Source organism: Netta rufina, assembly GCF_964035555.1.
Source record: "Netta rufina genome assembly, chromosome: 25".
Lineage (NCBI taxonomy): Eukaryota > Metazoa > Chordata > Aves > Anseriformes > Anatidae > Netta > Netta rufina.
The window spans coordinates 7,345,786-7,489,964 of NC_140149.1; the positions used below are offsets into that span (position 1 = coordinate 7,345,786).

A 144,179-nucleotide genomic window follows, 5' to 3' on the forward strand; every position below is an offset into this window, starting at 1 on the left:
CCGAAGCTGCAATTTTGGCATTCTTCCTAAAAAAAAATAACCCCCCAAATAAATGTCTAATGTGGAGAACAGAATTCAGCCACAAAGAGCTCAAGACACTTTGCATACTGAACAAATACAAGGTGAACAGAAATTATAACTTATTTATGAGGCTTTACATATTTCAAACTCGACTGAAAAGTATAAAAATAAATTGTGGACTTTGTTCATTAAGGACCATCTGTACCAAGTAGTCAAGCAGTACAGTGGTTATATCTAGTATACTAACCAAGGAAAGAACAGGGTCTTTTTTTCTTTCTTTTTTTTTTTTTTTTTTTCCTTTGCCTAAGACTAGTTGATTTTGAGCTCCTCAACGATGTTTTAACTGGTATTTGCAGTTTTGCTTATTTGAATAAGCAGGGTCAGCTAAGCCCTGGTTTGGTTGTGGGTTTAACCCTGTTTTTAAAATGTTTTACTTTTTAAAAGCAAGTGCACAACAAATAGAACCTTTCTAAAAATCTTTTTAAAAAAAAGAAAAAAAGAAAAAAAAAAGAAAAAGAGAGAACCCCCCCCCCCCGTTTATGCATTTTCTGTTTTGTTTTGTATTTTTTTAAAAAAAAGGCAACAGACACTAGAGGAATGAGATGTGTGTTGTGTTTCGTGTTTTAAATGCTTGGGTGAAGTTGTTCTGTCATTTTTTCATCTGTCGCTGATCATGCTTTGCTCTCATTTTCATTTGTTTGTGTGGCTTCATTTGGGACCGTCTTGACTTCTGCTGGAGGTGTCTTAGTTTCCGTTGCTTGCACTTCAGATTTGTCTTCTACTGGGGTTTTCCTGAGGAAGAAATCACCAAAATGGCAGTTTAGAGACAGAAAAATATTGACCATCTATGGTGAATTAGCGATAAGAATATGTTTCTGGAAACATTCAAACATAGCACCTTGACAGATGCAAAGATAAATAAAACCAAACTCACCTCCCAGCCCCCCCCCCACTCCCCACCAGCATTTAGCTCTAGGATTTCCCTCCTGAGTTAACACACAAGCAGGATCTGGCCTTAGGCTGCAGCACAAGCACAAGGCGTGCTGCAGTGTGAAATGCCGCAGGAATGAACAGGAAACCTTCACACAATTGCAAAATAATTGGATTTTTACCATCGCTAATTACGTCACCCAAATGTCCTGTTGGAACAGACTGCCCCTCGAGCAGCAAATCTCTTTTTCTGCAGGAGCTCATTCTCAGAATTTCACAGGATGCAGAAGGAAAGGAAACACAAGTGGATTCTGTCAGATGCCTTTTTGCAAGCATACGGAAGGTCAAGAGCTTCACAGGCTGCAGTTCAGATTCATCAGCCTGCCCTTGGCTCTTGACTGAACAATGAGAGACACCTGCTTGTCCAACACTCCCTTCAGAGTCCGAAGCGCCACGTCTCTGTGGCACCCAGCAGGACAGGGCAGTAGCTTTTACCCGCAGGGAACTGAAGAGGTCTCTCTGTGCCCATCAAGCTGCCTGGCTCCCTCCAGCCCAAGGGCATCTGGGGAGGCACCAGACATCTCTCTGATTTAGGAGAGGACAGGAGCACAGCACGGGAGATACGGAGACCAGGGCCTTAGGATGAGTAAGAGTAAAACAGCAGGGGTTTTCACTCTGCTCTGCAAAAAAGCCTAACTCTTGGCTCTACGATGGCTGCCTGACTTCTCTTCTGGAAGTGTGAGCACCATGATAACCACAGTGTCAAAGCAAGATAACCCAGGCCCATACCTTATTTTGGATGAAATGCAAAGCTTTCAGAATGAGGCAATTTTCCTGGAGAGATGAGGGTGGAAGAAGTTCTAACCAAACCTGTCACTTAGGAAATGTGGTCCCTGTGGTTGCTGCAGCAGAGCTTAGAGGTATCCGTGCGAGCTGCAAACCCGGCTCAAGAGCAGCTGCTTAAATCCTGGCAGCAATCTGGCTGAGACAGTGTAGGGCCCCGTGTCACCAACACGCCTTCCCTTCCAAAAGCCCAAGATGTGGTGTGGACTCTGCCTTCTGGGAGCTTCTCCCAGACCAAACCTCAGCTGCCTGTTCAGGACTTTCTAGCTACAAAGCACTGCCCCTGCTCAGGCCGGAAAGAGGAGGTGCTCCTTCTATTTGATTCTGCCTTTGTCAGCATGTGGAGTCCATACAGGAAGCCCAAAGGAACAAGGAACTTCAGTGCTCGTGTCCTACAGAGAGGCTCATTCAATCAGCATTTTCCAAGCTTCTGCTCTAACGGCTCTGTCAGCACCACTGCCCAAAGTGGCTCACCAAGAGCGCTCTTGTCCACCATCTGCCTAACAGCTGAGGACCCTGGCCCCAGTTCATGCTGAGGACTTCAGGCTTTCACTCTCCAGTTACAGTGTTTCCTGCCAAACACCAGGTGCAGACTCATCTCAGCTGAGAAAAGTGCATGCTGGCCAGAGGGAGTAAGGCTCCGAAGGACTTGTATGGCTGTCCTGCCTTGGGGCATGCTGGTGCTCTCTGAATGAGCCAGCTGGGTAAAAAGGTGACCAAGAATGGTGGATGGAGACTCATTTCTGATGAACCAGGACAACAAAGACACCACCCAGTTCTCCTGACCCAGCTGTGAGTGCTCCCCTTCTCTCAGACAGGATCACTTTGCCTTACCCCTCTGCCTTACCCTGTCCCTTCAAGCACCAACCCAGAGGTATCACAATTAAGTTTCACACAGCACCACCTTCTGCCCTGCCTTCCACTGATGTCAATTCTGAATGGTTCCACTGATCTGTTAGGAAATGGAATTTGGGTGGCTGCAGGAACTCACAGCCTCTGAGGACAGTGCTTCCTTTGCACCAAACCAAACTGTTTCCAATCTCTTTCACAAAAGAATAATCTATGATAGATAAAACTGCAGAAAAGTATAAAGAATCACACGTTTATGATAAATTCCTGGGTTTGTCTTTTCTCTGCTGCCCTGGCACAGCCTATTCCTGCTTTCCTCCTGGACCTTTAAAGCCAAGCCCTGCTTAGTTGGTGCACTGGTGAGTTAGTTTGCTATGGAAAGAATGAGATTAGTTCAGAGAACACCCAACAAGAACACAGCACAAGCACCAGTGTACAAGAGAGACAGCACACAACCAACAGAAGATTAAAGGCAGCCATACTCGGTCTTTGCAGGTGCAGCAGGTACAGAGCTGTCTGCAGTGGAAGAAGCGAGCTCGCGAGCTTGCCCGCTAGTCACACTGGCAGGAGTAGTAGTGCCAAGAGCTGCAAAAACATCCTTTGCAAGATCAATGTCTGGTGTCTTGAAGGTCCCTTCGTCCATTTTAAAGTCCTCATTCTGGGAAGGGTTTGTGGTGCTGCCTGAAGCAGCCTCGCTCTTCACATTGCTTGGGTTCTTGGTTGTCTCTGTTGGGCTCTTCACTGTGCTGGGCTGCACAGTTTCCTTCTCGGGGCTCTTGGTGCTTGAGACCTCCTGCTTGGGCTCTGATGGAGCTGAAGGGCTAGTGAGGTTTGCAGGGCTTGGGGCAGCTGCCTTGTTACCAGCTGCCGCTTTGGAGGTCTCGGCCACGTTAGCGACAGTGCTGGGGCTGAGCACCGCGCCTTGGTTGGACAGGACACTTGAAGACAAATTATTAGCAGCCGGAGTAGAGCTCGGGGTGTCGCTGAGATCGACAAGGGGGGCCACTTTGGGGGTAGAGGAGGGCGGTGGTGAAGAGACTGAGGCGGCTCCCCCTTTGGCTGGAGTAGCCTGGCCAGGCGACATGGAGTTGGAGTCGGGAATGGCCGCGGCTGGCATGGCAATACTGGAGGTCAGTGTGGTGGTCTCACTGGTGGGGCTGTTCTGGGCTGTGGCAAAAGTTTCAGTGATAGTGTCAGAGTTAGTGGTGCCCGTAGTTACAGAAGGCAGCATGTCCTCAACGGTAGCTGCGGTATCGGCGGTGTGCCTGTGAAGAGGACAGGAGTAGAAGAGAAATAGAGACAATGAAGCCCATAAACGACAGCAAGGGGAAGGGAAGCAGAGCGTAAGCATGAGGAGGCAGGTGGGTGGCACGGCAGCAGCAGCAGCATGGCATGTGGTTACGACACAAACACAACATGGAGGCCGAGAAGGAGAAACTTGTCAGAGGTCAAATGTGCAAAGGGTAGCAAGGGCTGGCAGGGATGACTGAAGGACAACTAGGAAGAGAAGGAAGAGCAGAGAGGACACAACCTTCAGGAATGGCTTGTTCACGCAGATTTTGGTTCAAGTCTTAGTCAATGTAACCCCATCGACTTGCAGAGAATCTTCTCTTTTAGCTTAACTTCCCTCTCATCCTCTTACACCTAACCTTACAAGGAAGCTTTCTACAAATTCCCCAAGCTTGCAGCCCGGTGCCAGCTGTAACCATGCAACAATGTCCTGGCATAGGACCCCTGAATTCTCTCCCTTGTCTTGGCCATATCCATTTGCCAAGAAGTTTCAGATCTCCATCACACAGCATGGAATATTTTCTCATACACACACCTAATATATACACACACATAACTTTGGGACCATGTTTTCTGCCCTTCAGAGCAGATTTGTGTCTGCCTATTGTTCTAGATGGAATAAAGTCTGCTTCAGGACAACGTCTGACTAACTACACTGTAGCAGCCGTGCTATAGCACTGATTGGTGTGAGAAGTACACAGATGAGGCTGGAAAACGCAAACAAGAACTCTTACTGCATGAGAAGGCAGTGTGCCTCCACCACAGGCTTACTAACTAAGAGAAAACCTTTGCAGAGGAAGCAAACTGAGCTAAAACCCTGGTAAGACAAGGCAAGAAAATCATGACAAGATAAATCCCAGCTATTCTACAGTGCATCACTTCTGCATTTCCGTACTTCTTGTGGACATGGCCTCCTTTCTCCTCTCACCTCACACAGACTTCCAGCAGAGCTGTAAGAACAGTGGGCCCCACTGCTAACCTAATCCAAGTTGGTGAGACAACGAAGGTGGAAGAATCTGACCACACCGCCACTGTGATGACTCTGCTGAAGAAACCCAACTTGTTCCATCAATCCCAAACCTGACCCAAACATTACCAAGCATTTCAGCAGCTTCCTACAGTGAACTGCTGCTTTTATTACTCCAGAAGTTGTGGACATGTACTTGGAGGGCACTAGAACCTCACCAATTTAGGAAACAGTTTAATGCAGGCAGTAGGCAACACTGAAACCTTATCGAAACTCTTAGCAGGGATTCACAGATTCAGGTCCTGAACAAAATCTGATATGACCAAAATTTGTAGGTAGTTTTCAGCCCTCCCAAGGAATAGTCAGACTTACCATGCCTCCACCAACATGCAGAGCACAGCTACTCTGCTGCTGTCAGTACAGCGGGCTGCTTTCACCACGGGGTGTTCACACACTCATTGGACATTGCTAGGGCTGAGCTCAGGCAGCATTCAGTGCCATCTCAGGTCTAACTTTTGCTCTGGATCCCTTACAACAAACCACGAAAGGTGCTGGATCTACACACTGGACTGGACCAGCAGAGACAAGCCTTTCGAGCAGTGCTGCTTTATTCCCCTTCCAGTGCTGGAACTAGGAGTCGATTGGGAAAAAGAGGAAGTGTTTTCTCACCAATATGTCGGGAATCAAGTATGAAGATTTTACCTGTCTTCCTCTCTTCCTGCCCTGAATCGTGTGCATTAGAGATCAGGGATTAAGGCAACTAAGGGCACTGGACTGACACTGTGCTAAGATGGACTGTTATCAACATACTCTGGCTCTGTCAGTGGGGTGGTCTCGTTGGGCTCTGTGTGTTTTCCCCCGTCATGGTTGGGGGTCCGCTCCTCTTCAGTCCGCACTTCCACGATAGGCTCCTTGGACTCATCTTTCCTGTAACGAGGGAATTACATAAAAATGTTTCCCATCAACATTAGGGATCCTCCTGCAAAGACATACTTGAAATACCAATGGTGACTGACAGAAACAGGCTGGCTTGGTCAGCAGATCATTTCTTTTTGTCACCCCTCCTTCCAATTATTAGCTACAGTACAGAAGACCACTATGATGTCCAGCATATGGGTCAGCCACTTGATAGCTACTCAAAGGAATGGGAGAAAAACTGAGAAAGAATCCTTTCCTGAACATAAAAAGCAGAAACAGCACAGCCCCAATTATTTTCAGTACCCTCCCAAAAGACATGGGAAAGCCAGAACTCCCTGAAACACGGGAGTTTTTTTCTAGAGTTGCTGCTGCGACACATTGCTCAACAGAAGGAGTGAGAGAAGTGATAACAGTACTCACGAAAAGGCGGCTTTGCCCTCCTCCATGTCTTTGCCCTTGGCTCCTGGTCCAGATTTGCCACATAAGTTGACAGCAATGCACATCAGCAGGCCACATTTGTTCAGGAAGTAGCAGGTGACATCCACAGCCACCAGGAGCAGCACAAAGATAACAATGAGGATGCCTACAATGGCAGCAGTGCCGAGGCCTGATGTAGGGCTAGTGCTGGCTTTAGAGACCAAAAGAGAAAAAAAGAAGGCATCATAGTTAGAAAAAGGTGACTTGGGGCTAGCTATGGCTCAGATTTGGCAATACTTAGGTTGCAAGCATGGGAAGTCAGGCAGAACAAGGAGCAGTGTCATAGCTGGAAGCGAAGCCTGGGCTCTGGAGCATGACGTGCACTGGTGGGACACAGAAAGTTGTGAAACACCAGTGAGGCCTGAAGGTCAACTAGCCCCTTTCATGGCATAAATGAACCCGGTGCAACCAGCTATGCAGCGCACAAGCTTCGTTTTCACAGGGGTCGTGCAAAGCTGCTGCCTGTCTCCCCACGTGTTTTTGTTCCCAAGCAAGCACCTGTGTGAACAGGGACTCGTGAGCTCTGCCGCCTGAGATCAACTTTCACCAGCATGAAGGAGGCAAAGAGCGGCCCCTGGCAGGGACAGATCAGCATCTCTCAGGGTTCAGGGATGGGAACAAGGCATGCAGCAAAGCTGGGACTCACTCCAGGAAATAAATGACATTGCTGGAGGAACCAGGCTCGCCAAGATTCTCCCTTCTGCTTGCCTTGCTCTAACAATTACAGGCTGGGAAAGTCTGCTATCTTATTCAGTGGGGTGCTTGAAACAACCTGGTGGTGGTAGATCACCCTGACAAGAACTAGTGGCTCCCTGAGGAAAGCTCCAGGTTAAACCCCGGATCCATCATCCACTTCCCCTGCCCCCGTGAGAGGCACATGCTTGCCTCCGAGCACAGAGGGCCCGGTGCCAGCAGGCTCCTCAGCAGGTCGGTCGTGAGAGTACGATTTGTACCACTGAAACCTGAAGCAATTCTTTAAGGCAGCAGCCAGGCAGTAAGCAGCAAAAGCCACATGCAAGATGTGCATGTTCACATGCGCTGCAGTAGAGAATTTGGCCCAAACTCATGCCGCTAGCCGAAACTTACAATCATCGACGATTTCGGTATTTGAATACAAAGGTGAGACACTTGTACAAGGCAAACCTCCACATTTACTACAGCCAAGGCAATTCTGCAAGGCTGCAGGAGCGAGCCCTCTAGAGTCAGGCCAGGAAGCACCACCCGGGCACGGTGCTGTGCAGGCCAAGCAGCGCTAACACTGCCGGTGGTGCGGCCTGGTTGCAGCTCCCCCGACCAGCATTAAAGAAAGGACACTCGAGGAGCTGTTTGGTTATTCAGTTCTCTCTAACCAGCTAAAACATGACCTGAAGAAGGTTAACAGAGGCCGGAGCATACCTGGCCCACAGGACTGCTATCCTAGCAAGAACTGAGCCCTTCCTGAAGGAAACTCTCCATACTCTATGAATTGGTTGTGGTTCACAGTCTGCCAATACCCTCCTTTGCTCAGTGATATTCCAACGTGTACCTAAAGGAGGAGCTGTTCCTGAGCCAAAAATCTAAAACCCCGCATCAAATCTCACCCCCCAACATGCCTCAGGACTTACAGACACTGTTATCTGCCGTATCACAGGCAGCTTCAAATAGCTGGGTGATGTTACCTGCGGTCAGGCTCTGCACGAGGCATGGCCTCAGGTTCTGTTGGTCTCTACAGGAGGGGGAGGTGACTTCTACTGTGCATTTGACTTGTTTTTTGTGTAGTCCTACTGTATTACCTCCACTCCTGATAGGACGTGACAGCATAAATGACTGGATATGGATCAGGGTATCGGCAACAGGCTAAAGGAGGAGGCACACCCCTTCCTCCAGTAAGACCCAGCTTTCCAGAAGTGAATCAGAAATGAGAGAGAGAAGTCACAAGCTGCTGTGTCTAGTCCACAGACTGCTGAGCCAACCAGGGAATGCTCCACCAGTATTTTGGCTTAGGTACAACCAGCAGCCCAAGCAACCTTCTAGGGAAGCAAATGGCAAAGGCAGGCAAGTTGTCACTCTGTTGACACTGTCCTGGTCACAGCAGCTGCCTGTGTCAAAACCCAACCTCCACCACATTTCCTCAGCTGTGGGACTGAAAAAACTCCTCTGCCTTTTCCAGTAGACAAAATGTCAGCAGCTGAGAGGTGCTGAAGGATGCCTGGATAACACACAGGGTTGCCCATGTAGTACTAACCTTCAGACAAGTGTTTTTGACTTCCTGCAGTGAGCAAAGGCCTGTGCATGTCACAGAGCTTATCCCTGATGTTTGTGGAGACAGCTGACCAGGATCAGCACATTCATCACTGTCCTTGGAACCTGTTATTTTTCTTTCAATTAAGACGTGATTCTCTTCATTTCCCATGCATTTTTACCACTGGATGCCACAATCCCCAACCACTTGGAATCTCTTCTTTGCTGAAGAGCCCTGCAAAGCATCCCTTGACCTGTGAGGCTAAGTGATGTTGACTTTGGTACGTGGAGAGATTATTTCCAGGGCTCTCAGAAAGAGGGTCATTCCTTTTGCTGCTCTTTTATTCCTTAAAATCAGGAGGTGGAATGTCCTTAGCATGAGGTAGGTAAGTGTTGTTTCACTTTGTAACACTGAGAAAACCAGACTCCAAGAGGAAAGTTGTTTTATTTATTTATTTATTTATTTTAGTATATCTAGAAGTCCCTCTGAGGCACCCAGCGCTGACACTTCCATCACAAGTCCTTTCAATGCTTGGCAAAATGTCTGTGCCACTGAGCAGCCCCTGCCAGCACCTTGCAGGGAGCTGCATAACTAAATGAATGAATGAACCTGTGATACATGCAGGAAGTGAGGGGGACATACATTTGGTCTTCTAATGTATTCAGTATTCTTTCATGGATTATTCAATAGTTAACACAATCCTGTTCTCAGCAGCTCCTGGAGGAAAAACTAAGGATGTGTCAAACTTCTCATCTATAACATCTTTCTGGGAATGAGTTCTGTGTCATGCTACTAAAGATGCATAAGGGAAAGCATCACCCCTGGGCTACACAGTCATACTTTCTCACTGCACCTCCTAGGTATACCTCATCCCAGGCCATCACTGCTGGAGGGACACGGAGCGAATCTTCTCATGGGACAGAGACCCTCTTCTGGGGAATTCCATTCAAACAAGATTCCTACTCTTGGCTTCCATTCTGCACCTGCTTTTTAAGGCCTATCGGTATCAACTACAAGTTTCTTAGGTCAGGAACTTTCTGTGGCATAAATCACATCGACAGCCTTATTGCTACTCTGCCCAGATGGTATTGCTCACTGCACATGACCTACTGGACCGGTGAGGACTGAAAACCCAAGCCAGGGCAACCAGCCTTAGTCTCTGGATCACAGCCACCACGTCTGCTTCCTCAGCAGGCAGTGCAGTATTTTTTTTTTTTTTCAAGTGATTTAGGTTTTACACATCATATGGGAGTTGGGCAAACTGCTTTATGTTAACAGGATGGAACTGACTTCTGCCTCAGACAGGAGTCAGAGTTTGCTGTGCCATGGGAGATCAAAAGGTTGAGGCATTCCCAAGGAAAGGCGGGCTGGCCTCTTACCAGTTCATTTCTGGCAATACCCAGCACATACGTAAGCAGGGACACAAAGAGCTAGAGATGGAAGTACAACTCTCTGGGGCACCAGTATGAGTAATGGGGAAAAACTCAGGAGTATCAATAGTTGCTGTTCACTACCAATGCTGAGGAATAAGGTTAGTCAGGGAAATTAAAAAAATAAATAAATAAATACATGAGTGACTTAAGAAACTCAGCCAATGTAACTTAACAAAAGAAATGTGCAGGAATGAACTAGGCGAGAGTAGCCCTGAAAATACCTACATGCAGCAGAACGGCACATACATTAAGGCACTTTATTTGAGAAAAGATACAACAAATTTCAAAAGCTGGCAACAGAAGGTGGATGAGCTCAGGCTAGAAATAATGTATGAAATTTTTACAGAAATCCCCACGAGAGCAGAACGCCATGTCTTCCTCTACCAATACGGTTGCACATATCTGCTTTACTTACTAAACGGAGATGTTATGGAGATTATTAAGCACTACTGCAGAACAGGCTGTCTGAATACTCACCTTGCTATTTAGGATTAGTAAGAGAAAGCAAAAATGGATGAAAAATGGTTCCTGTTCCAGGTAACGCTTGCTGCTCCATGCACAATGACAATAGCAGGTTCTCCCATTTGTGTCTGCGTGTTTGTGCACAGAAATACTTGTGCATTTCTGTGAATCATGTTTGGGAAGCAGAGTATGGCGTCTCTGATAGCCCTTGGCAAGCATGAAGATCCGTAGCAGCAGCAGACTCTCTACTTTACAAAAAGGCAAGCAAAAAAAAACCTGCAACAAAACCAAAACCAACCCCCCTGCAAGCATCAGGCCCCACATAATGACTAATCTTGCTAATTGCAACATGTGCAATGGAGAAGTTGCCAGACTTGTACTCCAAGGCCCAGTGATGGCTCCATGATTTGATCTGCAGCCTCAATTTTGCTTTTCTCTAGCTTCCACTAGCTTCCTCGAGAGGCATTGAAAACACTTGCAAAGGGAAGGTGAACAAAAACCACCAGGTTTACAAACTGAAAGCCTGGAAACTGCTGCAGGTATCGGAGCTTTTATGGAACTAGATAACCTGCAAGGCTTTTCCCACACCAAAGGTTACATGTAATTGAGAAAACATGCTGCTGTGAAGAACAACAGATACAGATGTTCAAGCCTAGCATCAGTTCTGTGTTATGCCACTGATTTTCTTTGTGACTCTAAGCATCCATGAAAAAGCAAAGCTTCAGACACTGCGTACTAGATACAACTGCCAGAGGTCTGCTGAAAACAATATAACCAACAGTTTGTATCGAAGACAAGCCCTGCTGTCTTTCCTTCTGGGGGACTGTCTTTCCTGCTGGGGGACTGGCTAGCTCCACAGGTTTGGAACCCACTGCGTAAGGTCATAAAAAACACCGAGCACTTCTGTTTTCCAAGATTCGATTCCTTCTATCATAGCTACAAATAACCCTTTTGTCTCTAAACATCCAGAGGAGAGCCCTGAATCGGGAGACATCTCCCTCCTTTCTTCTCCAAATCGTATCTATCCTGCTCTGACCCTCTGGCCCAAGGGATCAAGAATAGCTGCAAGAGGAAAGGCAGCCAGGCTGCGTACAGGGATTGGGAGAATAAGGGCAGATCTGCAGAGGAATGGCCTTGTTTTTGCTCTATTCTCAGGTTTTGTATTTCAGACAATGAAACTGGGCCAAGTTAATTTCCTGCAATTGACTTGGGCCCAGAACTGTTTCTTTTCTCGGCTGCAAAGAAAACCTTGTGATTTTCATTAACTTTCAAATCTCCTCCGCTAGTTCTGGTCTCATAAATTCTAATGCACGACACAAATTGACATTTCAAATCTTTCACAGACTAGCAGTAAGAGTAATGTAAGAATCCTTACAGACCTCATGTTGTTGGTGCTAACCTACTTTGTCTGTGTGCATTTTGTAAAGGAATTTTGCTGTTGCTATAAAATGCAGGAAGCACGGAGCATATTACTCAGCTTCAGGGATCGGCACATTTGATTAAATTCCACTGATCTACAAATATTTTAAGAACCATTCATTCCACCCTACAGCTAAAATGATTTAGTATTTAATCAAATTAACATTTAGACTCTTGATATCTCTAAATAGTTTGCAGGAGCCCAGAACAATGAAGTATACAATAAAAAAGCATCTCTGTACAAAAATGCACCTCTGTAAAAATGTAGAAACTTAACTAAGTGGGAGTACAGGTGCTGGAGTCCCATGGGCCAAATAAGATCCTGCAAAGCTCTGCAGTTCATCACACACACGGAAGCACTCTTCTAAAGCCTTCCTGTAGGTTTGAGTTATTCCACAGAACATTTACTTGCAAAACTGTATGTGTGCAGAAAATCCAAATGCTTAAACCTCTTCTGGGTCCAGATCTGAATCTCTGTCTCATCTCCAAGTCCACAAAAATAGCATAGGCTTTTCCGCAAGCTTTTTAATACTTTGTTCACATCAAGAACAAGACCTGGAATCTCGTCCAGTTCTGACTGTCAGACTTCTCAAGGATCTAACACGTTACAACCCACATAAACAAGTGGTGAAAATACCTCTTATGCTCCTTATTCTTGCAAACACAGGGATGGGAGCCCTTTCTGTATATTTTCTGTATAAATTGTATTTTCAGCTGAGTAGGGGATTCATTTCCAATAATTTGAGCCATGTTAATGATCTGGGCTTTGCTTAGTAACTACAGGGAGCAGCCCATGGGAAGGTAACGCATCTCCTAAGTCTTGAATAGGAAGAATGGCTTCTGGAGGTGCTGCTCTCTCTTCGCCCAACGGTTATGAACAGTACAAGTTTGGGCAAGATCGTTTTAATACTCTGAGTTGGATGCTTACCCTCACCTAGTAGCCTGTCTGTGGATAAAGAGAAATCCACAGGACAGGCTGGCATCAGATCTACAGATGAGCTTAATAAGTTCAGCTAGGTGGAAGTTCACATGAGTCGTTAGAATTACGATTACTTGAGCTGTACTTCAGTAACACTAAGGTGTAAACTCAAGAGATCAAACAAGTCTGCTACACTCTAGAATACCGAAGGCAAGAATGCGTTGCATTTTTGTGTGTATGGGTTTTTTTGTTTGTTTTGTTTTGTTTTTTTTAAATAAGAACTCCACATGCTTTTGTGAGCAATGCCTGCAAAAAAGTTTTCATTTATAATTTAGACAGACAAGAAGTTCACAAATTGTCATGAACAAGGTCTGAATAAACACAGCGGAGTCTTATGTGCAGAGCATAAAATGCATAGTTAGACAAGACTGATGGCGGGGTTTGTTCTCTGTCCCTCTTAGCACTTTGTTAGAAAGATTAATGCCAGTCTGGACAACTGATAGAATTTGAGACGTTCTATACAGACAGCTCAATACCTCCATCAACAATTCATTCTTTTCAACCCCAGGCCCACGTACAGAGAAAGAGACCTAGATGGAGAGAAAGCCCTTTTAAAAGAGCAACACATCCAAATGGATTTCCCATCACAGAAGACAATTCATGAGGGGCACAGGGTTTTGATGTTTTGTTGGTGTTGTTCTTTTTGAATAAAAACAGCAAAAAAGAAAAAGTCACCTGAAATTTGTTCAACAAAATGCAATACACAGAACTCGGTAACAAAGCTGCATATTTACACCATGGATTAATCCTGTCTGATAGTGTCACATGCACAGTTAACTGTGAATATGATTAAGGATCAGTAATAATAATCATTTAGATCATCAGGTCACTTGATCCAAGCTAATCCTTCCTGTTAAAATGGTGAAGAAAAAAAAAAAAAGGATCTCTCTGTGAAGTTGGTAATACAGTAAGTGGAGGACCAGAAGACATTAGACAAGCATCCATTGCAAACTTGTATGTTTTTGGGCTGTATTACGCCCCAGAGATCCGCTATGGGTCAGGAGATATTTCACTGCTCACAAGGGGCCAGTGAAGTCCCAAGGACTGAACCACACAAAAAGGGAAAGAAAGAAATGTCTTCAGTGCAATTCCCACGAGATGTTTATATTCAGGCCACCGCGTCAGGAAAACTTTCCGACAGCCATCAATTTGAACCCACATGCAGAAGCCCGCAGAGAAATACGGGCCAGCAATAGGATTCCCTCTGGCAAGTTTTCTTCCCTTTTTCTGTCTGCCAGGTTACATTTGTGGGTGAGGCTTTAAAGAAGTTTTGCACAACACAGTGGTGATCAGCACCAGATGTGTGGACAGATCAGTAAAGACCAGTTTGCATGGGGGTTTTTTGTTTGTTTTTAAAAGGCTTTCAATATTGTACCTTCTTATGAGAAAAAAAAAGCAAGCAAACAAAAATATCTTCCTTTACATCCATTAAAAAGGACAAATTCATTACAAGTAACAAAAGATTGTTAAAACACTTGGCTTAGACCATTTTTCCTCATTACAAAATTATTAACTCTTTCAAATTAAAGATTCTTGTTTCCTCCTGAACTGACAGGATCCTCTGAAACAAAGTTATCTGCTTTCACACCTTGGCAGGACCCAGGCCTTTTCAAGCAAATATTGCTTTATTTTAAGTTTCTAACAGAGCAAAAGCAGAGTCACTGCAGAAAGAAGCAATGAAACAAAGGGAGACGACGTTGATGGACTTCCCAAGGTCGCTGCAGGTGCCAGACAATGGTTCCCAGGAGGGGAAAATATGGTTGTTTAAAAAGCAAATTTGGTGCATGTGGCAAGCGTGGATGTGTCCCGTGAGATCCAAGGTGACATGTATGACGACAGACATAGGAAAGGAATAAGGGGGAGAGGGGGGAGGGAAGAAAGGACGAGGAAGAAAGAAAGAAAGAAAGAAAGAGAGAAAAATAGATAAAAAAAATTAGGTCATAAATATAGAAAACATAAGAATCAAAGGTTTATTTAATTTAGTAAATTAAAATGGCTAAAGGTTAGAGGATAGCATTAGCACATTCACACCGACAAAAGGGTCAGGTTCAGAAGCTCAGCAATGTCCAAAGCCGCAGAGCAGCGTCCAGGTCAGGGCTTATGGGGTTAGCAAGCAAATGAGATTAAAAATGATGGAACAGAAGGCTCAGTGATCAACACAAGAAAATGGCTGGCTGGTATTTGAAAGGACAACACTGCCTTTTACAAATAAAGAAAACAAAAGCTTTTGTGGAGCAGACCATCCACCTGCCTGTCCAAGTTCTTCCCCCAAAGCCCGCTGTACCAAGAATTTGGATAACAGATCCAGGTGAGCACAGCCTCAGAGGCAAGATGGACTCAAGAATACAGGGCTGACTTCCATTCAGCCTTCTAGTTGCCTGCAAACTACTGTAATGCAATTATTATTCCTTTCAGCAATACTCTTATCCTTCCAGCCGCTTTAGGAACGCTGTGAAAATTCTACAGATGATGGTCCTACAAAGGACTCTACTCAATAAACATACATTTAGTCTGCATGAAATATCTGCCTCTTACTGTCACGCACAGCAATGCTATTTTAAAGGTCTTGGCCCTGGCTTTGCTTATCTAGCTCTTTTGGAAATCAAAACACAAGCTAAACTCTATGAAAATAAGAGATGCTAAAGCACAGTAGTAGGTAGAGCTTCTTCCCTAGTGCAACTGGGCACAGCTGCCTTCATTTGCGGAGAGACCATGTCAGAAAAAAACACCCTGCCCTCCCCAAGTATTGTGCCAAACATGACTAGTTTGGAGAACAGCTCGGAACCAAAGGATCTGGAAATACCTTGAAAGGCCTAATGTAAGCCAAAGTTCTGTACAGAATGAAGACAAAAAAGCTAGAGAAACCCAGTCAGCAATCCAGCACAGGCAGCAGTACCCACATCACTGCACAGTGCTCTACTTGATCCTGAACCGAGGCACATTCTTCCTACATATCAACTGCGTCCATCTGCTGGGTCAACCCTGCAGCAAGATGCAGTCTGAGAACAACTGCTTGTCAACGTGCTTCCAACATTTCCAAGCGCGACACTGGAAACAGCAAACTCAAATCCTGATTCCTCCTGTGCTTCACATCGTAATTCCAGAGAGGCCAAAGAAATTACACCCATGAAAACAAAATGGATACTAAAAAAATTCCCATCCTTTTAAGGAGTCCTTGCCCATGTTTCTGCTGCATTTAAAGGGCTCAGTGACAACTGTGCTCATTGTTCCTCACATTGCACAGACTACAGCATGAACTGTATATTGCAAAGGAAACAGAGTTCTCCCAGATTGCTATTACACCTGCACATATCATCCCAGCTGTCCCAGGTACCTCTTGGCATCCCACTGGAGCATATAACAAAGTCTAAGAGAAAATACCAGCACCAGAAAGCATCACTGGCTGCACCCAAGGAGTGTGGAAGAACAAAAATGTTTATCAGTGCTTGTAACTTTTCCCTGAGGAGATACACAAGAGTGTAAAGGAACCATCTATTCGCTGTTCCAGCCTACTGCATGTGACTGTTCTGGTCTGAAAAACCACTGAAGCACACTTTGCCAAATATTCCCCACCTTCCCCTGCCACATTAGTCACAGTTGTCCTTCAAATATGTGAGTAGTAAGTAGTAGTGCTGCTGAAAATGAGAATCAGAGGGTAAGTTGCTTAATGAGTTACTGAGTATTCTTCCAACACACGTCTCAGTCCCTTTTGCCCCGTTTCCCTCTCTCTCCCTACCCTTATCTTCCCTGCCACAAACATTTTTGAGCCCCAACCACCCAGCTCACTCCTTTTTATGTCCAACAACACTATCTGACTTAATCCAGTGGAGTTTCGGCATGCAACTGCACGAGCTCTCAGCTGTTTACTTCTGACAGGACAGGAATAGGGGCATATTTAGGACTAAAGTCTCAGTGCAAGGTGAACACTGATTAAAACTTTTTGATTGTTCTACGAAAAACACGAGACTGAGTTAAGACTCTAGAGGACAGAGTGAAATCAAATCACTCCCTTCAGCACAGACTGTCAGCACCAATCCCGGCACGAATGTGCTTAAATTGGGCTGCGCAGGCAGGTGACTGATGCATCAGCTTCAGTCCAGCTGAAGTTCGTCCATCTGCCTTAAAGCAATCAGAACTTCAATTTACAGGTGGTCCAGTAATTTCATCCTTGAAGGTGTTTTTTTGTTTTGTTTTGTATTTTTAAATTGTACATTACTACACCTGCGCAGAAATAAATAAAAGAAGGATGAACTGGATGCACAAACGGGCAGTAAGCAAGCACAAAGCAGGTTTGGAAGGGAAATCTGTATTGTGAAAAGCATTGCGTCAGAGAGCTCTTCTGCTTCAGCTTGAGCTGGGGATCCTGTTTTCAGAAAGCATTTTCTGTCCACTGCTTTTCTCATCTGGTAATCCCGTTACCCTGATACAAAAAGCCAGCGTCCCCTGTGAACAGTTGGACAGGGTGGTTGTGCAGCAGTCCTGCCCGTGTACTGCTAGGGCTGTACATACTGTAACAGGGACTACAGTACAGGTATGTACGCGGCAAAAACTAAGCTTTGGATGGGTAACCAATTATGATAATGGCTTTAAGCAAGCAAGTTGTCAGGGTTACTCAGGCACATTAAAAGATGCAGCACTGTTGCATTAATTGGAAGCAGAAAACAATGGTAAAGCTTATGACCGCCGTACCTGGGATGACAGTGGGCTGAGCAGACGTTCGGAAGGCGTAGTGAGCTGGTTTGGACTTCCCTTGCTGGTTTTCAGCTATCACATAAACCTCGTACTCTGCATTCCAGTCCAGAGACTTCAGCATGACGTGGTCGCTGCCAGAAGGAAGTCTGATCTCTGGTTTCCATTCTGAGGAGTGCTTCTGCAGAACAGCAACAAGGCAGGCAGAGATGCAAAACATACAGCACAATGTTAGTAGCCAGCTTTGTGAACAAGGTAACAGCTAACAAACAAATGGAAAAGTGGGGAGGCTTCTACAGAAGGCACATGCTTCTCAGGTAATTCAGAGGTGCAAAACGACATTTGCTGATGGCTCCAAGTGGACAGGACAAGAGATACTGAAGCAGTCTCTTTCCTGCTCAGAAACCTGCTTTCTGCAGTATCACCATGGCTGAATCTGTCAGTTCTCCCTCTCGTCTTTGTCACATCGTAAGACTTCCATTTCAGAGGAGAAAAGCTGCAACTTCTGTACACCTCTGCTCCGCAAAGCGCTTCAAGCATGTTCTTACACGTCTTTGAGTATCAAATTTTTATCATCTGCAGGAAAGACTGACCTCTTACCAGGGGCTGGCCCAGCTTATCATGACCCTTCTACTCTGCACTGTTTAAGAAAAATTTTAAAAGGAGCATATGAAACTATCAACTTTGTTGATTTGTACTCCAAATTTTCAGGGAATCCAGATGTCCACTTTGCTTGCGCTTATTTGAAAAAGCTATTTCCATGGTAGTCATAGGTAGTTTTGGGGCAAGTGGAGGGGACTAACAAGCTGCTTCACCTCTGCTGGAATTTACGGTTCTGTGACATTAAGTAATCCTTGTGATACTCTCCATTCTAAGAAGCTCTTGGTAACCCAAAAAGCACAAAATGATGGTTGTAAAGAACCACATTGTGGGTCAATTACGAATGAGATCTGATTTCGTTAGCCCTAAAGGGAAGTTGCTTCCAATAGCTTCTCTTACTTTATTATTTGGGTCTAAACTGATGATGCTGAATGTTTTATTCCATGATCTGGAGAAAAATTTGTTATTGAAGCATCTGTTACTCAATAATATGTGGCAGTTTTAATGACCAATTGAAAGCTGTGGTTAGATACACATCTGAATGTGGGCAATGCTCTACACTATGAGCCTCTGGTCTCATTCCAGTTGCTGCTGGCAATCCTGTCTCAGAAATATATGTAATGGAAAAAAACCCTAAGTGTATGTAATTATCATATGCTGACAATTCTATAGAAGATAGAATGGAGAAATAATCTTTTATAATTGAAGTGAAAGCAAAGAAAATGAGACAAAATATTTTAAGTTGCTCCTGTGCATATCATGTCTCATATCCTGCCCACTTCCACTACACCTGCTCAGCACGTACTTCTGTATTGGACTACCTGCAAGATCTTAGCTTCAGGGTTGTCTGCCAAGGTATCTGCTTACATTGTAAAGCCTGAGCACTGAACAGGCTACATATAAATCAGGCTTGAGTATCAGTCATACTTACGGCTTTATATTTGATCAGGTAATGTCTAATCGGGGAGCCACCATCATCCTGCTTGATAACATTCACTTTAATGGAGTTTCCGTCTTCTCCCATCTGACCTTCCAGTTTGGGTGCACTGGGTTCCCCTGAAACAATGGTGGATTTACATTTGTGAAAAATTCATTAGGAAAAGAGCACTCAAAAATCAGAAAAACACTTCACTGCACTAAGCTGCCAGGGTGTTGGCCTTACCCTGGCTCAGCCACATAGGATGCTGCTTGTCTAGAGACACAAATATTCAGACTCAAGTACTTCTTGAATTTGGTAGTTTGTTTCCACTGATGCACTTTACCGTTTCTGTGTGTGCCTAAATCGAGTCAGAGGCTAAGTGAAAAAGGCAGGATCATTCTGCAAGGATACCCTGGAACAAACCCCAGTTTTTCACTTTTTCTGTTCAAAAACGCTTGTGTGAAACAACCTGGAAAAATCAAGTTAGAGAATGTGGCAAACAGGCAGCATGGAAAAAGGAAGCACCGCAGCTGTCATACAGACCTGTGTTTGTACTTAGAATACTGTTGAGATTTTACAGTCCCTGGACCAGAGGCTCACTGTTTGTGGCCGCTTAAGCGGGTGTGAAAAAGTGGTACTGCATTGCAACAGTTTCTGTTTTCAGTCTGTTTGCACTGGTGCATCTAATTGCAATAATGAACACAGGCTGGAGAGAACTAGAATCCTTTCGCTCTTCTGTATGTTTTTAAAAAAGAAAAAAGCCATCGCTTCCCAATCTGTATCCCTGACATCAGCAGAAAAAAGTGAAATTTCATTCTCCTCTTCAGGGCATGGTGATTTACAACACCCTTTCACACCCATGTCTCTAACAAGTGCCCTTCCCTAGCCAGTTTCTCCCTAACTGTCACAAGCAACCTGAAGAGGATGGTTTCTCTCTCCCGCATGCAATCATCCTGTATCACCTCTATCAAAAGTAAAATCCACAGGTTGATTGTATATTCACAACATCCCACTTCAGAAATACCGCAGCAGACTGATAAAGAGGCATTCTTCCTCCTTCCGTTTTCTTACTACCCCAGGGATCAATTGTTTCTCAAGTGCTCTGATAGCCCGTGAACTCACTGTGCCAGAGACATTACTACCTGCTTATTTGTTTTTATGGAAAAAGAAACCAAGCAACCAAACAACCCAACGACACAAGCATCAAATTAGCAGAAGTACTTAAATGATAAAAGAGCCTAAGAGCCTTGGTCTCCTTTTAAAAATAACAGGGACCACTGGAGAGCTCAGCTCCTGCTAACTTTGTCATTGCCTGGATGCTGGCTTTGCTCCATTTTATGCAAGATAGAGTCAAAGGCTCCTCTACACCAGTGCTCATCTCAGAATGGACTTGGAGCTATTATTTCTACAGCTCTGAAATGTCCCAGGAGCTTAAACGCTACTGAAAGTCTGTAAGATTTGAGAAAAATTATCATAAATCTTGCTGAAGCTTGCCAGGTTGTTTTATAGTACTTACTGCCTTCTTTACTATCGGCTCTGTGCTGTAGTCTCAGTGTTTCACTCATGAATTCTGGGCTTAAAAGCTGTTTAGGAACTTCTGACCATTTCGGCTGTTATTCCCTAAAGGCTAATCTACCCAATTTCTTTATGGGTAATTTGAGCAAAAGCAACACTGCAATTATTTGCAAATTAAAGCTTACAAATCAGCTGCAGTTGGCACTTCCAACAAACTCCTGAAATTAATTGTGCTACATTGGCTGGTCTCATTACAGGCTCCTAATTCTTACCAGTATTTTATACATCTATTAAAGTGGCTGGGCGTTAAAGAGCAAAAAACCTCCTACACCTCCATTCAGCCACAGTCCGTACAGATCTGCTAATGCTGAGCACAGACTTCACCATTCTAGCTTCAAGTGGCTATGGTTCTGCTAAAGCACTCTTGTTTTACTCGTAGTGCTGCTTGGGATTTGGACAAGAGGCTTTCTTAAAGACATGCTGACATGTGCCCCAAAGTGTGGTGAAATGCACAACTAAAACACGCCCAATTCTGAATGTATCCCCCAAGGAGAACAAGACCAAATACTTTGTAACGTTTGCGACTTAGGAGCCTGAACAAATGGGAACAAAACCAGGACTCTGAAATAACATTTGTGACCTTTGAGTTCAGCCCATTGCCTGAAACAAAACTTTTAAAATTTAGTTCTGCTGTATTATACTAAAAGTGGAAATAAATAGTAAGTCAGCAGTTGTATTAACTTTGGCAGGCAACAACAGCTACGCAAACTTACAGGAGCTTCTGTATTTCAGCCCAAAAACCATTCTCAACTCTAAATCTCTTTTGTCTGGATTTGTATTCAGCTCTTAATGGAAAGCACATGCAGTTTTGACTGGCAAGAGCAAGGCTAATGTTCCAATAACTTTCAAAGTTCATCTTCAGAAGTAATTTGAAGCCTTCCACCTCCAAAGCAAGAAATCAAGGGGATTTTTTTTTTTTGGGTGAAATATCAATTCAAAAAACCCAAGACCTAGACTGAAACAGTAATTTTATATTAATTCCATTTCCTTGCAGGATAACACACCAACTGTTCCAAGAAGGTAATTACAATCCACAGTTCTTTCATGCAAAATGCATACATTTGTGTTTCACAGAGTCGTAGCTTTTCTTCAAGATGCAAAGATGGAATGCTCCTGTTTTCCATGCTCTATTTCTCTTTTCAAAATCCTCTCTTCTGCCTACATCCCCATGACAAGGCTTCCACAGCAGGAGGAGGGGACACAAAAGCTCCGCATCCCAACACGTAGCAGGTCTCTCTGCGACTGTACGTTGAAAGCACAAACGCAGTGCTCTCAAGGTAAGTGTGGAGCTGCCGCTGCATGGACCTCTTGTGCAGTTTGAAGCAGACCAAGTTCTCTTCCTGTGTGCCCTATTTATCTTATGGGAGGTGCTACGTGCTCCTCTGGAGCTGTCTGGGTTCACACAGTACAGGGCCAACTCAGTCACGTCCTCAGGAAGGACATGAGAATTTCGTGATTAACCGATGAGCACATTTGCCGTCTACTGTATAGACAAAGGGATGGATTTTTGTCTCTGCTGCCAGCTTACTGAAGCTGTATATTTGAGAATCCCTTCCCAGCCCATGTTTTTCCTGGAGTTATGAATGCTGAAATCAGGGAATGTGTAACAGTGAAAGTTAAATGTGGATAGGTGAGTTCTTGGTGAGCAGAGGTACCTCACCCAGGCATACTGCAAATACCAGGTTAACCAAACTGTTATCTTTCCCCAATCCTGAAAGAAAACATCACTGCAAAGGTTTTGATTTTGAATACTGAGTTGAAGAAGCTATTCCTGAAATAACTGTCAAGCCTACTAGCCAACAGTTACATGAAAGCAGGAACAAATGTCCCGTTCTATGTTTTTTTCCCCACACAAGCAAACTAACTCCCAGTACCAACTGGGCTGTTCATGGCCACGTGCTCTGCTAGATACTGAGACACCTCACACAGCTGAAACATTCGTGAGCAGCCATGCTTGCCTTGTTTGTAACAGACTTGATGAATGGCTTCACCGATAACTAGACAGTACAAGATCAACATCTCCTTGGTACTCTTTCCCATCCTCATCTCAGAAATAGAATTATTACCAGGCAAACAGATGCTTAAGTGATAAGGGAATACTGTAAATAAAGAATCAGACTTCTTATCTAATATAGCCTAGATTTTTTTTTCCCGTGATTGAGTACCAAGACTAAAATGTGAATGACCATCCCTTGTAAAGATGCTCATTTCTGATACGAAGATTTTAAAAGCTAGATTTGCAGCTGTACTTTATACGCAGCCATTCCAGTGACTAATTATCCTCCCTGCTGAAACCTTTCTTCATTTTAAATTGCCTAGTTTCCACATCACAGTTCTTTCTTTTCCCAGTTGTTTAGATATGTTCCTGCTCCAAGAAACATTCCCTTTGGATAAGAGAACACGGACCAGTCCTAGGGCTGAAACCCAACAGATGTAGAGGTGCAACACCACATAAAGAATATTTGGCATTTCTTTCCCCACGAATACATAGAATTTAATTGATCTTAATCAGGCAGATACAATTCAGATACAGAGCTGAAAAATTAAAAATGGGTTAGTGTGTAGTTCCAAACAAAAGAGGAAGAGGTTTAGTGGGAGAAGTTTAGTCCAGCAGAATCAGCATCTCTATAATAAGTCAGTGTCAGTAGCTGAAGAGAAAAGGTTGTCGTAAGAAGGTTAGAGAAAAAAACTCATGCACATGGAACATGCATCCTCCCTATGGGAAGAGGGGCTGAAAAACAAAAGTGCATCATGAGGGTGTGCTACATGCCTGGGGTCTCCCATTTACACTGGGCCCACTGGACACACTGCAGAAAACAGCCTGTTCCAGCTGCACTTGGTGGGATCCTTACAGAATCCTCCTTGTTATGACACTGCTTAGCGTACTGAGAGCACGGCTCCAAACACGCCACACTTGCTCCACTTCGAATTTGCTCTGCTGCAGAGCAAGGGATGCAGGATCTCATGCTTTCACTGTGTGGGGTGCTGACGCTGAGCAGTTACGTCTGAGCCATAGAGCACCCTGCTCGCCTCTGTGACTGCACTGCCCCACGCTCAGCCCCACAGTCAGAGCACCAAATCGTACAAGCAGAGCCCACTGGAGGGCAGGATAAGGCAAGTAACTAAAATCTTCCCATACTTTGCTTGGGAAGTGGCGTGGTTTTGTTCAGAGATGTAAAGCTTCCAGGTTTCAGCAACCCTGTAGACTTTGGTAGAGCTTGACAACTTCCACTGATTCAACTTCATCCACAGAACATTTTTCAGAAAAGAGTAAACCAAACCATGTTTCATAGTCTGCTTCTCTCCCAGCCGAAACTGTATTTGAGCAAACCCTCTACGAAGCTGAATTCAAGACAGCTCAGCTTTTGATTCAGGGAGTAGAGAGCCGTGAAAGTGCAGTACAAACTATTCCCTGGTCACAGGGCACTAAATTTGTTCTGGACCCCAGAAGTGGCAGTGGTGCAATGACAGACTGTCACCTCTCTTCTCCCACCACATTTTCCTTTTGCCCATTCATTGAAAAGTGGGTCAAATGTAGCACTAGACAAATGCACCACTGAGTCTATGAGCCTAAATCCTCGTCCAGCTGGCACCCGGGAACAATCCTGCATCCTTGCCTTGTGCAGAGAATACAACTGCAATCTGTCTATGGTAATTTCTGCACTGCATGAATGAGGAAGCAGCTGATTCCTGCATTTTTGACCGCCATGTAAATGGGATTAGACTGTGATCTACAGTTTCACCATTTGAAACTAACATCAGCCACAGTTATGCAAAGTCTCCACAAGTGGTAAATACACAAGGGTGAAGAAGAGTAGGTAGGGAGTCTTCACAGTGTACATGAGAGAAACGAACACCAACAGTAAGAGATAAGGAACAAAAACAGAACATGCAAAAACGAGACAACCAAGCCTTTCACCCTCCTGGATTTCACCCAGAGAGGGAACAGAGCAGGGGAAGAGGGGCTGCTTCCACTCATGCAGTCATGTGGGAAGGTTACTGGTGTTAGTTCTGTTTTCCTGGCAAACCCCAGCTCAAATCCTTTCCTGGTGGTGGTCCAAAACAATAAGGTCATTTCAAAATTCATGGATGGAAAAAAAATTGCTTCCTGGGTTTCAAAATGGTTTATTTACTTGGGGAAGCAGAGAAGCACTGTTTTCCCACCTCTCTTTAAATTATGCACATAGTATCAAGTGAACTTGCAAAAAGCAAAAGGTTACAGAAAATGTTTGTGCTACCATATGTCTTACTTGGAGACTAATTTCATCTCCACAAGCTGCAAGGGTCAATCATTTGCTTCTTCATTTCATGGAAATCACCAGCCACTCTAAGTGTTCCTGTTAAATGAGTTCAGACCTGGATTAACTCCCTTGCCTGGCACTGAGACACTGTGTGGGAGGAATGAGGTGCTCTGGCAAGAGCAGTGCAATAGTACTTCTCATGCATATAGCAGTTCCCATCATCTACTCTGGGTGTGCCTATACATACCCTTCGTTACAAAAGCTTATTTCCTGCTCTAGCTATGTTAAGTTCTACACTTGAAAGATTTCTTTCTTAAATCATAATGTGACATGCTTACCAGTAACTGACTTTGAGAGATGAGGAATTTCTACTCCTTTTGATAAGCGACTAAATATGTATAGCATGAAGATATGTACATAAACATATAGCACAGGGTCTAAGTGTTGCTGAAACAACCACAAATACAGTGGTTTGCATCACCTGAGCATCTCACCCCCCAGTTTCTCCAAGAGCCTGTAGTTGGCACACTGATCATTTAAAATACAAAAGGATTTTTGCCATCGGTATTAATGGCAGACACAGGCTTGGATGCTGACTGGGGGATTCTGCCAGGGAAAGAAGCAAATGACTGAGCCGCATGAGTTTTGTCGTCCTGTCCCCCAGCTAGCTTCAAGCTCAGCACAGAAGACCGAAATTTAGTTCTTCGCATGCGGACAGTGCTGGGCAGCTTCTCCAAAAGGCCTGCGGGAGGATTTTGGAGCGATGCAAGTTGGAGGGCCCTGGCTGCTGACCGAGGGACTCCTCCCCCAGAGCTAGGCAACCCGTCAGAACAAAGCGTTTTACCTTCTGTTCACCAGCGAGGACGACATCAGCAGCACCATGCAAGGCACATGACAAAGTCACATGATACGCACGCACATGATGGGTTGAAAGGAAAGTGGAGTAGGTCACATGGAAAATACAAAAAAATTAAAAAACTGATGTAAACAATGGGCAAGGGAAAAAAATCAACAACAGAATTACAGACTAAATAAAACAGGAACCAAATTAAATTAGCCAGTATATCTCAAACACTGGGGAGACAGTAACAACGCCTGCAAATAGAGAACATTAACCCAAGGGAAGCGCGGAGTTAGGGTATGCTGGGCACACTGCTCAGTGACAAATACCAAGTCAAGGAAGAAACAAAAACTGCAAGAGGAGGACTGCACCCCACAGCTTGGGCAGATGAAGGACTCCACACGACTGTTGGAAAGAAAAAGGGAACACATCATTATTCAGAAACACTCCACGCATCAGAGGTGAAATAGTCAAAATCGTAGCTTGCAGTTCAGTGAAGACAAACCTCAGCACTGCACATTGAGGTGTTCTCCCTTCTGCTGAAAGAAATGCCTTCCTAAATATTAACAACAATACTTACAACCCTACTATGTGCATACATTTCCAAGGAAAGGGCTTTTTGTCTCAGCTGCAACCCGGGTTTGGTCAGACTGCCAATTACCACTGAGTGCCCCACTTCAACCCAAAACCTGAGCCTGATGATTCAACAACACTGAACGAGTCCCGTGCAATGCTTTACACTGATGATTTCATGTCTGTGAGGGCGTTCTCTGACAAGGAGGAATGAAGCGCTCTGCACTGGAAGTTAATGACAGAGGTGACACGAGGAAGACAGCTACTGCTGGCAGAGATGAAGAAGCCAACAGACTGTACGGCAAGGGTAAAAACAATCAAGTGTTAGACAGGAGCACGTTACTACCTCCATACCCAGTTTCTCTTCCTAAATCATGATCTGATTTTTAACTCGCCTAATTAAAATGAGGCTACTTCACAGTGCTCCGGCACTTCCCCCGTAATTTCGTGCAAACGAGAATGAAATCCTTAATCTTTCACCTGCTCCTGTCTGACAAGATTAAGGGCCCGGCATTACTGGGGAAAAAACTGATAATATAAAATGTAAAATCAGTTTATCTGAACTTTCAAGCCATTGTTTCTAATTATAAAGGTAGACTCATGGAACTCCAGGCAGGAGCACAATGATGGAGGGAGGTTTACAAGTTAGAGTGCCTGGAAGGGCATTCAGCGTCTTCTGCTCACGAGGAAACATACTGCCAAATCCCCACTAAGTGCACTATCAATCTTCACATTCTACAACTACATGAGTAGGTTTAAAAATAGACGAGAGAGGTTGCCTTTAAAAATCACTTCCTCTCGAGGGAGAGATTTAGTTAAAGATCAAGGGCAAATTAGCAGTATAAATATGACTGAAAGCTAATTTGGATGAGGCTTCTAAGACACACAAGACTTCTGAAAATATTAGTTAGCTTAACACCTTGAAATTCATCCTATTGTCATAGGCTGAAGCCAGAAAGTCAGAGCACCGATTCCCTCGGAGCATTCAAGAGAAACGAGGCCCTGGTACGCACAGGCTGCTACTCCCAGACAGTACTTACCGTGTGAGTTTGGAAATACAAGGGCCTTCATAATCAGACCTGTCTCTCAGGATTATCAGTCCAAGGAACATGATAAAAATGTCATTTACAGCTACTGTTATTATCGTGGCTTGTTGAGAGATATGGACCATTGACCAGCTTACTTGCAGACCATATTTAAATGAAGCATAAAAAGGGGAGATGCCGTTGTGTCTGCCCTGTGAGAATGCTTTTCCCTCACTCCTTAGTTTTGCTAGCCAACTAGACCTTAGATTGCAGTTGTCTGTGAACATTACATTCCTTTGGTGCAGCGACCCAGGGTAGCTCTTTCTGGTAGTATTCTAGCAGAGAATATACCTCTGTACTTACTGCCTGGCAAATCTGAAATGAGTGAAAGGAAAAAAAAAAAAAGTAATATGAAAGACAAATTACTTAATGCACAAATGCTATTGAACTTCCATTTTATATATAACTACGCTCCCTTCCCTGCCATTTTTATCTTATGATACCTAGTGGCCAGCCCCATTTCTTGAGGAAAGAAATTCCAAAGCAAAAAAGAGTCACCAGCTCTATGGGATGCCAACGTGACCTTTTTCCCCAAGACTGCAACCTATTTTGAACTGACTGGATGCACTGTGCATGATAACAAAGATTTTATAGAAAACTGCACTTGGCTTGCTACCTGCATGTCACTTGCTCAGTGTCCTGAACCTCCCCACCTCCCTTATCCTGCAACTTTGGAATCCATTCACCAGTATCTAGAAGATATGACAGAAGTTCCCATAGCTTCTGGAAAAACAGGAGACTAGACAGAGGAAAGACCCAATTCACCACCTCTATTGGAAGAAAAGAGGAAAAAAACAACAACCTTCTAATGTGACCTCAAACATTTTGCTATGCAAAACAGATTCTACAGTGGAAACAGCTGCAAGAAAGCCATCTTCATCACTGTCTGTGATACAAAACTGTTTAAATGAGGTACATGTTCCTAAATCCCTTACTAGGCTCTAGACATCTCTTCCCATACATTACTGATCACACATCGAAGTAAAAAACTCACTGAAGTCAGCTAAGAAGCTCTCTTCAGCTTCATTAGGTTTCAGTTATACCCATTGTTCATTTTACTGACTTCACGATGCTGTTCAGGAGCTTCCATTTCTAATTGCTCTCACTTTGATTCATTTACCCACTGAGGTTATCTCAGAGCAAGACACAAGCTCATTCAGCAGTGTCATCAATAATTAAATGAACCGAAGTTCTAGGAGCATCTGCCTTGTGCAAATGCCCCTTTATGCTGTTGTGTATAGCATATTCATGTACTGCAGAACAGCTTAGCGTGGAAAACAAATGTGCCTATTTGCATAAATCAACGATGTACACAAATGACAATGACACAGTGAGAGGCCGCATCTGCTTCTGCTCAATGTAAGAGCATGAACTTCAGTGTAGGTGTAAATGCAAACTTTTACCCTTAAAAGGAAAAAAAATAAAAATAAAAAAAAAGACGACCACCAAACCCACAAAAAAACCCTCAGAAAAACAAACAAAAAAAGACCCCCAAAAAACCCTATGACAGCAAACAAGCAAAACCGAACAAATCACATGGAAAATGTCTATCATGAACCAGATCCTGGTATATTTTCTGGATAAAAAGACCTGCCTTTTTTTTTTTTAAACAAAACAAAACAAAAACAAACAAACAAGGAATGTTCTACAGAAGTGAAATGGAAGTGTCTGCTTACCTGACTCAATCTCCCAAGGAACGGCTTGGTACTAACCAGGTACTGAGCAAGAACTGAGGGAATCCAAAGTCCATCCCAAGTTGAGATGAAGACTTCTTGTGAAGTCTTGGACCTCTTAATGCTGGCAGGGGATCACTGGCAAGATGGGAGCAATGCTCCCTCTCCCTGCAGTGCCCTCTCCTGTAAGATACTCTATCTCCTCATATGCATTTTCTTTCAACAGCCAGTATCAGAAGTTGCAATATTACCTCTCTGTCTCTGAATTGACAGAAAATAGGCAATGCAGGATATGAGGAAGATTACCCAGTCCATGTCCCTTTTCTGAGGGCAGCTTTAACTCTAAAATTCACTAAAGGGAAGCATGAAAAGAAAACATTCCTTTTTGAAATAACCATCTAAATTTCTGTCTTTTCTTTTCCTCTGTGTGTCTTCTAAATCCTCTGTTTCAATTTTTTACCACATGCTTGGTAGGATGACAGCACGAAGAGGAGTCAGAGCGGTACCGTGCTGGGCTCTTAACAACTACATGCTCGCATAACACTTTAATGCCAGATTGTTGGTTAGCAGACATCAAAACAACAAAGCACAGCACTTTAATTCCCTCGATGGAAGGGTTGCAGCATAACAAACAGCACTCCGGACCAAAGGGGAGCAGTTCCCATCTACTCACTTGGCGGCTCTGTGCTCTCAGATTCAGTAAGAGGCCGAGTTGCTATGGAAACACGAAGGATAGATAGGACATGTAAAGGTGAAGGATAGCATGAAAGGAAACTATGAAAGGCAGGGAGCAGGGGTGAGAGAGAGCAAAGAGAGAAGGCCTAATGAAGAGAGAATGAGACTGAATTCTCGCGGCAGATGTTTGTTACCTGAAGAGCCTGCAAAATTGGGCCGTACCGCTGCTGTTTTCCAACCCCTCTGAATCTGATTTCAGAGGTAGCTACGGTGTTTCTGACTAATTCTGACCCAAATAGCAATCTAGGTTCACATCCCGTCATCTGCTAACTACTGATTTCCAGAGGCCCTCCAGAACAGCACCTCATTGCTAGCTTTCTCCAGGCCCAGCTATAAAAGACAAAGGAGCCAAGATTCCCGAGAAGTTACCCTCGTGATACAGAGACCTTTCTGACCTTCATGTGTTGTGGCCAGGGTACAGGCAGAAAAAAGGAGGAAACACCATGTCTAACAGCCTCAGAAGAACTGCCCTGAGCTTCTCTTTCTATTCACAGGATGGCCACTGAGAGCTCAGTTCTCCAAAGACCAGCACTACATCCACCCAGCTAGCTTTAAGGGAGAACACCCTCCGCTTTGCTGCTCGTACACAGCCACTGCATTCTGCTTATCTTCTCTGCACTGTGCATTGGTAACTTCTCTTCCTCACTTGTTAGCTAGTGCTCTTGCAAAGAAGGAAAAATAAAGCAGGATACGATAGAATGATAGATGACTGCTCCACTGCTTTCTCAAAAAAAAAAAAAAAAAAAAAAAAAAAAAAAAAAAAAAAAAAAAAAAAAGGGAAATACTGAAATGAAGAGAAATCAGGCATTTATTGAGAGAAGATGGCAGACCGAAAGCCCCCTAGGATTGTTGGTAAGCACTCCACTTCCAGGAGCTAAGGCAGGCTGTACAAGCACCAAATACAAGGATTAGAGGGAAAGGACAAAAAAGGATGTCTCTAATTCCAAAAGCCCTCGAGAGAATGGAGCACGAGAGACACAAGATGTGATGATTTCTCTACTATAGAACATCTTGAAAAACAAAAAAATCGTCATTGGCATGTCTTTGTAACAAAGCACATTACAACTATAGCTACAGAATGAGGTAAATTCTGATCTCTGGGGTTCATTTCTTTTCCTTACCCATCACGGCACCAGCCCTACTGGCATGAGGGGTGAACAGGATGGACCTTTGTGTGGTTTGCAGCCTAAATCTGATTATGCAGATTTAAAAAAAAAAAAAAAAAAAAAAAAAAAAAAGCAGAATATAAAGAAATGAGTTTCCTTACACGGTTCCTGAATGTGACTTACTAACAGGGTTAGTAAAGCACAAGTCATTCACTGCTGATCAGTAGAGTATCTTCCCCCTCTCTTTGGCTCTAAAACTAGACTCTTGTTTGCTGGGCTAAGATGGTTTCAAGCAATTTAACCTCACATCACAAAAGCTGAGCACATCTCATAAAATGTTTCACAAAACGGAACACAAACTGGTCAGAAATCTTAAAATCAAAGGTCAGTGACAACACTTGTACCAGCTTTCATGTGGGCAGGCTTTCACTCTGCAACCTTCTCTCGATCCCTTTCCCTCCACCAGCACACCTGGGAGCTGTCTGCGGCTTTTCTCTGTCCTGGAAGCTCCTCTACCAAGAGACTCAGTTTTTACTCAGGGGGGAAATATATATAGAAAGGGAAAAGAAAGAAAACACCCAAGGTTGTTAGGCAGACCACACCACACTCAGTGAGGAGCTGCATGCAGAGCAAGGCGCAACAAGACAGCCTCTTCCATCATACTCACTCTCTGCTAAGCGCGAGGTGGGGGCAGCAGTGCTTGCTAAAGGAAGAGAAAGGAAAGTGAGGAGGGGAGTTGACTCCTGTTCAATGCTGCCAAAAGAAGGACAACTGAAGAGTAAAGTATTAAACTTTTGTCAGATCGAACGTCTCTGGACACAAAGCACAAGCAAAGCAAGTGCTGTCTCCAACTCCAGACTCGGCACTTTGCCAAACCTGTATTTTGGACACTGAATTCTTGCTTTAAAGCAATTTTCTCGTACCATAGGATCACTGAACACATACCACGGGGCCTTCATGTGCCTCTAAGATAGGGAGAAACTACTTTGTGCTTCTGGAATGTGCTTGGGGGAGATGGAAAGGGTAACTACAGAGACATCTCAGCAGGTTTTACAAAATGCCCTCAGTTTTTAGACTATTTGAAGTAGAAAAAATTGGTTATTTTCTCTGGTTTTGACTTGACCCATAAACCGGTAATATCGTGTGGCCATAATTCAAACACAGATGAAAAAACGAATTTTTGCTATGCCAGTGATCTTTTCACCACTGCTGCAACTCAGTTTGGGATTTGAGAGCCTCACAGAGCACAGAAGAATTAGAGAACCAAATGCTCAGGTGGAACACAGCTGCAGGGCAGAAGGGTGCTTGAAAGAGCAACAACAGAATTGAATTTGGAAATAAAAAAAACGCTATACTTCATAAAGAAGGGAAAAGGAATTAGAACTTCCCATAAAAGGGTGTAGAGTCAGGGATTACAGACTAATTGATGGCTGATTGCCACATTAAAAAACAATAGCAAAAAACAATTGAAAAAAAACAAACCACTGTACAATAAGTGTGATTTAATATTCTCTTTCAAAGGCACCTACCTGTCCCCAAGTGGTGAACACGAGCTTTGGCAGACAGGTCTGTGGATGTGCCTGAAACAAGGCTTTAAAATACTCTTTTTCCTCTCTGCTGTTGGATCTTTTCCCATGGTACTGATCTGCACAGAGGCTAAATGCCTATGGTCTTATCTCCCTTGTGTATCGTTGACGATGTTCAAATTCAGAAGGGCCTACACCAAACGGTTTGCCCGGTGGCTATAATACCAACCATGAATAACTTCATTTAAGGGCTGAGTTACTTCTGCTGAGATTAACAGGCTCTGAACAATTTTAGGCAGCATTTTGTGCATGCAGTTCAGAACCACGCCTCCCAGCTGACTCTTTGCAGCTATTAAAATTTGCAGTTTTGCCTGTCCATCTGTCCATTCAGTTCCCCACCTTGACTACCTGTCTGTCTTGTTAGTAGTCTGCTAAGTACAAGCTTTTTATAACACAATCTTCAAGGAAAAACAGTGCAAGTGGGGTTCAATTCATTTATTCAATTAGTTTAGTATACGATCTACACAATTACAGGAAGACTGTTCAAAGAGTACTACATGTGAAGAATACTAGGGAGAAGAAGGGAAAAAAGTGATGTGTTTTTTTTCCTTGAATTTTTTTGCTTCTTTCAAAATTCTGTAAATATTCACAATTCTGAAGTTTTCAATTGGCTCTTAATTGGTAAAAAACACATGAAATCCAGCCAAAGCTTTTGCCTTAATTTTTGAAAAATTTTGATCAAGTCCTAAGCATGAAGCCTTCTACTACTCCACTCTCATCAATGAGCTAATCTTTATTATTAGGCAAGCACTTTAAGTTAAATATTTGAATCACATGCTGTACAATAAAGACTAAGATGTTAAGCCCATAGTTCTGTTCTATAAACGACAAGTATCAACCAGAACAGGACTACTCTAGTGTCAGTTTTGTTAGGAAACAGACAGTACCAGATACTTCATTTCTAACGACCCTAGAAGGAAAAAGGCACTAAATTAAAAGCTAGTGCTATGTATGTTAGGAACAGAAAAAGTGAAACAAATGCAGAGAGGCACTTACGTGAGTGAGGGATACCTGCAGTTTTTCCATGGATGGAACACAAACAAAAAGAAGACAGATAGAAAAAAAAATGTAGAAGAAGTGAGAAAAGGAGACAATGAAAATGGAGCTGGAAATTCAAAACACCATCAGCTGTCCCAAATCCAACCCTAGGGAGTGGGGTAGGCAACAGGAGTTATTGCAACCAACTGGATATTTATTGGGAGGGCTGGCTGACTGCACAGGGCCTGGATTTCTAAGCAGCAAGACGCGCACTGTTCCGTTATGCTCAGCAGCTCTGGTGAGGCTGAAGTTGGCAGAGCAAATCAAGACCATGCACAGATCTTGGGACCTCCCAGCATGCACATACATGGGATAGGAATAATGCTAGCTCTGAGTTCAGAAGACAGTCCTGGACAGTGGTTTCAGAAGAGCTATGAAATAGGTACACAGGTATGTGTGTGATGGTGGGAAGAACAGGCTCTAGATCTAAATGCAAGGAGAGCAGGGAAGAAAATCCCAGGAAGTGCAAGGGATTGATTGCAGATCCTAATATTTGGATAAGGCTGTGGATAGGGATAAAAGATGACCTCTTCCCTTCCTGCTTTTGTCACATGTCCCCTACCCACTCTACACTCTGCCACAGAAGAGCATCCTGCCATCAGAGTGGAAGATTGGCCAAGTAAAGCAGAAGAGAGGCTGTGGTAATTGCTCACATGCTGCATGGAGGTCTTAAAGCAGTAATTTGCAGAAGAGAGAAATCCTCCTTCCTCCCGCCACAGTTCATGGCTAATCCTTTGCTGAACTTATTAATTTCTAATTTGCAAAAAAAAACCTTGTCTTGCTACAACGAAGAAACATTACATTCCTTAAGAGCATGCGCTTCTCAACCCACTGCTTGTTCTTCTTAAAACATCGTTGAACTCTCCATTGCATAACCCCTTTTCTTTGACAGTATGCAGTTTATACTAGTAACCCAAGGCACAGACTAGCGTGAATAGCTTCTTTGCCTCCCACCTTCAATGAAGATTTTTAATTAGTGAAAGAACTCATTACGATCAAAAAGTACCACAAAAACAACAGGTGCAGCAAGGTCTGCAAGAGAAGAGGGTGTTGTCCATGCATGACAGAGATTCCCTGGAAAGATGCAAGGAAAGAGAACCAGAGAAGCAGAGGGAGGTCTCAGTTTTACTTACGAACTGGCTGCGTCTTGAAGTCGGATGGCAGGCTGATCTCACCCACACCCTTGCCGTTCACTGCAGACAGTCTCACAGAGTAGGTTGTCTCAGGCTTCAGGCCACTGATAGTGATCGTGCCCTCCATATTTGCTGTTACAGAAACAAAAGAGGATAAGCAAAGAAAGGCTCAGGCCTGAGACAACAATAAATGCCATGTTCCTACTGTACTCATGCTATGTTTACGCCACGTAACAAAGCCTCCTTCTGGGTCCAAGCTCACAGTCATGAGACGCAGATGGAGGAGGTAACTTTCATCATCCTACCTTCTTTTGCATCATACAGCCTCGAATGCCATTCTCCCTCGCCCAGTGCTCTCCACTCTGCCTTGTACTTGAGGATGGGCACCCCACCAGTAGCTTCAGGTTCATCAAACTCCACCCGGGCAGTACTAGAGTATGGCTCCACTCTGTCAATAGAAGGAGAGGACGGAGTATCTGGGGGAGGAAGGGGAAACAACCAGTGATACATAAGACAGTGGGAAGAAAGGGTCCCCAGCTCCAGTGGCAGAGTAAGCAGAAAACTTGAAATACCAAGAACACCCTTGTCATGGCTTCATAAAGGAGAGAAGGGCAGGCCTGAGGGTCCCCTCAAAGCGCTTTTAAGAATGCTAATTAGTGTAGAGACCTTTATTCTTGTGCCTCCTCTAAGATGTCAGAGCCTCAAAATACGTTCTCCAAAATCACATATTTTCTCTAAGAAAAAAGGATGGCCTGAACGGAGCAACAAGAGCATCCTGGATGCAGTTCTATCCCTACACAGTCTCTTCCACAGAGCATTCCAATACACAGTGTGACCACTCCTGCACCTGTCTCTAAGGCACCCCACAGAGTTGATGATTTAGGGACACCAGAGGCCCTTCAGCTCTGCTGTGCAGTCAGACAGTGGGCCTTTTCATTTGGTACTTAGTGGTTTCTGTCTTGCATTACCTATAATACTAGGCACATTTGAGATGCACACCCACATGCACGTGCACTTCGACAATGTCTATCAGAAATCAAAGATCATAGTTCTGTCAAAACGTACTAAAAACTCTGAAAAGAATGAGACCCTTCAAAAACAAGGCAACAGATGGCAAAGATCTTGTCATCTGTAACCCATCCCAACTCAAAAACCTATGAGCAATCTCTTTCGAAGTGGAAGCTGGCTGTCCTGTTAATCCAAACTAGAAAAAAAAATTGTCACTCTGTCACCCCAGCTCAAAGGCTGCCTTTGCCTTTCCGTATCTCCCTGTCTGGGATGCTCACCCGCCTGCACAAGAATGAATTCTGAGGACTCCTGGCCAATGCGGTTCACAGCAGTGCAGTTGTAGTTTCCAAAGTCATTCTCAGAGTCTGGTGTCACCTGTAGAAGGAATGAAGGTGCATGCTCGGATCAGAAAACACGTTTCACTCTGCTATTTACATTTGCATTTTGCCGGGGGAAGAAGCAACAATATAGTACATGTGCTGACACACTGAGGGCTGTCCACAAAGGGTTGAACTACAGTGGGCAGAAAATTGAAAGCAAGGAGGGAGTGGTGTTTCCCATTACATGATGCCCTTTGCATTTCTTTGTCAGAAACACCACACAACTTCCTGCCCACTAACAGCGTGTCCTGATGAAAGACTGAACTTCATCAACATGAGAAACAAATTGCTTGATAGCACCGAGCCTTCCTGGCTGCACATCCCTTCTCCCCTCCATGCTTATCCTCACCTCCAGGTAGCTTGCTGATGGAGTGTTGTAGATCTTGATGTTGCTGTAGTTGGAGCTGGGAAGCAGCTGTCCATCCCGGAACCAGGAGATGACAGCACTGGGGTAAGCAAATACCTCGCAAGTGATATTCACTTGATTCCCTTCCCAGGTGTAGACAGCCACAGGGCCCTGAAGCTTTGGGGCATCTGAAAGAAACATATTCGTGAAGGCAATATGAGCCAGGAAAACTCTGGAAGTAGCCCAGTCAAATTGACTGTAAATATTCCTTGTCTGGGGCCCAGTCTGATGTGGGAAAGGGAAACTAATGTAGGAAGAGGACAGCCTTCTCATCCCATGGTTGGTGGTGGTGCTGGTCTTTTGCTGAAGGACATAAGGAAGAAATTCACTCAGTCCCAAAGGCTGTTCCTAACGCAGTGTGGGAGGATAAACGGAGAGCATGCTATGCATCCGAGGAAGTGCAATACTGACATATCCCATGAACGAGGCTGTGGCAGATTCACGGCCCATAGTCTTCCTGGGGTGCAACCAGCATTTCAGCCGGAGTTAACCAGTGCAACCATTTGTGTGGGAGCACACTGCAAAATGTGACTCCAACAGGAACATTATTTCAGACTGAGCTGCTTCTCATGCCCTCTACCTAGATAATATCCATTTCCCTAGTTGTACGTGCCTTTGTCTCGTCAGAAGACGAGGAAATCAGAGGCAGCTCCCTCCCCACCATCTAAATATATGAACCACCCCTCTCCCTTCTTACACTGCACTTCGAGGTACATGGCTTGGGAGTCCTGCCCGATGGTGTTGCTGGCTGTGCATACATACTCTCCGGCATCTGTGTACTGAATTTCTTTCAGAGTCAGGGATGACACCCGAGCGTGGCTCCGCACTACGATGCGCCCATCCAGGGTCTGGCAGAAAAGGAAGAAAGAGTCAGAGGCTCAGCTCTGAGCCTACAGCGCAGACTACAGGGAAAAGCAGAAATGAAAGTCTACCTTGCGCCAGCCCTCCAGTGCTCAGTATTTCAGAAGTGATCACCTGGCAGGTGAAATCACGAGCATGGAGCAGCATTTCCAAAAGCAACTCAGCCTTGTTGCACAGGACCAAGTGCAGTGAGTGCTTAGAAGGACTCAGGTAATGGGAAAAAAAAATCAAATGAAAGACCGAAGTACCAGATGCTACCATGTGTCTGAGGACAGCTGGATAACATCAATCTGCTTCTCAGAATAACAACTGTAGAGATCCAGCTCTGGTTAAGACATTTTTGCCAGCATGCTCTTGCAGAAACCCTCCCCAACTGGTTCTGTGTTTTCACTCTGAGAGAACTCAAGACTTACTCTTCTCTCACTGCTACTTGCTTTGTCTCAACATCCTTGAAATGGCACTGCTGAGAACACAGACCCAGCCCTCAGAGCTAAATCAGGCAGGATAAAAGCTCAGAGTTTTCACGCGAATGTGGCACTGAACAGCGAGCAGGGCAAGAAAACTACACGACCCCTCTAAACACAACCTGCTTCAAGGTGTTCTGATGCTTCAAGAAAACTCTAAAGCAAACTCCACTGGTTACATGCCAGTTCAGAAACTGCTCCCACAAGCAGTGTAGGGCCATCAATGACAGAAAAACAAGGAATGTAAAATCCAGGCTACCATCCATTCCAAGGGACTGCAACCACCCAGGGGTCCCAACCCATATATCATTCCCCCCCCCCCCCCCCCTTGAAATTGGATTGCAGCCTCTTTGGCCTGGGACCAAGCCCAAGTGCTCTCTTAATGCACAAGCACAAGTGGCTCTGGACTCCTTTCTCCACACTGGTGCTTGTGATCAGCTTGGAAGCTTTAAAGGACAAACTTTCTCATCTTGTTTCCAAAATGACATCAGTATATGTGAACAAATTAGATGCTCTCACTGCTGTGCCTGCTGCTGCAGACCAATGCCACAAACTCTCCTGCCTCTCCTGCACTTGGTCCCTGGTGTTGCTGGAACCCGTTACGTATTCCATGAACACACGACTTGGTGTGCACTGTTTCCTGGAAATGGCTAAGGGTCCCTTAACGTGACATTGCTCCACTGTGGTATCTTACACAACTGAAGTGTATATCGTCTCACCTCCTTTCTCCCCAGCGCCAAGATGCCATACAAACAAAACAGTGCCAGGCAGTTCAGATAAAACAAAACCTTTAGCAATAATACAACCTAATCCTGAAGATGAAGCTATATTTCTTATAAAAGGCACATGTAAAGAGAAAGAAAGATCAGGAAAAACATTCAAGAGAACAATATCCACACCAAAAAAAAAAAAAGCACACCATCAGTTTTCTTAATTGATATTTCAGCCCAGCAGGTGCTAACAATTCCTGGCTATTAAGAGGCACAGGATAGGTTGAAACTTGTGAGGCAGAGATGTGGACAGCTGTAAGCCCTTTACCTAGCCTCCCTGGCTCAGTTATTTTGCACCCCACAGTGTCTTAGCAGTGGGAAACCCCCTAAGAGAGACAAGGAAGAACTCACGCCATACCAACAGCCAGCTCTACAGAAAAGGGCACGATGGTGCTCCACGCTGCTGACTGCTACAGCTTATCCTGAGGTGCACACAGGTGTTTTTCTCCAAACTCTGACAGCCCTGTGGCATACAGTCACCCCGTAAACAGCTGGTAAAGATTTTAACACCCTAGCGTTAAGACAGGAGGGAAATCCATTTACCACCTTTCCCTTCAACTGAAGGATTTTTTAGTCCTTTCGTCAAGTGTCCATGACAGCTTCACACAGGCTCCTCACCCATTTTCCACCCAGGAGATATCATTATAAAGCAGCACCTGAAAATCCTGACCACAGCACTAACTCCAGTGAAGGAAGATGAGTGCTCCTAGCTCCGTGCTTGATCCTCCTCCCATCTGTAAAGTTGGGCTAACTCCTAGTTACCAGCCTGTGATGCAACAGAGGTGCAATTTTGCTTGTAACTGAGTTTTTGTATTAGCCATTGAGTTTTTGCATTAGCCACTTATTGTCAAGATAAGTCTACGCAAGCTGCAATACGCTTCAAGAAGTTCTCGCTGACAAGTCAGATACTTTAAGACAGAGAAAATAAGGAATTCAGAGACAGCAAGCTTAATAATCTTAGTGTTCACATTAATAAAAAGCTTGAGACAGAGAGTACGCTGAATACACCGAGGGGGGAAGGGATAGACAATTGTAACAGGAATTAACAGGAAGAAGGAATTAACTTGAGATGCAACTACTCAAATTCCAAATTCTTGAACACAATCTTATCGGAATCTCTGATGCTTTCACTGTGTACAATTCATCTGTTTCAAGAGATTATTTCAAAGTAAGAATGGACAGCATGTTCTCAGCCCCAGGTAAGAGAAAGATTGGTGGGGCTTAAGTTAGAGCTTCCATTTCACTTTGTTTAGGCCACATCACCCTTGAGACAGACAAAAAACAAACAAACAAAAAAGAATTCAAGATAGTCAGAGCCTCCACAAAGCTGATTCTAAACATACAGATTGGAGTTATCTGGTCCTGGTAGGTCATTTGGTTCTCCACCTGACCTCTATTTATTTGCTTGGAAACAGTTTCTGGTCCATTTTGAAGCAAGCATTTCTACAGATCAGGGGAACGTAATGGTGTATTAATGTGTATAGAGTACACATATAGATGTATAACGATCATTATTATGTTTAAAATATAGCACTGAGTGTGAAAGAAAACAAACCAGACTTGCATCAAACACTCACTGTGTTATCCTGCACCCTTTCACTGACCCTTGCAAATTCAAGCCAAATAACAATAATTTGGGAATTGGGAACATTTATTTTTTTTAAATATAACTTGTGAAAGATTTAACTGCATTGATTTTGAAATGGAACATGATGCAGTTGTCCTTTAAAAGAAGGTCAAAACTCAAGAAGTGCCATGAGCAAACAGATGAGTTGGCTGGAGCAACAGGCTATGCTTAGAAAAAAAAAAAAAACCATCCCAGAATGCATATTGGGGCTAATTCTTGAAACTCTAGAAAGAAAACATGATCCACACTTGTAGCATACAAGGAAATCATGAAAGCAGTATTTGTCAGGTATCGCATTGGTCTTCCCTACCTTCCCCCCCCATTTTTTTTTTGAAGTGTCAACCAGGATTACTCACTTCCAACACAGCTAGTTTGCTCATTCAGAAGCACATCACTACATGCCAAGCAACGTCTAACTATTAGCTCTTTCTTTTATGTATTAATATTTAATTTATTCATAATATTAATGCTGGTTTAGTTGGCGTGGTTGCTGGACTAGAGATTTGTTAATCTGTAATACTTAAAAAGAACAACAGAAAACCTAAGAAGTTTGCTAAAGCTCTGGTGATCTTATACCTCTTGCTTCTCGGGCCGGGTCCATGAAGCCTGGAGAGAACAGATATAGAACACAACAACAACAGGAAAAAAAAAAAGGCAATAAAAGTTTATCAAAGGTTGCTTTTAGGTATCACAGTGTATGTACCACACTACTTTCTTTGTACATGCAGGCTCCAAGTTGTGTATCTTGTGCTGGGGGTGATCGCAATTTCCATTTCCCAACCTCAATTTCCATTTGCATTCAGAATACAATATCCTAAAAACTGATCTTCAAGTGACTAAACAAGGGCTAATCATACCTAAAGACTTCTGTTCTTAAATTGGATGACTATTTCCTCTGTCAGATCTCACCAGTTCTACAAACAGGCCCCCAGCACCCAAGGTAAATGATTCTGATGACCTAAGTCACTTAATTGCAAAGTTCTCCACCAGTTTGTTGGCCACCCAGGCATGCTAATTACTATTAATGCTTACAGCATTGAACTGATCATGCATTTGTACAGGTTTTTACATGCAAACTGTGCCAGGAGTAGGAGGTCCTCAAGCTGCAGAGCACTGAAACACTCTGACCCCTGCACAGGACGCACCAGGGCAGAACCACGGACCTCCAGCTGACCACATCCAGTCATTAGGGCTAGGGATGTGCACACCCAATCCTTACTGGGCTCGGGACAACCAAACTACAGGCATCAGTGGAACATGCACAAACCGTACTGATAAACATACATTTCCCATTCAGAGAGAGACAGCAACAGCGTGGACCATATTCACTCTGGTTTGCAAAGACCAAAGTCGCTGAGTTCCCCTTTTCCCCCTATGAATTTCACATGTTTTTCTTCTGATGTCTATTTCCATCTCAATTTGATCCATTTCAAATTTAGTAGGCAAAAATCACCTGCTAATATCACAGCTATGATAGCATTTTTGAACGTGGGGCACAAGCATTGCTTGCACGTGGATACAACAGCATACACAAAAGTGACATTACAGAAATGGAGATGAAAGTTAAAGAAATGAGAATAAAAAGCACAGTATTGTTTCCACAGTGCTTCCAGTGAAAAATACGAGACTGAAGTATTAACAAATGGTACAGACAGCCTCATTTTATACCATCTTAGATAAAAGCTGGCTATTTGCTTCTAACTTGAGGCCTCAGGTGGACCCACCTAAAGAAAAAGCTCACCAGCACACGCATGGGCTGCCCTGCACTCCCATAACCTCATCATGTCTATAGATCTAGATCTCTTGTGCACAAGTTCCTGAAAACCGAGCAGGCAAGCGTCATCAGAATTCAGCATAATCCCTTTTTCATGTACAAGTTCCCTCTACCTGAGCTAGCCAGGGGACTGCCTCATTTGTATCACCCATTTCAATCCTCTCCAATGAGTTTCTATAGCATCAGCACAGAGGGATGGACAATCAGATGTGCCTTTATCCAGTGGTGTTCACCACCTGCCAACCTAGAGGAAGAGGGAGGGAAAAAGCCTGTTCCCACATTCCTTGAGCTTGCTGCTTCTTTGTACTGGGGCTGGCGGGCGTGGGGGAACAGCAGAACCACCACCTCCATCCTGGAGAGCTTCAGCTTAGCTCTTCCTCACTGAAAGCAACAGATACACAACCTCACGTCTGTAGGAGGCACATTCCCTCTCATATGCATGCCAGCACCTTCCCTTCAACTAGGGAGCAAGGAGTTAAATAGGAGCGTCTTCGATTACAAGGGAGTTCCGGGGATCTGACATTGTCTCTGCATCACTGAACATATATATACCTGCTGCCTGCAATGGCAAGATGTTAGAAGACCTGCAGAAAAGCATTACCTGTTCCCCAGCCCTTTCCTCACACACTGAGCTACACTGCTGGGCAAGAAACGCAAGACTGTCTCAGCAACTGTTTCAAGGAAGTTCATGTGAGAGTAGCCAGTTATTGCTTCATCCAAAAATCTGACAGGAAGTATAACTGTGTCTGCAATGAAATCATAAAATCCGCACACACCAATATACAATAGATTAAAACTACATAGACACTGAAGTGGAGTTGATATTCTGCAAGAGAGGTAGAAGAAATGTGTCTCTATTAAAGGGAATAATGTCTAGCAAAGGAGATGAGGAATACAGCATACTGGCCTAAATCAGCATTACGAGAGGTAACAACAAAAAAAAAATTCTCCAAGTTTTTCCTAAATAACATGTTTCTACATTAGCAACCAAAGTAAACCACTTTTTTTTTTTCCCTCCTCTTAAAGTACCAAGAAGTACCTAACTCATGGGAGTTAAGGCACCTGTACACCTTGAAAAATAAGGACTGGCGTATGGTTACAGGAGTAAACAACCTGTAGCAAGACAGATGCATCTGAGTTTCTAACGCATGTTCAGAATTAGGGCTCAGTATTTTTAGAAACTGTTCTGTCTCTCCCACACCATCCATTTACCTGTGCTGTCCCAGAGACAGTAAGTGGATGGTAAACTGAAGGTACACATCATAGCATGTCATCAGAGCTATTCTGACCTGGGGATTTTCTGGAGGTCTGTACCATTCACCTGAACTTGCAACACGAGATTGAGAATGAGAAAAAGCAAAGAGAGAGAGAAAAGAAAATCCTGCCTCCAAAGTGAATGGCATATGATAGCACACCTTTGTTGCAAAGGTTTGAACCAGTACACGATGAACATGATGGTACCTCAAACCTCTGATTTTCTCCTCCTCTACTAAGAAACTACCAGAATATGTAACATCATTCCTTAATATCCATCACTGCATTAAAGAGGACATGTGAGAGTCTCAAAAATGCTTAGCAGTTTTGCCACTGAGATCTCATTAGTTTAATTGGGCTGGACAGACAGGACTCTCTGTAAACAGGCTCTCCTACAGACTTCTGCTTGATTTAGTCTTATTTCGGTTCTAATATTCTTCTCTGTCAAAGCTCTGTTCCCTGGCTGGATTCCAAATTCTAGTGCTAGAAGTGCTGGAGCATTTAACTCCTCCCATCACACTCCTAGACTGAGACAAGACCACGAATATCCTTACCATAGAAAAACAGGTCCGCCAATCATACTGTAGTCAAAGCCCAAGCACACAGCTTTCAAAGGCAATGGGAATTTCTCCCTAAACTTTGCAGAGATTGACACAAACCTTTGAATCCAGAAGACATGAAGATTTATCTGGTGGGGGGAAATTAAAGCTAAAAATCTTTGGCAACCCTGATAAAAAAAGTTACACATTACTGACATGGTGAAGAGCTGACACCATGGAGAGAATATAAAAAGCTCATTTAGGAGGCTGTAGTGCAGAATGGTAGCTACGTGGATGGCTGACAGTGGTTACCTCTAAGACCTGACATGTCTTTCAGATGCTACCTTCATGAGTGAGTCAGAACCCCTCATATTCACAAGGTAGCTCTGCCCTGAAGGATCCTTTCGCTAGAAGATTATTAATGGGCAGTAATTCCTTATTCCAACTTTGGTCTAAGTTTTCTTCAGCTCTAAACTATGCCTCCTAGTCAACTTACTACACAACCACTATGCAATATTCAGAGTAATAAAGCCCATCCTCATCTTGTCTGGTAAAGGGGAATTCTGTCCAGTAAAAAACCCAGCACCTTTTTCAAAAGAAAAAAACTGCTAATTATTTTTGCCTTGTAAGAACAAAATGATGTGATCCACAGAACAGGTGAACACAAAGGCAGTGAGGCTTTTGTGCTTCTAGTACATGCAGAGTTAGCATACAGAAGGGCAAGAATGAATTAACAGGTTCATTTTGGTCCACTGCATCTTGGAGAGAATACCCCACGCCTCTTCAACTGCCATACTCCCAGATGATATCATTATCATGATGACAGCATGGGCAACGCTGGAATCAGGGTACTCATTCCCACCTCTCAGCTTGGAAACAGAAGACAGAAACCCCATTCACAAGTCTCCTGCGACTGCACGTCCCTTGGCAAACTCCTCTGAAAAGGGGCCAGGGCCTAGTGCTTTGTAAATGATTTCAGCTTGGACCAATACAAGCAAGAATTAAAAAGCATGTTGTCAGCTGAGACAGCTCTTTGCACAAAAGGACACCTATTGCATTACTTCTGCTGTGGAGCTGGCCCTTCAGTAGACAGTCTGTACAGGACTACAAGTGTTCTCTCTATGGAGGCAGGGAATCACCATGATTTCCACGTGCATCTGGCTGTTACCATCATGCAGTGTATATCAGCAAAGGCAGGAAGGTAAGAGCAGCACTGATCCCTGCCAGTGAGACCATGTTTTGGGGAGTGGTGATACCTTCTCTTCATTGCTGATATTCCGGGTTGAGGTTCTCCAAGTGATGGAAGGGATTGGGTCCCCAGATGCCTCACAGGTCAGCGTGATCTGATCCTCCAGCTCCATAGCTGTTTTATTCTCCACATATGTGATTTTGGGTTTTGCTGAAAAGAAGGAAAAACAACACTCATTCAGTGGCTGCTCAGAATAAAGCTTGACTGTAAACAGCAATGTCTGAAACAAGTAACATGGGGGAAAAACGCTTTTAAACTGGCAAAAGTTTACTGCCATATGGAGAAGGACAAAGAGTGATGTGTGAGTGAGGCCCAGGATGGCAATGTCTCCTTGCAAAACTAGAAGACCTTTTCTATCTCAGCTTACAGCTTTTTTGGATTTGGATTCAGCCTTCTGGGCCTGGAAGATATTTCAAGAAGCCTATGAACCTCACACCATCCCCATGCACAGGACTTTATTTATTTTTATCTATGAAGAAGCAGAATGGAGTGGGCTTATGTTTCAGACACAAGCTCAGAAATTGTTTTGCCTATCATGATGGAACAGAGGTGCACAGCAATGCTAGGGAAAGAAGCAGTGTTGGATAAGCCACATCAGGCAGTATTTGGGACTAGAAGGCTACTTCCAGCTTCTACTAGTAAGCTACCAATAGGCAATGGGCTTGGAAAGGGAGGATAAGACCATGCTTACCAAAGACTTTGAGATGAATGGTAGCATCCTGCTCGCCAGCCTTGTTCTCAGCGATGCAGATGTACTCTGCTTCATCACTCTTATCCACCTTCTTGATGATTAGCTCGGACCCATCATAGTTAAAACTGTATTTCTCTTCGTCATCCTCTGGCTCTATTGGCTCTCCATCCCTGCAGAGCACAAAGCACACTGGCTGTGTTGGGGAGAAGCAGTCAAAAGCTATTTGTTTGAGGTTTTATGTTAATGAGAACTGTATTATTACACTGAAACACACATCATAGTCTACATAGAAGAGCTATATACACCACTGAGTTTATAAACACCACCTTAGTGAAAACATCCACGATCACACAGAATCAGCAAACTGTATTCAGTATCTTACTTTGTCCACGTCATGGTTGGCTCAGGAAAGCCGTCAGCATCACACGCTAAGGTGACAGACTGGCTGAGGTTGGCAGTGGCGTTCATAGTGCTCTGCCTGGCACGCACAGAAGGAGGTACTGGAAGAGAAGGAAATCATGCTGAAGTTAGCAAGGGGAGGCAGAAGATGTGAGCAAGAAAAAGCCCTGGAAGGCTCACTGTAAATTTCTACAATACAGACAGATGCCACGAGTGACATAAACCCTTGAACTGTCACTTGCATGTTTCTACCAGCAGGTTTGATGCGTGAGCTCTCCAATCAGCTTAGGGAAGGAAAAGCAGGGATGGAGAGATGCACGGAAACTTGGTACCATGGACAAAAACACTTGTGAGTCTCAAACAGATCAATACCTCACTCAGTCATTAAGCTTAAGCTTTCTCTTGATATGACGATATCCTGTAAGCAGCTGGTAAACACTCATGGATGTTTTTACTTGACACAGCAGAGAAAGATTAGTAAGCTGTTGGTAACTCCTGAGTGTGAACCTAAGGTAACATTTCCATCAGCAGCTTGGAGTGCAGGTACTAGAGGCCTTTACCACTTACTAGTCATAACTCTGTGCTACTCACCATTTACAATGACCTGAATATCTTTGAAGTTGATCTCCCCACGAGCCAATATCCGGCCCTCACAGCGGTACGTCCCTTCATCTGTTTTCTTAATTCCCCGGATCTGCAGGTAGTTGTTGGACAGGACTATAAATCGAACTAGAAGAGAAAAAAGCAAAGTTCATCCAAGGATCCTCAGGAAAGCTCAGCGCAGTTAACAGGTTCTTCACCTCTCCTTGCCCTTTCTGAGTTGGAGATGAGGCTTAATGTAATGAAACTTCCCTTCACATCATATTAAAATGGAGATACTGCAGTAATCAGATCTGACATTGTCAAAAAAGAAAACCAGACAGGGATAGCAGACAAATCGCTCTGGTGCTTTATATTCTAGCATGCACGCAGCTATGAGAAGATAAATACACAAACACATTTACATTTCAGTAGTATCAGAGAGGAAACAAATTTCAAACTTGACCCTCTTGCCCAAGGATGGCCGAATTCAAGTCTTACTACAGTTCCCTTGTGCCTGCAACAAGATGTCAGAAACAGTCGAGGCACTAATGCTCGGCTGGAGGTTGGGCTCTGGAATCCTCCCTGCCAGTGAGATGCCACTCTGGGCAAGACAGTCTGTAGCATCTTGAACTAAAAGGAAAAGCTCTCACTAGGAGCATTTAGCCATTTTTCCTCAGGACTACTACTGTAAAGCGTCACAACACGCAGCTTTTCTGTCTGATGACATTTTCTGTTAATCTGAAAAATGCTTCCAGCATTCCCTAGCCTAAGCCAGTGTCAAAGCCTGATGACCGTCGATCTCTGTGGGAACATTACAGTCCTGCCTCTGCCAAATCACAGCACCTTGAAAAGCCATATTCACATCCTAAAACCTAGTGTTACATGCAAATGAATTCTTTCTCCCTTGTGACTGCAACCATTTTGTTTTCCAGAAATCATCTTGAGCCCTGATGGGACATGGAGATTTGACCCCTAAACAGACAAGCACCAATACACCTTGCGCCTTACCATCTTTTTTTAGGATAACATCCCTTCCTTTGTGTTTCCAAATGATGGTAGGAGGCAGCGAGCTGACCACATCACACACAATCACAGCATCATCCCCTTCCTTGAATTCCTGAGGAGTGGGAGCGTTCTTGAACATCAGCTTTTCTGAAAGCAATGGAAGGAGAAAGTCACTGCAGCTTTTTCAACACACCTCAAGCTGTGGTTTCAGCTCAAGCTTGGGGGGAAAAAAAGGAAAAAGAAAAAGAAAACCGGAAGGGCATATTTTCTAGAAATCTACTTGCCCCAGAGGGAAGGATACGCAGGATAACCTGACCCAATACACTGCACTGCGACCCAGGAACTCCGTTTTCCAGCCCTGCATCCCATGCTTATCAGAGGGCCAAATCAACGCCCTGCTTAGCTCACAGATTTGCCCACAAGGTGAAAAGAAAATGTCAGCTTAGAAGCCGCTGCCCAGCTCCCCAGCAGGAAGTGGAGGAGCTGCTATCTTGGCTCTGTTGGACAACATGCCAATAGCTAATTATAAGCCTTCTAAACGTGTGAAGCACTTTACTAACATTAGTCTTATCTCACAGCATGTTTGTCATCCACAGAAGCTGCTCTGTCTGCTTGTTCCTCCTGGACATTTATGCTGCACCAGAATCTTTTCCTTCTGCTCTCTTGTCTTTCGGAGTAATTTAAGCAGCAGACAAGCTGTTAAACACTTGACAAGCAAAGGTCTCCATATCCATTTTCCCCTCAAAACCAAGGAGAAGAATCTTCTTAACACTCTCCTTTCTCCCCTTTAGCAATAGCCTTTTTTAGGAAGGTAAGGTGTTTCCCCCTCCCCAATCACACCTCACACATGTGCAAAACAGACCAGAAAATAGCCTCAGAATTGCTCTCTTACGGAAAATTTTGACATTGACTGTGGCCTCGGAGTCTCCCTCCTCCACGCTGCTGACAACACATTTATAGATGCCAGCATCATCAATGTTGGCATTGTAGATGGTGAGGGTGGAGGAGAAGTCGTCATTTCGCACCACCGAGATGCGCTGTTGGTTGGGCGTCAGCTTCTCACCATTAGGAGAAAACCAGGAAATGTCTTTGTATTTGGCTTCCCCTGCCACTAGGGACAATAACAGAAAAAAAGCAAATTGGAATGAGTTCCCAGCAAATATACAGGGCATTAAAGACAACCAGGAGCACTATGTGGAAGACTGAACCAAGGGAAGGGCTTATTGTACCTGAGAAGCAAGCAAAGAAAATTATCTTACACCGCTGTGAATGGTCAGCTGCTGTCCTGCAAAAATGGTATTAGTTGTTTGCTTGTTTTTCATATAATTAAAGGGGAACAATTTCATTTCAGCTCAGAATGGCCTTCCATGCATCCTGGGGTCCCCTGTCCTGGCCCCTCCACCACATATGCAGTTTGAGGGGAAAAATAAATACAACTTCCTGCTTCAGCTCCACCATGTTATCAATAAATGCTTGTATTTGCTGGCTGGGCTACTTTGTGTACCAAAATGGTGACACTGCTGTAGCCACAGCTCTGGCATTGATCAGCTTAAACCTCCTGCCGCATTGAATGCAAATAAATATTGCTACTAACGGGTTCCAGGCTGCGTCTCTCCTGCAGCTCCCACCTCTGCATTCTTGTGCTGCTTTGTTCTTTGGGACAAGCTCCTACTACTGGGGAGGCTTTAACTGATCCCCAAGTTTTCTGCATGCAAGTGTCATCAAAACAGCACTTAGAGAACACTCCCAGTTTCAAAACTGCAACATTAACAAATTAGAGCATCCCTGGATCAGACAACATTGTTACTTGTCCCAGCTGGTATGCTCCTAAGGAGGTGTGGGCTTCTGACAGCATTCTGCACCCGGAGCTCACAACATCACCCATCTGATCTATGCCAAGCTCCATGATGTGACGATTGGTGTGCCAGTGTACCAATTCCTCCCACTAGAAACCAGACTAGCTGCTTTGAAGAGGACACGTAGATACTAATTCAGGTAACACCATAAAATTGTAGAACCCACTCTGGGAGACATGGAACATGTCAGCACTGCATCTCACGGTGCAGGAGAACAGCCCGGGGCAGTCAGGAAGCTAAACAAAAACTGGGTTTTGTCAGAAAGAAGATGAAAAACAAAACTACAGATTTTCAGCAGCATTAAAATCCTTAGTTGCAGAGGTGACGATTCTGAAGTGACCCAGCACTCCTACTAGTGCTCTTAGCAATTCGTTAGAATAAAAATTTGGGAAGAAGAGGTACCCAACAAAACCAAGCTTAATTCTAATTTCAAAAGATCAAATGGCTGCGGAAAGATGCAAGATGCCATCATTGTGGCTATTGCTCAAGCTTAGAGACAACATTTCAGTTGCTGCTTCTTTTGTTTTTCCATTTTTAAAGCTGTTTGCTGGAGCTGCTTTCTGTTACCAGCTCTCAAGGGAGAGTGCATTTATTGTTCCTGGTAAACAGCATGTCTTGCCTCTGCTACTCAGTCTCATAAAAATATAAGGGCATATAAGAAAGCAAGAGCAAACAATCTTGCAGCTAGACCCAACAACAGAGCTTTACCTGACTTAATACCTTGATCAACCTTCCCAGCAAACCCAGATGCAGACACCCGACACCATAAGCCATCACTCACCTTGACATAAGAAGAATTTGGATTCTCCAACGCTGATCTCCCCCTGGCTTGGAACAATATCCACTTGTAGTGATGCTGGAAAAGAAAGGAGCATGCAGGATAGGGTTAGACAATCTGAGTTGTCTACAGCAGAAAAGCTTGGCCAGGCTTCTGACCCTTGTGCCAGCTCTACATATCCAATGAAGGAGCATAGGGTGGATGGTGCTTGGCTTCATCATCATTGCTCTTTATCAGTATTTGTCTGAGCTTACAGCGCCAGGGGTCCCCAAGAATCCAAGAGAACTTGCTAACATTCAGTCACTTCCAGTCCATCATAAAAATGCACAGAATAACACAGAGTGATTGACCTTCAAATCAGCACCACACTGTAAAACCAGGCTGTGGGAATGGGGTGCACACCAGAACATCAAGTGGCTTTTTGGGGCACCTCTGAGTGGTAGCTGGAACTAGCTCCACGACCTATTCAGGCAGCACTGCATACAGGTTATCTTCACTTTGGAGATGGCTTCCTGCTCTGTAAGATACTCGTGCCAGTCCCAGTCACCAACCACCACAGATGGGAGCCTGTGGTTCCTTGGCAGTATCTTCCAGTCTAAGCCCACGCAGCCAGTGAATCCAGGATGCCCACAGCAGCCAGAGCATACCTGGGAGAGGAAGGCAACCTTCTCCAGGCCATATTGATGAGGACTGCTGGTAGTTTGTGATTTCTGCCTTCATGGTAGTGACTGAGACTTGCTTCCAAGTTCATCCAGGCAAATTTCACCCAGGTCCCTAGCACTGAAAAGCACCAGCAGTATACTTGGGTGTATTCTGCTGTCTTCTCACAGAATATCATCGATCCTTTGGCTTTTATGTTAGAAGTGGGCTTTTGTTTATTTGTTTTAAATAAGAGATGGAAGGTGTTTTCACAGCAGAGACACAGGAGGTGTTCTGTTGACCCCTGTGGGTGAAGTATCCATTACACGCCTGTCTGGAACCGAGGGAGCCTGGAGTCGGTGAAAGATGATGCACCTCCTGAGATCCCTGCAGCTCAACGCAGACCAATCTCAAAAGAATCATTTAAAATAATCTAAGTTAGATAACAATCCAGACAAAATATTTGAGGATACTGTTGCTGAAAGAAATCAAAATTATTCCTAGACCTTTTAGGTCTCCCTTTGGACATCTTTATTTAATTCACATGTCTTGTCTGTGGGTACTCTCTCTCTTTCCTGTTTTCAATGAAGTACACATTGCCCTTTTAGCTCTTGCATTCAGCCTGTTTTATTTCTGGGTAATCTAATTCCTCTCAACTATACTACTTCAATATAATTCACTCCCAGACAGAACTGCAAATACAAAGAACCAAATATAATAAAAGGCTAAAGGTTTATTAGATTCACTGCAACAAGAACTAAATAGCCTCCTTCTGTAGGCTTATTTTTTTGTTCTTGTTGTTCTATAAATCCTTTTGACATCTGAATATTACATCTGGAATCACGTTCTCAGGTGCTCTTCCTAGGAAGATCTCTGCCATGTGGAATAACTGCAAAGGTACTGCAAAGATCTTAGCATCACATCCAGACAACTGAATTCCTCCAGAGCAGATTTCTGCTTTGCACTGCTAAAAAGACCATCTAGAAAGACTTACTCTGCTGCACTATTATAGATTTGGGCTTGACCTTCTGCACTACTATGGCACTACTACTAGATTTGAGCAAAGGCATCATTACAAACTCAACGAATGGCTTGGGACAGCAGCTGCAGCAGTGCGCAGCGATGCAGACACTCAGAATGACGTTACAAAAGTTTTCAGTTCAAACACTGTAGCAGCCAGAGGCATGAGCAGAAGACAGACACGTTTTAATAAATACAAACCCCCGTTGGGACCTCTTCCCAGTGTTTTCAGATTATGAACCAGTAGTAACATTCCTTATAGGACTTGGGAAATAATTTGGCCCACAAACTGTGGGCTTTAGACAGCACGTATACAGCCTTATGCAGAATTAAGGACCTCTGTCTGCTACCATTAAAAAAAGGACACAAGTAATAAGATTTTCTGATAAGGTGTCTGAACTCAGGGCTCTGCCACACAGTAGGAGAAGGGATGGGTTTAGAAGGTGGCTGTGTGACAGATGACGCTCTGCAGGCTCCTATCCCAGTGGCACTTAGCTCACGTGGCCGTGGTTCTGGGTCACACTGCTGGGACAACCCGGGTGCTTCTATTCTAAGATGCTCTCCCTGCTTTCATCTCTCCTCTAGCATACACTGACTTCCCTCAAAGGACAAGCTGTGTAAAAAGAAAAAAAGAACAAGAAAAAAAAACACGCAGAAAAGGCCCCCCCTCAAATGCTTATTGTAAGGAAGTGCTGACACACTTGAATCCATGCCCTTTACACTTGATTTACCTTACCCCAGAAAAACTGAGTAACACCAGTGTCATTCAACAAACTGCCGCTGTCAGAAGCACTGATTTATCTTCTCAAATTGTCAGTGTCTTGTTGAATGTTGCCATTAAACAGTGACAATGTGACTACAAAATCAGTGGCAGACAGTGCTGTAGTAGTAAGCTGGCTGGAGACATGGTGTAGAAGAGCTGTAGCACTCGTCCGGCCTGGTTCTGTGCTACTTGTCCTTGTTCTGGCACACTTCAGCCTTACAAATAACCCCATAACATCCAGAGCCTGCAATTTCCTACCTACCTTTCTCTTCTCAGCCACCACCAGCTGCTCTAAACTGCTGCAAAACGCGACCAAAGGAAACCCATCAGCTTCCTGCCCTTCCCTGTTTCATTACCAAGCCAGACACCTGGACCAGTGGCCACTACCACGTACCTCATTGCCCAGGTGTATTTTTGTGCCAGACATCCAGACTGCCCCTGTGTTTCAGTGACACCCTGCAGCACAGTAAGGGAACTAAACCCGTCTGTTATTCTGGTCTTTTCTCTCGTCTGCAGATACAGAACTAGACACCAGGGCTCGAGTTCCCTGGAACTTCAGAAGACAAAACTAACAAATGCCAACATTACTCACAACATTGTAGTTCCTAATACAGCTCTTGGCCCACTGTCTGCTGCTCTTTTGCACGAGCTTTAAGGAAACCACTAATGCATTGGTGTTAGCAAAGCTCCTACTCCTATTTGCCAAATACCTACCCAGGTTCTGCTGCAGAATCATTTCTGTAAGCAACTAACATGCTAAAGAAATCTGATAGACGAGCATTGCTGGCACTAGGAATCCAGGTCTCTTTACCTTCTGACTAGTGCAGTCCCAGCTTCGAGGAGTTGAGGTGTTCAAGTGCTTTCCCACCTGTCGCACTGGAATAAGCGATTTAACTTCTTGCAGAACTGGAGCTTTAAACTCTCAGAGAACACAACTCAAAAGAGATGTTGTGGCTACTGTGCTTGGCAAAGGTAGCTATGCTCTGCAGTAACACACAGCAATGTCGGTATTCCTGCACTGACTAAACAAAACACACCACAGACACTTCTGAAAAGACCTTCATCGCTGTCAATGGGTTTCGGTTTCCCAAACGTCAGCACCCGTTCTTGTAAGATGTCAGCACTGAACAGAAGCAGGTTCCGCGTGCACACACACACGGCCCTGTCGGCACAAGGACATTCTGAGAACCTCCCCTCATGACTCAAATGAAGTGCCAGCTTGCAGCTTTGGTGATGGGAACAGCAAGGACGAGGCAGAGACAAGCACCATAAATCCATCTGTGCTGCCAAGGAACAGCTATGACATTGGGACACCTCTCAAGGGAAGAGCTTTCTGTTGCGGCGGGCTCTGGTGCTGGCCTCACCACCTCGTCCTGCACCCCTGCCTTGGAGCCCCGGCTGAAGCCAGTAATGTAAAGCTTAGGTTTTCAGTAGGATTGTGGATACCTAGTAAAATCAGTGACAGCCAGGATGGGGTTCGTTACATCCCAGCCAAACTAATCAGACCCCTTGATTTCAAATACAGTAAGATATTTTGGGTTTTTATCACTTTTTTTGAATGGTGAAGCATACATCTGGCCTTCTTGCTTGCACTGGGTGGAGCATGCTTTTTTGTTGAAGCAGTTTTGCAAAATCAACTTTGTTGATTAAGGAAGTGATTAAGGAAGGGGACGGCTGCGTGTCCAGAAGCTTTCAGTCAAGGAAACTGAAAACCAGATCTGGAAATGAGGTATTATCTGAGAAGCAACGTTCCCCTGAATTATTCATGTCAAGCTCATCCATACTCTTCATTTTACTCCAGGGAGAATTCAAACCTAATTGTTCTACTGATAACGGCAGGCCGAAACAATTTGCTGACATCATAACCTGGATGAACGGGTTCATCATAACAATGAACCATGTCTTAAATGACACAAACAATTGTTCCCTACCTGCTACTTTACTGCTTAGTACATGATCAGGCTCACGAATCCAGCACTGACATGGATTGTAATCACTAATTATTATTTTTACTTTGCAGTTAAGAGAAACAGAGACTATTTTTTTCTCCACTCTTCATTTAATAGACACTGTAAGCCCATTTGTATTCTGCTTCCAACTTCAAGCAATAAAGGCCTTTTTAGCAACACATAAAAACTGCATTAAAAGGCCTCTTCATAATCACACAATAACACTTTTTATAGGTCTGCCCTCCCCCACATCTTTTATCTGGTTACAAAGTTCCCTAGCCCCCCAGAAACGCTGAATAACTCCGCTTTGATTCGAAAAACTCCGTTAATGCAGCTTCGTGTTCGTCTGGAGTTAAATATAATTAGCTTTGCATTTCAACAAAAGAAATGAGCTCAAATTAAGATGTGATTTCGGTAAGAGGCAGGGAGGACATCCTCCCGCTGGGCTAAGACTAAGGCTCGCACAGCAGGCTGTACCTGTGAAGCAAATAACGTGCCACGTGGAGCAGAGGTGAGCCTGCTAATTGCTGGGTCGTGGTTCTGCATGGCTCAACCCACAAGGACTCAGAGCAGCAGAGTAGAGGAGTGCAGAGATCTGTGGTCCCAGCCCCAGGCCAGAAGCACACCTTAACGCATACCTTAATGCACACACTGCCCTCAGAGACCCCATGAGTGTCCCAGGACCCTGAGTAACTCCTGGGATGGATGCAAGGCCCTCCGCTTCCAGAGGCAGGAGGCACCAGTGCTAACCTGGGACCTGGCTAAGCCAGCATGAGCAGACCTTTTCTCCCTTCTCTGCCCATTTGTTTGCGTGTCCTCCAGGCACGGCTCCGGGTTGAAGACCAAAGAAGATGTTGCCACGCTGCTTTACCCACCTGTTGCCTTTGCTACACAAGAATTTGTCAATCCGTTTGGGAAGAACCAACTGGGTGTTCATTCTTCTACGGGTACTGTAGACAACTAATCTTTGGAACAAATGCTGGCAGATTCTCCATGGATTTTCTGCCTTTCCTCTAATTACCCTACATCAACAGCTGCCACATAAATCACCTTCAGGGTGGTGGAAAAAATGAGGGAAGGGATCAGCGTCCCTCTCCGTATGAACTCTTAACTTTCTCTCAGTATAATAATATTACAAACTGAAACTTTTACTGACCCACGCTTCTTTTTAACCTCATCTGAAACGTCTCTTATTAACGCTCCAAGTCTCAGTGATGGTGCAGAGACACACTCCCACTCATCCAAAAGCTCACCCTAAATAAGGTCGGATTTTCAGTCTCTCAACCACTGAGAAAAATACTGTGCAAGCTGAAAAATAAATAAATACATAAATAAAAATAAATCTTGAACAATAAAACTCTACTTGTGCCTACAGCCAGCTCAGCTCACATTTTCTAGCTCCCGCCAACAGATTTATGACCTATGCATGCGTGTCGCTTCCTCAAGCTCTTCTGTGCTGTTCCTGTCACTGAGTATTACTGAAGCGACCCTCTGCAAGTGCAGGCTCTCTACAGACAGCAGTTAGCATGCTATGAATTCACAGTATGAACAAGCTTCAACTAATACCAAAATGGCAAACATATCAGTGAAGAAAAAACTAAGTAGCCTTCGGAGAATCCTTGTGAGGTTGGTACCTCACTACCCTGTCTGCGACAGCCTACAGTCTTAAAAAACAAAGAGAAAAACAAGGCAGGGTTGTTCCCCTAAGCATACAGGTAATATACTCAGGAACAAATTCAGATTATTCCAACTCCTGGGCTACCGCACTCCAGCTCCTCTTCTGTTCAGCATGTTTACAGGAGCCCTGGTACACCAGCAGCTCCTCGTCTACATCCTGCTTTTATTCTGCCAGATGAAGAGTTGTTGGGATCGACTGGATCTAAGCAGCTTTCAGCACCTTCCAGTTTGATGGAACCATTTGCAAAAAGCTCGGGATGCTCATCTGCCTTGCTGCAGTGGTTCTAATAATAGCCTGGTAAGCGAACTGACTGAGCACTTTGTGTTCAGAAGAAAAGAGCTGCTGTGGCCTCAGCAAGCACAATGCCCCAAGCAGGTAGAGAAAAGGAGATAAAGAAAGCTGCACTCATCTGTTTATACCAACACAGCAGGCAGGACTGCAAAGAACAAGCCTGGAACTGTGCAGCTGTGACACAAACAGCAGTGCCATTTGCAGGAACCCACCAGTGCTGCTCTCTCACAGGAGGTCAGACGTTTCTTCAGGTCCTCCAGTCCCTAGCGGGCTTCGCTAAGCAGGTGAGTTGACTGCTCTCACTGCTTTGAAGAAAATAACTTCATGTAGAAAGAATACCAAAATATTTCCCACAACACTGTCCTTACTGTCTCTTAGGTTTTCCAAACACAGTCTTAAAACAAAACAAAACAAATTATTCTTTTGAGAAGGAACTATGGGCAAAGAAAATGAAGTGCAGAGCAATAAATAACAGCCAGCCCAAGATTATTCCCAGCTTTCTGATTTCACTGATCCAGCTCCGCATCCACCCTGTAACAGAAGTGCTCACAAAAGCCTGACTGGAACAGCACCTGCAGGGAGTCTTGGTTTATGGCCTCAGCACAGAAGAACAAAGCGAATTTAGGGGCCTGGGGCCAGACTGCACTACCTTCTGTCAGCAGGCTTGTGGAGTCTGAATTATGCACCTCGCTTCTGTTGATATAAGGCAGCTCTAAATACGGGCAGCCAGAACCAGCTGGGGAGGGACTCGGCATCCATGTGTAGGCTCTGGCTTTTCAAAGAGCTCACCCTGCCTGCTGACACCATCTTTGACACCTGGAAACAAATGGGTTTTATGGAAATTGCTGGAAAGAAATGCAGGCTGAAAGTTGAAGTCTGGAAGCCAACCAGCTCACAGCACCAACTTCCAGTTGCATCCCCGTTGCTTTTCCTTTGCATTACGTTTCTCTGCAACACGCAAGTGAAACTACGAGAAAATGTGTTAGTGTTTGCCAAATGAGAAGCAGGAAGGTTTGAGTGAGTTTTAGTGGCAGAACCCTAGGTTCACTTAAAGACTGTACCTTTAATTTGGCTCTTTTCTAGCTACATTTCCTCCATTGAACTGTGAAGTGCATCCAGAATTCTAGAAATAAACAAAATTGACTAGAAAATAAAGTAGTATGTACCCAGCCTAATGTATACAGCTTTGTGAGTAAGGGCAGAATTTGTAAAGCTTGCGAGTTTGGCAGATGATGGTGAAAGCATTCAAGATTTAAGATACAACAAAGGCTTCGCAAGACAAAGCCGTGCCTGCTGTACAGTGCCGTGTTATTAAAAATGCACTGGCTGCTCAGGAATAGGAGGAGGGCAGCCGGGATTGATCTCAGCTGGTCTGCTGATCCAATTCCTTCTTCCCCAGTCACCATGGTAACTGCTCAGTAATTCTGACACGAATTGGAGGAGGGGACTGTCGATACCTTTGGGGAATAGCAAAACAAAGATTCACAGGGGAAGCGAACAGCAGCTTACCACTGCGCCGTGACAAAATGCAAAGAGAAGGACGTGGCCACAGCAACACCCAGAAATGGAAGAAAACAAAGCCACCAGGATCTTCTCTTGACTTTCCTCCAGCCTCCGCAGGATAATACTGCACCTGAAGTAGGTCCGCGGTGATTTGATAGGAGCAAAATCCCCCTTCCAAAATGCCTTTTGGCTGCTGGCAGTGGGAGAAAACTCACTCACTTGTTGCTTTAAGAAACCCGTCTGCTTTCCCAAGGCAAAAACGTCTTAATATGCCTCCTAACACAGTGTAACCCATCCAAGCAAAAACCTAGCTGCCTGTGGGGCTGGGCACAGGCCCCTGATGCACCCCAGGAGGGACAAAGCCCGAGCTGAAAGCCTCACGCAGCAGCCCAGCCCATCTGCCACCCTGCAAGCAGCCCCATTAGTTCAACTGCACCCTGCCAAAGGACGATGTGCTGCCGAAGCAGCTGCTACCAGCGAGCCAGGCAGCCAGTGTAGCCACGAAAACACTGCCAGGGAATTCAGGAAGATTGCTTCAAAGCTTAATTTAGGTCAAAATTGTTTTGATTCTGGACAAAGTGATATACTTAAGATGATACAGGCAACGTGGGGCAGAGAAAAGGAACAATGCAGATACTGCCCATTCCTTGTCCAGGCTGGGACCCGATCCTTCATAAGTAAAGTGATGTTTTCAAATATTGCCCAGGAGTGCTTTTAATTTCTGATACAAGATACACAAAAACTGGTATCGTTAATACCTTCTCCTGCAAAGGCAAAATAAAGCTTCTCAAACATATCAGTACCTTTATGAGGGATGGTTTTATGCCTCTTCTGTTGATGTTCCTGATAAAAACGTTTTATTGCTAAATAGCCCTATTTGCCACAGTAAATATTTTCATTTACCAAAGTAAGCCAGGATGTTTTATGGATCCATTAAATCATCGAATGGACAAAAGTAATTGTAAAGTAAGGAAGTTACAATCTTCTGCTGAACGGAAGCAGGATGGATGAGTGCCATTGCGTTATGGGTATGTTAAGGAAGAAAATGAAAACAGGATTCTCATTAAAAAAAAAAAAAAAAAAAAAAAAAAAGCGCTCAGGATTCTCATCTTCCTGCAGCTAGTTTGTCTTAGCAGCTCTGCTGAGCACCACGTACACATTCATTACTCATCAGGAAGCTGCAGTCCTCTCCGGAGCAGAATTACTGCTTTGCTTCCAATGCAGAAGGAGCAAACGACCCTGGAAGAACCCCTGGGCTGGCAGTGTCATTCTGAAAAAGAAACAGTCCCCGTGATGTGCATCCACTTCCACTACAGCCTACTCCAAGTTCACCTTCCTCCAACTGTAGTAGCATTAGAGCATGAGATACGATTTTCAAGTCTTAAAAAAAACTCTTTTACCACCTTTTTTAAATGGCAATCTAGTTTTGAAGCACATTTTTAGCAACGATTAACACCGGACTAGCTGAGCTGCGAAGTTTGAAATTAAGTCTTGTCTTAATTGCACAGAAATGATTAATTTCACCGTGACTTTCCTGTCACTGCAGTCATCCAATTGACTCGAGGAAGCTGCATTCTAGGTCTGGCTCATTCTTTCTGTGGACGGGCAGCAGCTCCCACTCTGTGTAGCAATTCCTCTGTTTGCCTGACCTATCACAGGTTGGTGCTGGAATTCCTCGAGAGGAAAACAAACATCTCTTTTTGGTCACTTTGGTTAAAAGGAAGAGCAAAGAAAACAGGCAACATCTTTTCCTGCTTGCTCCCAAGTTTCTCACCTTCTGCCTAGCACTATACTTTTCCTAAAGCGCTTATACCTAGGCAACAGGAATCAGTCCTCATCGATACACCTGCCACGGCGGGCATCCTTTCTGCCACAGACAATATCTGTTTTTCATCCGGCTCCCTGCTCCCGTTCAAAAATTAATGAGAGCAGTGGCTGTAACGGTACGCAAAAGATCATGTCAAAAATCAATCCTGTCACTTGGGCAGCATTGCTACCTGGCCATAAATCCAGCGAGGCCGTAATGCAGCAGCGCTGATTTGCTGACAGCAGCATCGAAGACCAGCTGCACGCGCAGCCACTCCTAACCCACAGGTCACGAATTTATTATCTATGAACCTGTCCTTTGGCAGCTCAGGGGAAGACAAAGAAAATCTGATCATTAAAGGGAGAAGACAAAGAAGGACTATTTTTCAGAAGCAGACCACTCAGCTGTTCCTCTGACATCTTCCCCTCCAGACCCTTCACCATCCTCGCAGCCCCCCTTTGGGTGCTAACTACTATTTTACGTCCTTCTTACACCACAGAGCCACAGCCTGCACCCAGAGCTCAAGGTGAGGCTGCAGCAGTGGGGGGCAGCGTGGGACAATCCCTTCCTTCAACCAACTGAGCCTGGACATGGCTGGCCCAAAGACTCAGGTTCAACAACCTGGACAAGCCTTCAATGATGATGAGCAAAGCCAGCCCAGTCACCTACAGCCCAGAGACAAAGCACTGCCATGGGGTGGAAAAGTCGATGTTGCTGGAAATCTGATGGCTTGCTAAACACACCACTGTCTCTTGAAATACCACTGTAATTTGTGGGTATGCTGCAGTAACATTTAAAGCAGCGTGTGTTAACTGAGAGACCTTTTGCGACTACCACATTTATATAATCTCCAGGATTTTAGCAAACCATTAGGGCTATTAGCATTATCAAGGCATCTTTGCGTTGAATAAAACCTAAAGCATTAATATAATGAAAACACAAGTCAGAAGATTAGACAATAATATGCTAATACACTGGCCTATTTGCTTAACAAGCACAGGAACTTAAAATGCCTTTAGGCAAGAGTGAAACGAGCTTGTTTACTGCCTCTTCTCTCTGCTGCTGTGCTGCTTGTTCAACTACGCTGTTATCAGAACCATCTCGCTCAAGTTACAGGCAAAAAATGAGTGGTTGTCCTCATTCAAGCGCTACAACATTCAGAAGAGGAATAGTCTACACGAACTCAAAATTAGAAGTTGTTTACAGCTATGAAGCTCAAAAAGGAGCAGTCCCAGGAAACTGCCAAAAAGAACCAAACTTGTCTCCTTCCCCCAGGTCTACCCAAACTTTCTATAGCATCAGCTGCAGCTGAGGGGATCCAAGTAACCAGTACGTTAGTCTCTGCGCAGAGTTAGAGCAACATAAGTCAGTGCAGTGGCCTCAGGCATCGAGCATTCGGCATGTGTAATTTATTCTGCGCACAAAATGGCCCATAAAGATGATCGCTCTGCTACAGCACTTTTGATGGAATGGAAAATAACAGGTGAAGGTTGTAAATTACGAGAACTCAGCCTAAGCCATAGCTAATCACCAAGATTACAGAGAGGCAGCCTTGTATTAAAGCCGTAAAGGCAGAACAAAACCAGGACATATCTAATCTGTCCTAAAACCACTGCAACTGTACTGAAACTGCTGATCAAAATTGAAGCACAAATCTTTAATCCTAGAGAAGCAAAATCAGTGCAGCCAGGCTGCACGCACCAACCTCTTATTTCTTCTAGCGTCGCACTTGGCTACGCTCACATTTTTTGTTCCAGCTCACCCTGAACCCCCTAGAACCTCTCTCCACAGGAGGGTAACATCCCATCACCTCGGCCTGTGCAGCTCGCTGCCTGCCAGAAGCAGCCACGTCTTCTGCATTCTGCACAACCTCACAGCACTCCAGCAGACTTCCCGGCCTGTTCTCTCTGAAGCAGGCTGTTGGTATTCCCTGCACCGCTCCCAGTCTGTTCTAGGATGCAGCATTTGTTTCCATAGCAATGTCACTTGCTTACCCTCCTTCATTGATTTTGACCAAGGAATGGCTCTGTCTTGGCTGAACTTCATCTCCTCAGTATAATAAAATCAGCACAAGAAGCGAGGCTGCAAGTGTCTTGATTACTGCAATAATGCGAGGGGCCTGCAGCGTTCTTAATGAAACTGGCTCGTAGATTTATTTAGTGGCTAGACTAAATTACTGCATCTGAATAAAGGCAGCAAGAATCCAGCTTCAAGCTTTTATAAAACACAGCATTTGCTTTTTCAAAGCGGTTTCTTACATGCAGGAAAGGCAAGAATGCTCCTCAAATACCCTCTGAGAACTGGTGAACATCCAGTTGGCTCTCGGTAACAGCTGCTCATCAGCCTGATGGCAAAAGCTTAAATTAGAGGTAATATAATAAAATGCAAACAACTAACATACTGGAGTGGTAACCAAGGTTTTCAGAACAGCAGGTCTTAACGTAAGGGTCACAGAAGTTGGTCCTGAGTTCAAGAAGCTTTTCTCCTGCAGGTTCCATGAACCATCTCAGACCCGGAACCGTTTTGGGTTCACCAAGCAGCCCAACGTTCTGCACAGAACTCCTGATGCCAACAGGTGTTTGGTGCCTGCTCTGCGCTTTCAGAAAAACCTCATCTTTTTAGGGAGATGTGTTCCTTAAATGGGAAATAGGGACTGGCACAAGGGATTATACAGACCAGAACTGCAGCTAAGCTCTTTAGGGCAGGGCCTGTTGTTTTGCTCATGATTTAAAGAGTACTTAGCAAAAGAGTATCACTGGTGAACACAGATGTATCTCATTCAAAACAACAACCACGCAGCAGGGTTTGGACTTGGAAAAACAATGCACGACAACTTCAGGCAACTGGACATTTCCAATCATTTGTGACACAATACGGTCTAAGGAATCCTCAAATCCAGCAGAGCAAATTAAAATACTTCCTAAATGTAACAGCTCCATAATTCAGCTGTCCTTCCTGCCACCCTCTGTCATAATTAGGCTTTTCATCATCAAAGACGTGAAGGAATACTAGCACAACCAGTCCTGGAGTAAAGAGCACAACAAACATATTGTTAGATTGTAAATCTCAATGCTGACATTAATAAAATACTGTTTATGACTAAAGCATTAAAACAGTGCTTTATAGGGAGTTTTGAGGGGGGCAGGCTGAAACAACTCTTTGGACCCGCTAACATTTGCCTAGAAGAATTTTTAAGAGAACAGATTTCCTGTCTGCTTAGCCAGCTCAGGAAAGAAAATGTCAACTAAATGAATCCCAAGTGAAGAATTAATTTCAATCTGTACGATATAAACTATTACTTTGCTACCAGGCTTAACTCTCGTATTAGTCTTAATAGAGCAAAGTGTCCCAGCTTTCTCTTTTCCTTTAAAACCCGGCACAACCAGCAACCACACCGACGAGCTGCTCACTGACTTTTTGTCCCGGCATGTGACTGGCCAGATACCATCGGAGGCAGAGCTAACACTTCTGGAGGGAACGGCATCAATTCAGTATTCACCTTGTGTTTCATAACCAGAAATTTAAGAGGGGAAGGAAATCTCTTTCTGACTAGTACAGAGCAGAGATGTGTGCCCTCGGTGCATGGACAGTACCTGACTACTCATCGTGCTGCCCTAGGATGTGCTCCTACCTGGCACACTGACCCCATCCCCAGCTCTCCTCAAACTCCTTCCTACCTCCGCATGTGCATCTCTGAGCTACTCACTCACCCGCAAATTAACTCTTCATCACACCTCACTGAAGTCAGACACCAGCGCTGTACAGACTCAGCTCACTTCCGAACTGTTTCAATTCTCTGACTGTAAAATGGGGACTGTGCTGTCTTCTTATCTTGTCTCACTCATCTAGAATGTAAACTGGAGCCGGTCTGCCCATACACAGAAAAGCACATTGCACACAGCACCTACTGCAGTTAGATTTCAGTCCACCATGTTTTGCTACTACTTAACAATGTTTGTATTGCAGCTGTAGTGTAGGAACTGCAGTGAAGGCAAGCAGGGGAGGGAGGGCTGAAGGAAAAAGCTGGGCTGAAGTGCTCTGTCCAAGCTTATGCAGTGATCTGTCAGGGCAAAGACCTTTGGGGCCACTTGAGGGTTGCCCCCTGAAGAGCTTTCCCCCCCCGCCACTGCTTTCCAGGGCATGAAATAAAAGCCTAAGAAAAACACCAATGTTACTTGATATCTAACAGCAGAACAGAAAGCTCTGAAGAAATAAGACAAATGTCCTCTGGGAGTACAAGAAGAATGCAGCTGCCTTCAAACAGAGGAAAATCATGCACACTGAAAAGAAAGAGTAATCAACATAGGGTCTTGCTGAAGGAATAAACCTAAGCATCATTGCGCTTCCGTGATTCAAGTAGCAGAAGATAATGTACCACTAAAAAAGGCTTTTATAATAATTGTTACCATTATTAATTGCTCTTTACTATAAAAGTCCCCAGGGACTAGTGAGATGCGCAAGGGTCTGACTCTCCCAGATCCAATATCCTGCCTTTTATCTCCATCATCAAAAGCCAATGTTTGTTTTCATAGACAGAGTTTCAGTATTTCATTTCCTAAGCTTACCCAGAACCAGAGCTATGCAAATAATCACCAGCAACGTGAGTCACAGACGAACACAGGTCAGTCTCTACCGATCTGCCTCGTGCGTTCACTTCAGACTGAGAAACAGCAGAGCTGTAACGTGCACAAAGCCAGGCACTACAGGGATGAAGGCTATCAGCCAGCTCTCAGAAAGCACTGAGGATGATGCATTACATAAAAACTAAGTGGATACAATAAAGTTGTCAAGGGTGATCAATAATTTCCATTACCAATCTACTTTGAAAGCCCCAGCAGCAGCAGTTAACAGCTCCAGGCAGCAAACTGAGCCCTCCTGCAATAAAGCCAGGTCTTTGGGTCCAGGCAGCTTCCGCTTCCCACACAGAAACTATTTCATCCAACCCACACTCCTCCACAGACACCTCCACTGATCCGGAGAGAAAAGGGACCTAGTTTATGGAGGGAGCTGTGAGGACAGAGTAATTGCTTCCATGTTTGTATCTGTCACCGAAATGCTGGGAGCTCCGAAGGAGATGTTGGTGCAAGGGCTGGTATTCTGCCACGTACCTGTGCTCTGCGGCACCATCCTGAGCAAGCCACGAGAGGGAGCGTATAACCCACGGCACAGGACAGCTGCTGCGTGCGCTGCTCTGACAGCCAGGGGTGGCCTCGTACAGCTCAAGGCTGGGGAAACTTGGGGCAAGGCAAGAAAGGAGCTAGAGAGGAGAAAAGGGGGCAGGAGAATCCCAGGTTGTGACGGGATGAGCTATGCCCCAGCAGTTTTTTAGCAGCAGCAAATGGGCAGAAACATCGTTCAGCACAGCAAGGCCCCATTCATCCTGCTGCTCGGGCAGTACCCCAAAATAAATTGCAATCCACCGCTGTGCAGGCGGCCTGTTCCTTGAACAGAGGGCTTCAGCCACAGTGAACGTCTCTCAGCCCTGACAGCCACGGTCCCGTCCGCATGATGCATCCCCTCCAGCTCTCAGGTAACTCCACTGCCTCGTGCCTGGACTTCTGGTTCACAGCGAGGCACCAGCACCGCAACGCACGGCCTGTCACAGCGGAGGTGGAGCAAGCTCCATGGACCATACTGAAAAAAAGTCCTTGTTACATTTGGATCAAGAGCATGAAACGTGCGCCGATCCCAGTCCAGGACTGGGATTCAACTCATTCAGCATGGCAACGCGCTTCTGTATTTCATGCTTCCCGTGAAGTATTTGTAATTAACGTCAGTCATAAAGAATAGCTTTTCAGGGACTTGGCAAAAAAAAAAAAAAAAAAAAAAAAAAAAAGCGACCAAAAACATCAGTGCCAGCAGCTGTTAACAAGAAAAGAAATCCTGCAAAGGATCTTCCAGGAAAGGAAAAAGTGTATTTATGCCTCCTCCCCTCATCCCTTGCCAAGCAAGCACACAAAATAATCCTTTGTCACTGCCCATAAAAACGTCCCAGATGGCACCAAGACAAATTGTAAATACACATTTTTTTTCCTCTTAAGCCCATAGATTTTAAGGCCAGAAAGAATCACTGAGCTTATCTCCTGCTTTGAAGGATCTGAGGAGGAAAGGTGAAATCTGTCAGCAGTGGTTTAGCCGAGTCGAAACATCATTAATTGTGGTTAGTTTGGGCCCTAACGTATACAGGTAAAGCAGTTTGGGTCCTACTAGTCCAAGTACTTGGTACTTCTAAGCCAAACAGGGGAAATGACCGAATCAATAAATCAGCACATCCCCTTGGTTATTAGAAGGCACAAACACTTCATTGGAGAGGAGCACACTGACTGTCAGTTCCCCAAATGGCTGCTTCTGCTTTCCAGCAGGGAGAGAGCGAGCATGAGCGGTGCCTCCGCCAGCTGCTTCTCCAGCACATCCCTGATTTCTTCAGACACAGACACCTGGGGAACATCCCATAAATCGTGCAAACAATAGCAGCCTTCCCTCCATTTCAATTTTGCACAGAAGCCACCTGCTCACAGATTGGGCCATTCGGATATTGCCTGACAGATTAAGAAAGTGCCCTAATTTCAATGAATTCAAACCTAATTTTCTTGTGCCTCCAGTGAGCTCTGCTGTTCTGCCAGCCAGCCATTTGTGACACGCAGCCACTGCAGATGGACCAGCTTGCTGTCCACATTACAAAGGGATCTCATTCACAATTCTGCCATCACATTTCCATGTCCTTGGAGCTAGGATCAGAGTTGACGCAACACAGACTGTAAAAGCAAAAACAATAAGGCATTTCCTTAAATATCTGCATGGTGGGAAGCTGCACGGTGCTCACAGCACACCGTGAGCACCAGGGCAGTCTCCCAGGTACCATTCCTCACCGTCAGTGCCACACAACCAGCAGCAGCAGCTTTCAGCTCTGTCCCTCAGGGCTTCATCCAGCCACACCGGTAACCTTCACCGAGAGCAAAGCCTGCATGGCTCCTTCTGCTGAAAGGACTTGTGAGCACTTCTGGTACTTACTGCTCCTGAGGTGACCTGCTGCAGTAGCTAAGGTAGGTTCTGCCCGGTACACTTCATTTCTGTAATGAAACCTCGCATCACAAGTTCATGTGTGATGAGTACGAGCCTGCTGTGGTGTTCCCCAACAGCAATATTGGCACTGATCTGTCATTTGGACTACCTGCCCCTTCAGGAAGGGCACATGGCTGGATTGCCTTTCTGCACGCTCCTCCAGAATAAGGAAATGCAAAGTCTTCACCTTCCAGGCTTTTTCTGCACCACTCCATTCCTCATTCTCTTTTCACTTCTCAGTCCATTCCACTCCTGGCAATTTATCCTTCAAGATGGATTAAGTTATCCAAAAGTATCACCTGTTATTCCTATCATATTCACACAACACTTAGTAAATTCAGACCCTAAACCTTGCACGACATCTTAAAGCAGAATCAAAGCTCGGGATGAAAACAGACTTGAAAGTATCCATCTCCTGGGAGCCCAAGCACAATGCATACCATCCATTACCAGGACATCAAGGCATTATCACCGCGGTCAAGGACAAGCGTACATTCCACTGTCATTCAGACAGCGGTTTGGCTCAGGGAGACAACAGGAGATCAACAGCCACGAAAGGCAAACACTGACCTTATGTTCCCATTTTCCACTGTCTCAAGATGCCGTCATGTGGAAGGAAGACCTGACATCAAAGCTAACTCAGTATAATGGAGAAGTAATATCGAGCTACTCCCAGCAGAAGCAGCAGGTTTGAGATGTCTGGTTCCATCAGAATGCCTTACCAATTCAGACCGGAGGATATTTGCATCCCCAAACTTGCTCACTCAGCTGCCTCTGCCAAACCTCAAATATAGTGCGAAGTGCCAAAAGTTATTTTTCAATCTTTGCTGCGAATTCGAGTGTTTATTATGATTCCAACAAGAAGATGGCAGATCATTCGTGGACTTCAGTTTGAAAACTGTTCTTCTATGAGATCCATTAATACCCCTCCTCCCTCTCCTCCTCAGAGTAAGTGTTGAACCTGCGAGTCCTGGATGGCTGCGCTTACCTCTGGAATACAGTGATGAAGTTAAAAACAAACAAACAAGAACAAAAACACCACGGAAAACAAACAAACAAATAAACAAAGCCACCCCTGCTCCCCTACACACATTTTTGTCCTTCATGATTTGGAATAAACTTAACAACATGAACCGATTTTATTCTACAACAATGATGGAAGAATAAAGAGAACACAGGAACGCAGGATTCATGTTAATATTGAATCTGTTGCAAACTAATTGGCTTGGGACATTTGGGATCCAGCTAATGAATTTTGGAGCTCATGGGGCTATCAAGATGCATGCGTTACAAAACCTTCTCCTCTGTGTCACCAGCTCTCATTTAGAAAGTAAGTTATATTTAGGATTCCTCTAACCTTTCTAATGATGAACCAAGCATGGGCTTCCTAGCCACCCGTCCCTTCTCATCCTTCCTGTGACTTGTTTGCCTACAATTTGTCACAGTTGTATTATAGATTGCTACCAATCTGGAAGAATTAACAGATAATAATAATTTATAGCTAGTATACCACTGCCTCCAGTCTGTGACTTTCACATGAAAGCGAGGCAAATGAGTTCTGAACACCTCCTTACTAAATTAATCTCATTGTCCTTAAATTATACCGCTTTATTTTTAACTGCTGCAGAGGTGAAAAGAGTTCCATTAGAATTCCCACCTGATCTGCTTGTCTCTAATAACAACAATCACCAGGCATTGCGAAAAGTTCAGCAGCAGAGACCTGACCCGTACTGTTTATCTGCAGAAACGGGATCCAGCGTGTGCTGGGGGTTCCTGTGCTCAGTGCTGCGTGGGCTTCCAGAGATCCCTTGCCGCTTGGTTTCCCCGGACTGCAGCCATGCACCGTACATCCTACAGCTCCTCTGCCAGCAGCACTCAGGGCATAAATAACAATGAGCATTCTTAGCAGAAATAAGAAAAGGAGAGGGAAAACTGCTGCATCTCTCATCCCTCCTCGATGCTCCCCTCTCGTGATGAGAAGGCAGAAAGCGAGGGAGGGGAAGCTGGCGGCAGGCAACTGCTGGGACTCGCCTCCCAGCGCGCACGATACAACTGCTCCTGCCTGCCACTTCGGCATTTTTTTCCTGCATGTTTTATTAGGAACAGATGGGGCTCCTGGCTATTATATTATCAAGTCTCCCTACACAGCTGCGCAACTCCGAAATTGCAGGAATAGCAATCTCCTGAATACATCTCTCCTGCTCCTAACAACTGCTTCTTTGCTGCGATGCCGACCATAGCGGGTCTGGAAAGCGTTCTTCCAGTGTCAGGAGCCACGGATGGGTTTATTTTGAGCCACAACGCATTTCTGTATTCCACAATTGAATTCTAAGAACATATGCCAAAAATCCTCCTCCTCCCACCCCTCCCAGCCCCCAAAAGCAGCTAGTACGGTCTGGAAGAAGTATGAAGCCCATGGGCCCACAACAGACCATAGAAGTCAAATAATAAGCATTTCTTACCCACTGTCACTTGACAGAAGAGAAAGACACGTCCACTAATCCTAAATTGCTTCTGCTCTGCTTGGATCAATCCCGAAAGGAGCCTACACCCAAACCAGAAGTTTCCAGAGCAGGAGTGAAGCTGCAGTGAAACAACAGCAGTGGGCATTCAAAGCTAAGCAGCAAGCACAGGGGCTGAACCTTGGGCTCAGCAATCCCCATAAAGCCAGAGCAGATCTTTGCCAAAGCCTGGAAACAAAGATTTGCATTTGCAACACAAGAACCAAACCAAACTGAAGCTGACGCTGAAATTTGGCGCAGGAATGTGAAAATATAGGACAAAACAAGCAGTTTTGTGAGGAGCAAAACAAAAAAGACTGGTTGTCAGCAGATCAAGCAATTTCAATCCCATATGGATTCTCTGATGCCTGAAACAAGCAATGAGCTGCAGGCTTTCTCTCAATGAGAAATGAAAGCTTTTCCCTTCCCAAAGCTTAAGATATTTACGCCTTTACCAGAACTGGTTAAAATAGTTTAGCGTGTTAAAAAGTGCTAGAAGGAAAGAGGTATATGCATCAAAGTGCATTGCTTCTGTAGGAAACAAGGCTAGAAAGACCAAAGGAGTGAAAAAGAATTATACATAAATGGTAAATTCTATACAAATTTTACATGGGTGACTCTGAACCAGAACAATGTCGAGTTTTCCTGACTAACCGGGAGGTGAACAGCAATGGCAGCAAGAATCTTGACTGCTGTCGGTGAAATTGTCCAGAGATGCAGTTCTACTCACTCCCCAGTCAGTCCTAAGCTGATCTAGGACATTAGCATTTCCCTTTGGCACAGGTGAGTCCTTTATTTTTAAATGAACGTCTCATTGAAAGAATTAAAGCCAATTCTCCTTTGTCCTGCATAAACCACATGCTGCACGTATTGCATTAAGGCTTAGCCAAATAACTGGGATGTTCCCAACTGAGCTCTCTCAGACTGATGTTCAAGATTTTAATCATCGCCTTTCCCTCTTCAAATTAATTTCCACGATGCCATTTGCAGCCGAAATGCTGCCTTCTCAGAGAACATACAAAGAGCTGTGGCACAGGAATTAGCATAGAGAGCAATCAAGAACAGAGGTCAAACTGAGCCGCTGATAATCCAGCACATCATTGCTCCATTTTGTCTGACACTTCAAGGAGCAAAAGAAAAACAATTCCTTGTGTTACAATGGAGAAACACTTGGATTTTATCCATGCCAGTAAGGTTCCTTAAAAGATTTTCCTTAATCACAGTGATTCAGATCTTAACTCTTCGATTGTTGCTTCTGCTTGGCTACCGTGCCACAAGGGGTGTTACAGCCAGGTTCAGTGGGTACCACGTTCCCACGCATTCAACTTATGTGGCTCTGCTCTTAATCAGGCTGCTCTTAATCAATCTCTCCAATCTTTTGGTTTTTATTTTTAATGACACAGACGCCTGGGTGCGTCTCCTAGTGGCACGTCCCAGCACACTTCACTAAGGCTTCTGTCCTGTGATATGGGAAGAAAAAAAAATCACAAAGAAACAAATGTCTTCCCCTCTGCCCCTGGTTCACCTCCAGCACACGGATGGGACTCACCCACAGCAGCAGGCTCTGCGGGCAGCTCCCCCAGCTGGTGCTGAGCGCAGCCAGGGGCCCAGTGGGTCTCCACCAGCAGGGTGCCCGGTGCCTGCAGGGCCCCTGCTTCCCTGGCAGGAGAGCACATTTTGATCTCCAGGACTAACCGTGCTCGCCTATGTTGGTGTGCAGCATGTTTCCATACACATAAATTATTAACCTAAGGCCCTGGAGCTTGCTCACGCCGTCTCCCTCCTTGCCCCAATAGGAACTGAGATATGAAACAATGCTTTGCCGGAGCCCCTGGCAATTACCTGGCATCCTGCAGGACTCCAACATGCAGCTGACAACGCAATTATGCTCCGAACGCTACAGACGGTGTAAATTATCCATGTGCTGTGAAAGCTGGGCTGTCTCATACTCACTGCAGCTCTCCCCTAGGATCCAGAAATGCTGCGAGACACCAGATTCAACCTCACTGCACTCCAGCAGATTTCGGAAATACCAACAGAATATTCTTTTCTTTTTTTGCCCTCTTTTTCTGTTCTTGCCTATCTTCCTATGCTCTTCCATCTCTAATGACAAGGTGTAGTGCAAAGCGAGCTGTTAATCAGCCAGTGCTCACAAGACGACTAGATCACCTCAAAATAACAAACCAGCCTGCCAACAAGTGAAGGGAGAAGAGGAAATCTGCAAAGAGCCACCAATTAGGAGCTTAGGGGAAACGTGTCTGAGGAGAACAAAACCGAACCGTTACAGCATCATCTTAAGGACAGCCCTAACTCGCGTTCTCATTGATATTGTAGCATCCAGTTATTTCGTGACCTGAGCGTGCATTGAGTGTTAATGCAAAGTGCACCCACAAAAAGGACAAACTGGTGTGGTTTTGGGGCCCTTCCCTTCTGAGCGCACAACAAAGGCAGTAAAATAATCTGTGCTCCATGCGGGCGTGTATTAAGGCAGGGAGCAGGTAACTGAATGAGCTGCCCTATGAAGAAAAGCATGAAAAAGCAAGGTCTCATTGGGATGTTAATGAATGCAGCATCATTAACACCAAATGACTGGCTGCAAAGTTAAGCACTGAATGTAAGCAGACTTTGAACCAAGCCAAGCAAGCTAATGCTTGCATCAAACAAGGTCAATCATTCAACTGCCCCAATTATTAAAGGGGGAATTCTTGTTGTTACAGGATGACACGAATAGGAATTTACTGTCGCTTTTATGTTTTACATTCGCTCTGGGTGCTACAGTTATTCAAAGTATTTGGCATACCGCGTTTACAACACAAAGGGATGTTTTGTTTCTGGTAAAACCGAAGGACAGGACAGACTGACAAGGACAGAGAAAAATAAGAGGGGAAAAAAAGATGACAAAGCAATGCGCCTGCAACGTTGCACTGAAGGGAGCATCACGCTGAAGGTTGGAGTGGAAACGCTTAAAACAACGGAGCACCACACAAAAGGATTACATTGCCAAGGGCAATTCCACTACTTCTCAGTGCAGTCAAGTTTTACTATATGCCAAGCATAATAAATAAGAGCAGGCAAGCCAGAAAAAGACATTTTCAGTCAGACCTTCCCTGCTGTCTGTGCTGCACAAGCACACCATTTTACAACAATACGCCAAAAAAAAAGTATCCTGTTTTTTCATGGTTTATTTTGAAATTAATCTAGCTGAAGGTTGGGTAAAATTTCAGAAAAATAATGTAACGGCCAAGGTTTGGAGCTAGACTGAATATAAACTTGATCACGGGTAAAGGAGAGAAAAAAATGAATAAATTGCTTCCTCTCCCTCTCGGCTTTGGGCTTTTTCTTCCAGGCAGAATTCTTTTTGTTGTGCAAGGTCCTTTAATTTATTAATTTACGGATTTGTAAACGGGAGCACGCAGGTCACTGCAGTAAATCACAGCCCTTAATTTCATGTGAAAGAAGGGAGCGTTACACTAACACGGGGCCCTCAAAGAGCCCTTTGTTAGGGTGGAGGCTTGCACATAAATAGGTTTCAGAAGCCTGGAGAAAGGAGGTTTAGAAAAGAAAATGCCTCTAGATTTTTTTACACTTTATTTTATCACCTTTCAGAGAGTAAAGCAGCTGAAAATAATCAAGCAGAGATAAACCCGACAATTGACCTTCACCTAGCACACATGTGTAACCACTTGCCCTGTTTCAGCAGCAAAGAGCTCCTCCAAACAGCCCTACTGCATCTTTAATGTCCCCAGAGCACAGAAGCAGCAGAATAAAAGCAGAAAAACGATGGCATTGCCTTCATTACCACAGCAGATTATACCATCACCAGTGATACAGTGGGTACAGCTACAAATCCCTGCCATGCTGTTCCACCAGCCGAATTCGTAATCGGGGACAACTGTTGTATCCCACACCTCTGTGTTAGCTTAGGTTGTGAACTCACGCCCTCCTCCCGCTCCCCTACCTCTCTTCTGGTGTCTTATTGTGTTTTTTTAGCAGTACAGACCTTGTATTGCCTACTCCTCTTAGTAAGACCAGGTCTGAAATTTCCATGGCTGTGGCAAATTGGGGAATGCTACCAGGGATGTTCAGCCAGCACTGTGCGTGGAAAGGGACGTCTCCCTTGACACTTGATCATGGGCTTCCATCACTTAACTGAGAAGGTCCCAAAGGTCATGCTTGGCCAAAGGGTAACCCAAGCACCGCAGCTGGATTTCCCCCAAGACTAGCCCTGTGTTCTCCACGGGCACTGAAATAAGCTAGAAGAAAGCTTTCAGATAAAAACAGCCAAAAAGCCAAGGGCATCAGAATGGAGCTGAAAGACATGATTTAAAACCCCGCAGCAAAACGCCACATCAGCAATTAGTGGATGGACCATTAAAGGGCGCAATGTATTTTTACAGCTGATTAACGTACGCAGTTGAGAGAGGAAAGCAATTCCCTGCGCAGTGACCATGCACACGCACAACCGGCACGTGCTCCACTTGCACTAACAACCGACAGAGCAACGCGCGCCATCTCCACCGCGCTCTTCCAAAGCGGATTTCACATCTGACCATTTTTTTTTCTTTCTTTTTCCCCTAAAAATGAGGATTTGTGTGGGAATGGGAACATTTGTAACACGCAATGAATTAGCCTATTCTCTGACACAACATGCTGGTGTCTATAATTAAAGATCTTCAAAATGGATGCAGCCATTTTCTAAAGCCGAATCCCACATTAATTATACCCTCCCGAGATGATCTGGCATTGTTAGGCGTTATAAATGGAACAGTTACCAGCACATGATGTGACTGGTCATTAAATTGTGCAGGAATAAAGTAGCTGAACTTGGTTTGCATAGGCACGTCCTCCCTGCTTCTTCTCAAAGGAATAGAGAGCGCTCAGCTGGTAGCCAGCAGTCCAACATCACCTCATTGCAGGCTTAGCTTGCTTGCCAGCACATGTACCGGAGCACAAGTCAGGCACTGAGGACATGCTCAGCCACCCTTCAGCAGATCCGTTGCCCAATGCTACCGGTAGCAGTTGGATAGAGCAGCCCCTTTCCAGCTGTGACCTGGTTGTCCCTCGGAAGCCTTCAGCCAGCGTAACCACCTGCAGCTTCAGGAACCAGTTACACTGTCAGGCCTTCAGACTTGTACCATAAAATTCAACAAATGTTTGCTCCATTCAAAGGGCAGCCTCACGAATTTCCACCATTTCTCTATTTGCTTAAAGACCAGAAACAAAAGCATTGAGTAAAACGGCATCTAAGGTTTTCATGTCTGTTTGTTTTAATAACCTCAGATGTACACGGGCCCTTTTCTTATACCTCCCCTTAACAAAAACACCACTACTAAGTTTTCATATAGGAAATACTACAGCACAGTAGTTATCTCCAAGGAATCAAGGAGCACCTTCTGCCTCAGTCCTACAAAGACTGCAGTCCTACAAAGCCACCTCCAATCCAGGGTGAACTCCTCACAGCAGACAGATGCCAGTAAGGGTCCCAAGTCCGAGTTTCTTGCCATCGTGGGGTTGGTATCAACCAATCTGAAATCAACTCCAGAGGCCTAACTTACATTGCTACACCTGGCCAGCAAGCTAAGGAAAAAAACTCTGTCTGGTCAGAACCTTTCCAGGCTTGCCAAGTCTCTCGCAGAGAACCTGATTTTCCACAAATAACAGTAAAATTGACACGAATTTTCTAAAGAATAACACTTTCACTTCTTTTGCAGTTTAGTTTCTGAAAAGAGAAGCCCAAGATACCTGAACTTGCAGACTTCACTCACAGCTGCGAGTCAGCTGTTCGCATCTCCTGCCCAAGGCCTCTCCATGCCTTACCAGCCCCTTCTACAACACCAAACCAGAAACACCATAACCACAGGAAAACGAGGTCCCAATGAATGTAAACTCAGCTAATCCTTATAAAAACTTTTTGCCTGGAGAAATCAGTCGTTCTTTATAGGGCTCCTCTAAGTGAATGCTTTCTTTATCTGATCAAAAGAAACGCTTACACGCAGCACACAGAGCAGCATATCGATATTGCACTCACTGGCTTTAAAGTAAGCATTTCATCAGTTGCCCATTAAAGTTCAGACAGTTTCTGTTTACTTACCAACGTTTTATCAGACAGCATGTGCAAATCAGTATGGTAATTGTATGCTAAGTCTACGAATGTATGGCTGATATTAAAAAAAGAGCATCAATCAAATCAATTGGTGGTAGTCCTTCCTTCAACTGCCTTACGTTTCTTTTTCCTTCTGCCAGTTACGTTACCCTAGTGGAACAGACTTCAGACCAAGAGCAAGTCATTGCCCGAGTACCTCAACTGCATACATCTATCCAAACACTTACAGAGCGGTGCCCTTAGTATGGAAGAGGATGTAAGACCTCCTGCTGTCACAACGAGCTTCATTCATCCATTTAGCCAATAAAGCAGGACGGGGCAGTGGCCTCCTATCTGCAAGTGTGGAGCACAGAGTTGCATACAGTTTCCCAGCTCGAATCAAAACCACTGTGCCGTGTCCCTTCCAGCCCCAAGGAGCGGCTGTTCCATACTCATCGTTCTTACCCCATTTGTGATTAGCTCTGTCAAAGTTAATCAAAGCTAGAGCATAAGACATAATAAAGAGTGAATCGTGACATTAGTGCTGAATTATCAACAACTGCATTTCGTAATAGCCTAATAACTTGATTTTCATGCTCAAATTAGCCTTTGAAGATGTTAACTCAGAATCAAGCATAATGAAAAGCTTAATTCTGATGTCTCAACAATGCACGTTAAATGTATGTATTATAAACAGCTCGCAGTTTATGGGATATGACGCAACTGACTACAGTCCCTATTTGAGGCTGCAAAGAATGTTAATGGTTTTTAGTACAGACAGATGAAGACTGCTGTATTACAAAACAGTTCAGTGGATCCAGAATCATTTTTAGCTGTCACGTGAAGCAACAGTTGGCTGTCCTCTTAATAAGGCCTCGCGAACTTGCGGAACCCATAAATGGTCAAAATCCCTCTAAAAGCAAATTCGGTGACGTGAAGTCTTGGCCTATGAACCATCGTTTAGTAAGCACTATAAACCCTTAGGAAGAGCTAGAACTAAAACCCAGACATTACCTGAATGTGAACACAGCAATGTGGCAGAAGTAGGAGAGAATGGGAAATGAAAGCCTGGACTACATGAACAATAACCACCGAACAAACAGCATTATCAATGAGAAGTCAGAAAACAATCTGCACAACACAGATACTGCTGTACAGACCCACCGTTCCTGGCTGTCACGCAGTGGGCAAACCATTAAATGCATCTCAAAACTTAAGACGTAACCTCAGTCACATAAAAGCAGTGAAAAAGAAATCTATGTGTTAATGGCAACCAACCCTTGGAAGCAAGAGAGCTAGAACAGTGATACTTCCATTTATAAAACCGTGTTTTCAGTAAGGAGCAAAACTGGAACTCAGCTATCGACTATGCTGGAGAGAGATCTGGAACAAGTTGGTTATCAGGGAACAGCTCATTTGCTTTAAAGAAAATGCAAAGATCCTCTTCCTGCTAACCCAGAGGAGCAATGAACGGATAGCAGGACAGACAGTCTGAAAAAAATAAATAAGACTAGACATACTGCAGGGAACGGTCTTTCTGAAGTCCACAGGGAATGGATTATACATGGCTTAAACAGTCTAATCCACTTTATTTCAGCAGGTCCCATATAAACAAGGCTAGAATGCATGTTAAATAAAAGCCCCATGAAATTTTAATGAAAAGCAATATGCAGTTACATAAACTAATCTTCTAAATGGAATCACTTCAGAAGTGGCAAATTTCACAAAGCCAGAAAGGGTGTTTGAAATACAAGTCATGAAATAAGCTTAGCTAATGAACGTGAGCAGAGATGGCAATTTCCATACAAACAGCCATTCACACACAGACTTCGGCAGTGATTTTGCACTGAATTTGTAGTACTCACATTACTAGTTGCCTGCCAAGAGAAAAAGACAAGTAAGGGAGACCTGCACTTCCCACTGCAAGAGGAAATAATGTTAGCTAAACAGTTCCAAAGGAAACAAAAGATGACTGACAGATCCAACATGCCATCACGCCAGCGCGGATTTCAAGGCAAGTCAGAGTTCTACTACACCTCCTCCGAGCCCTGACATAGTTTCCCAAATTCTCTCATATGACACAAACCAGTTTTGAACTAGTTCACCTAACTGGTAAGAAGTGACTCAAGGACACAAATCCAAAAGTAAGAATAGCAAACGTCACGATTCCACCGCTTACTGTCTCAGACTCCAGTGATCCCTTTGCTCGTCCTGCATACCCAGAGAAGCACCAGGAGTCTGCAGAAGTCTGTCACTCAAGTAACTGTTGTATGATGGATAGCCTCTAATTTTGTGACAGGTTCAATAACGCTCCAGTCTGGCCAGGATATTGATGATCACTACGATACAACTAATTGTAGTGATTCCAAAAACAGGAGAGATCCCCCAGTGCCATGAAGAATCCTACGTCGTCCTGCTTACAGCTGCATCTCTGTACATGGCCGTGATCATGGAAATGGAACCACAAGAACTAAACCACCTTTATGCATTTCTGACAGATCATCAATGGAAGAGAGGGAAAAAATGCGGTGATAAATTCCATTAGTCTTTTGTTCACCATCTCATCAGATGCTCTTGAAAAAAATTAAAAGATGACTGTATCTAGAAACTGGTACTGTTTATCAATTCAGCAACAAACAACATAGAAACTAGACAAATAATATTTTTTTTCCTCTATTGGGTAAAATAATTGCAGTAAATCATATGCTTCATTCTTTATTTGTTTTGAATAGGAAGCAATAACAAAGAATGAAATACTAAGGAAAAAAATGGGCTGTAATAAAATGAAAAGCAGAAATAACCACGCTCTACATAGGCAAGGATATCACATGGGCTTCTGCTTTCAGTTGCTGATAAAATCTGATTCTTTCAGATCCTACAAGTGTGTTCCAAATTCAGAACTTCTAACTAACATCTGCATCTTGCTATCTCTTCCAAAACAAACAAAAAAGAAAAACACCAAAACAAATAAAATAAACCACCCCACACACACAGCAAAAAAGCAAAAGGGAAAAAAAGGAAAACAAACATAGGAAGACAGAGACTAACTACGTTAAATTGCTTTCAAGTTCCAAGGGAAAAGACCATCTACAGTGCTTACTTCTTGGTAGGACACACTCGGTGTATTCACCCAACAGCCAACTATGGCAGAGATCTTCACCGGCATCTATCCCAACCAGGCAGCTACGCAGTGTGGCAAAGCACATCTCGTGGCTACTTTGTAGGAAAAAATAAGTAAAAATCAATGCATATTCCTCAAGCTCATGCTTGCTCATAATAAAAGGAAGTTTTCTATCTGGATTTGGGGCTGTTAATACCTAAAACCATCAGTCTTGAACACTGGGTGAGAATCTTAAGACATTTCCTATTTTTTTTCCAGGAAAAGCTCTGTTGTTTGCTTTGAATTGCTTTTAGTTTTGCTTATTTACATTTTAGAGTAAATAATAGCATGCAGTTGTTTGTTTTCTAATGAGTCCCATTAAAAACTCATTCCAGAAAGCAGCTTTTTCAGGGAAGCAGTAATATTACAGTTCAGCTGGTTATACCTTTAGGCAACTAACCAGCAGGACTGTCTCAGTAATCAAATCAGGACCTAAAATTACTTTTCTTTTTTAATATCTCGATAGAAACACGGTTAGCAAAAGGCAGCTAATTTGGAAAAGCCATGCATATGTTGCAAAACTTTCGGCTTCCTTCCTCGTATGGCTCGAAGACTGGCCAAGTGCATCTTCCCCAGCTGCGTTTGTGAATCTCTGTGTAACTTCCACCCCTCCCCAGGCAGCAGACAAGGTGCCTCCGAGTGCCACAGGAGTGTCACCTGCCTTACCGACTCCATGCTAAACACACGCAGCTGAACGATGACAACAGCGGAAAACAAAGCCTTGTTTGGCCAACAGCACGCGTCTCCCACTCATCACTGAAGGAGCTCCCAGGCAGAACTGCTCCTGATGGCTGCAAGCACAGCTCTGCACGAGCTCCCGGGAACATATGCCTCCCAGGCTGCTTTCCACGCAGGAAAGCCAGCCCGACACCCAGCTGCCTCCATGCGCACAGAGAACACCACAAGGTACCATGCACAGCATTGCTAGGGCACGGCCCTTTTATTGATCAGTCCTGAGAGCTACACTCCTTCCAAAAAACAGAGACTGGTTCCTGAGAGCCACAGCAAGAGAACCTGTGACACGTCCCAGAAACAACCAGCTCCAGCTCCTCACCCCTCCGCTTCCGTAGAGAGCTGGGGTCAGTGCAGGCTGACTGCACTAGCACCGTTCTGAGCTTTTTGCAACCCCAAAGTCTTCAAAACACAAACATTACATTCTTTAAATTTATGTTATGCATATCTCGGGAGTGACCAGCAAAGAGTCCTTCCCTCCTTCCTGGATTATCAATTAAGAAAAAGTCAAGCCCATCAAATACATTTTCAAACAAGAAGTGATACTGTAACCTTCCATATTTGTTTCTGCAAAGACGTTTTCATGATGAATAGCTCTCTTGTTTGCCCTGTGGCACCACGAAGCGCAAGTGTCTAGCCAAATCCTTCACCGAGCTATGTTAGCTTCAATTGAGGATGAACAACACAGAAACGGGGTTTTTCTCTGCATCACACTGCCCCCTTCATTAGAGTCACAGCCACAATACTGCCACTAATTGCAAGTCTATTAACTCCTCAGTGAAAAAAAGAAGAAACCCAAAGGAGTTTCCTTCAGAGCAGATGTGCAAAGAGTTCACAAGAACATTCTGTACAGCAACAATTATCAAAAAGAAACCACATCCAGATTAGTTTGAATGCCTTGCAGATTATATTTCATACATAAATAAAACAGTCTGTGCTTCCTAAAGTATGAGACAGAGATAACGAGAGATCTCAGTGACACTTCTGTCAATGACAAGAACTCCCTTCAGTACCCATCCCAATGAAATGCTGCACTAACGGTACTATATTCCTTATAAAAGAAAGGAAATTTTCTGTTTCATGACACTAATTTAAATAAGAGCAAAGAAATCAACTGGACATGAAAAAACGTGGTAAGGTTACTTGAAATACAATAAAATCCCTAAGGTTCTTCATACAGGTATACAGGGCACCAGCTAGAGCAGGCAGAAATCAAACAGACCTCCCAACACACCCATTATCCTGCTCAGAAGAGGCTCGCGATGTTCCTTACGCAGAATCATTCCTTCTTGCAGAGGTCAATCGTTCTCCTGTTCCTGTGCCCATCCTTTTGCACGCCCGTTACACACGTGGCCATGGCAGGCAGCCGGGAGGCCGTGTGCTGCCCCTCGCTGCCGGGAGGCTGCGCCCAGCACCCTGCCGCCCAGCACAGAAGATGCTGCGTCCAGTAACGCTACTTTGCACGGCTGCAATCACTCAGGAACGTGCCTTTCGGCAAAGCAACCTGGATAAAATCAGCTGCTCCTCCAATTGTCAATCCAAGTCTCTGCATGGCCACAACAGAGGCCTCCGCAAGCTCCTTGGGAGCAAGCTATGAACCCACTCTGCTGCCGTGGTCCTTTCCAGCACCCCAGGGCAGCTGGGAGGGCTATCCCCACCCCAGCACTTGCCTCCCCTTTGTATTCATCACAGCGAAACCATCAGCATTTGCCAGTTATTTTGACAGTGCCGTATCTTCCCGGTCCCTTCACTCCATAAGGAGACACGAGGACCGGCTTCCCCACTCGTGGCGAAACCCAGCATCATCACCCTGCTGGGTAAATTACAGCAGGGACAAAATCCTACCTGCAATTGAGACTTAGTGGGGTTTTAAGCTGTTCCTATCGAATGGAATACAAGTTACGTGCATAATTTTGACAGGCCTTTAAACATAAATTTAGCTGAGTGTTTTCTAGAGGAGGGTGATCATTTAAATGAATTAAAAATCAAGCAACTGCTGCCAAGTTAAGTCTTGGCTCTAACTTTTTCTCTGGAAGTGCTTTTTGGGTAGACAGCTGAATGGATCACTATAGAACTTGTGCTGCTGGCATCTAATTATTTCCGTTTTTCTGTTCTTTGGCTGCATATGATAGTTTTGCTTGTACAAGAAGTGTCAGCTCTGTAAAAGGGCATCTGTACTAAGCAGTGTTTTAATGTTCATTTTCTATGGAGAGAAATGCTCGAGCTCAAAGATATGCAATCAATTGTCTGAATGCCAGTTATCCAGAGCTTTCTGCTAAATCATGAACAGTCAATACAAAACAATGTGAAATTAAGACTTTTCAGTAGGAAGTTTTAAAAAATTGCAAAAACTCTGTGGCATAGAGGAGACTGATAAGAATCAAACACAGTACTCCTCTTACAAGCATACCGCTGGTTAGAAGGCTGCTGTTAAAATCCTGCCAATATTTTATCTCCTTTATCCGTACTGGGAGTTGCTTGTTTCTACTATACCTGCACCAAATTTTGCATCATCTGATACAGCTTTTATTTTGTTTCTGTGAGTAGTTGAGCTTTTCCCCTAGCTTCTTTCTCTAGTGAAATGAGTATGCAATAAAACCCATGATAGTTCCTGCTATAGCTTTCTGAAGCAATAGCAAAACTTCTGGTTTTAGACATTTAGGTATAGAACAAATTAAATAAATCTTCTTCTGTCAAATAAACAGATAAGAAATAACAGGGTTTAGAAATAGAAATGGCTAGAGGCTGACAAAAATGTTGTCTGACAAGACTACAATTATTTGTTTTATGGTGAAGATAAGCAGAACAATACTGAATAACATACAGTATAAGGAAAATGTTATAAAAGCAGGTTTAAAGCTGTGTCTAATGATCAATAAAAATTTCAAAGGACAGAGAAAGACATCTCATAAGCACTGTTAGCGTTTCAATATCAGCCTTTGCAGAAAACCTAATGGTGGCCCAGAATGCCTAGTAGCTGTGGAACAGAGTTCTGCCTTCACCGTGATACTAAAGACATCCTCCGTGAGATTCTTCCAGATGTCATATGTTATTTTCCGGAGGAGAAAATTTATCAAGAAAAAGAACAGGTGGAAACTGCCCCTCCTGGGCAATCATGTTTTTAGCATCCAGGGCAAGACACCTGCAATCAGCTGCTGCCAGAGGCAGGAAGCTGGGCTAGGTGGTCAACAGATCTAGTTAGGCACAGTGATTCGTAGGTGCCAAAAAAGCTACTACTACCTACTGCATAAATCAGCACAGGCTGAGGCAATGGTGTATTTTCACACCTTTAAAAAGGGTTACCTTGAAGAACTCTTTCATGTACAGCCACTGTGACACACTTAGACCACTAATGCACCAGGAGGCCAGCAGGAGCCCAGGAAGCCGCACGCCTTCCAGGATCAGATCCTCACTACGCTGCCACTGCAGGCACCCAGGAAAGCTAACAGAGAATCAAGTATTTCACAGCTGTTTGATGAAGAATTTTTCTTATGAGCGTATCAGCAAAGTACACAAAGGCATCTCCTACAGAAACCGCAAGGGAACGATCCAACTCAACAGCTTTTATTTGTCTTTCCATTGTCAGCAGATAATAAAATTCCACATTATAATAATTCAGTTCTGAGATCACCCAGTGACAAACTCTAATTAAAAAACACAACACACAAAGTTCATTACTTTCTTTTGACCAATGCCTTACACATCATCTCCTGCTCTTTAATAATACTCAGTTACTTAGCCTTGAACATATTGCTACCAGCCAGGGCTATTTTCACCAGACTGCAGTAGAAACTTTCTAAGTTTTCCAGAACTTACAAACGCAAGTCGTAAGAAGATACCTCAGGAGATTCTGAGCCAACTTTCTGACCTCCACATTCGCCAGCAGCCATAACCACTCACACAGGGCTAATTTGTAGCTATGTGTTTTGCACTGTGCTAAAGAGAGTAAACAGTAGCTGTAAAAATAGCAAAAACAAGAACTAAAGTAGATAAAAGGCACTATCTCAGGAGCAGGAAAATTCAGCACTGGAAATGTTCTGTGCTCTGTGTTCAGCTGGGTGCGTACAAAAGCTTTTTCAGTCTTCAGTTCATGTGCTGGATACAGTAGTGCAGTACTAGTGGGGACCAGGACTTCACCTCTAAGGACAACAGGCACTTAAGTCCTGACAGAAACCTCAACAGCGGGTCTGGGACACAACTACCTGGTATTGCGAGGTGCATGTCAGCGCTGCTCACACCCCCAGCTCAACAGCCATGGGTGTGAGGGCACAAAGCAAAACTGCACCTCAGCCATGGACGTTTGTAGATCACTCAGTGAGCTAGGACTAAGCGTCAACCTCTTGCCGAGATGCCCACGTTTCTGTCTCTCTTTGCACAGAGCAGCAATTTGTCAGCAGAAGCGATGGTCATCACACTGAGACAAGCATCAAGCTGTCACAGTACGATGAGGGAAGCGAAGTTCTGCCTTGCTTTCCACATTACCTCTACTCGGGGCGTAGCTGTCACTTCCTGCAGTAAAGCCAGCTGGCCTCCTAACTGTTCAGCTTCCACCCACACTTTCTGCTGGCTGCTGCTGAGACACCACTCCTGAGTAGCGCTGGAACCTCCTGAAGACTTGCAGTGGGCTGGCACCACGCACACATCGGTTCCAGCACGTGACGAGAGGGAGGTTAAGTCCAACGGCAGACTGCAGCCCATCTGTGCCACTCCTCGTCACAAAATACCTCCCACGGCACCAGCACCATGACAAACAACCCAACTCATTAAGAATATCAAAGGCACTGAAGGAATACAACTAATGCACATAAAACGTACATAAATCCTTCGTTAGCATTACAAACCTGGAAGCAGTTAAAGCACGGCTGCAAGGGGAACACACACACCACACAAGGCTCCTTGGCCTCTCCCCTCCCCTTTTTATACCCAAGCAGGACAAAAAGAAAATAAAATAATTGGGTTTTGCTCTACCATGCCATTGTTTTATCCAACGGTATGTGAGAAACACACATGGGAAGCTGAGGCTGATCAACCCACACGAGCAGCGTTATTCAGCTCAGCTCCATCTACTGCTTACCACCTGCACCCTGCTCCATCTGGAGCCATCCAAGAACAGGGACAAATGCCAATACAGACAGAAACACGAACCTGTACCATGGAAGCACAAATAAATCTACTTAACACCCAACTTTAACTTCTAGGGATGAGTTCTCTGTTTAATGCAGAAGTGCTTAAGTTGCCAAAAAGGGTTACAAACAATTCACAGGCTATGTCAGTAGCATCAGAGAACCTCCTGTAAGGAACCACATCTGCTGAAGACAAACATCACAGGACATCATAACAGGAAAAAAAAATAATATATATATATATAAAGGAAGCTCTCTAAATGGGGAAAAGAATACTGGCATTCTCAACTCCTGTAATTCAGTCTTCCATTATAACTGAAGACAAAATTGGCTCTTCAGATGTACGAACCTTAGGCACAATTCTCAGCTGACAGCACCATGCTTGACACAGCGACACAAACTCCTACGTCACCCCTTACTCACGGTACCTTCCAGGTCTGTTTCTCCTCAGAAGACTCCCTATGCCAGTGAAGGCAAGGCACAGGTGAGGGCAAGCAGGCCAGCAGCTGTCCTCCAAGTAAAGCCCTGCCTCCGAAACCCCTTGGTGAGACACCAGGCAACATCAAAGCACTGACATCTGTACGAACAGGGCACTCATCTCCTGACCGCATTCCTTCAGTAAATAGGCCTCCTTTTTCAAGGGATTGCATACTTTCATTGAAAGCAATGCCAGAAATTGTTTCTCTGTGATTACAGAAAACGTAAGAACTATAGATAGTTGCAAGAGAGACTGGACATATAGTAAATGTTGAGTTTTCAACACTTCTGCTTGCAATCATGCACTGTAACACACAATGCAGCTGCACAGCTATAAATATCCGTGGTAACCAATGATAATTTAAACTCTGTGGCAGTATCTATGTACTTATGTCTATATCAAACATTCCTAAAATCACTACCGACTCGTAGATGACAGGGTTCTTTGGGTTTTGTTGAGAAGCATTTCTTCTCTTGATGGTAAAACACTAAGCCTCGTTGACTCTTGCGCTGATTCCATTTCCTCAAACATCTGTTTCAAAGAGTATCTGTAGCAAACAGTAAACTGGAAGCTTTACACCACCAACACACAAATAATTAAAATGTGTATTTCAGTCTCCCTTTTGCAGCTACTGCTGCAAGGAAAGCCAACAAGCAAATGACAACTACCATAGCAAGCAAAAACCACCGTCCAGCCAGGGAGCTCCAAACCAGGCCAAACCATGACTTGTTTGTAGAGTCTCATGCTGGTGGGGTGCTCATTAAATGCTGCACTCAGGGGGATGCTTTCGGAATTGGAACAAACAGGCAAGGTGATTTTGTTATCAGCCATTTCCTCCTGGGACAGCCTTTACTTTGTCAGAGATAATGAGCTGCAGTTACAACAATAAACACTTTTACAGAAAAAACAGTTACTAGTTAATAACAGGGCATGCACAGTAAGTGATCTGCAGTTTGCCAGATTATTTATTTATTTATTTTAAAGGAAAATTCTTCTGTGAAAGGCTAACGATCAGACGAAAAACCCAACACAGATACTTTTCCTACCATTACACTAACAGTGCAATACATACCATGCTTTGCCATCACTGAAACCCCACCAGAGTTTTACTCTTAATGACCTTCTCTATTTCCCCTATTTTTCCTAAAATTGCTGCAAACTGGTAACAAACAAAATCTCAAAGTTTGTTAACAGATGGTATGAGAATGTGGTATCTAATATATGAATAAAGCATGAATTTAGTCAGTTCTGTCATTTTGTTAAACAACAACAACAAAAAACCTGTGAGAACATGACTCATTGTGGTTCTGAAACAAAAATTATTGCAATTGAAAAATATCAATGTGACTACATTACTAAGCTTCCCTGAAACCTGATAAAAAGTCAGAATCAACTGCTCAATCCCATACAGAAATCTCTGAGTATAAATCCAAGTATGTTCTGTGGGTTATAAAGTAACAGCACTTCTGATCCCTAGGTAAGAAGATAACCACAGGGTGATCACTATGTGTGAAGCTCCTCCTTGCTTGTTTTACATTCCATGTTCACATCCATTTTTATTTAATTCTTTATGGGATTCAGGCAGTCTCTGGCTGACTGCAGTACCTGAACACCACCACCACAATCACTTCCCTGTACATTGGTACACAATACAGAAGCAATCCCCACCTAGTATCTAGGCATTCCACTATGTTTTTTAAACAGAGGATTAATCTTCGCAAACATTTACAGGATGCTGCTTCAAGTCACCGTTTCTTAAGTTGAGAGCTGCTGTTACACCACAACAGGCTGCCTAGCTGAACACCCCAACACGATACCTCCTCTTTTAGGCTCTGGAGCTGCTGAGTCCAGCTTGAAACAACATCTGACACAACTTTTGGAGACGTTAAGATGAGGAAGGAGACCACTTAGTTAGAGAAGGAAGTCTTATTTTATTGCTGTTTTACACCAGCTCTAAATCTTAACCCAAGCCACTCTTGTGATGGTACTTCTCTCATCAACCCCTTCCAGTCTGAGATCCTGATCACTTGAACAGATCGGAACGAATTCCCCAGCTCTCTCACATGGCCTGTTCACTTCACCAAACGCCACAGGAAAGTGTGTTCATAAGCTCTGAAATTCCAAACAGAAACAGCAAGATTTTGGCAATGCACAAGCAAGGTCACTTCAATCACAGCTTTTTTTTCCTGAAGCTTCTCTCTCAGCTCTCCCCAGCTGTACTAGAAATATTTCCCCTTTAAAGTGCAATTCCCTCTGAATTAACTTGGATTTCTTCCCCTTCAAGAAGGACATTTTTTCTCTTCTCATCTTAGCATGAAAAGCCTGCTGCTTGTAAAATGCAACTCAACCAAAATTCTGACATAGTACTGGAGTTAAAATTTCTAAGCAATTTACAGCCAAAGACTTGTATCAAGTGTTCTCCCTGGCATCTTACTCAGCATTATGAACTCAACTCTGAACAAAGAAAAGAGCAACGAAAAGCAGTTCGAAGTTGGAGCAGCGATCCACCTGTCTCTCCAAGACATCAAAGCACATGATGCAGCTGCTCATAATGGGCAAGCACTCAAGGGAACACAAGAGCTTGTGCATGAATTTGATTAGTTGGAAATGACATCATGATTTATAACACAATTTTCCAATGCTAAAGCAGTAATCTATAACAAATTAGACAAGGCTCATGTGGGACCTGCTTAGCTTTAAACCAGAAATAACCGCATTATAATTTTCTCCTTTCTTATTTATTCCAAGTTAAAGGGGAAAAGAATAACCTCGTGACAGAAAATGGAAAAAGCAAGTCAAAGCGTCAGAGGTTACAATTAATCATTTCATCAAATTATGAAAATACACTGTAAACAAGAACGACAGAGTACAAGTGGCTGATATCCAAGCCTTCCATTAAAATGAAAATTCACTGGAGATGCGTGAAGACACGACTTCCCTGCTTCACTTTATTATTGATGTTCATGCTATATTTTTGTGTTAGAAGGAAAAAAAATCCAAAACCAACAATCAAACTAAATTATTAACTTGAGTCACCTGCACAGTTGTGAATCTCAGTCTCCAAGTCAAACACATCCATAATGCACATCAACGTGTCCAGGTATTATGGGATTCTCGACACTATCTCCTCCAAACCCAGCTGATCTGGTGAGCAGTTATTTCCTCGCTCTGTGTGTTATGAGGGCCTGCTCTGCTAAGCTGCACAGCTAAGACTACAGTCACAGCACCTCCAACCACATAGCAAGACTCCTCAGACCTCCCAGAAGGTGGAGCAGGGCAGGTGTGCTCAAAGATACCGCTCTGGTTAAGCATCCATCTGATTCCACACCTCCCACGGTCTTCTTATTATTTTATTCATGCATTTGCCATCTATTTAACGTGTTCCTGTTGGATCGTTTGGGGACTTTTTAAACATGCTATCTCACCAGCAAGACTCACCTTCACGCCACAGAAGCTTGCTTCCCGTAACAAGGACGGACTCAACTCCTCTGTTTTTCTAAGCATGCAAAAGGGTGCAAGGGGGGTGGGGGGAGGACATGTGCAAAGCCTGCTTCCAAAATTCTTTCCCTTGCAAATTTATAAGCATAGTGTTTTCCATCTGTTTTCAAAGAATGTCAGATAATAAATTACCGTTCCACCTTCTGTTCTGGAAAGCAGACCTTGTACTCGGCCCCCACCATGTCTCCACCCACATCAGCCAGCAGTCCTGACCGATTATCCCAGAAGAACAAACCAAACAGGCTGAGATACGCTTCAATAAATTTCCTCTTTTTAAGTTAATTTCCAATGAGATTTGTGGTTGTCTGAAGAACAGCAGGCATCCGATCCCCATCAGCCTCACACAAGAGGCTACTCCCAAATGCTTGACACCGCACTGACATGATAAAGTCACTACCAACACATTCATTCCTGTCTTGAACAGTAATATCCCAAATGCAAACTGGTAAACAGTATGCTGCAAGCTAGAAGAAAAAAAGGTAAAAACAGAGAAAATGGCAGCAGAAAAAGCCATTGGGAAATAATGATTATAACCTGGAAGGGTAATCCATTTTCACCAACTCCATAAAACCTTTGTTTGGTAGCATATGCCTGAATAAGGTTCAAATAACAAACATTTTACCAGCTCACACATTTTATATAATGTCTGAAAACTCCATATACACTGTAAGATTTTTACAGTGTTTACCTGCAAGCATTTCTAATTAATAGGAAAATCTTTGCAGCACTATTACAAAACTACACTAAGATTAAAAAAAGCTGAATCCCTTGGCATGAAATTCAAAAGCCATGAATAATATTACCAAGTGCCTCCTCACAAAGGGTTACATTCTGAAGGGACATACATTTACGTACAAAATAATAGCATCATGATGGAAAAAAAAATATAATAATAATTTAAAAAAAAAAAAAAAAAAAACTGTCATTTTGACTGGAAGGAGTCTGTGCAGATCGCAGTGTGCTGTGCCTGGTGAAGGATAACTATAATTACATATTAGAAGCCAGACTAACAAATGAATCTACAGCTCCAGAGGGTGGGGAACCACACAACTAAAAGCGACAAAGAATGTCAACACATAAATCAAACTGTTTCATGGTACTTGCAACAGAAATGCCAGAAGGCAGATTGCCAACTGAACTAAAATGTATTTTAACTCCCTCATGCGCATCACCGTGGTGTGTCTGATGAAGCCATTATCAGCATAAACACCTCGATAGAGATTTTCAAGGATTACAGCCTTGTCATTTGGGTTTCTAGCTGCCCTTGCCCTGTTTCATGAATAACTTCAATCAAGGAGCTGGCTGGCACAGGTTAGATTTGAAATCTTGAAAACTGGTGTCAGATGTTGGTTGTGCAAATGGCTTTGCACAACTCCAAGAAGTGAAGCCAAGGCACAGCTGAAGGATCAGAGGCATTTAGGCCTAAGTTGTTCAACGTTTCCAATACCAATAAATGGACGGGGATTTGCTGTCACATTTATACTTCTCTGAGTCTCCAAGTTCTTCTGAAAGACTTCATGCCTTCAAATACAGGCTGGACAAAAGACAGGCATTTTCAACAGCAAAAAGAGAAGTGTTTTCTGTGAAAGAGGCACTTAGTTGCAAAAACTGCTTGCCAAGAAGGTAAAGGGAATACCTCGTATTTATTTAGCACGAGAAGGAGATTGGAGATGGAACTGTACATACTCTGCAAACACAAGGACAAGAGCTCTTCAGCTCAGATAAAAATCATATGAGAAGCTCATTTCTCTTGCATAGCAGCAGATTAAAATGCCCACCAGTTCTGGATTCTAAACCAACAGAGGCAAAACTACAACCCTGCCCATAGCTCTTCCTCAGCTTCACTGAAAACTAGATTAAATGAAGAAAATAAGTCACTGTTTGGTAGAACAAAGCTTTATTCAACATTTATTCTCAACTAGCATCCTAAAAATCTCCCCTACTGGCTTGAAACCAAGGCCCATATGAGGGTCATGTATTTACAACGCCATTAGAGGCACTACTTGGTAGGACTGACATTGCAGGAGAAAGATGAGAGAGAAATGAAGTTCCTGCATGTCCTCCTCCTGCCCCAGCTCTACTGAGCACACTTGCTGATTTTCTACGTGCCACAAACGTCCTTCTCAGCACCACGTTGTCATGGGTGGCACGGGACCACTGCAGTCTGGCTCCTCTGAGCAGGCTGTCGCCTTTGCACAGCGCCTGAAGAGCTGGCTCTGCGTGAGGCAGGAGCTCTGCCGAGCACCCTCTTTGTATCAAGTGCACAGAAATAGCTGTCGTGGCCCTTTCTACCCCTGGTGTCAGAATAAAATACGCTCATGTTGTACCCAATGCCCTTCAACAGGATCATGTTTAAATCATTCTGACACTAACCAAAAGATAGAGAACTTGGATGATGATAACCCAGTGGAATACTCGTGCCTTCTGCTCGTCAGATCGAGCTTCTGAATACTGACTTGTTTTGAGACAGCCATGGAAAATTTATCTGCTCATCAAATGCTTTTGATATGCTGTAAGGCAAGATGTCAAAACCACATGCAGCCAAACGCGTTATCCATCTATTCAGGAGGAAAGATCCATCTACCTGGGTTCTTGCTATCACTGTTAGAGCCACCCCCTTCTCTCTCACCTGAATGTTGATGATGCATATTCAATCCCACTGTGAAATCCCATCCCTCCCTCTTTTTCTGAGAAACATTTTTCCAAACACTCACACAATACCAGATTATACTGAACTTCCTTTGGACACCTCTCTCTTCAGGTAGTCAAGTATATTTCAAAGATATTTTGTGAACAATCTGCAGTGCAACTTCACGTTGCACTTTGGGGAGGATGCGTTATTTTACCTCAGAGAAATGACCCTATCACGCTAGAAAACATCTGCAAGCTGTGCCCACAAAAATCATCAACAATTAGAGATGCACAATTCACAGGGCCTTGAAGGATACGTTAGTTGTATAGACAAGGTGAACAGATAACTGTTCATTATCATCAATGTTTTAGTTGTACTGTGCTATTCCCGAATCAAAAACCTCCCCCCATAATTCACAAAGTGCATTTCCTTCTTTTCTGGAGAAAGCAACTTGATAAACAGAACAATAAATTAGTGCCACCTAGTGGAGTTCAGAATGTTAACCTGGACCAGCTTTCAAATCCTACCTGTCTTCTACTGCACCATCTGTAATTTATGACCTCTATAAATACCACAGTAAAATAAAAGCAGAAATAACAACAGGTCTTCCCTGCAGCACACACAGCTAACCAAATGTACCAGTGTAACACGCATTTAAGTCTTCCACAACTTCCAGAAATCTGCAGAAACAGCAATTGAAGCCTGACACGTGCCCTTACTTGATCAGCATCTCACATAATTAGGGAGTGAATTGTACTTCCTATACGTAACAAATATTACATTTTCTTTTGGATACTGCTGTATAGGCTTGCATTTGAACCAAGTATCCGTTCATGTCGCAATTCTTCCCAATATTCAGATGTTCTAATAAGACTACTGAGTCCGAAAGAGCTTGCATTTACGTCATCAGTTAGCTCAAATGGGGAAATCTTGTTAAGTTTACATCAAATATGTAAATGCAGATACTTTAAAATGCTTCTGGATCTGACACACTGTCAGGCAGAGATATTTTTAGTTCTAATCCATTTAAAGTGCTAAATTCCACAGGAATAAGCAGCATTGCTTTCACTCACCACTTCAGCTGAATTCACCGCAGTCTTTAAGGAGGAGGAGATAAGATAAAACCATCCACCTGATGAGAAAATATCTTATTTTTCTTTTTTTTTAAATAATGTTTGCAGGTACTTCTGTATGTCCCAGTAAACAATAAACCAACTGCACTCACATGCAAGGCATTACAAAAACACATGAACTATGCAAAATAATTTAGTGTGGAATTTGCTACTTGTATCTCAAGTCTTATTTGCATGCACTGATCGAGCTTCCTGAGAAGCACTACCACGAATACACAAAACCTCAGGAATAAGGTCCTAGTTCTTCTCTAAACCTGATGCTGTGACTGTAGCTACAAAGACACAAGACAGAATCTTAAGTTCACTGATAACAACAACCAAAACAGAGAATAAAGGTGTATTTTTTAAAAAAGTTAACCAAACCAAAACACTTCAGTATGCTGCAAATTGTCTTCTGGCAGAGAGACCAAATGAAAGAATATGGGATGTGACAGATGTGACACATGTTACTTTGGTTAATGAATTACTTGATGATGTTCAGATTTGCTGATCATAAGTGAAGAGGAAGATTATCATTCCTACAGCAGAACAGAACGTGTGAAATACCATAAAATGTTGGCAGCCTAAGTGTTTTCATTACTTACACTGCTACCATCTAATATTTCTGAGTAGGAAAAGATCATTATATAAATCAATGCCCTATACTTCTTCCTGAGAATCCACAGCAAATCATTATTGCACACAGCAGGCCCAGTGAATTGTAGTGTGAGCAGTTAAGGCAGGTTTGGTGTGGAAAAAATGCTTCTTCATTAGGCTATTTTTACCTCCCTTTCCATTGAAGAAAAATCTGTTTTTTCAGCAGGTGTAGAAAAGATCACCTCAACCCACTGCAGCTCACAGGAATGCCCACGTAGCGGAAATGCAGTCCTTGGCCAGCCTGCAGGTTTACATGCCCTTACTAGTGCTGTAACTTCTGCTTAGCCCTGAAGTAGTTGGGCCGTTGGACTCGGTGATCTTTGTAGGTCCCTTCCAATTGAACTGGTTTATTCTATTTTCAAGGATTAGACAAAGTGACTTTTATTCTATTAAACAGAAACATGTCACCACATATCCTTAATGTGCAATTCATGATAATCTGAAGCAAAGAATGGCAGCCTTTTCCTAGCTATAAATACAAGCAAACAGAGAAGTTTGTAGCATTCTTTGCAGTACTTTTTCCATAAAGCACAAACTGCTCTAAATTTGCTTGTAGTAATTAAGTATTTTATTAAATACTCATTTTGGTGGAAAAAGAGAAAAATGATAGAGCTAACCAGCAAAAGGGAATCTGCAAAAAGCAATGGCAAAGCATGGGAGTGAATCCATGTTAAATTAAATCTCTACTGCATATGCCAAACCTCTTCTTAGAGGTCAATGAGTTTTCTTAAGCACAACTCAGCTTACAGACCAAGGCTGAAAAATCCTGCTAGTGACAACAGGAAGAAAAACTGAACAGGATTCATATCTCTCCGTAAAATTCAGTAAGGTTATAGATTTTCCCCTTACAATGACTTCCTTAGTATCCACTCGATCTCGTGAACTGTCAGTAAGAAATACACATACACATTCGTAACAGTATTCCACGATGACTGTTTTCCTCTAACAAACACCAAACCGCCAGGGAGCACGTAATAGATGCTGAACACCTTCAAGTCACATCCCACAGATCACAAACAGATTAAACTCCAAAAGGATTTGGGGAATTGTGCAGTAATTCTTTATGTCTGTTCACAATCCCTAAAAGCATGTTATACTTCTAAGAGATTATCTTTTGAAAACACCACAATTGAAATATGTTTACAGTAGTCTGTTCTTTTGAATTTTGCAGGCTTATAATAATTTAATAAGTTACTTGGACAAGCAGCTGTTGATTATATTTTCTAAAATGGTATACACAAGTGTCTGATGACTGTTTCTCCCAGTATTAACATATTCAAAAACAGAAAATCAAGTTCTTGAAAAATCATAATTAGCCAATACTGTCAGCATGCATTTTGCATTCTAGATCATGAACTGCACAAAATGAATGTTATAAGCACATTGATAAGTGCTATTTCAACACCCAGCAACAGAGAAAGATTTTAAATGGATTATTTAAAAAGCTTTCAAAGTACACAGAGGTTGACTGTATAAATGCGGTTTTATCATAACAATGCCACACCTTGCACAACCATCCAGTAACTCTAAAATCACTCTAATTAAAAGATATCACAGATAAAAGTAGCATTAAGATTAGTTGTATATATTATTTGCTGCTACACTTAACCCGTGAACGCTGCAAGTGCTAAGTGCTGTATGTAAACATACAAAGAAAATAAATGAACAAAGCAATGGAAAGCTATCACCTGGGGTTTTTTGTTTTTCTTCTAACTATAGCTGAGGTAACAGCAACACAATACAAGCAAAACTTTTGACTACATACGTCACAAAAATCTTTCCATCTCTATCTTGGAATCTCTGTGCTTGTGCATGCACACTGTAAATCTGTCCTTCTCACTAAAATACAAAAGCTGTGAAAGCAAATCAGAGAAGTGTTCTTCCTGTCTTCTTGCTGTAATAGCATTAGCAAATTGACGCTTAAATCCTCATGGTCACAAAAACAATTAAGAAGCAAAACAACAACAAAAAATAACCATCTGTTCAGCTAAAAAGATCATTTTGTATTACAGAAGGCAGCAAAACCACCCAAAACTCCATTCTTGCAATTAATTTCTGGAAAGATTTTTACAGATAAAGCAACTTGACCCCAGCCAGAATACCAACACGAGATTTTTCTCCTGTCTTTACTTCAGAGGAGAACTGTTTCTAAACCTCCCCTGGTTTACACTACTTCATTCAGCACCTTGTCAATGCCATTAAAAGGAAACTACCTGGTATTTTTCTAGCTAAACAAAATTAATTTCAGTGTAAGAAAATATGCCCAAGTAGTTCATAATTCAAGGATAAGCAAAAGAAAGGAGACACCAAAGACTTCAGCAACAGTAGAGCTCAATATTATTGATTAAACACAAGCACATGATAACATCTTTGGATCTGGAAAGTAGAGCAATTATATTAGTTAGCCCAGCTACAATTTGTCCCTTCAACAGATGTCTGTATTTCCTCATTGCCATCAGCATAAACATCAGCAACACAGGAATTGATTTCAATTCACCTGTACTTCAAAAGCAGAGGCTGTTGATGATACTACTCATAACCACCACAATCACAGACTCAATTGGCACACCAATGTTCTTACTCATTGTGCAGCAGCTCCTTTCAAAATCGAGTTCCCACTGCAGTGGAAAAGATGTATATTTACGTACACGCACGTTTTATGTGTACATCTTCCCATTTAGGATACCAAGCGAAACAGTCTGAGGACTATCACTCAGTGAAACATCTCCAGCACATCTCTTCAGACACAGTTTCATTTGTAGGTAGTCTGTGGAGCCAGAAGTTGGATTCGATCTTTGTGGGTCCCTACCAATTCCAGATGTTCTCTGATTCTACAATTCTACCATCCCCAAGTTCAAGTTTCAAAATCTCAAAGTAAAAATGGTGCATGTGTGTGCTTTTGTTTTGGCTTGCTCTTACTGTTTGGGTTTGTTTTTTGAGACTGTCAGACATCTTCCCTGCTTAAATGAGGACATCTAATGCAAAAGAAAAGCTCACCTTCCCTAAATTTGCAGCCAGAAGACAAAAAGTGCAAAGAGAACAAGACTCATTAATGTGTCACCCCACTTTCCTCCACAGTAACAGCTGCGGTAGTGTAAAACCACATTACCAACGGAGTAGACGAGCCCTAAGAAATCTTGTTACGCCAGAACATGCAACCTGAAGATGAACCCTGTCCTCACATCTCCCATTTATTTTCCAAAGGTCTCAGAGGCCTGGTGTTTAGGTCACTGTATTCATAAAAGGAAGGCACTAAATATTTTGCTAATATTTTAATTTAAATCCTAATGGTCTGAAAATGGAAGGAGTACTTACAGATTTAAAGGAGAGGATCTTGCATCCTGTAGATTACATCATAGGACGATGAGTCACTCCCCTCTTAACCCTACCCCCAGCGCTCAGCCTCCTTACAAGCCAGGACTGCTCCACATGAAACGCGATGACCAAATGGGACTGTTCTTCCACAAAACACTGCACTAATTCTCCTGCATTCAGTCTTTCCACTTGAATGGAATAAAAACCCTTTTCAGAACAACAATTCCAATTCCCCCCCCTCCCTTTTTTTTTCTCAGGCACACTATGGGACTCCTCAGTGCATGCACAATGCAAATAAGGCAAACTTCCTTTGAAAGAGTGATTAATATGCAAAGACAGCCTGCTTTTTAGTGGGATGTGAAGAACCACCAACAAGCATTTCCAAATTCCGAGGTTTCTTCAATTATTTCCTCTGTTTATTTTAAACATCAGATTATGCAATAATACCACACATTAAGACCAATTTGCCAATATTATGTAAACAATACCGAACTGACTGCTCATCTTTTGTATCATATTTAAATGCAGCCTTGGATATACTAGCTAGGGAGGCATCAAAAAAAGTAGGATTTAAATTTGAGTGCATCCTATGTCTCAGTCTTCTTGTTAAAAAGATCTCATTTATAAATCCAGTGTAAATAGTTGCACCTTTTTTTTGTAAAGAAATGTGCATGTATTTGTTAAAATAAAGCAAGAAAATTTTGCAAAACTAATTTCTGTCCCAATATGTTACAATTCCAGTAACTTTTCAAAACATTTTTCCAGGAGCCATCTGAAAAGCCCATTCAGAGTTGAAGACACCAATTTTCTATTTCCATTGGTTAAAATTTTCATCACAATTTGTCATCACTTAGCAGCAGCTCAACTACATCACCTCTGTACAATTCAGCCTGGAATCTCCTACGGCAAGAACCCTGCACCTCGAGTGCCAATACAGCATACAAAATCAGGTCAAAAGGCAGTCTAAACACATTAAGTATCCTATTTCTTATTCTTGCCCGTCACTTCACACACTTCCCAATCATTCTGCCCAGCTTTAAACACTCCCTTCCCCCTCCTTGGAAAGGCATTTCAAGTTAGTGAGTGTTGTAAACTATTATTAAAGTAACCAATAATTAACGTTCCTGTTTACCTTAAAGATTTCAACGTTGATAGGTAGCAGTAATACAAACAACAAAAAATCAAAGTAGATGAAATCTTTCAACAAGTGCCTCCTGCAGCCCTTTTACAGCAGTACCTGCATGTAAATCACAGAGCCGCTGGGCTTGGGTGGCTCTGGGCCAAGGCCCGAGCAGGCAGAGGCAGCCGGAGCCCCAGCAGCTTGCCCAGGACTGGGTGCAGCTGGGTGCTGGTGCTACGACAGAGGCACCCAGGGTGCAGACACCATGCTGGGTCCCGTTGGGTTTCTTGTGGGGATGCAGGAAGTCATGTCGGAACAATCTCTGCTCCATGATTCCTGTCCTGCTGCTGGGCATCACTGAGAAAAGCCTGCCTTCCTTCTTCCCTCCCTCCCATCAGGTATTTACGCCCATTCAGATCCACAGACTCTTCTCCCAGCCTTCTCAGCCTCTCCTCGCACAGACAATGTTCCAGCCCCCTCACTGGACTCTCCCCAGGAAGCCCGTATCTGTTTGCTGCTGGGGAGCCCAAACTGGGCACAGCACTCCAAATGTGTCCTCACCAGTGCTAGGCTCTATAGGCAGATTTTAAGGAATCACCAGACCTTCAGACTTTTAAAAGCAATGAAGAATACTGAGAACTATCTCGCTTCATTGACAACGATCCATTTGTTCTAAAGGTCTCAAGAGTAGACTGTAAAGAGAACAAAATAATTTAGATTCAAGAAATTATGAGACTGATGACTCTGGAACACTTAAGACGTTGAAGAGTTTCCTTATGTGTGTTCTGTCCTAGCAAACAATAAGATGAGAAGGTGATGGATATTTAACTCAGGATTACAGGACTATCAGGAGGTAATCAGGACTACATTCACTCATTGCAAGTAACTCTCTCCCAAGGCTTTACTACTTCTGCATTTTGAAACCTCACATGGCACTTTGCCCATTGCCCTCTCAAAATATTCCCCAGAGCCCTGGTTCCCAGAGCAGGGAGCAGACGATACAGCTTCTGAAACATCTATTCCTTGGTCTATGAAACAAATCTCAAATATGTTCTGTTCAGAATTCAAGTGCCTTTTCCAATTTTTCCCTCGCATCCTTCTACCACGTTTGTACTAAATCAAGCAACTCCCAGTTTTCACAACACATCCCGCGGATCTCTACAGCTGTCTTGCCATAAGACATGGGATGGAAATAACTGGAGGATCAACCACAACACGTATCACGTTACTGTCTCTAGACTAAACTTAATTTTCTTGCATCAGATTTACCGGCACAGGACTCCATCCGGGCTGTTACGAATCGCTGGCGGAAATAGCCGTAGGGTCAGCTTCTGTCATCCCCTGGTTTTGGGTCCCTCGGGGGCCTGACTTCAGGCCAAATGAGGGCACATTTGCTACGGATTTCTGGGGGCAGATGTATCCTCTACAGACCTTCAGTACCTCAGGAATCTGGACAGGGAAGAAACACAGAACCCGTCCTGCAGAAAAGCTGAACTATCACGGACTTAGGTGGAACACTTCTCTCTCCCATTTCTAAATCCGAGGTCTAATTTGGAATATCCTGTAGGAAGTCAAGGCACATTCATCTTCAGGAGCAAACACCTTGTTTCTTCAAATGTAGCAGGACCGCCTTCCTTCTGATGCAAGTCACAGTTGACTTACAAATCTCAATGGCAAGCTTCCTAAGTATCCATACCAACTATTCACTTTTTCAGTGTGATGGCTTAAGAATTTGGGCAACTCATCCAGCTCAGAAGTACAGTGCTATGTGAATGTTCCTCACAGTTCCTTCCTTGGAGTAGCTACTGAGGCATGGTTTCATGACACCCCTCTTCTTGTTGGAGAAGGATGGCTGCCTAGGAAGCTGAATGACGTGTTACTGCAAAGATGATCATTCCAATGCCTGCTGTGTGTTCATTTCATTTGCTCCTATCTCAGGGTCTACAACAACTATGTATTTTCAAACCTCATAACATAAGTCATTCTTGAAAGCAACCTACAGACGTTCCACTCTATCTGCTTCCAAAAAGTGCTCCTACAACCTAGAATTTGACTCACTCCACTTTCCAAAACAGTCTGGCAGAGCTCAGCATTTCCTCAAAACATGTGTTGGCAGTCACCAACTACAAGAATGAAGCTCAGAATCTCCCGACACCGCCATGCAGAGGAAGGAGCTCCATCACTGCATCCAAAGCCACTTTCATCCCCAGATTTGCCTCCACACTGCAAATAAAAACATCCCTACCATGCAGAAAGCGAACTATCTGTGGACCAAACTTGGCAAATTACAACTCTGCTGTTCTAAAGCAATTTGCACATACTTAATTGGGCAAAACCTTCCATTAAGAGCTATTCCAAAAAAAATAAGCTTTTCCATCAGCAGCTGCCTGAAGATCTGAAGTTACCAGGCCTAAGGCCACCAGATTTCTCTGTCCAAACCATAGTTTCTCAGAAGAATCTTTCATACGGATAAATCATGTGATAAAACAAAAGCAATCTCAGATGAGAAGGCCAAAACCAAACCTGTCGGCTAGTTTGGGTCATTTTCAAACACATCATCATCTCCCCTGTGCACCCCAACACGTTTTGACACATGCTTTTCTTTCATCTCTCCTTGGAAGGTCCCGAAGCCACAGGTGTGACTCACTGTGGATATCAATTACCTGCTGTCTCATCTTTCTCTTAGACAGATACAATGAAAACCATCAGATTTGAACCGTAAGTGAAAAAAAGTATTCTAACCTGTAGCTTTCTATCTGTTCCACTAGCTTTTGGGGCCTGTACTGTACACTTAACCCCACAAAGCACATCTCATTCCAGCACTTAGCAGGAGCTCAGACACACGAGGCCAGGGTATTGGGAAGGCCCCAACGGCACCGTGTGGCTGGGGGGAACTTCAAAAGAACACGCTCCAAATGAGCAGCTGCACTGGGAAGCTGCATTTCAACCCCATGAACTGAAAGGGCATAATGGCACTGCCCCAGCCCACCTCATTTACATCCCTTTGCATGAGCCAGGGCTTTAAACTTCGGTGATGTGTTTTCCTAAACAAAAGAAGCCAGAGCCAGCGTAGGTCTGACCTTCAAATTTGCTTCTGTGATTTTCATGTCTAACAAAAGTCTGTCCAGCGGCTCTTTTTTCCCCCTTGAGAATTGGAGAACACGGATGAAAACCAACACACCCAGCCCCATGGAAACGCGCAGGACAGCGCTCAGAACAATGAAGATGCCTGGGAGCTGCGGACACACCCTCAGCCAGGTGCCTCCCCGATCTCCTCCCCATTACAGAAAGCCAGTGCAGAAAGACAGAAGACACAATTTTGTCCCAGCCGTTTTCAAACTTTCATATTTACAATTGAGTTCTGCTACTTAATCCATCCCACTTTTCAGATCTTTGTGAAGATATAAAATGAGGAAAACAAAGACACCATTTTTCACTTCACCTCAAAAATGCTGTAATGGACCTGACGGCTCCCTGGGTAAAAGCCGTGGTACACGCTTCCAGAGGACACAGCTCCTCCCCAGCGTGGTTGGGTTGTAACATCCACCTCACAATCTGCGAGTTGTGAGTACAACAGAATTGTGATTGACAGATCAAATTCATTCGGAAGTGCATTGCCCTGCAAATCCAGTACTTCAAAAGCTACACACGAACGCACAAAGAAAAAAACCAACACCAAAATCAAGCATTCTCTACAGAAATGATCTCAACAGATGTGTGAAATAATGAGCAAAACGCAGCACAGCCTTTTAAACGAGAAAATAAAACGTACTTTTGTCTCTTGCTAATGCTTTCCTCTGTTCCTTGCAGACTGATGGCAACAGATGCACTGCTCCTTCCTCCTGCCCCCATCGATTGGTTCTGCTCTGCTGTCAGCCAGCCAAGGCAAACCCATGGCTACCAAAAAAACAACCCCCAAAAAGCCTAAAACACACTTCCACAACTACCACCAAAAACATTAAAAACAAACAGCCAGGCCACTCTGTTCCAACAAGAAACCCATCACTTCTTCCCAGTGCAAGCAGGTCTATCCGTAAAACGTTTCTGGAGATGAGCCGAGAAAAGGGAAGGCACTTTCAGTCTGGAGAGCAGCCACAATCTTTTAACGCTTAAAAACAGGGTATTCATTCAACTACTATTATATTAAATGTCCTTTAAAAAAAAAAAAAAAAAAGAAGAAGAAGAAGAAGAAAAAACAACACTCACATCAGGACTTCTCAATTTCATATGCCAAGAGGATGAAGTTTATGTCGAACACTGTATTATTTAAGAAAGCATAGTTCTCAGGATGTAAATGAAAGGAGATGAGCCATCTGCTGTATCTATAAATCCAGTTCTAAGTTACAGGAGAATGCACTTTTCATTTAACAGTAAATTAAATCATCGCTGTCCCAGCCAGAAGAATACATACAAAATACAGAATTATTCTAAAAGATGTAAATGTTTGCTTTTGTTCTCAATCTGTCGCATAGCCACTTCTCAGACAACGCTCTGATAAGGTATTCTTCACTAAAACGTCTCTCTCTTGCCCCCACCTACATATTAGCTACTGCAAAACCATGGTGAGGGTTTCTTTATTAGCATCATCACTGCTGCGCCCCTCCCCTTCGCTGCCTTCAACATCCCAGCTGCCAAAGCCCAAAGCGACAGCCCCGCTCTGCCCTCCACCCCAAGACGTGGTCAAGTCAGCAGAAAGGAAGGAGGTGCAAGCTTTAGGAGACCAAAGCATCCTTTAACATGGAGAACATAACTGATACGCTGCTTTTACCATAAGCAGTGCTACTGCTTTGTTCTGGCTTTTTAATATTTTATTTGGGTTTTGCATTCTCCATTTTGTGCTGCTTTAACAGTCCTGCTCCAGTTGTGCAGCTCTGCAGGCACTTTGCATTCGTAATTATTATTATTGCATGAGTATGTATTTGAGCGGGGCACTAGATGATCTAGAGATCGTTTTTCTTTGCCTACTCCCATCTATTTTCCCTGAAAACCTACTTCATTCTCTCCTCCCACAGCTGAGAAAGCCTGTGTGAATGTGTCAGAGAGGTGGCAGCTAAGGAATCACAGACAGCAGTCTGGCATCTCGGAAGGGTCGAGATGAAGAATGTATGCAGAGATGGTGATCGGAGGGCGTGGCCGAGCCAGATGCAGAGCTAGCTGGAGCCGTGCTGGAAACGGGAAGACAATCCCCCTTGTTTGGTGATATGTGCTCCCTAATCAGCAGTCATCCTGATTTTTAAAACTATAATAAAGTATATAATAGTGCTTATGTCACGGGAGAGCCGTGTATCATTAAGATTGGGCATTGCGCTGATGTTAAACAGGTGGGTTAACTTGGCAACAGGCTCAGGCACACTGGTGGCAATGGTCCGGCACGAAGGGAGTTGGAATTGAGCCACAAGATAGCGATGGTCGGTATGTACAATGGTTCTTGGCCAGCTACAGCACCGGCAATTGCTTGAGGAGATCAGGAGCCACCCGCACACGGATGAGGCAGCGAGGAGTCACTGAAGTGATGGGTGAAAAGGAGCCGGGATGTGCAAGAGCAGCGACAGGCACGAGCCGGGAGCAGGGACACGGCGCTGGGGGCTGGAGGCACCCGAGCGAGCAGCCGGGGAGCGCTGCACCGGGCACTGGCAATGCCGGGGCAACAGCTCCAAGAGGTGACAAGCTGGGAAGGGGCTGGAAGAACCACAGGCGACGGCAGTTCTGGGGGGCTTCGACCGCTGATGCTTGGAAGGAGGCATCGAGGGGCTGGGGGGGCGGCACACGGTGGGTGCAGGACGGGGGGCGGCGGCACGGGTGGGAACACAGAGCCTGGATTTTGGGGTGCACAGCCTGGGTCTGGGAAGGGCACAGCGCCTGGATTTGGGGACACACAGCCCAGATTTGGGGGCACAGAGCCTGGATTTGGGGCAGGTGCAGCCCCCCCGGAGAGAGGGGCGGGGGCTGGGGGGGGGGCTCGTGCACGGCGCCGCTCCCTCCGCGGCCGCTGCGCGCTCCCCTCGCCCCCATCCCTCTCCCCCCCGCCCTATTTTATTTTTTTTTAATTTATTAATTCCCAGCAGCTGCTCGTTAATTGCAGCCGCATCCCTTCTCCTTTCTGCAAGAGAGTGGGGGGGGGGACCCGGCGGCGCTGCACCCCCTGGCCCCTCACACCCTCCCCTCATTGTCTGAGCCCCCCCCCCCCCCCACAAAGCCCCCACCTCACGGGCACCGGGAGCCCCTCCCGGGCTGCCTCAGCACCAGCACCGGCACCGCACGACCAGCAGCAGCAGCAGCAGCTCCATCACCACACGGCCACGACCACCGCCCGGCCGCCCCATTGTTCGCCCCGCCGTACCTGCGGCTCTGAGGAGAAACAAGGTCCAGGGCAGCGCGGTGGCTGGCAGCATCGCAGCCGGCTGAGGGACGGCGGCCGTTGCACCTTTTCCTGCAAGTCGGGAGAAACGCGGCTCGCCTCTCCGCTCTCCCCCCGGGTTTTTAGCGCGGCTTTTATTTTATTTTTTCCTCCTTTCCGCCCTCCCTTCTCAATTCGCGTCTTCCCCCGGCCGCTCCTCAACGGGCTCCGCTCCGCGCCTCGTCCCCGCACCGCCTTCTGCCGGCTGCGCCCCGGCCGCCTCCCGGCGCCGCCGCCGCCGTGACTGACAGGCGGCCGCAGCACCGCCGCCCGGATCCCTCCGCCGCCCGGCCCCGCGCGGCGGGTGGCACCGCGCCGCCGTGTCCTTCCGCGCGCGCCCGCCTCAAATAGTGCGCCGCGGGGGGACCGGTGGGCGCTGCCGGCCGCCTGCAAAACCCGGCGCGGAGCGAGGAGCCCGGAGCTGGAGCGGCCGGCCCCGGGCTGAGCACAGCCCCCCCGTGAAGGGGGCTGTGGTGGTAACACGTAGAATAAATGGGGAGGCTTAATGGGTTGTAATTTCTGTCTTAAAATGAAGTTTGAAGCGCCCTGAATGGGCAGTTCTGAATAGAGAAGGACTCCCACCGGCACAGGCTTTGACAGAAAAGTGACAGCTATAAACCATGCAGGCCGAAGACACCCCACGTAAAGACAATATCCTCTAAGCACGGTTATACATCATCAGTATTTCAACGCTATTTTAATACCGTCAATCCATTCCAGCACATCCCTACCCCAGGCCTGAAGGATCAATCCAGGCCAGAGCCTGCTCTCTGGGTTTAACTCTTTTCTGCTCGACAGATCCCTTCCCCCTTCCCCTTTTATAAAAATGCTTCCCTAGAAGAAACAACAAAATTACTTATTGCGATCTGATTGAAAACATGCCTGCTCTGCTGCCTCGGCCCGCCTAGCCCACGGCCTCATATTGCAATGATTATCTGCAGAGCAACCTTGCTGCGCCATGCCACGTGCGGTGCCTCGCCACCCCCTGCTCCTCCAAACCCCCCAGCCCCTCGCACCCCACAGTCCTGGGCTCAACGTCCCCCCTCATAACATGAGGTCACTCATTTGGATGGGTCCCAGCGGCCATTGAACATTTTTCAGGTCATATATGTTGGTAACAGAGAGCCAACATCTCAGCATCTGGGTTGAAAAACCCTCCAAAGAAATAGTGCCTTCTGTCCTAAGTAAGCCAATGTTGGTACCTACGAAGTACTTCTCTCATAATGAAGAGCATACAGAGCATACATCAATTATTACACACCTGTAGTGGATTAAATGAACTGGTGGCTGTAGAGCAGAGAGGCAGGATCTCTGCCATCCGTCACGCCAAAACATCTTGCAAGACTCCCACCTTGTTTCTCCAGCCTTTCAACTGCTGGTTGACAAATGTGGGAAAACATAGTGGCAAACCATCTGCTGCTCCCTCAACTCTGCCATCAACTCTTGTGATGAGCTTGTCCTGTAGAAGTCCCTCCAGAAGGCAACAAAATGTGGTTTCGTGAGATGTGGTGGTCTTTGGACACCAGCTGGATTCCTGGCACTGGGGGATGTCTGCCTCTGCCCTGAGCAGTTCGGTAAACTCCTCGCCATTCAGCAGCACGAGAGCCCGATCATTTCCTAAAGAGAAGAGACAGAGCTGTCGTACTTTTATTAGCACTGTCAGAACCAGTTTGCAGTTAGTTCTAGTTCCCAGAGGCCTTGCACAAGTGTCTGTTTCTTTCCATTCACTACAAAGAGCATCTATGTAGGTAGCAACCTCATAAAAATTACATTTATAGCATTCATAAGAGATCTTGGGAGTGCACAGGTCATTATATATTGAGTGATGAGGCTATAATGCTACTTTGGAAGCTGCAACTCTTCGTGTCAGTCTTTTCCATGAAATTTGAGTCATCTCCACAAAAGTCAGAGTATACCTGCAAAAAAGTATTACTTGCATGTGTTGAAGTATCATCTTGTAGAGAATGTTAAATCAGTTTAAAGGAGCCTATGGGCCATGCCCATGCATTTTTTTCCTTAATCTGTAAAATAAAAGGGGCAAATTACACAGTCAGGGTTCAATTTTTGACTTCATTGGGTTCTGGGCATAAACAAAAGTGAATGGAAAATTTGGATTGAGTTCTCTCCCTGGGTTAAAACCAGCAGCAATTGTGTCTGTTGAACTACTGCTACCTCTGCTCTGCAAGTGGGAGAAGAAGTGAAGCGGAGTTGTAGCTATGCAGGCATTTCACAGCGTCATGAGACTGCAAAAGGACTCAAAAGCCAGCGTTCCCCTTTTCTTGACGTGACTGCTCACTGGTTGCCGTTTGAGGCAGGGTTGTTACAGGATGCACTGGAAATTCTCTCTGCCATCAAAGCATTGTGTGGGGTGAAGAGAGGACTTCAGCTGTCAAGCTGAAAAAATAACAGAAGAGACAGTAATACTTCATAGTCGGTCTTTGTGAAGGAAAGTGTACCATCTAAAATCACTGCTGAGGTCAAGTCCCGAGATTCAGACCTGATGCAATAGGACAGTAATGAGCAGTGCTCTATGGGCAGGTGGGTATGTTGCTGATCCTTTTCATCAACCCGTCCCTTATGCTAGCATCATTAAGCAGAGGTAATCTACAAAAAAATTACTTGTGTTTTTCTGTGTGAAATGTTAGACCCAGGTATATACACCACAAAAAAGACTTATTACTTATTTGTAGGCACACCAAGGAGACACGCTGTAATAGTCTCTCTGGTCAAAGCATTATTCCCGTCTGTGCAGATATTTATTGTGACACACAACACTGTGCAGAACACACCTCAGATCAATGCTCCTCTTCACAGATAAACAAAGCAAGCAGAGATCGTCCCTTCAAATGCACTTCTGTTTGTAACTGATTTTTTTTTTTTTTAAGAAAGTTTTAATAAAGGGAAAAAAACAGCATCTTCCCTTCCTCCTGCAAGCAATATGACATACAAACCTAACTGTTAAGGCTCTTCTGGTGATGTCATTAACCACAAGAATGAAGGTGAAGTCATCAGAACTGGGAGAGAAAGTTACGATCAGAAATTCAGAATCTTGGCATTAAAAACCTGTGTCTTATCTACATACCTGGCACAAACTCTGACATTGATCTCAACATTTGTCCTGCTCTGGGATTTCGCTTGCCACAGCTGTATGAGCAGGTAATAGTTCCATGCACAGAATGAAGAAATATGTGCATGCCTGCTGTTAACCTACTCGTGAAAATATCATGGGAAAGAAACCTCATGAAAATAACCTGTCAGTCTGACTCACAATGGAAATGTCATTGTGAAACTAACAGCATTCTTAGAAAATATCTGGTAGTTATCTGCCACATTTCTTATTTCCAAAACTTTCACTCTTGGAGTTAAAATTTGAAATGTAATGTGCACAATTCTGTGCAGAAAACTATTATGCTTATAGCATGCAGTACATTTCTCATTTTATTATTCCTAATTTGTTTTAATCTGTACAGTCACTCAGATGTTTCAGTTCAGAAAAGAGAAAGACTCCCAGCTGATCAGAATCACAGAAGATAACGGGGCTGTGAAGAGTGCATCAGGATGAGCTGCCTGTTTTTTCACACTCCTCCCATGCCTTCACTAGAATCTGTTTTAATTGGAGCATTGCAATTAACAGGGCATCACCCAGTGCTTCGAAATGATAGCGGTATAACCAGCACCAATACCTACCTGTTTTAGAAGAACAGCTGTCCTAGTTCTGCTGTTATTTATACTAACTTTAATTAGAAGACTCACCATCATCATATTATATGGAGCAATACATGTGTAAAACCAGTACGTGCAAAATTAGAACAGAAGAGACTAAAGCATTAGGGTGTCCCTAGCTAAACATTTGGTAGCAAGTAAGAAATGGTTATCTTAATTGGAAAAATGCATCCCTCAACCTGCTTTTATTTATAAAGTATAAATACATCTGACAGGAATTTTCAAGGACATATGAAAGTTATGAGAAACCACATTCTAGCAACACGGAGCTCCGTTTCAGATTTAGACCCAGAATAAACAGATTTTTTTCATACAAGTGGATCTGAAACATATAAATGACTGGTAGGCTCTACTTAACAACTTAATGACAGTACTCCCGCCCCCGTATGGTAATAATTTTAAAAAAAAAGGTTTTGCAAGAGGCAGCATAAAGGGCCCTTTATGACCCTTCACCCTTCTCCTCCCCTACTGCAACAGTGGTTCCTGCTCCTCTTGGAAGAGGGCAGAGATGCTGAGTGTGCTGACACTCAGGGACATACAATCCTAGCGTACCCAACCCATGTTCTGATTCATGTTACTTCCAGAATCCTCAGCAGAGGTAGGACGAGAACCCAGCAGTCCAAGATCCCATTCATCAACCATCGATTCCTTGATTGCTACCTCCCAGCAGTGCCTGAGGAGTTCCAAAATCTTTCGAGACAGAGATTTCATGTCTCCAAGGCATTCTGTGATCGATAAGCCATGGAGGAGGGATAGGCAGCTAATGGTGGCTTGCCCGTCAGAGCTTGTTCTCCTCTACCAATCTACTTAAAGCCATCAGCTTTCACTCAAAGAAAAAAACATCACACAAAACAAACACCACCAAAAAACACCATTGCTCTTATCCACAATCCCAGTGTGAAGGAAATCCAATCATTTGCTCAAGAGCTTTTTCGTTTGCTTTTTCTAACACTAACAATGGTAGCTTGGCCCTTGTTATAACCAGTCCCTTGCCACACAAGGGAAATTCAAGAGATTTTTCTCTTCTGTAGTTACAACATGAAACAAGGTCAAATTTTATGCAGCTATGTAGCAAATAGCTGTTTTTTGTTGTTGTTGTTGTTTGTTTGTTTTTTTTTCCACATATTGTTAAGCAAATAGTAATAAAAAAGGTTTATCACTATAATTATCAAAAGACTTTTCTAAATCCCCCTAAAACTAAGTTGCTCAGAGAGGGCTCCAGATGACCTTATGGCTAAGGAAATTAATTTATTTGTTCTTAGGCAATGTTGCTGGTATATCACAGGCAGCTTTTATTTTTCCTTCATGTGCCTTCAGATCCTTCTGTTGGGATATTACTGGATGGTCATGTGTTGCTTGGACATAAGGCTCAGACTTTTATGAGAGCAAATAATTTTGTGCGGTGACAGAAGGCAAAGAAATTACACTTGGACTTACTGTTAAAATGAGGATTGGTGACTGGGTTGTTCTGTGAGTAAATAAAACCCTTAAAGAAAGCATTGGAAGTTATGATGGTCTGAACAATCACAGGTCATGAGGTCCACCAATTAAGTTCTCTCCCTAATCGCTGCTATGTCCAAGAAAGAAGAGTTGCTTGTCTTCCCCATACTGCACTGAAAAATGCAAGTCTTTCCACTTCTGCAGAATAAGTTGTGCAAGGAGATGTAGTAGGAAAGAAAATTATGCAATGGTCGGTAGGGGATGCAAGTCATAAATAAAATACAAACATTAACCTTTGTGAGATGGAGAAAGTAAAAGAACAGAAAAGGAATTTCAAAATGTGATTCTGTAACGAAAAAACTAAAGAAGCAGTACCAGCCCTGCAAACAGTTTTCATACTGCTGCATAACTGGCACATGGTACATACTTAAACCTTTTGGAGAAGACCCATCTGCACTGTAGTCTGTTAAGACTGACAATTATTGGGGATTTTCGCACTTTGAAAATTGACTGCTAAGCTGTTTTGTTCTCATAATCCCTCTGTCCTGCGCGAAAGGAGGTCTTCTGCTTCCTATGGGGAGTCTTCACTGTTCCTGCAAGTTTCTCTTACTTACACCCTGCTCTTAAACAGTATTCAGGAGGCTTTGTCCTTTGATTCAGATACAAGCAACATGACAACGTACAAGTTGCATCAGCAGCTAAAGAACTGCGCCCACCTCTCAATCAGTTCGTGCAGCCCTGTGCTCGAAGCTTTCCTCTACCTGCAAGGCAAGGGAACAGGGTTGTGCTGACAGCATCAAAACACACGGGTCGGCAGTTACTCAAACAGAAAAAGGAAGAATTCCATTTAGAAATTGGCCCAGAGCACAGCTTAAGGCAACATGCAGCCATGCAACATCTTCCCCCTGTCTTTCAGGGTTATGCCTTCTGTTTCCTCAACATCTTCAGTTACAGCTAGGTTTAAGGCACAGAAGAATAGCATTGGTAATAGAATCTCAGTCTCTGATGCTGTATTATCGCAGCCTTACGTTGCCCTAAAAATATTGTAGGGAGGTTAAAAATGACAATAGCAATGTTTCTATTTTTGCATAATGGTCTTAAGATGGTGCTGAAATGCAGTGAGAAATAAAACATCCTAAGAAACCCTTGCTGGCAAGGCAGGATCATTGTTCTTGAACTGAATTTATCCTCCTCTTCAGTAATAAAGACAGGATCAAGACATCCTGGATTCACATCTGACTGTTTTTGATAGGCACATTTAGGTAATTGCCCATGCAGAATGACGAAGTCCAACAATGAAACCCTTCAGTACCCCATTAGTATTGCAGTCCTTGCTATAATCAGCCTGGTGGGATGTGCAGGGGCCAAAACCACTTAGAGAATCACCAGTGATGCCACTGCAGCTGTTGCATATTCAACCCAGATTATGACTTCCAAAGGTTGGTCTGATGAATCTTCACTTGCTTTTCAAAGCCAGTTTTTATCACCGCTCTTCTTGTAATGTAAATCTTGGATCCAAGTTAACATAATATTAAATAATCACCTGGTTGGAAGGATGTCGACAGGCACTTCATTCCTTTGGAGGGCATTGTCAGTTTTATGAAGCATTTCACATTAATAGCTGCGGCAGCTGATATCTCTATACCTCGAAGTGAAAGGGCTTAGGCTAGCATAAATGCTAATCAAGGCCCCAAAATAGGATTAGAGCCATGTCTTGGATGTGCGGTGCTAGTTCTTTTCGCAGAAGGAAGTTTCATCCCTAATGAGGTGGTTGTTAGGTAACACATAAATGGCTCTGTGCCGATAGTAGTAACATGAGTAATAGCAGATGATGGAGGATGATGCATTTCTTCTGCAGATGTCTACCATCTGCACAGCGGCACTGGCTCTTCTTGGAGAAGGGCCGTGCTTATTATCAGAGGGGAAAGAAAGGAATACTTCCTAGCAGTCAGGATCTTCTCCAATAACTTGGAGATCCTAGTCAGGTGGGATAAACGGAGAAAGAGCCTGCATTTAGCAGAGTTATGCTAGCCTCTGCAGGGGTGGCTTCTTTTTCCCCTATATAAATGGATTTCTAAATAGAAAGGCATAAGACAATTGGATACAAGCCAGAGGTTATAAGATGCATGCAAGCCATCTCAACATATTACATGACCTGAGAGAGACCTGGTACCTCTCTAGTCATGTGTTGCCCTCAAAAATCCTGACAAATATCCGAGAGCTTCTATTTAGAGCTTTGGACGTGTCCTCACCAACTTCATTAAAAAATAAAAAGCCAAACAGAAAAGGTTACTTCCTTTTAACTGGGATGATTTACCTTCTTGATAACTTAGAGAAAGCAAGTGCACAATCCAGAGTGCCAAAGCTTTGCATGCACTGACAACTTTACTTCCATGTTATTTCCTTTAACTCCTTCACATCAAACCTAGGAGTCTGTGCCTCTGTAAAACAGTTCATCCTGCTAAGAGATGATTGTCTTGGGCTGGATAACAAGGTGTTCAGATCTATGGCATACACTGTTTGTTCCTTTCGTCTGCAAGAAATCCTTGTTACTGTGTTTGCAATATTCCACTCGCTGTGCTTAAAGACAAAAAGAACACGTTTCTACCCAGAATGGAAATTGATTTTGCATATAATATTTTTTAGCAGTCAGTTTGTCCCTTGGGGATAAGATATTTTGTTAATTCTCATGAAGAGGATAAACATCCCCTAACACCTAAATGCAAGTTACTTTGTGGGGATGTCACTGCACTCCATTAGCAGTATTGGCCAAACAGTGTGATTCAGCATCTTCCTTTCTATTATTACATATTTCTGTCTATTTTTACTCTTGCTGAGGATTACCAATACAAAATTTGTGTTTTCTAAAGTTGTTGTTTTAGTGGAGCACTCAGGAGAACCAAACTGAGTGCTTGATAAAAGCACAGTGAAAGGCAGCCCCTGCTCAGGGCAGCATCCTGCCTAAATAGGTGAGGCAAAGAAAGGCAACTTGGCCGAACACATTCAGAAATCAGCTTTAGTGATGTGCCTTGGGCTTCCACCTAGGAGATCCGTGGCCAATAGGAAATGAAAACCGATCTCCTGGGCCTCAGTTGAAACCATTAACCAAAAGGCCAGCCTTGCATTTAATTCCATCCTCCTGCTTTCAGGAACAACAAAAGATGACTTCCCCTCCCCCTTGCCCACTCCGCAGAAAGCCCTGTTGCCATAATGTTGGTAATTAAGAGGCTGACAGCAGTACAACTGGGGGCTCGTGCAGCTTAGCCTTCTCCTACGGGCACGTGGCATCGCTGACCTCCTGCTACCCACCGCACCGCTTTGCGCTGCAAGCTCATCCTGCAACTTCAGCAGCAGGGCTTGGTTAACAACAAAATCTCTGTCCTCTGGTCTAGATCGAGGAGCTGCTTTGTTCTCAAGTGCTTATTGGATCACCACTTGAAGCTTCGCTACTTGTTTTCAGCATCCTTGAAAGACACAGAATCGAGCTGATTTCTGTGACAGCATCTGCCGGGCAGTTTTCCACCCTGCTTTATTTTCTTTTTTATTTTCAATTCAAAAGTTCGGCTTTAATTGACACAACAATTAGAACAGATCTGTGAAACTCCATATGAGAAAGCAATTCAAAAGTTCGGCTTTAATTGACACAACAATTAGAACAGATCTGTGAAACTCCATATGAGAAAGCAGGTCCCAAATGTGTTATTTACCTGTGAAAATCACTTCTTGAGAGGAAAGCAGCACAGAACATTCACATCATTTTGGTGGTCCCAGATCAAACCATATTTAAAGGCTATTACATGTCATATTTCTTGCAACAGTTAAATCTAATCCAGGATTTGTTCTTTCAAGTATAAATAATGTTACGAAGCCTTCAGATGTGTAGTATCTTGCCCTCTTTAGATATTTTTAACCTTGATTTCTTATCCTCCAAGTTCTGCAGTAAAAAGGATGCGACTCCTTTTCTATTCAAAGACAAGATACCTTGTGAAGATGTTTTCTGAATGGAAATCATTGCCACACTACAGGCACCCTCCCTTTCTGTTTCCATTTTTTAACCTAAAACAGCCCCTTGGGCATCCTAACCTCCATTGGCACAAGCACTCCATCAGAGGAAATGACTCATAATTACTCCAGCAATCAATATCTGCAATGCATTTCTTTCATGGTATTACTGAAAGTCAGATATGTCCATATAATCAGGCCATTAAATATAGCCATTTGTAATGAGCTTAAGTTTGTTGTCAGCATTTACTTTATAGATGCTAAAATGGTTATGAAAGTTGTCATGAAAGGAAATCACAGGGCTAATTTTGTAAGCTTCTGTCTCTGACCAAGCACGGTTTCTGAAATAATCCTACTCCAAAACTGTCTTCCAGCTCTGATGACAGCCAAAGGACTATCTGCTTGAGGTCTGGTTGGTATTTCCTTAGTGGGATAATACTTCAATGTACATGTGCATGCTGAAAGTGTTAAGAAAGCAGCCGCTTGTTAAAAAGGAACACCAAAGGGCCACGTTCACACAATCACAATTCCAGCTAAGCCAGCATTCTCTGGGGCACTTACCACTTGACATAGGTCCTCTGAGTTGCTCTTTAGGTGTAACTGGGGACCTATGTAAAATAAAAGCCATTGGTAAATTTTACCAGATTTTCAAAATGTTGCAGTTGCACCCATGGTGTTACAGTACATACAAGATGTTGCGGGAATAATAGGTTCACAGAATCTTTCCAAAGTCGCTTATCCCAACTCCCCTTGCAGACTTCATGGCCGTGATTCACTAATGGCTGAGTGATAGCCCCATTAAAGGGACGGACAAGGTAAATGCCAGGTATTCACAACCCTACTCCCAGGGTCATATCTGTGTGCCATTTTGGTCTACAAAAAATCCCATCAGTGTTAGTGACATGGTGACTTCACCCTCATTCTTTCCTGCTTCTGTGTCACTCTATTTCTGCTGTTATCAGTGTCTTCCAGATAGAAACATAAAGGTTCCCAAACCTCTTCCTCATGCTCCTGTGCATTGCCTCAGGAATTAAAGGAGAGCTTTGCCTTGTTTTTCTGGACAGAGCAGGAGCTGACCCTTCCCCATTGCTAAGCAACACACCCAGCCTGGTCTAAGCGCCAGCTCCTATTTTTTGCTGCAAAGGAAAGGTCAGAGTACTCAGAGGGAGCAGAATTGTTTCTAATTGTTCATTTATAGCACCTTTAACATGACTTATATAACATGCTTATTCCTTGGGAATATGTTGCACATTTAACCTGTAATTCATGTCTTCCACTCTGGAACTCATGGTAACATATACTAAGTTATTTGCATCACTATCATAGCCTCAAGATAAAAATCCAGAGAAAGGCACAGAGGTTCAAAAATATCTTTGAAGTCAGAAAGGGATTACTGCTGCCTCTCACCCCTTGTAGCATACATTAGACTCTTTGTTTGGTGTCAGCAGCTTGCCAGGCTGTCCAAGCTGACAAGCCTTTTTCATCGGGAGGACTTCAAACCATCCAGGCTCTCGCCTGTTTTACCTGCCATACAAATCCTCCTGCAATGCGTTGTGCTCTGTTCTGCAGCACAGCCGCCTTTCTCAGCACAGCTTCAGCAGCGTGCTGTGGCTCAGAAACTGTCAAATCTGCCTGAGCCTTGTGTTTGTGCTTGTCTGGCTGGCTTGAAGGGAATGCTGCTGACTCCTACCCTGTCTGTCTGCTTGTCCATCGCCATAGCCCCTCTTCTCACCAGCACACCTTATTTAGGGAATATACATGAGGATGATTGAGTCACAGCAAGCAAGGAATAGTCTGCCTGTGGTTGTTTTGTTAAGAAATAGCTTATCAACAGAGATCAAGGAGTGTTACATTTGCACCTTTGCTGTAGACAGCAGCCCTGAGTACTCCAGAAAAAAGGTGGATTTTAAAGCCTCCCTGACTCACCAAAAAACTTCTTCCTGCTGCAGCAAGCCAAATGCTCAGAGGAAGCCCTTCCCTTAGGGCGGCAGGAAAACACTTTGCAGAAGTGCTCTGAGAAACAGGGGACAACAGAGTTTTGTGACAGCCATAAGCTTACTACCAATAAATTTGAAGAGCAGCAGCCCAGAATTTGACATTGCCTCATTCACTGTGCTCTGATCCCAACTCAAGGTGTTGGGTAGAAACTCAAGAGCCTGGTGGTCCTCTAAAACTCTCCACAGCACAAGGCTCACCTCAGGTTCTTGCTCACTCCCCGTAATCAGCATTGCACATAAACTACCTTTACAGATACTCCTCCACTACTACTCTTCATATCTCACCCAAGATGAGTATCAAAGCAAAGGCTAAAACAGTTGCACTACTTTGCATAAATTCTTCATATGTACAGCTACTGCCAGACAGCATAAAGAAAAGAGCAGGAGTGAAAGCTGAGGTTTAAATAGGGGAAGAGACATCCTCAAGGGAGCACACTAAGGGTGAGATTAATTTCATCTGGGTTAATCCTGTCCTACAGCAGGTTCCAACAATAGATCACAGACACCTGGCAGAGGAGATGAGGGGAAGCAGCGCAGGTGTGGATATCTGCACTGTAGAGCTTTAAATTTGGGATCCTTCCAGTGTGAGTTTTTGGGTATGGCTTGGCTTCACTATGTAGGTAATCTAGAAATTGTTATTTTAGAAAATGGGCTATGACTGTATTCTGGTAAAGTATCCAGAGAATTCTCATCAGTAGAAATATATTTTCAGCTTCCTTATGCAATTAATTTCTGTTCTTTATCAAGACAAATGGCATTTAGAGAAGGTGAATACTATCATTCATGGTCTGTAGCCTGGATTCAGCTCATCAAAGTTTATGTAATTAACTGAGGCAGTAAAGTTCGGCTCTTATCTCTGTCTCTCTGAATGGAGGGAGAGAGGTACTTCAAATGAGAATTTATGCCTCCTAAAATCAGATTTTTTCCAAAAAAATTATATTTTTGTAGTAAATTATTGCTTTTTCCCAAAGTACATTTTATTATGTAATAAAAAAAAAATAAAACTTTGAAAACCCACACAAAACAGAAAATCTAGTTTCATCACAGATCCATTTTCTACCCACTGCCCCAGTTCATGATTTAACAGCACAGAGTTGCAAAATAATAAGTCTCGGTATAAGAGTCAAAGAACATTGTGTGGTCTTATGGCTAGCATAACAATACAATCTTCCAAATTGTGTTCTCCATATAAATCACGGAGCAAATTGAACAAATAAAAGAAAAATACAATAGCAGAGGATTCTGTTTCTCATTTCAGTAGTCTGGTTCCAGTTCACAGTTCTTCAGTCTGAAAACAAGGCTGATGCCACACTTGCAGCCTAGCACATAGATCCCCTGCACGTGGTCAAATTCTTGTTGTTTGTGTGCTTCTGATCCTGGTGGGATTTTATTTACAGATGACATTATGTGCTATAGTGCTCATCACAAACGGCATTAACTTCAAAAACTAAACTCATAAAATGAAATTAAAGTTGATCATGCAGAAGTTCTTAGCCTGTGTTTTCAACAAATCTGTTGAGGATGAACAGCACAAGATAAGCAGACTTTTCCTTCAAGATAAGCTTTACTTTCTTGCCATGTGAGATTCTCTTGTATCCAGTGAGATGAACATTTATTAAAATTTCAATAAATAGTAATTCATGGAAGATAAGAGTTTTCTACCTCCGAGCTAGCATGCCCTCCAAAAGTTATTTTTGGAAGGATATTGCTGTAAGTACCGGGTCCTGTTGTTGATGTACTGCTTTGTCCCCGGTCTCTTTTACACTCAGAGCATGAGACTACAGCATAATCTGTAAAGCAGTATTAATGGACTACAGAAGAGCTCACCATGGGAAATTCAGAGGTGATGTCAGCCTCTGGGGTGTCTTTTTCACTCCGCTTGTGATTATCACTCTTACCTTGTGCTTATGTGATTTAGTCTTACAGTATATTTACACCAGAGATTTTCAGGATAAGAACTAAATTTTGGCTGGTATTTGGAGCATTTAATAACATGGTTTACTGATAGGAACTTTATGGACATCTTTTTTTGCATGGTTTATGATCTATTTAATACCTAGGCTGAGTTTAACCTTCTTAATTGACCTCAGAAAAGAAAGCACATTTTATTTTGGGATGTCTTTGCAGTTATTTTAGTCCTCTCCTGGTTTTGTAGGGTGCTTACGCAGGAATGGAGACATCACTTTCCAGCTGCCGTCCCCCACGGCGGGCGGCACAAAGCGCACTTGTCAGCTGCTGGTCAGGGCTCGATGTAAACAATCACAGATGAGTGCCTCGGCGCCTGTCTCCCTTGAATGCTGATCTTCAAGCAAAGATGCCATTTGAAATCGAACACGTCTTTATAAACAGGGAAAGAGAACAAACCTTAACGGCAGCTTGGTCGCCATTCGGGTCATTTGCGAGGACCCTAAAAGCATTGCCACAGAAGAAATGTTCGAGCCACTGCTGATGGAGAGCGAATTAAGTGAGGCAGAGCATAATTACCTGACTTGGACCTCTGCCAGGAGAATTGTATCAACACTCTACTTGTCATGTATAACATTATAGGGTCTTTAATGGGATTAATTTATTACAGTTGGTTATTCAGATAAGGACACAGGGCTTGTACAGGCTCGCACCTGTTGCCTATCCGTGTGACAGTGGCTCAGCATGGGGCAGCAGGATGTGTCCTTCACATCACTACCAGGATACTTCCACCAGCCCGAGAAAGATCCCCTTGTCCTGCATGACCTTCTGACGGCTCGACCTGCAGGAACCGGCAGGGCCACAGCTCTAAGCACACCACTGCCTGCAGACAGCAGTGCTCTGAGCCTGTGCTGCTGGGGAAAGCAAGCTCACTCTGTGCACTGATTAACATATTATTCCCACCAGCTTTCTGAAGGAAGGAGGTTGCTGTGTGGGCTGCCTGTCTCTCTCTCTCTGTCTCACTGCACATCTAGGATGCTGCCAGTAGCATTCACTGCCTCGGCGGCCGGCTAGTATGAATTCTTCACAGTAAACTTGTGACATTCAGATCCGTATAAAGCAGAGCCCTTCAAGTGGACTAGCTGTGGCATTCGTTTCCTGCATTAAGTCCATTACAGAAAGGAAAATAAAGCGGGATGCGGTGTGAATAGCAATGGTGGCTGCGGGAACTGGCTGTGCCATGGCACCAAGCAGCTCTGAGCCCCCTGCCCCGCACAGGGATGTGCTGCTGGGGGGAACAACAGCTCTCCCTGCCCAACCTCCACCTTCAGGCCACGTCTTGACTTGTACAAACACTGTATGATTATTGCAGATGAGGCACGGAAGAAGAAGACCTGTATTTCATAGCTGCATTTTCCAATCGCTTTGTTCGTTTGCCCCAGGGTATTTATGGAGCGTGTTTTGCTTTGCATCTTCGCAGCATCTAATGCAGGTGGCTACCAGGCATGACTAGCAGAAGCAACAATTGTCATGGTCTTCATCACCATCATAAAGTTAGGGATTTCACTTTTATTTTCTGTACTTACAGGTAGAAAAAAGGCACTAGAGAGCTCAGGAGGCTCAAGTTTCTGGGCTCTGGAAGCACCGTGATCTTGTGGCTGAGCTGAAGAGCCCTGCTGAGCGCCGGTGTTTGCTCATCTTCTTCTGCTGTGAACCTCTGCAGTACCTCACAGTGCTTCTGCCTGAGAAATGTTCCCATTCTAATCATCCAAAGTGTTTAATAAGGAACAGGAATATTGCTAGTAATTTAGCATATCATTAATGATGTATTGCATTAATGCATGGATCACTGAAATCAGCCTTTAATTCAGATGACACATCTTCTGGTTTTGGAAAGATAATGGCTTCCAATTTTCATTACTTCAGCTTCTTGCAACTTTGCAAGATTTTCCATAACACTCTAAACTTCATTGGGATATACCGTAAGTTATCTGACACTGCTTATGAAAACTTCCCATGCAAGTACTGATATAACTGTCCTTCCTTCCTGTTTGCTAAAGAGACATTTTTAGGAGTCTTAATTTGCCTTGTCTATATTGCTGTTTCTCTCTGGAGTTTAAAAAAAAAAAAAAAAAAGTATATATATATATATACTTTTATATATATATATATATATACTTTTTTTTTTTTTTTCCTTTGGCTTTTCTGAGCATCCCTGAACAGGTCCTTTCTCCTGGGAAATAGCTTGAAGCCCTTTGGCATAAGCATCCCTGTACACATTAGCTTATGTCATTCTCGGGGGAGGACTAACCAGAGCATGACATTGGGCTCTTCTACTTGAGATCCCGCGCACAATGACAGGTGGGGCTGCCTGCCAGCAGCTCCCCAAGCCTCGCATGCCGTGCAGGCAAGAAAGCTTCTCAGCCTCAGGTCGTCTGCGGGCTCTGAAGGTCTGAGCCCAGAGCTTATAAGATACTGAGCTTGTTTTAAATGCAACAGCTGAGAAATGGCGAAAGGCAAAATTGTAAATGCGGTGTAAATTTTGCTTCTGTTCTTGAGTAAGATTTGCTTGGAGGCTGAACGAGTACTGCTGGAAAGCTCAGAGTCTCTCCTGTGGCTGTGATTTTCCAATTTGGTTCTCAACTGGTGAGAAAAACTGCCTGGTGTTTGTACCTCTGCTTTCAGAAGCATCTCACTGATATCTCTCTGCCACTAGCTATAACATCTTAAAAGTAGAAATGAGATTCATCCTCTGTTGGTGACCCTGCACATGAAACAACATAGCCAGGGGCGATCTGGCACAGGTGTCAGGGACTCCGGCTTCCTCTGCATACAGGATGGGAAACTGTGACTCCATGAAAGGCAATGAGAAAACTGCTTCAGCAACAGTTGGGAAACTGAAGAAAAGGTGCTTGCTGGCTCACAGATGCTGCATGGGCTAAGGGAACCTCCTGACTGTGGCATTAGCTAGCAGTGCCCACAGTCGCTGTGAAAGGAGGTCACTGCCGAGCGTGTTGAAACATCGCCAGGAGCTGAAGCATTGTGGCCAGAGTGTTCTGACCCTCAGCAGTTTTCTGTGGCTGAAGCACACTAATGGCCACAGCAAGAGCACAAATTGCTTCTGGAGCCCGAAGCTCTGCCTGTGTCTTTGCTCTGCTTTTCTTCCCCATTCTTGTTTTAGTCTCCCACTGACCCCATCTGTGAGAGGCAGGGTTCCTGTGACGGTGACAGACACCCTGTAATGATCTAGAGGTGCTCAGGGCTGCTTGTCTGCACTTTTCGGATGCATAGAAGTCCACTTTGAGGTGAATACAGCCAGGCACAGTGCTTGGAAGCCCTTCCATCACCTGCCTGCATCACCTTTACTTTAACCCACTGAGCCTCTGAGAGCCCAGTATTGGAAACTGCAATGGGGGAGGAAGAGCTGCAGGCTGCGTGGGGGCTTAGCAGGGCAGTGCCTTGCTCCCCTCCCAGCCTGTGCCCAGGACACGGTGCTGGAAGCCAGGTTCATTACTTTGTTCACACACCATGCCTCTCTCTGCTGTCTTGGCAAGGTGATGACATTTTCTTTTTGGTGTTGCCAAATACGCCGGTGCTGCTTTGTGTTCTTTGGGAGTGTTTCTGAGGATTGATTGTTCCCTGCTTTTGGCTCCCTGGAGAGCCACAGCACCATCTTCTGCCTGCTGCTCCTTTTTGGTCCCCCACCTTCTATGCTCCCAACCTTTCCGCACAAACCCAAGGGCATTTCTTGCCATTTCCCCAGGAAGTAATGGAGCCATTATGGCACATTTCTGCCCAGTCTGACACGCTCAATTTCACCTTAACACAAGCATAGGCTCATCTGTCAGTGCAGGGATCCTGAGATGTGTCACAGCCTTGCACGGACACACACACACACAAAAAGGTGGGGGGTGTCTAGTTAAAGAGTACATTAATGCATTCAGAAAAAATATTTGGGTGGAAGCTGTTCTGTTCTGGGTGATTCTCTGGTTTGAGAACAGATCAGTCATTTTGGTGAAGGGAATGCACTGACAGACCCTAAGCTGTGTTCTCAAAGCTGTTTTTCTGTGCTAGAGCTGTCCTCTTCTCCCATTACTTCTCCGGCAGTGAAGAGCTCTGTTCCTTTGCCGTGTTTGGCTGCTGAGGAGTTTTGCCAAACCAGAGACCCCAGGCTGAGAGCAGTACAGGACACTGCAGGCGGTCAGGTCAGCTGGTGACCCGCTGGATATCGATTGCTGGTGCTGATGAGTCTGTTACTGGGATAAGCAAATGCCCTGGGGAATTCTGTGCCTGGCAGACAGCCCACATCCATACCCAGTGCACGGGCTGGAGTCAAACACGAAGACAATGTGTTAGCTACACTGACCCCACCTAAGTCTCCCAGGAATTAGTGCTCACAACAGAGGCCTTTGGGGAGACCTGAAAGTCCTTTGGCAGCCTTTACACACACAGCAGGACTCTGCGCTTTCTCTCCCTCCAAACCCTAATCCTAATTAGAGTCACAGAATTTCAGGTTGGGAATTAGGAAATGTTTCTGCTCAGAAAGAGCAGTCGGGCATTGGGACGGGTTGCCCAGGGAGGTGGTGGAGTCCAAGGTGGTGGAGTCCAAGGAAAGGTAGGACGTAGTGCTTGGGGACACGGCTCAGTGGTGACATTGGTGGTAGGGGGGGGTTGGACCAGGTGATCTTGGAGGTCCTGTCCAACCGTAATGATTCTATAATTAATGAATATCATGGGCTAAGGTTCTGGGAGCATCTTTCTACAAAAAAGCAGATGGCAAAGGCTGTTTGTCGGCATCTCTGTGGGTCTCAGTGTTGCTCAGAGATCTGGTTCTTCTGCATGCTGCCTGTCATCTCTTCTACTTTAAGCTCCTGCTGGAGATACTCAAGACTTTTTTTTTTTTTTTCCTCCTTTGCCGTTCCTTAGAACATCTGCTAGCAAGTCTGGATGTCAGTAGCAACTTTCTTCACGTGCCAGGTAGTTTAAATTGAAAGCAGGACCCTTGGTTGTGATCTAGCAAGTGTGTTGTTTTGGGAAGGCACGGCTGGCTCTGTTAGTTTAGGAGCTCTTAGACAAACACAAACAAAAACCAAAACAAAGTCACTGTTATAAAGCACTTTGGGTTTCTTTGCCTAGGTGAATTACCAAGGGCTAGAAGACAAGTTTCCTAAACAGATTCAATTCATCGCTCCTTCAAACAGATTTCCCCAAGAGCGAGAAGCCCACTCCAGGCCTGTAACATATGTTAAATCTCTATTTTCCCCTGGGTATAGAAATGTAACTGGATTTCTTGATAGCAGCGATCTTCCTACAAAGTTTTCATGTTGTTTTGGTGCTGGGCATATTTGATATAAAATATGAAGCTAACCAAGGGAAGCCACACTGATAAAACACAGACTTTCTCTTTCTGCTGCTACCGAATTAAGAAAGGGGACTGTGACCAGGAGAGAAAACATTCAGTTCAGAGCAGGTCCAGGTGTTACAAAAGACAGCAGCTGAAGCCTGTGTTTGGGTCTGAGTGGTGGCAGTGTCCCGGTCACCTTCTAACAACATCCCAGTAAGTTCAGCCACCCAATGCCCTGTGCTTCCATGAGAATTGAGTTCGTGAGTCCCAGGATGGACTGGGCCAGATTTCCCAGCTTGTTCCTAATCTGGAAGCATCTGTGAACTAGAAAATCTCTTCTCTCGTGAGGCAAACACCCCGCTGCCACCTGGGCCGAGGTTTGCTCAGAAGGAAGGCTTTGACATTTTTCTTACTGTTCACATTTCAGTTGTGGTTTCTTTTGATGAGTTCATTTGCCTTTGTGTGGGTTGTCTGATTGCAAGGCATTCCTTCACAGAGATAACATAAATATTTACATGGTACCCTACATCAGAAGTCTCTTTTAAAAATAGAGTGATTTCACCATTTACAGTCTGCAAGTAACACTTGCAATTAACCACAACGGCTTGCTGGCATTAGCATCCAAGAGACAGATCAAAATTTACAGGGTCTGATGTCATGGTGACTGGAGGGGTTTTTTAATGTGCGTCTCAGGAAAATTTGTAGCCTCTATATTGCTAAAGAGCAGCTCTGCACCAAATTTCAGATTGACCACAGCTTCTGATCGGCCAGTGACACAGTGAACAAGTGTGCTCTGTGAAATATTGCTCTTATATTATCTTTTCTTGGGTTATGAAGGACATTTTAAGGTTGGCTTTAGGCAAGGCAGAATGCTGCCAGCAGCATCGCACCTTGCCGCAGTTTTGGTGCTGGGTGGTGGCTGCAACGTGTGCAATGCTAGTGATGCTTTAGTAAGCATGGCCTGAAAGCACCTTTGGGGAATCTGTCAGCAATGCTTAGGGCATTTCCTGCCTCTTCTTGAGGTCTTTCTTTTCAGGGAACAGTCTTGATCAGATGTTTCCCTGCAGGCTCTCTCACCCTCTTGGAGCTCGGTGGGTAGAGCAGAAGGATCTGCTGCAATGCGGAGACCAAGCTGAGACGTCCCAAGCATGGAGCCAAGTCGGTATGCGGATGAAACCAGGACCCAAGATTCTCCTCCATGAAACAGAACTATTTTATGTGTCTTTTTTTCTGACAAATGGATGATGCCACATCACACTGCCCTTTGGATCACCAAACTCCCAATTCCTGTGGGCAGAGCCACCAAGCAGATGCAGCCACGGTGCCTGGAAGCAGCGCTGCTCCTTCCCGCAGTGCCTGCCCAGGGAAGGTGGTGAGAGGGTGTCTGGAGCTGGGGACCCTCCCTGCACCCCTTCTCCTGCAGCCTTGCAGCTCGTGGGGGTCCCACCGCTTCTCCCCTTCAAGAGGGAGCAGCAGAGCTTCTGTCACCAGACAAACTTTATTGCCCTCCTCTGTTACCTCCACCACGGAACGTAGCTGTCCCCACGCCTCCTGCTTCTGCAATATAATTCCCTTTTTTTTGGCTGAAGCCAGCTGTTTCTGGTAGTCTGTTCTCCCGAGCCTTTTGGCACCGCAAGCTGCTGTATCAAAATAAAACACGATCCCCTGCACTCCCCCACGCTGGAGGTAAAGGATGCCTGTTTGCACAGGGCACTATATTTTCTGCAGAAAGTTATGCTTGGAGCCTAGCAAGAGGTGCGGGGAGGCTGTCAACTCGTTTTTCACCAGAGTTCAAACACGGGCTAACAAACAAGTGCCGGGGCCTTTCCAGCCGGCGTCCTGCTGAATCACACTGACATGCAGCCACGTCCTCACGCCGCAAAGAGGTTTTTGCTCTCCTCCCTCTCTTCGGGACTCTGCACATTTCAGCCCCTTTTCACTTTGAGTCTTCTTCAGGCAACGCACTGAGTTTCCTGCCTGCCAGTTCAGGTTTAAAGCTGGCTGTCTGCTTGCTTTCCTCGAGGGCAAGGCAGCGCTGGTGGGACACGGAGTCAGAAAGTCTCGAGGCGCCCCAGGAGATTCTCGGTGCCAGAGGCGAGCAGAATTCCTGACTTGGAAGGGGCCTGGGGATCTGAACGTTTTCTCCTTGTTATCCACCCACCTGCACGGCCAAGGCAACGAGGATCCAATGTCGCGGGGGTGTGCTGTGCAGGAGGAATGCGTGACCATGAAAACAAACACGGTCTGGCGATTAAAGCACATCGAGGAGATCCGCGGGGAGCGGGGGGAAGAGGGGTCTGAGAAGGGAAGTGGGAGCTGGCTCCTGTTCCTGGCCACTGACCGGCTGTGTGACCTGGAGCGAATCCCATCTCCTCTCTGTGCCTGCTTTTCCCTTTTGATATGTCAAGTGGGATGATGTCCCTCACCTAGTTCCCAGGCGGGGGAGAAAGGCAGCCTCATTACTATTTCCCATATCACCCTCAGCAGCCACAGCAGAGGTCGGGCCCCTTCTGCGGGGACATCCCCAGGGTGAGGGCCCTGTCCTGAGTGCCAGGAGGCAGGGGATGGAGTGGTGCCATGCTGCAAAGGGGACCGAGACGCAGAGGAGCCACATCCTTTACCCAAAATCTGATCAGAAAAGCAGCAGAAGCTTCTAGAATATCACAGCACGTGGAAGGTGCTTATGTCCTTACACGAGGCCTTTAAAAACGAGTCTGAGAGCACCAGCACTGTGTTGACACAACCACACGAGGTTAGGACTGATTGCTGCTCCCTCCTGCCAGCTCCAGGGTGCTTTTGTGGTGTGCTGGGGACACTGGGTCCCTGCGGAGCAGCTCCCGGGTCTGCTCTGGGGAAGGGGCTTCCCCTCTGACAGGGCCAAGAAGAGCCAGGTACCCTCCGAAATGATGCATCCGCTGCAATGAGAATGGGCCGAGCACATTTTAAAGTGAAACACAGAGGAAATGAAAAGTATTTGCTGTTTTGGAGCAAGGAAAATGGCAGGGCTTGGGTAAGAAGCTACAGCGCACAGACAAGGAGATACAGCTCCCAAGGCACGCTGTTGGCAGACACCTGTGAGGAGATGAGAGGTGTTGAAAAGTTTCACCTCTGCTCTCACCCTGGCTTGCAGAGCCCTTGCTGTCAGGCTGTGGGTTTAACTTTCTGTGCAGTCTCAGACGATGAGCTCCTCACTGTAGGTATTGCAATGAGGAGCCCACATGCCAGAATCTGCTGGCACATCAAAAACCTGCCTGAGTCAGAGCTGAAATGCCAGTTCGAGCTCTGCAACAGCTGCAGGAGCAATAGGGGAGGCAGGAAGGGTTCTGGGAGTTTCAGAGCAGTGAGAACAGTGCTGCTGGCAAACTGGGAGGTTGGAAGTGACTTCAGCTTTAAAGAATCAGAGGCATGCAACTCTGTTTACAAGCAAATAAATAGAAATAACTTGCAGAGCTGTATATATCTCCCACTTGTGCCCTGTCAGAGAATAGCTTCTTGGATGCTGTCTCTAAAGCTGTAGATGCTGGAATGGACAGGAGGGACCTGGAAGATGCTTACTACTGCCAGCCTCCATGAGAAATAGCTGTGAAAAAGGGCAAAGATCAGTGGGGAAGGCAGAAGGGTGGGAGTGCTCAGCCTTGTGTTGATGACCCAATTAACCCTCCACACCCTAAACATTTCAAATATTTGATGTGTGACTCTGCACAGCTTTCCTGCTTGGGGTTTTTACATCTGCACAGAGATGCTGATGAGATAAAGCTGTGTTTTCTTTTGTCTGGAGAACGGTTATAAAGGGAAAATAGTATAGCTGTCTTTTGCAAGTTGAGATGGGTTTCCAAACCGTGACAGTATTTGGTAGCTTTCTGTGCACCCAGCCATCAACAATGCCCGTGCTGTGATGCTTACTGCTTTCTGCATTATCTGCCTCAGCAAAAAAAAAAATAGAGCCATAGCTTCTTGTAGTTGTTATAAGAAAGCACTGGAGGACTCCTAAGTCCAATCTTCATCTTGCAGGATGGGGAAAGAGTCATGTTAGCCCAGCTGGGTGGGAATTATCCTATCACTAAGCAACTCTGCTTTTGTCTTTCCCAGAAAGTGTCTTTAGTGTTAAAAACAAAGGTGAGAGCACTTTCGACCAAGGTAAGTGATGGAGTGGATAGAGCTCCTACTGGCCACAGTCAATCCTTTCCCAATTTGTACCTGGGAACTATGGTCGTGATAAATACAGGGCACTGGAACTTTAATGAAAGGGGCACTTATTGAGTGAAGTACCAGTGTCTCCAGGTGGCTTGCACAATTAGAAATTCTCTTTAGTCCATCTTCTGGCATGGATTTATGAAGCAAATGCAGTTTCATGAGTAATTCAAAGCCCTGTATCTCTCTTAAAATATGTTGCGTGCATGCCATCAGGCAGCCAGGAAGCTGTTCCCTACCGTGCTTTAATTTATCTCCATGATACAAGTGAAGTCAGCAGGGACTCAGCAACGATACTTCAGCATTGTTTCTTGAGTTATTTTGTGGTGTGCCATAGTGCAGAGCTCACAAATTCACAAGCGGGGATCACAGGAGGCGATTCCCTGCCGCCGCGAGACTCGGTGGCTGCAGAGATGCCTCCCTGGCACATGTTTGTAATCGAAACCAGTTAAACCTCATCGGACAGGGGCTGGGGGTAGGAAGTTTCTTCCCAAAAATAAACATGAGGGTGGGAGTAATTTCCATGTTTTTTCATTCTGAGCTACAAATAAGCGTTGTAGAGCATCTCTTCCACTGAGAAGGGATGTGCTTTATTTTATCAGATAGTCTCAGCTTAATATGTTAATTTCACATTTGGGTTGTGATATATGAGAGTGAGACTTCATGTTAGTTTTTCATAGGGGAGGATACATTCTGATACCATCTGTGCATAGCACTCACATTCCTGTTTTTCCACACGGACAAATAGCTGGAAATCACTCAGTGCTACCTGGCTGCACTGGCATGTGAACGCAGAGCTCTTTTTCTGCACGTCCTGACTCAAAGCCCTGAGTCCCGGTTTGCCTTTCATGTTTTCCGGTATTTAGGGTGGAGAATGCATCTTCTGTGATGCCCCAGTAGCAAGCACAATGGGCATTAAGCTCAGCTGGGATCTCTGTGGGCTCATGTAGCAATACTCCTGAATGCTGAATTTATTACAAATAATCAGGCCCTTCCTCGGAGGCAGGGATGAGCCAGTAGATTTCATCTTGGAGACCTTAATTGGAAATTCTTGTTCTGGATCCAAATCCTTGCTGTAAGCCCAGTCATTCATCTGCTGGCTGGCAGTGACAGCCATGTCCCATTCTTTTTGGGTTAAGGGGCTCAGATATTAGTGCAAATCAGAACTAAGTCCCCCAGTCGTGGGCCTTGTGAGTTCTTCTGAATCAGAAGCATCACAGAGAAAGGAGCTGCTTAGGTCAGTAAAGCTAAGAGAATCCCTCCTTGGAAAATAATAACAAAACCACCTCTGCCAATAACAAAGGTCTAGCAATGAAATTGGCATCTTCTAATGTCTTCTGCCTCTTGGAGACTTCTTGTGACTACTGGAATACACTGGCCTGCATGAATTCATCATTTGGGGCAGGGAAGATTTGGAAGCGTTCAAATCACGCACACCTCAGCTGTTATGCAAGTCATAAATAATAATAATAATCAGTTGCAATTACTTCCTAGCATAATTTAGTTTTTAAAGAAGAGCTCAGAGTAACCTTCCTTTTTTCTAAAGTGGCTGTGACACAGGCCCCACCGGGGCCAATAAGGATTTAATTGTGACACTAAGTAATTTATCTGATGTAGAACATCAGGAACTGAAGTGGAGCAGGTTAGCAGTGGGACTATTGCATTGTTGCAAGACCTTTGCTGACATTCAGCTGTTGTGAGGATAATTGTAAAATAGGAAGGTGACTTTTTGGCTTTCAGGTCTAACCTTCACTGTTCTGAGCTCTGGATTTTGTGGCAGAGTTTTAACCTTAAGGTACCCATCGCATTAAAAGCACAAAGCTTTCGGATTGTGCTGGTGACACAAGTTGAGCTCAGCTTGCAGGGAAATAATGAACGTCCCCTCAGAAGTGATAGCAGCACTTCAGAAGATCTCCATATTACTGTATTCTCCGTGATCCCTGGGGAACGAGCCATAAACGGCTTCACTGCAGAGATGTGACACCTTCAGCATCAGTCAGGCACTGATGGTCACACCAATTCCCTAAATCCTATCCTATAAAACAACGTCCCTGCTGGACAGGACATAAAAATGCCTGGTAGGGTTTGCCTGCGATGGATTGTTTCTGGTTTCAGTTTTGCAGAATGCAAACCATGGTCTAACACTGCTGGTGCAGTTCTGCCAGCTTTAAATGGTCAGATCCCATGGGTTTGAGGTAGAGAGTGTGGGCAACACATTCAGGGGACGAGCTGACACCACAAATCACCAAAACAAGCACAGCAGAGCAGAAACAATGCCAGGTACAAGGACAGGAGTCTGGCAGCTTGTTAAACACCTCATAGACTGCAACTGGATACAAATGTTAAGGAATTAAATAGAGACACGGGTAAGTTGAAAGGATGTCTCTCATGCAGCCTATTCCCAAGAGCAAGCCTCCAGCCCGTGTCCAGGCTCCTCCTGCATCCATGTGTGCTCACAGAGCGGACCTGGGTGAGGCTGCACCGGAGCAGTGTTAGGGGAGTTAAATGAAACATGCCACATAGCAGGGCACCTGCTTATTTTTTGTAATGTTTGCTTTGTATTTTACTGTTGAACAGAAGTGGCAGAATCACTCTTTGGAACAATAAAACCAAGGAGACACGACTAATACGGAAGTTGTACTCACAGTCACTACTCGGTCCCTGTTGCAAATTAAGCTCAGGTGTTGGCTTATATACTGAGCTGAAAATAGCAAGGCAATATGGATGGCCAGTATTTCATGTGCCACTCCTTTTAGATGATTAGATGGAGGCAAATGACAGGGCTTTCTGATTTAAGACCATTGACTTTTTCGTATTTCTCGAGATGGGTGCAGCAGAGACACATCAATTAAGTTCTTATAAGAACTGGCTTCACATTTTTTATTTGAGTGCATTGCCCTATTAAAATGCAGTGTATCAGGGAGATAAAAAGAAACACCAATTACTGCTCCCAAAATGTTTACTTTTTTATAGCAAGGAAAGGTAAACATGCAGTCAAATCCTCTTTTCTCCCCCTCCCTCTTTGGAGAGGTCAGTAGAAACTGCAAATATTGGTACAAACACATCCTAGATGTTTTCCAGATACCTACCAAACAAACAAATCACGGACTGCTCAGAATTTCTAGCCTCCCCCAGGAACTAACCCACTTTACCTCCTGAATGTTACGTTGACTCAGTTTTGTGAAGGAGGTACTTGACACAAGGGCTCAGCCAGAGATTAATAGTCACCGAGCAGCTCTAGTTAGGGAAATGCTTCTTGCTGCTGCAGGTGATATCTATCTTAAAGAAATAAAGCCAGAGCTATCATCCAGATGACAAGCCAGCAGAGAAATCCATGGTGTGTATGTTCGAGTGAAGCAACCTTAAGAGAATAGAGAGAGTGATTTAATAAGCCAGAGAAATTGTCAGATCCCTCATCCCATTCTCAGGGAGACAATGAGAATGAGGCAAAGTCACTGGGACTTAAAACTTCTCTGTCAAATTAAGCACGTGTGTTATTGCTTTGCTGCTTGGTGGCCCATGTCCCAGGGATATACAGAAGGAAAAAAAGGATCTTCTGTCCCTGCATTACAGGAGATGAGATATCACGATTCCCTCTTGCAACAAACAGGGTGGGCTGTGCAGGTGGCACCAGCACTATCCCTAAAGGCAGGGGAGACCCAAAAACCAGAGCCACGACCACCCACAGTCTGCTGGAACAGTGGCCGGGGAGTGGCAGAAGGAAGTACCACAAAAGGAGGAGGTGGGTTTGTGCTCCTCGCTCCCATGCCAGGAGAGCTTGTGTGGGCGACACAGGCAGCGGGTGGAAGTGCAGGTCTGGGTTTGCTTGTCCCAGACAAGAGGAAGCTCCTGATCACATAATCCTCATCCTGCCTCTTTCATGTTTTTGCCTCTTTAGTGTATTTCATTTCTTTTTGCTTGGTGGCCAGGGAGTAAGGACTCCTGGATGATGCAGAACACCTGAGACTACGGAAGATGCATACCCTGGCTGGGTTTTGGGCTTTTCTTTTCTGTTAGTTTCTGGAGACTGGACATTTCCCTACATTTTGAAAGGGGGTCTGAGGTGAGGGTATTGTCTCCCTCTGGTCCAGGCGCTGGATGAAAGGTGGACAAACAGCCAAGTCAGGATGCTTTCCTTGCACAGTGGGCAATTTTTCAGACTTACTGTGTCCTCTTTTTGCTGCCCTGTACCATTTACACCTTGCTACAGCTCCAGAAAAGCCTTAAAACAGGGTAAACTTTTCCTCTCCCCCCTTTGTTTTCAGATCTAACAAGTGGCTCCCAAATACTGTCCCTGCTGCTGACAGCTCAGCCCCAGTCCCTGCTACAGCATTGTGTGCGGTTGGCATTTGACAGATGAATTTGTCTTTGCATTTTGCAGTCCTAAGGACAAGTTGTACAAACTGGAGAGCAGAAAATTTGTTTTGCCTTCACAGCCTCAAAAAAGCTTCTAGTTGCTATCACGCGTTGTGTGCCCTGGACACAAGAATCCCGTCAGTGCTTGGCATCAGGTTGGTGTATTCATGCCTGCATGATAGGAAGGTGGAAAAAGACAAGATAAACCCAACTGCCAAAATATAAGGGAGGAAATGGGCACAAAGAGTTAATTCAACGGCCACTCCTTTCATGTAAATATTCAGTCCTTTCTTCAGGGGGATCCCAAATCGTGACTGTTTACCAGCTTGCTACAAACAGAGGCTTTCATTGATAGATGATTACAGCTCGTTTTCTGGACTGGCTGAGACTGATCTACACCAGCTGAAGAAACAAGCCAGCTGTTACCACTGCCTCTGCACCACAAGATGAAGGCTCTGCTCTGCCTTTCCACAAAGTCTCCTCACCCTGTCCCCATCCTTATCAGCTGCTTGTCCTCTTCAGTCTTCCCAGGACTTGCATTTTACTGCTTTGTGGCCCAGTTTGCAGAACTATTTTGGTTAGCAAACCGTCTTCCACTCCCACGTTGCAATGGATTAAGAGCTTATAATTGCTGTTGCTTTAAACTCCTCTCTACATAGCTGGTCAAAGCAGGTTTAATTAAAACAGCAACCACCTGTCTACGGAAGGGCTCCCAGAGTTGGCAGCGAGCAGCAGGATTTCACAGGAGCGCATCCCTGGTACCTGCAGTGCCTTAGGGCCTTTAAGAGCATGTGCATAAACAAGCCACTGCTCCCTACAGGCCACTTCTTGCAGGATCCATAGTGATTTTTCTGTACACTTCACTCCCACCGAGTGCTCCTTGCAAGCAGAAGCCAGCAGCTCGCCAGCATCACACCCAGCCCAGGCTGCATCAGCACGCAGCGAGCCTGCCTGCCTGTGCTTGGATCCCACAGCTGAAGGGCTTGCCTACAAACACTCCTTCACATCTTGGAGGGTGGGGGTGCCGAATCACCGCCCAAGTGTTCAGCTGAGGGATTTTCACGTCTCCTCTTTCTCACTTGTGCACTGAGTGCCTCCTTCTCACGGCTGCTTCCTTGCCTCCGCTGCCAGCGTGGGGAGGGACTGTGCGAACTTCCCCAGCAGCCTCGCTAGCAGCATTCAACAAATTCCTCTGTGGAGAGTCCTTAATAGCAGTCGCCCACAACTCCTCTTTGTCCTTGTTCGCTCCTCTCCTGGCTGCTGCCAACACGGAGCCTGCTGACCCACTTCCTCTGCGAGCCTCCCTCCTTGGGTTAATTCACAGGGAAGCATTCCCAGTGCCTCAAGAAGTGGGAAAGCGAGCTCTCTGCAGCGCTTCGCAGAGGAGGGAGCACATCCATGTGAGCGCACAGCAGGAGCCAAGGCTGACTGTTGATGCAACATATCTAAGTGCAATGTAAACACCAAGGCAGCAGATGATTTGGTGCTGGAGAGCTCGGCTCTTACCAAAACGCAGTTCATCAGCTGCAAGGGTTGCTGTAGCAAGTTCAAATGCAGCAAGAGGCAAAGGATAGGAGGAGGGAAGGGACAGCCTATTTTAATTTTTGCAGCAAGCCCTGGCAGGGGGGTGCGTGGTGCGTGTCCTTCAGCTCATTCCTTGCCTGCTGCTTTCCCTGCAAGGTCATTTCAGCAAGTCCCCTTGGTGAGGAAGGGTCAGTTGCAGCCAGGGTTTGTAACTAATTCTTGCCAGCATCTACCTAGTTATTGCTATCGAACGTCTGTCTCCAAAGTAACCCTCCAGTTCTACATGGCTCAAAATTGAGGTTTCTTGGCTGGTGAGGCAGCACCTCAGCCTGACAGTCCCAGGAATTTTTGTTCCTTGGTTTTTGGAAGAGCCCCATGAAGAAATTCAAAACGAAGCCATAGAAGGAAACGCTGTTTTCATGTAATGCACAGATTAGCTTTGGAACCCCTCACAGCAGGTCCAGAGCATGGCAATATTTGGCAAAGAAGCAGAATAAGGACTGTCAGAAATAACCCCGCATATCAGGAGGGGCATTTGGTGTCCTATTTAAAAACGTCATCTAACTCCTTATAGCAGCTCTGCACAGACTGTGTGCACAGCATCTGCTATCGCACACCCTTCTACACTGGATATTCTTCTGCTTCCCTCTGGAGTATGCAGAGGATGTGGGCTGGGCTGCTTCAGTGGCTCTTTTGTTGGAAACTCCCCCACCTTCCCCCTCAAACAAAAATCTACTACTTCTTCAGATAATGTTATGTTTTTGTAGGAAAGAAAACCACACTGGTGGCATGGCCTGCAAGAGCAGTGATGAACGCTCTGCAAAGCCTTGCCGAAAGATGACGTTTAGGGATCAATTAACCTGTCACACCAGCAGCACCATAATTTTCAATGCAGTCATGCCTGATTTATCCCACTGTGAGCAAAGAATCCCATTTCCTAGCAGTGGGAAGCTGACACAACCCAAGTGCTATGAAAGAAGAGCAGAGAACCAGACTCCAGGACCACAAAGACCAGCTGCATTCATCACTTGTGTAAGCACATTACTATGATTTCAATCACAGAAATAAAATGTGGGGTGATGCCATTCTTTCACTCTCAAATTTCCATGCTGTGCAGGGTCTGTGCTCTTTGTGTCTCCCTACAGTTTTATCTGGACAGCCTGTGGCCTGGGAAATTCCCAATGAGACCAAGGAAGCAGTTGTAGCAGTATACCCTGAGCTTTAAAAAACATCTGATGGACAGCAGTTCTGGGAAGAGCAAGGTGAGGATGTACTGAAAAGCTCCTGCAGCATGATGAGAGGTCATCCCAAACTTCACATAAGTTTCTGTTGGGTGACAGCACAAGCCAGTGTCAAAGTTGTCAAAGCCCAGCCACTGAGACTGCCATAAGAGATCTGAGAAGAAAGAAGATCCCATTGTTCCCAACAAACTTAAGATTTTGAAAGCAGATTTCCATAACTGGACAGCCTTCATTAGTAGATGTTGAACATCAAGCTATTTTTTCCCCTTAGCCCTGTTTGTTTTTTCTCTCTCCCAATCTCATTTGCTGATGTAGACCTCAAATCAACAAGCATCAGAAGCTCTCTTGAAAGAAAAGCATATTTTCAGTGTCTAAATATGTCCTGGTAAACAATGAGCCATCTCTTAAGCAGGGCAGGAGGGAACATCATTGGTAAAACTGCTTATATGAAGAAACACTCAAGGGCAAAAGAAAGAGACTTGAAGCCAAAGACAAATGCAATGACAAATCCCCACATGGGCTGGATCCAGAAGGCTCCCACCTTACATAAATAGTTTCCGGCTCCTGCATTCACAGATGGAAGAGATGCAGCAATCATCATATGAAAGCAGCCAGGTATGCTCAGTTTAATGGGCTTTTTTTTTTTTTCTACAGTAATTTGTTCTTTATTGGGTTTAAACAAATTGAGTTGACCTTCACATGTGTTACCTAAGGATGCGCCCATTAGAACAGTAAATCAACAAGGGAAAAACTGCTCTCTCCATAAGGAGCACTAACTCCTTTTTAACTAACTAAATTTGCATGTAAACAAATAAATAAAAAAATTTTACTTCTTGCAAAGCTTGCAGCTCTGGCCAGGACTGGTGGGGGCCTCAGGTCCTTGGCAAGCTTTGGAATGAGTGTAGTGGTGCATCCCCAGAACAACAAAAAAGACACCATCACACTCACATCACCCACTGCAGAGTTTGAGACATAGTGTAGATCTTGGAGGGGTCTCATTTCTCAAGACCTTTACAGTCACTCAAAAAATGGCTTTAGGGGAGGTAAAGCAGGGCTGACTGGGGTGATGAATTAGCTGGGACCCACTAAGTCCTTTCAGATTCTGGTAATAACACTGTCAGATTCCCAGCCTCTGTTGGCAGCCTGCTGGAGTTCTGGCATTTAAAGGCCTGGATCCATGTGGTCCGAGCTCCTGGACTGGCATTTCTTCACTCGTTGTTATAGCTGGGGATGTATGCTCCTTGTGGCTATAGGGTCAGTACGAATTCTGGAAGTAAAGACGAGTAGACGACATTTACTACAGCGATGATTCTGGCTTCCTGCTGGTCAGAGCCTTCCTCATTCAGCAAAGTAGAGATCAAACACTTGCTGAGCTGCTGGCTAAAATGCTGTTAGCATCTCTCTGGCGTTTGGGAAGAAACCCTGTTTTAGCTGCAAGTATTGCTTAGGTTATGAACAGTCTGACTTTGAAACAGTCTACAGGAGCTGCTTTGGAAGGATGGGATCTAAATATTCTTTAATTAACCTATTCATTATAATTAGATACCACAGCCACTTATCTTCTAATCTGGAAAATGAACATTCCAGATGCAAAGGGGAGGTTTTCTTTCTTCCCTTTAAAAAAAACTTTTTTGCTATTTAGTGAAATGTTTAAATGCCTTGTCACCACAGAAGAAACACACAAAAAAGTGACACTCGATGAAAGATTAAGGAAAATGGGGAAGATTAACAAAGCTTGATAGGCAGGCAATTAAAATAGAAGTGAAGGATCGTTAGTATTCATTACCAGAACACACAGGCAGGGAGGGCTGCAGCTGTAGGAAATCCCCAGTATACAACTGCAGAGAAGTCTTCCCCCAATGGTTTGCTCTCTTCTCTGCTGAGGTTTCCACTGACAGTTAAATGGATTAAGTGCTTTTGTTGCCTCTTCACCCTCCAAGCCTTATCTGGACTAAAGGCAGCTTGAAAGGCCTTGGAAGTGCAGCAGCACCGGGTTCAGGGCAGGTGAAATGGCCGATGCCACAGAGCTACCTCCTGCTCAAAGCCAAGGCCAGGCAGGACCCTGCTGCCCTGGAGATGTTGGGCAGGACGGGTGCATCACCCAGAGAAGCAAGCACCCAGCAGGCAGACCTGGGAAGGAAAATAAATAAGAGCAGCTGAACATGTGCCTCAGGTGCCTAGAAAACCTTTTGCTGCATCTTGAAAGCAGAGCAGCATTGTTTGCATGCAACATCCCAGAACATCCCTCAAGACAGAAGAAAGCCCAGAAAGTTTCGATGGCTTCTTTCAAAGGGAGAAACTTAAATCAGGTCTGTCTCTTCAGGACAACTGGAGCACTTGAATTTGTGGTATTTTAACAGTAATTAAAAATATATGCCTGTCAGTCCTTGAAAATCTCTGAATGAGCAAAGAAAGAATTTGTTTTCACTGGAATAACCATGGGCCTGAAGAGGCATTTCCACCTAGCTCCAACTTTGTCCCTAGGACACAGACATCAGCCTTCCTGGCACCCATTTCCCTTAAGCAAACTTGTTCATCAAAACCCAAGCTTAAAATCACATGCAGCACAGAGTGCTAAATACACGGATATGAAAGCAGGATGGAAAATGAGCCAGAGAGCTGTGGGAAGTCTCTCCTGCTAGAGAACAGCTTGGAGCCACCACCAAGCCCAGGGACCTGCACTGGCTGTGCCTGGCCAGGTCCTTTGCAGGCACGGCTCAGCTCCGCTCCCTGAGCACCAGCAGGGCCAAGGCATTGCACCTGCTGAGGATTACACCTGATCTGCCTCAGCAGCTGTGTGGAGAGAAGCCTCTTGGCTAATCCTTCTGCTAGCGAGGAAACAAAGATATTTCCTTCTGGGTCTCACTCGAGAGCAGCGAGCTGCAGCACGCCACGGGGAGCAGGGTGTAGGTGGCAGCTCAGGCTCTGCAGAGCGTCCATCTGTCTCCAAGCTGTTCCCACACCTTTGTGGTCCTGCAGAGGTTCCCCCTATATCACGGACTCATTAAGCTCCTGGTTCTGATAATAAGTTGTCTGATGGCTGCTGTGTAACTACAGGGATACCAAGTCAACCCCTGGCTGCAGTAACCGAGCAGCTCTGCTCACAGCAGCACTGCCAAGTCAGGCTCTTGCTTCAGCCCTTCCCCAGTTCTTCAGCATTTGTGGGCTCATGGCTCTGCTGCAGAGAGCAAAAAACCCCTTCCTTCTCTTAGGTGGGGAAAAAACATGGCACAAACTGCCTGCTGGCCCTCACTTCCAGCCCTTCCAACAATGTGGTTAGCCCCAGCATATCCCCCATCCCTCAGTTTCTCCTTGTCTTGAACTCCAGAGTTCTCTTCAGCCCAGGCATTGATTTGCTGCTGAGTATCTTCAAGCTCATCAATTTCATGTTTTGCAATCAGATTTGATAGATTAGGGGGATTATTTAAAATGAGAGCCCAAATTAGCTATGTTACTGACAGGCAGAAAAGAGACAAAGACTACCCCTGGCTTTTCATCCTCCTGTTGCAAACGCAACCTTTGTACGAGCATGCTTCTTACACAGCATTTGAATGGAAACACAGCCAGAGCTTGTTGGACCAACTCCTGGAGCTGATCGTCAGGAAGCTAAGATCAAAACATATGTGCGCGGGGGGGCTGCATGCACACGGTGTGGATACATCAACAGACAGACGGGACTTCTGCACGCATGCTGCACGTTGCAGCTCTGGGCACAGCCCAGCTCCGCAGCTATAGCTTGTTTTTCTTTCCTGTTCTCCCACCGATCTGAACCAGCTTTTCCAGTTGGTAATGGGTCCGAGCTGAGAACAGGAGCTGAATGCAGCTGGCATTGAAGCTCCATTAGCTCAGGCTGCCTTTGCAGGGCTCCACATAGCAAGGGCAGCATTTTCCACTCAGCCCAGGCCAGAAGGATCCCTGCTTGCTCCTATGTTGTGGAAGGATTTTGCTTTGTACCCACATCGTCCAGAAGAGGATGGACACAACACGAACTGCCCCAAGGGGTGAAAGCAGCCCTACATTCCCTGTAGCTCTCTGGTCAGTTCCCTGACGCAGGAGCAATAAAAACCACAGAACATTTGCCAGGCCAGCAGCAGAGCAGGTGCCAGCAAGCCAGCTATTTTGCTTCCTGCCCTGGAGGGATGAGAGGGCTGGGGAAGGTTCCTTCACAACGTTCCTGCACACCCTGCAGCCCTTTTCCCACCCTGCCAGGAGCTCAGCACCCCCCTGCACTGGTCCTGCAGCACCATTAAGCTCAGCGGCTGCTCCATCAGGGCTGGAGGGCTCTGGCGTGGCTGCTATGGAGAGTGGCAAACTCGGATGGATGGTAGGAAAGGCCATTATCAGCATGTAGCTGCAAGGAAAGATTTATTGCTCAAGCATCTTCTTTCCTATGCTTTAGGATCTTTTACACAGCTGCTTTTTCCTGAAACTCTAATCAGCTTGACAGCCTGCTGGTTGGTGGCTGAGCAGGGCTGCATGCTGGTACTCCAGTCACATTCTCTCTTTAGAAATGGTCAGGCTTGATTTTAAGGTTCAATAACATTTGTTCTTTTCTCTGAGTGAACAGAAAGACAGCTATTCCAGCAGTTGCAGTTCACATTAGCTCTGCTATCACCTTTGGTCTTCCTTTCATCCTGAAGCATTCATGTAATGGATGAACAAGCAAATAGAGGTCCAACCCACCTTGATGGTCCTGCAGACATCACCGCCATTCCCAGGCTGACTTTGGACACTTGGCTTAGCACCCGTCTCCACGCCAGGCCTTTCAGTAGCATCCTGCTTTTTTTAAAGCAGGATCCTGCCCTGGATTTCACCATGCAGCCTCTCCCCAGTGCTCAGGCCTCAGGAAAACCAGGGTTGGAGGGTGCACATGAGCAGCAGACCAGCCCTATTTTGCACAGGTCCAGCTCTCTGTGGACCCAGACAAAGCCCCACCAGCTTCATGTCTGCTGGTGGGCACACTGAGAGCCCTCTCATCTAGAAATAGAAGCCTGGATGGCTCTGTCCTGCCCCAGTCCTCCCCTGCACTCCCCATCATGTAGATCCAGCCCAAGCAGGCAGAGGGGTCACTCCCTCCAGGGCAGCGGTGGGTTTTGTTTGGGTGGAAGGGTACTTCCATCAGAAGAAAGGAAGGGGAAAAGCTTGCTTTGCAGAGGGAGGTACATGTTGTACGTGGCTGGATGCTTTATTGGGAATGAGCTGAGCTGGTAAAGGTCTGCTTTCTATTCTTTATTGTGTTCCAGCTTGCTGGAGACCTCCAGACATGCTCCACTTACAGAGCCAGCCTCCAGAATGGGCTAAATTAGAGGGCTGCTTCAGGGAGATTTTAAGGTATTTTTGGCCACAGTGAACTACTGTAGCTTATATTCAGAAGTTGAGCTTTAAATATGGAAAAAGACAACAACCCAGCTTCAAATGAGGCTGATGAACAAATCACGAAGGTTTCATAGCCCATTGAATCTTCAAGGAAGCATGAATACACGGCAGCCACGTGTATCTGTGAATCACATACTCTATAGGTTCGTGGAAGAAAAATTTTTTTTCTTTTTATTTCCCATTTTTGTTAGAGATTTGAAAGGAGAAATAAGGCTCAGTCTCTCAATTTCTTTAGGGATACTTGTTATGTGTGCCTGGTACCCTGGGGAGCCTGTCTCTGACTTGCAGCTAACAGACTTACAATACTAATGAGAAATAGATCATACGAATGATACAACCAAAGTGATTCAGTCTGAAGCAGGAGGCAGGACTTCACAAACACTTCTGGATACTTCCTAATTGATAACAGCAAAGAAGAGCCCTCCTAGGAATAAAGGAGGAAGCTCATAGCTGAAACAAAAGACCAGGAATCAAAACCACTGCACATTATTTCTGGCACGAGTTCTGTAAACCTACGGACCTTCGAGTACAGTAGCATTATTACATACAAGAACAAAACATGCTCCAAAAGGACATTAGGAACTTTCATAGGTACTGCTAAGTTAAAATGATCAACATTTCTAGAAAAGAGACTGGCTGGTGCTGATAAAAAAAAAAAAAAATCAAAAAACAAAACGTGGCTGCAAAGAACCTGTATTATTTTTGCTCATCGTTGATGCAACTTTTCCACAGTTTTGTTTTGCCTCTGTTTTCTTTCAGGAGCACTGCTTGAAGCTGACAAGAACATGAAAAAAATTCACCTGATGTATGTATGTGTGTGTATATATATATGAAGAGGAAGAGGGAGGTATTTCCAAGAAAGGCTATACCAAAGGGTAGGGCATAAGCACAGCTTTTCTAGATTAGCAGAGCCATTTAGGGATTTTTTTTTTTTTTTGGCTTGTAACATTTCAGAAAGTCATGTCAGGATATAAGTAGAACCCAGCTGCAGCTTGCCAGCACCTGAGGAGCCTTGCAGTGGCCTTTCCATTAGCTGCTTTAACTGCAGATATAGGTGGCTTCAGGTGAGCCCTGTTGCTAATTAATGCCCCTGCTCGTGGAAATGAAACAGCACTTTGAAGCTGGAAGGAGACAAATTGGTCCCTAGGGAAGAAGATGTGTGGCAATGCTCATTGCATCATCTAAAAAGCATCATGCAGGCAGCCAGGCCACTTCACTTCCCACAGCAGGGGTTTTTGTGAAAGGAAACTGAGGACGAAGAGCCCCCCCTTGGGACCAGGGTCACGATGCACCTGAGAGCTGCAGCGTTAAAGCTGCTGGGGTCTTTCTGCAGGTGTTTTGTTATCCCAAACCTCTGCTCTTCCTAATCAGGTCAGGGCAAAATGATATTAAATACACTGCAGCCCAAGTGAAGAGTGTAGGAGGGGGAAGGACTGGGTTTGTATCACTGAGAGCATTTAAAAACTGAAAATCTGCCAAAAAGGTTCCTTAAAGACTAGAAGGGAATCAGTAAAGCCAGTACCCTGTCCCTGCTGCCTGGGGTGTCTGCTCTCAGATGGCTGCAGCTGAGATAGTTCCCCAGGTTAGAGTCATTTAGTCATGTAGCAGCCTACCTTTATTTTGTTTTCCCCGGGTTATCAGAGGGCTGGTGTCTGGCTAGGTTTTGGGCAGGGTTTTAGGAAAGCTTTCTTCTTTTTGTGTATCTCTCGCAATTTTTCTGTACGAGTCAGGGCAAGTTATTTTGTGTGTCTGCACCCTAGATCAGTAAAATGGGGATAACTACCTCCCCTTTGTCGTGGGGAGAAAGGGGCATGGCTGTGACAGTCTTGATATAGGTGTTGAGGCTAAAACCAGCCAAGGAGCAGGGCAGCAGCTCTTCAAAAGGCACCGGGGTCCCCTCTGAACTGCCTGGTGCTGCCTCTGCATGGGATCCGCACACAGGGATGTGAGCATCACAGCCCCTAGGACAGAAAGCAGATGATCAACATTCCTCACAGCCACTACTGTGCTGCTAATTACTTTTAGTAAATGCATGCTGTGGAAATCGCAGTTAATTTATGCCCAAATTAAGCCACATAGTTTCTATTATTTCTCTCAGCCACTTGATGTATAAACAAAAAGTTTATCAATAGCAAATAAGCGAGATCAGCTTGCTTATGGAGTCACTCCCTAAGCTAAGCACGGTGTCTTTTCAGGTAAGTCCTTAGAAAAGGTTACAGTGTCTGAAGTTGGGACTTGGGTGGCTTTATTTCGGTGAGGAGCAGTAACCACCTTACCCTATGCTAGCAAATATCCTCTCTGCATGTACAGAAGCCCTGCATGCAGTCTCTCCACTGATTTTTTAATGGACTCTCATGAGAAGGCCATATGCTTTCCCTGACAAGAAACAAATATTGGGATTATTCCTTTTTTTCTTTTTCAAGTTCCTTCATTTGACTGTAAAAAGTAATTAATTCCATGGAAGAAAACTGAAATTGACGCATTTTTTGTGGCATTAGGGAAACGTTATATTCTCCAAAACACCCTTGCTACTCTTTGTGAAGAGGTGTACCCACATTCCTGCGCAGTTTCTTAGATTTGTGGAGCAGAGCACGGAACCCATCATTCAGCCGCAGTGTTCTCCTTCATACTGTGTAAATTATGGACAAAGTTACGGAGGTGTGTGAGCATTTATAACCACAATACTGTGGAGGTGGCAGAGCACTGCAGCTGGACTGCCAAACAAATCAACCAGATGACATTCAGAGGTACTTAAAGGAAAAACATGGACCCCTTACTAAAAATTCCCTACTCAAAATTTAGGTTGAATTAGGGGTGAACATAGGGAAAAAAAAAAAACAGACAGTTCCCAGAGTTATCTCTGCTTTTTTTTTCTGCCCAAGGTTCCAAGTCTGCTCCTCACTCCCTACAAATAACTAGTAAATATGAAACCCCAACAAGACATATTTGATGTGTGCTCAACCTTATGTAACAGAATAACTCCTTGATGCTCTGTGCATGGAAGTACAGCATAGCCTATGCTCCCCCTCTGCTCCCACCACCCTCTCTTTTTTCTTTTGTTTTTTCATGACTTTACAAAAAATTTGAAAAGAATAAATACAACATTCTGTAACAGGCACTGCTGGCAGTGAAACCCAGGACACAGCTGTCTGTATCCTGCCCTGAAGCAAGAGGCCAGGCTGTTTTGGCCGATGGGTGCTGTTCTCGTTTACACACCAGTCACGGTCCTGCAGATGCTGAGTAAGATGTGGCTCCTTGTGCCCGCTCCATCCTTGCCTGGCAGCAGACTAGTCCGTGACCCCTTCCTGCAGTCCTTTCCCATGCAGGGCATCTGAATCCCACTGAGGAACTGCACTGGGACACCCTTCTTTTTGTTGCACTGAGGTGCAGGCATCCTTCTTTCTTATTAGTCACCTGTGCCATTGTTACAAGAGCTCTGTTCTGCTGTTTGATGGGGAGGGACGCGTTTCACTTTCACACAGTCAAAGCAAAAATGAGCCCCAGCTGCCATCTGCCATGCAAGTGCTCTTATGATTTGGAAATATTTGGAGTCTGGAGACAAGCTGCATAGATCTCAAGTGGATCTTGTTCAGATGCTTCTCACCTCCTGCCTGGATTTCCCTCGCACTCAGCTCTGCTCCCAGCCCTTTTACTCACAACACAGGTGCCTTATGTCTTGTACTACATTCACATTCACTTTCCCTAATGAATAAGGTGAAAAAACCCACTTCCTGCTTTTTCCAGCCTTACCTTGAAATACAGTTTTTGGCTTAGATTCTCACCATATTGTCTCTGTGCTTGGGACTATCTGCATGTATTTAGTAGGTCTGCCACTTACAAACTCTCATCCCCAGTGAGTCACGTACTGTGCTCTCCGAGGGCAGCTCCCATGAAATGAATGGGTTATGCTGATTCTTGCAAACCACTGAGTTTATTTTCTGCTGGATGATCTTAGCAGTTTAACAGCACTGGGTGACAATTTTTACTATTCCCCGAGAGTCCAGGAGCTAAGCTCTGAACTAATTGCAGCACTTCACTGCTAAGCACTGCTGCTCTCTTTCTTGCCCTCCATGGAATGACTTAGTAGGATTTTGGGGTCCCTCCCCCTTCCTTTACAGCTCCGCATGAGGTAGAGCTTTGTGTCTTTGTTGTGGACCGACAAGGTTCAACAATTTTCCAGGGTAACTGTTAGTGTAAATAACCTAGGTAATCTTGGCTACCTGCACTATTTTGGGGAAACAAATTCTCCATGATTGTTTTTTGCAATACAGAGCACCAAGCTGGTTAATTCCCATCCTTGACAAAAGTGAATTGCACTCTGCATGGCAGCTGAAAGCCAGTTAAAGCCACCATTGGAAATAATTGGACACCTTCAGGTCTGCTGTCCTCCCCAGTGTGATGTGAACAACTACACCAGGCACAGAAACGCCGCTCTGGTGACAGAGTTTTCAGCTCTTGCCGCTCCCAAATCCCCCACCCCTAATCCAAGACATTAGAAAAGCTACAGAGATGTTCCTTTCCCAGCTTTTCCAGAATGTCTCTTGCTTTCTAAATCCTTTTAGTAATCCGAAGATATGACTAGCCTCAGATAATGACATGCATTATTAAACATTTATTAAATGTACTGAATTAATTATCTGCATTTATTGAACCATGGTAGTAGAAAATATAGACGTTCTCCTCTTTAGCAGCTCCAGAATGCTTAAGAAGATTCTCTAGGCAAAGGTTTAGGTTCCTGGGACATGCAAAGCTGTAGATGAATGAGCCTGGTCACAGAAGTGTCCTTCTGCTGCCACCTCCAAATGCCAATGTTTTTAGCTTCCTTCAGGAATGTTGCTATTTTCCTTGTTTAGTTGCTTCCTGATAACTTCTGCGTGGCTGTTGTTCTGGATTGTCAGCAGACCATGCAACCAAACTTCCTGCTCTGCAGATGGAGAGGGAGCCTACAGCCAGCAGAGACAGAAGGATGACTTAGCCTCCCGTGACCGCTGGTACTTCTTTGCACTGTTTGTGGGGGTGATGCCTTCACCACCAGAAGCATGTTAATTCAGTTCATGTTCTCTGGACCTGGTGCAGATCTCTCTGACAAGGTAACCTACGCGTTTGTCCCTTTGACAAATAGTGTGCCAGGCCAATTACCATTTTGAGAGTGTCTTCTTGATATCTTTTTTCATGGCCCAAAGCAACCAATATATATCTTTTTAATATCTAGGGTGAACTCCTCTCGGGGTTGAACATCCCCAATCATAATGTTTTCTGGTTCATCAGTTTCACTTTTTGCTCCTTCTGGAAATGACACCCAAGTATTTACACCT

The 144,179-nt window shown here is 44.5% G+C and overlaps 1 protein-coding gene across 4 annotated transcripts; it reads right to left on the reverse strand.

Moving 5' to 3' along the window:
• Positions 1-692: 692 nt before the first annotated feature.
• On the reverse strand, positions 693-103,760 carry NCAM1 (neural cell adhesion molecule 1; the record flags this gene model as incomplete). 4 transcript variants are annotated; one of them, XM_084301396.1, is made up of 19 exons in its annotated part: positions 693-813; positions 3,126-3,908; positions 5,711-5,827; positions 6,239-6,446; positions 17,499-17,679; positions 19,030-19,154; positions 34,604-34,735; positions 34,909-35,079; positions 35,890-35,986; positions 36,341-36,525; positions 37,095-37,245; positions 44,943-45,085; positions 45,627-45,796; positions 46,009-46,126; positions 46,617-46,754; positions 47,616-47,759; positions 48,505-48,723; positions 50,250-50,324; positions 103,709-103,760. In XM_084301396.1, the coding sequence occupies 19 exons, from the start codon at positions 103,758-103,760 to the stop codon at positions 693-695; spliced, it is 3,330 nt and encodes a 1,109-aa protein (XP_084157522.1). The 4 variants fall into 4 exon arrangements, with proteins under 4 accessions (XP_084157522.1, XP_084157524.1, XP_084157523.1 ...); XM_084301398.1 differs by lacking the exon at positions 3,126-3,908 and adding an exon at positions 40,696-40,725; XM_084301397.1 differs by lacking the exon at positions 3,126-3,908.
• Between the last annotated feature and the right edge of the window lie 40,419 nt (positions 103,761-144,179).